The 141864-nt window shown below is 37.2% G+C and overlaps 6 protein-coding genes and 1 long non-coding RNA gene across 7 annotated transcripts in view; 5 read left to right on the top strand and 2 right to left on the bottom strand.

The window, feature by feature from the left end:
* fmoda (fibromodulin a) overlaps positions 1 to 3431 on the bottom strand; it is a 4982-nt gene extending 1551 nt beyond the window's left edge. Inside the window, 2 exon segments of the mRNA XM_073826181.1 lie at positions 55 to 961; positions 3301 to 3431. Of these exon segments, the coding sequence (XP_073682282.1) occupies positions 55 to 943 (889 nt within the window). The 5' untranslated portion in view covers positions 944 to 961; positions 3301 to 3431.
* An 8501-nt stretch (positions 3432 to 11932) lies between these two features.
* LOC141294081 (lumican) lies at positions 11933 to 21569 on the top strand. Its single transcript, XM_073826162.1, has 4 exons — positions 11933 to 12115; positions 13236 to 13869; positions 15572 to 15889; positions 20320 to 21569. The coding sequence occupies exons 2-4, from the start codon at positions 13248 to 13250 to the stop codon at positions 20469 to 20471; spliced, it is 1092 nt and encodes a 363-aa protein (XP_073682263.1). The 5' UTR covers positions 11933 to 12115; positions 13236 to 13247; the 3' UTR covers positions 20472 to 21569.
* Positions 21570 to 31251: 9682 nt separating this feature from the next.
* On the top strand, positions 31252 to 33431 carry LOC141293334 (uncharacterized). Its single transcript, XR_012340723.1, has 3 exons — positions 31252 to 31358; positions 32021 to 32115; positions 33225 to 33431. It is a non-coding gene; the product is annotated as an uncharacterized lncRNA (long non-coding RNA).
* A 7343-nt stretch (positions 33432 to 40774) lies between these two features.
* prelp (proline/arginine-rich end leucine-rich repeat protein) lies at positions 40775 to 46552 on the top strand. The gene is made up of 3 exons (XM_073825811.1): positions 40775 to 41071; positions 44781 to 45763; positions 45840 to 46552. The coding sequence occupies exons 2-3, from the start codon at positions 44785 to 44787 to the stop codon at positions 46001 to 46003; spliced, it is 1143 nt and encodes a 380-aa protein (XP_073681912.1). The 5' UTR covers positions 40775 to 41071; positions 44781 to 44784; the 3' UTR covers positions 46004 to 46552.
* Positions 46553 to 49929: 3377 nt separating this feature from the next.
* Positions 49930 to 53865, top strand: il19l (interleukin 19 like). Its single transcript, XM_073825291.1, has 5 exons — positions 49930 to 50088; positions 50627 to 50689; positions 50820 to 50972; positions 52547 to 52621; positions 53782 to 53865. Exons 1-5 carry the CDS (start codon positions 49930 to 49932, stop codon positions 53863 to 53865), a joined length of 534 nt encoding a protein of 177 aa, XP_073681392.1.
* Positions 53866 to 81201: 27336 nt separating this feature from the next.
* Positions 81202 to 82989, top strand: il10 (interleukin 10). The gene is made up of 5 exons (XM_073825833.1): positions 81202 to 81366; positions 81496 to 81552; positions 81795 to 81950; positions 82337 to 82399; positions 82502 to 82989. The coding sequence occupies exons 1-5, from the start codon at positions 81202 to 81204 to the stop codon at positions 82595 to 82597; spliced, it is 537 nt and encodes a 178-aa protein (XP_073681934.1). The 3' UTR covers positions 82598 to 82989.
* Positions 82990 to 97164: 14175 nt separating this feature from the next.
* Positions 97165 to 139492, bottom strand: mapkapk2a (MAPK activated protein kinase 2a). The gene is made up of 10 exons (XM_073825635.1): positions 138832 to 139492; positions 109665 to 109804; positions 101398 to 101462; positions 100416 to 100495; positions 100186 to 100312; positions 100017 to 100092; positions 99767 to 99891; positions 99546 to 99631; positions 99362 to 99442; positions 97165 to 99275 (listed from the first exon to the last, which is right to left on the bottom strand). Exons 1-10 carry the CDS (start codon positions 139069 to 139071, stop codon positions 99126 to 99128), a joined length of 1170 nt encoding a protein of 389 aa, XP_073681736.1. The 5' UTR covers positions 139072 to 139492; the 3' UTR covers positions 97165 to 99125.
* Positions 139493 to 141864: the final 2372 nt, after the last annotated feature.

The following is a 141864-nucleotide window of genomic DNA, read 5'->3' as shown; positions in this document are numbered from 1 at the left end:
AAATAATTCATGAAAGTGTATACAAGTGTTAAAAAATATGTAGAAGTGCTGTACCTTTGATCTGATTGGCCTGTAGATAAAGATGTTGCAGATCAGTACTAACAACAGGAATACGCTCCAACTTGTTGAAGGACAAATCCAGCTCCACCAGACCGCTGTTGTTAAAAGTATTTTGAGGGATGCCTTTGTTCGTGAGCTCATTGTGAGAAATACGAACATACTGCAGGTTGGTGAACTGGTTGAGGAAGTTCTCTGGAACTGCTTCGATGGAGTTAGACTCTAGGTAGAGCTGGTGGAGCACCTCAGGAAGACCATTAGGAACCTTCTTGAGCTGATTACTGCTCACATCCAGCAGAGTTAACGACTTCAGACCCTTCAGGCCACCACCGATATCCTGGAGACCGTTGTTATGGAGCAAAAGTATGGTCAAGTTCTCCATGCCCTCAAAAGCGTTAGGAGGCAACTTGGAGATTTTATTGTGATTGAGACGAAGGTCACGTAGTGAGCGAGGCAGGTTGGATGGCACCTCGGTTAGATTGTTGTTGTTCAGGTACAGGCGATCCAAGTTGGCCAGTTTAGCAAACGCTTGCTTGCCCACTGAGTCGATGTGGTTCTCATGCAACATAAGCCACACAAGGTTGGTGGCATTTCCAAAAGCATTATCTTGGACAGAGGTGATCTGATTGTGTTGCAGGTACACATACTTCATCCGGGATGGGATGTAAGGCATCTTTTTCATGTTGCGGTTGTCGCAGTACATGGCGACTGGGAAGGTTGGAGGACAGTCGCACTCCTCGGGACATTCACCTCCGGTGTTGTCAGCCTGCAGGGAGGCATAACCACGGCTGTGCAGGGAAGAAAGCCACTGGAAAGGATCTCGTTCCTGAGCCAGTGAGAACTTCAGGAGCCCCAACAGCAGGAGAGGGATTAGCCGCATTGTCATTGGCAAGAGACTTGACAGCTGCAGACAGAAAGAACTATTTTAATAATTGTAGTAGAATTCAAAAATTAAAAATGCTTAAAGGAGAAGTTCACTTCCAGAATGAAAATTTCCTGATGATTTACTTACCCCCATGTCATCCAAGATGTTCATGTCTTCTTCAGTCGCAAATAATTATTATTATTATTATTATTTTTTTTTTTTTGAGGAAAACATTCCAGGATTTTTCTTCATACAGTATAATGGGCTTCAATGGGTTGAAGGTCCAAAATGAAGTTTCAATGCAGCCTCAAAGGGCTCTACACGATCTTAGCCTAGGAGTAAGGGTCTTGTTCAGCAAAACAATCTGTCATTTTCCTAGAAAAATACAAATTTATATACTTATTGACCACAAATTGCCATCTTGCATTAGCTCTACAATGCACATGTGCACATGTGCATCTTCACATTGGAAACGTGAAGGTCACGCACAGTTCTTCATCTGTGTACTTTGGTTAAAAATGGAAGGGTAGAGCGAAAAACATCCTTTTTTTTCTCCAACTTTAAAACATTGTTTTTACCCCTTCAAGTAAAGGGCGTTTTTTTTCAGTGTTCACTTTGTAAACACTGGGTCAGTACTTGAGCCTATGTCATGCGTGCGTGATTGCATAATGCGTGAGGTTTGGCTGGTGCAAGATGAGCATTTGTAGTTAAAAAATGCTTGTTTCACTATAGATAAGACCCTTATTCCTCATCTGGGATTTGTAGAGTCCTTTGAAGCTGCAGTGAAAGTCCCGCTCCCATTGAAGTCCACTATGGAGAAAAATCCTGGAATGCTTCCCGCCAAAAAAAATTTCAAATGAAGAAAGAGAAATATGAACATCTTGGATGACATAAAGGTGAGTAAATTATCATGAAATTTTCACTCTGGAAGTGAACTTCTCCTTTAAGACAACCCTGCTGTAAAACCAGCCTTAGAACGACTGGTTTAGCTGGTTTAAGCTGGTCTAGCTGCCCACCCATCCCATAAGCTGATGGTTAGCTGGTTTAACCAACAATAACTGGTCCTTCCAGCAAAGTTTGGCCAGTTTTAATAGAGTTTTGGCCATTGTATGACCAGCTACACTCCTAAAAATAAAGGTGCTTCACAATGCCATAGAAGAACCTTTCTTCAGATTATAAAAAGGTAAGAAATAGATGGTTCTTTAAATAACCTTTGACTGAATGGTTCTTTGTGGAACCAGAAAGGGTTCTTTTATGGCATTGCTCTGAAGAACCTTTTGAAGCACCTTTATTTTTAAGAGTGTAAACCAGTGTCAGCCTCAACAGGCTGGGAAAGTAGGCAATAGCTAAGATAAACCATCTTTAACTGGCTTTAACAGTTTTTCAGGTAGGTGTCTAGCTGGTCTTCCAGATTGTTTAGCTGACAAGTGCCCCAAATCTATCTAAACTAGCATGTCAGATCAGGCTGGAGGACCAAAATCAATTTTTGATTGCTTCAAAATGGACTAAACACCAAAAATGTACACAAAGATGAAAAGAAAATCTTGAAATTACTGCAAATCAGTCAAAGGTTACTTGTGCATAATAAAACTGAAAATTAATGGCTATTGTCGAAAAATAATGTCATAGAAACTAATGTAGAGTATATTTGGTAGCAAACTATAGTTCATTTAAGTGAGGATAGCAAAATAAAGCAAACTGTGACATATTATACCCAAAAATATTTCATACAGTGGACTATTGATAAAAATTGGGAACAAAAAAGTATTCAGACAGTTTGACCTGACCATGTTTTGCTTAAGTGTTTTTTTATTTAATTGCTAATGCAACCTTTTTACACCACAGACTGAACAAAAACAAGTATTGCTTGGTAATAGGTCAACAAAATATTGATAGTTGTGTAAATATTGTCATACGAACAGTTGCATGTTTGGTTGATTGTAATCCATTACATACCTTTCCATCAATGTTATCTGACATTATCAAGATGAATTTGTTCTGACACAGTTTAACTCTGAGTTCTTGTCATATTTTATTACTATTTTCTAAACTATAGTGAATAAACTGTGATAATGTGAGAAATGTTGAAGGTGTCTGAATAAATTTTGGTTTGACTGTACAGTATATTCAGTAACATCTGTTTGAAAAGGAGGGGAATGAAAACCATAAGAAAAACACATTTAACCATATTCCAAATAGCAACAACATAGCAACACAACTTGTATTCAACTACTGTAAGCTTGTTCCACTTGGTACCAATTCCAAGGGAAAATTTCAACAGGTCTCCATTGATGCAGAGATGCAAAACAAGACAAGATTAACTAAATATATAAATCTTCCACTAACATGTTGGCAGAAGAAAACAGCATCACACCTACCTGATTAACAAAGGCACTGCCTTCTCTTTGTCTCACTGCGAGTCCTTGTAGCAATATGAAGTGGCTTTGGCAAAGACTGCAAATACCCCTTCGCCCCTACAAGTTTTTTTTTTTTTTTGCCTCCACCCTCCGAAGCCCCCTCTCAAACCTTGTCCAATTACAGAAGACTTGCCTTTCTCCATCCCAAGTCCATTTTTTACCAGCGTTGAGTGGCTGGTCTCGATCACTCCCAGCTGTGGAACATGTTAGGGACATCTGCTTCTGCATACATCAAGCTTTTCTCATTAGGGAGAATGCAGCCCTTACTGCAAGACTGACCAAACTATCAACAGTGCATGAGGGAACTGTATACAACTCTACAGACTCTACTTACCTCCAAGAGGCACAACAAACACGTTCCCTTTAGATTACAAACCAGACACATATTCAGCACATTCTCCTCAGATGCAGACTGGCCGATTCAGGTCATTTACCTGACAGGAGTGGCTAATAGTAAACAATTTATGTGTATTTCATATTTTCTTTAAGTTTCATATCTTCAGGCACTCATCCTGAAGAATGTCAGGTCCTCCATCTCCTGAGAGGCCTCTCTTTGTGGTCTTTGATGGCTGGTTGCAGCCAGCTGGTTTTTGGTAAGTAGATCTGTGGCACGCAAGAGGTGAAGGCTTTGGACTCGACACAAGACACAAAGCCAAACAGCTCCATGTTCTGACAGCTCCAGGTCTGAATCACAACCACAGGTCTTGAGGGAGCCTTCATTTTTATTTACTGTGTGAAGGGTTGAAAAACCATTGGTGTGGATGGGTAGCAGTGTGAATTGTGCATTTTAGAGCGACTTTGTGCAATCCAAAGTTCAACTAATTGCATTTAATCTAAATTTGAACTTCAATTAACATGTAGTTAAGAGCCCCAAAATATTACATAAGTATACTGACGTCACATGGACTATTTTAACTATGTCCTTACTACCTTTCTGGGCCTTAAACATCTACACAGGGTCAGAAAGCTCTCATATTTCATCAAAAATACCTTAACTTGTGTTCCGAAGACAAACAAAGGTCTTACGGGTTTGGAACGACATGAGGGTGTGTACTTAATGACAGAATTTTTATTTTTGGGTGAACTTTCCCTTTAAGTCATATACATTGAAACAGCATTAGAATTCTTCACCCCCCAGTATCTCTTCATTCTGCATGCAATTTGGATGCATAGATGACTAAAGCTCTGTGACATATTGTTTTCCGTACCGCAAGTAGTCTGGCTGTCTGTAGAAGAAGCCTCAGGTCCAGAATGCACAGGGTCTGATCTCAGAGGGAGGCGAACTCAGCATCAGGAAACACTTTACATTCCTGCCATCCCTGTCCCTGCTCCTGCTGATCTCTCTCCAGCCGTGACTTAGCCTCTTTGAACTTTAGAATGACATGTGATTTGTGTTTCAGCACACAGAGGTCAGATAACAGAGGTGACTTGAATCACTGCGAGACGTGCCTTCTTACATTATCTTGAGCGATGACCTCTGTGTGTAAATAAAGACTGAAGCTATGTGATCAAGTAGAGCGAGTTATTCTGCTGGAATTTTTTCAGTTCTATAGATATCTGATTCTATTGTATGATTCTGAATTCTGTCATTTACTCACCCACATGTTCCGAAACTGCATGACTTTCCTTCATCTGTGGAAAATAAAGATGACAGAACATAAGAAATATTTAGATGTGTCTGTGTGTTTTTATGTTGGTCCATGCAATGGACGTCAATAGCTTTGTGTTAATTTGAATGGAACATTAGGTATTAAGACTTATATGTCTTAATATAATGTAAAAGATGTCTCTTACTGAAATATGTTGTAGAAAACCCATGAAAGATTTACATTATTTTAAAAAATCCACATATTTTGGAGTATGGGTGGCGCCATTATTTTGATGATGTTAAATGGTTGCACTCGGTGAGCTACTGGCGCTACCTGTTGCTATTTTTACTGCAACACAACTTGAAAAATAAAATACTGATGCGATGCCACATTGTGCGGCTTTTGGTTGTAATTTTCATTCGAAGGAAAACAAGAGAAGCAATGTAAGTCTTCACTGCTTACATCACAGCAATAAGAATAGGAGAAAAGAATGGGAAGATGACTGTGGACGAATAAAACTTCTTAAAGACCTGCGTCTTTGTTCTTTCCACTTCAGCCCTGATGCCTTTGAGACTTTTAGTAGACCACAGCTACTGAAACTTTCAGAACAAAAATTTACAGATAATGTTCTCACCTCCTTGTCAACCAAAATGTTCATGTCTTTCTTTCATCAGTCGTAAAGAAATGGTGTTTTTTGAGGAAAATATTTCAGGAATTCTCTCCATATAATGGAGTTCTATGGTGCACCCCAGTTTGAACTTCCAAAACGCAGTTTAAATGCAGCTTCAAAGGACTCTAAATGATCCCAGCTGAGGAAGAAGGGTCTTATCTAGCAAAATAATTGGTTATTATTTATTTATATTTGCAATTTATACACTTTTTAATCTCAAACGCTCGTCTTTCTGAGCTAGACAAGATGAGCATTTGAGGTTAAAAAGTATATAAATTTTATTTATTTATTTATATATTTTTTGAAAATAACCGATTGTTTCACTAGATAAGACCCTTCCTCGGCTGTGATCGTTTAGAGCCCTTTGAGGCTCCATTTTGGAAGTTCAAACTCGGGGGCACCATAGAAGTCCATTATATGGAGAGAAATCCTGAAATGTTTTCACAAACAATATTTACCATGATTTGTCTTTGTTTTTTTTCACCGGTCACATCTCACATTTCATCTCAAGAATGTTCTTCACTGACACTGCTGTCTTTGTGTAACCAAGTGTCATGATCGGGGCTGTGGGGCTTCCCTCAGCCACCTGAGGTCACTGTTTTCCCTTCCCTGCACAGCACTTCCAAGTATTCACGTCTGTTTTGTCATTACACTGATTCACTCACAGCTGTTCACCATTTGGACTTTTCTATAAGAACCCTCATTTCCCACTACTCCTTCTGGCTGCATTGTCTTCCGTATGGTTTGTTTCTTGTCACTGTCTGTCTGCTCTGTGTTCCTGAGATCCTGACCTAGACTGTGTTCCCTGTTCTGTTTATTTTGTGTTTGAGTTTATGTTAGATTGTGCCGTGTTGGCCTTTTGTTTTTGATTTGTTTGTGTTCTTTTGTGTTTTGTTTACATTAAAAATATTTCCCTGCATCTGGACCCAGAACTCCCATTATTCACGTGACAGAATGCAGCCAGCATCAGTGGGTCCAGCAGGGAGGATTTCTTTTTTGCCCTTCAGGGAGAAGGTGACGTTGTCCAAAGAGACGGCGGCCATTTGCGCTCGTTGGGCGGTGGAGGCGGTCGTTGAGCCGACTGAGCCCGAGTGGATGACGGCCATTTTCGCTCGTTGGGCGGCGGAGGCGGCGTCCACTGTCTCTGTTCCGGACGCGGCGGTGACCGCGCTCTCTGTTCCGGACGCGGCGGCGACCGCGCTCTCTGTTCCGGACGCGGCGGCGACCGTGCTCTCTGTTCCGGACGCGGCGGCGACCGTGCTCTCTGTTCCGGACGCGGCGGCGACCGCGCTCTCTGTTCCGGACGCGGCGGTGACCGCTCTCTCTGTTTCGGACGCGGCGGTGACCGCTCTCTCTGTTCCGGACGCGGCGGTGACCGCGCTCTCTGTTTTGGACGCGGCGGTGACCGCTCTCTCTGTTTCGGACGCGGCGGTGACCGCTCTCTCTGTTTCGGACGCGGCGGTGACCGCTCTCTCTGTTCCGGACGCGGCGGTGACCGCGCTCTCTGTTCCGGACGCGGCGGTGACCGCTCTCTCTGTTCCGGACGCGGCGGTGACCGCTCTCTCTGTTCCGGACGCGGCGGTGACCGCGCTCTCTGTTCCAGACGCGCCGGTGACCGCTCTCTCTGTTCCGGACGCGGCGGTGACCGCGCTCTCTGTTCCGGACGCGGCGGTGACCGCGCTCTCTGTTCCGGACGCGCCGGTGACCGCTCTCTCTGTTCCGGACGCGGCGGTGACCGCGCTCTCTGTTCCGGACGCGGCGGTGACCGCGCTCTCTGTTCCGGACGCGCCGGTGACCGCTCTCTCTGGTACGGACGCGGCTGTAACCGCTATCTCCGTGCCTGACGCGGCGGCGTCCGCTATCTCCGTGCCTGACGCGGCGGCGTCCGCTATCTCCGTGCCTGACGCGGCGGCGTCCGCTATCTCCGTGCCTGACGCGGCGGCGTCCGCTGTCTCCGTGCCTGACGCGGCGGCGTCCGCTGTCTCCGTGCCTGACGCGGCGGCGTCCGCTGTCTCCGTGCCTGACGCGGCGGCGTCCGCTGTCTCCGTGCCTGACGCGGCGGCGTCCGCTATCTCCGTGCCTGACGCGGCGACGTCCGCTGTCTCCGTGCCTGGCGTGGCGACGTCCGCTGACTCCGTGCCTGACGCGGCGGCGTCCGATGTCTCCGTGCCTGACGCGGCGGTGTCCGCTATCTCCGTGCCTGACGCGGCGATGTCCGCTATCTCCGTGCCCGACGCGGCGACGTCCGCTATCTCCGTGCCTGACGCGGCGACGTCCGCTATTGGGCCTGACGCGCCGTTACACGGGCCTGGCCCGCCATCCCTCCCCCTGACTTGCCTTCCTCCGTGCCTCCTCCCTCCAGACTTAGGGAACGTCTGGGAGCCGTTCCGTGGGGAGGGGGTACTGTCATGATCGGGGCTGTGGGGCTTCCCTCAGCCACCTGAGGTCACTGTTTTCCCTTCCCTGCACAGCACTTCCAAGTATTCACGTCTGTTTTGTCATTACACTGATTCACTCACAGCTGTTCACCATTTGGACTTTTCTATAAGAAACCTCATTTCCCACTACTCCTTCTGGCTGCATTGTCTTCCGTATGGTTTGTTTCTTGTCACTGTCTGTCTGCTCTGTGTTCCTGAGATCCTGACCTAGACTGTGTTCCCTGTTCTGTTTATTTTGTGTTTGAGTTTATGTTAGATTGTGCCGTGTTGGCCTTTTGTTTTTGATTTGTTTGTGTTCTTTTGTGTTTTGTTTACATTAAAAATATTTCCCTGCATCTGGACCCAGAACTCCCATTATTCACGTGACACCAAGTTCACCTTTTGGGGGAAAACAGAACATTATTAGGGTCAAAGTTATTGGTTGTAATGGAACTTACACCATGTGATTAGTGTGAAAATGATAAATTATGTCAGTATGTGTGATTAATGTGATCTTTTTATTTTTAATGTCATACAAGGAAAAGCTGGAGCTGTTATCTACCCTAGGACATAAAAGTGCATCCATTTGTGTTATTTTATAGTTTTGATGAATTTACTATTATCCTAGTCCCTAGAATTCAGCAGATAATACATAAACATGCCAAAATACACTTTACCAGACCTAACATGTATTTTTGACATTAGTCAAACCATGATAATGACATTATTTTCCTCAGAACTCAAATAGTGGTGAAGATAGTTTGAGATATAGCGCCCTCTAGAAATCAGTTTAGGGAATAGCATGTGATTCTGCAGCCAACATATGAGTCACATTCACATGCAATGATCATACTAATAAATAACTGACCATATCAAATCATATAGACTGGAATTAATCAAGAGGCTACTTCAAAGTATCATATGTAATACAGATCCACAAAACAAGGCTTTGACAGAAAAGAAAACACCCAAGCCTGTAAATTGCTTATAATTAGTACAGCATTTGTGCTTGAATGCATTAGCTCAGAAATGTAAGAAAACAGAAATAGCTTGTTCTGTAAACTGACCCTTATACCCACTCACTAACATCTCTTCCAGATTGCCTGTCCTGTGCCATTGGCTTGGCATGACTCTGCCATGGCAGTCTGCTAACCGCAAAATATCCACAAAGACCTCAGTCATAACGTGCCAAGAGAGCTACAGCTCACACGACTGGTGCATGCACTGGAAATTCAAAAGCAAACCGCAATTTAGACATGTAAGCAGTGTTTTGACTGGTTGTAAGTATACACAGAATTTATGCTGACTGGAAATTATACACAAAAATTGAGAACAGTGAAGTAATAGACATGAAGGACAAAATAAGTGTGAGAAATTATGGATGCGTAACATTAAATATACTAAATGATTAATTTAACCCTATGTAATTTAGCAACAAGTTTATAGCAATAAATGCTCTATGATAGGAAATTTGATAACGAAACTATTTTGCTGTATCATTGGATATATATATATTTTTATTTTTATTTTATTTTATTTTTTTTTTTCAAGTCAAGCTGCACTGCCTGCTGGGTTATAAGGTAAAATTCCAAAAAGCACTGGAAGGTTCTTCATTTCCTTCTGTTTAAATGGAAAAGAAATCTGGCAACCGGTAGCAGTCTACAGTGTTTCAGGGAACAGAATAACATAAACGTCCCTTCAAAAACACTCTAGCTCAGGCTCAAAGCAATTCTTTCAGAGTTAAGTCAGTGTTTATCAAAAACTACCTGTCTAGCCTTCAAAGAGAGTTCAAAGGACTCTAGGAATAGGGTTTCAAATCCTGTATACGAGTTAGTCGCACACCATGTTCACTTTGGTCTCCTAAACAAATTTGAGTGCAAAACCGAATGGTTTGCAAGTAAAAATTATGCCTGAAATATAGTCATTTTCAGTGACTATATTCAGTAATTCATAAAATGTTTCAAAATATACTTTTGTAATAGTCCAGAAGATATAACTTTAAATATAAATTTATAATTTATTTTAATTTATTAAAATAACATCTTTTAATTTATTGAGCAATGTTTTCGGCCCTATGAAATCTGTTTTATTTTTTCCCAAATTCCATTTTATTTTTGTCCAAATTCTGTTTTTCCGTTTTAATTTTTATTGGACTTTCTTTATTTAATTTTCATTTCTAGAATCTGTTTTAATGGTTAAATAAAAAGAAATTACTAATCAGAAAGCATGCCTAATTAAATGAAATCATGAAATTTACACAATTTAACCACTATAAGTTACAAAAATAAAAATGTTAAGGTCCTATGAAATATTTTTTATTCTCAAATTCAGTTGTATTTTTACCAAATTCTGTTTTCTATGAATTTTCTGGGTTCCATTTAAATGGTTTCATTGAAGTTTAATAATCAAAAGCATCTGTAATTAATTAATTTTATATTTAAAACATATTAATCAGAAAGCATGTTTAATTAATTGAAATCGTGCAATTTACATAATTTAACCACTATTTACTATAAGTTTAACAGAAAACATTTTTCTGGTAAACTAATTCTGTTAAATAAATGTTCTGGTACATATTCCTTAAAAAAATAAAAGAATTATGAAGAATTTATTAAAGGGCTTTACTTAAAAAACATTTTTAAATAATATTTAATAAGTGTAAAGTTATGTAATAATTATGGCTGATCATTTCCAAACCTTTTCTTTATTATTTTCTTCAAAAAACATTATTCCTGAAAGAGACAAAAAAATTAATCACTGTCTATATTTAATAAATAAAATATTTCATTATATATATATATATATATATATATATATATATATATATATATATATATATATATATATATATATGAATAAATATTTTATTATTTCCCTATGTTTAGATTATCATAAAATTCTACATAAAAAGCATTTTTATTAAAATATTAAAAGTAAAGTTATAACCAAAATTACGGCTGATCATTTCAAAACTTTTTCTTGAGTACACATTATTCCTTAAAGAGATGAATCACTTATGAATCACTGAGTACATTCAATAAGTAAAATATTTCATATTACAGATTATTAAGATTATTCATATTTTAATATCCTACAAAGTGTAAAAATACTTATATTGTGCTTTTTTCTCTCTTTCAATAAAAAAGTAGAGAGCTTTAAAAACTATATTTAAAAAATTTATTGTTTAATGAATTAAAATATGAATATAAAGCACTGAGCATAAAATAATATTATATAATATCACATACTAACACAACCTTGCTTTTGTGGTTGTTATGGTTCATTTGAGTGCTAGGGGGCACTCTGACTTTTCAGACCTTCATAGACCAAAACATTGTCTCATCCCTAAGGAAGGGCTTTGAAGTTTTGGGCTAAAGCTATCTTAACTAAACTTCTCTCTCTCTCTCTCTCTCTGTCTCCCTCTTTTTCTTCTCTCCTGCTCTCTCTCTCACACAGACATACAGGGTCTGTTTGGCTCCCCAGGCCCCCTCCAGCTGTCTGACTATAACCACTGCTCTCTGTGCTAGATATTCCAGAGCTGACTGCTGCACAGGGCATGTCCGCAAAGAGAAAATATACTGCCTTCAAACTTACTCCCCTTTTTCACAGGCGCAATGACGTGATATTACAGTTCATCAGTCAGTGGCCTAAGGCTGTTTATGTAACAGTATATGGTTTGCACAAGCATTAACATATGATTCCACATCAGTTGTATATTACTCAAAATCAAGCTCTGGAGAAGAAAGTCACATTAAATCAAAAACAGGATTTCCATCCACATATTAAGTGATGTGCATTAAGTCTAAAAGAGTTTAATTCACATCAGCATTGTCTGTGAAGATTGCCCTTTTTTACGCTGCCAGCACACATGTTTCTAACAAATGTTGTGCAGTGGTTAAACTCCAACCATAAGCTTCCGAGACAGGTTGGAAAAAAGGAGTGAGAATGAGCCGTATGGAAGAAAAGGCCATCGCTGAGTGAGGAATGTTTCAGTAGCCGAGTAAAACGCTTCAGGTTGCCGCGTTTTAAACGTCTACAGGGACAAATCTACCATTCTGAGGCTCTTCTAACTAAAACTGGCCGTGGACGAGAGGCGAAAGGTATGCACATTCCTCTCACAAATGTTGATGATGCATGTGCTTGCAATGTGATAAAAGAGAATGGAAGAAATTCACTGGAAAGTAGCATTTTTAAACTACTTTAGCATCTTGCATTTTTTTAGACACTCTTTAAAGTAGTTTTTTAGCCGTGGCTGACAATGATATAGAGATTATATAGAAATGAAGTTGTATTTGGCACATTATTATAATTAATAAAGCAAGAATGCAAATGCTCTGCTGCTCTTTCAAGGCTTATAATGGCTGTTGAGATTTTGAAATCCAATAAATTGCATACATCAATAATAAAGAATCCATATTTAAACGTTTAACGTGGTGATAAATGCGAAAACGCAGAGAAGAGAGCAAAACTAAACAACGGTCTTGAATTAGAAGCACAAAATGAGGATTTGTATCCAAGAGGAGACCGGTTTTCCTTTGCTGTAAAGGAACAAAACTTGGTTCTCGCCAGAGCTTACACTACACCTATGTCCTACGTCATCCGCTGGAACGTGGGTACACTCTTAAAAATAAAGGTGCTTTAAAAGGTTCTTCACAGCGATACCATAGAAGAACCATTTTTGGTTCCACAAAGAACCATTCAGTCAAAGGTTCTTTAAAGAACCATCTTTTTCTTACCTTTTAATAATCTCAATAACCATTTTTTGCCACAAAGAACCTTTTGTCAAACAGAAAGATTCTTCAGATGTTAAAGGTTCTTTATGGAACCATTTAGACAAAAACGGTTCTTCTATGGCATCGTGAAGCACAGTGTGTACCACAGTTAGCTGAAGCTAGAGATTATGGTTTATAAAGTTTTAAATATGGATTTTCATAATTTTCTTATACAAATGCATCGATTCACTTCAGTAGGCCTTTATTAACCACCCAAAGTGTGGAGCACGTTTTATGATGGATGGATGCACTTTATTGGACTTCGAAATCTTAACTATTCACTGCCATTATAAAGCTTGGGAGAGCCAGGAATTTTTAAATATAATTCCGATTGTTTTCGTCTGAAAGAACAAAGATATAATGATGGCTTGAGGGTGAGTAAATCACAGGGGATTGTTTTTATTTTTGAGTGAATTATCCCTTCAATAGCTGTTTCTGTTTCATTCAGGCAGGTGAAAAAATGGATATCAGCTCAATTTTCTTGTTACTCTCTGTGTGTGGGCCGACTTGGGCCTTTACGGTGGACTTGGACTATGGTGGTGTACCACTCTGGATCAACCGTTTTTTGGGAGAGCCGAGTGTGTTGACTTTGAAAGATCGGATGGATTCCGGATGGTTTCGTGCTGTAAACTCACAAAGTTGTCCCTTGGAGTGTGACTGCCCAATTCAATGGCCAACAGCTCTTTATTGTGACCACAGGGGCCTTAACCAGCTTCCCGGTGGCCTTCCGTCCCGCACACAGTACTTGTTTCTCCAAGGGAATAATATTACTATCCTTGGATCCGAGGCGTTTGCAAATGCCACCAACTTGCGTTGGTTGATTTTGGATCACAATCAGCTACTCAGTGAGCAACTCGATAATGTGTTGTTCTCCAATCTGACCCGCTTGGTAAATCTATTCATAAATAATAATAACCTGACAAGGGTGCCAGTCAGACTGCCTAGGGGACTCAAGCAGCTGCGACTCGCATATAATCACATCGAAAAGATTTCTGAAGGAGCTTTTCAAAATCTGGACAATTTAACATTACTTCTGTTACAAGGCAACCGTCTGAAGACTATTGAGGAGGGGGACTTCAAAGGTATTCTTTGGTTTTTATACAGTTGAAGTCAAAAGTTTACATACAGCTTGCAGAAAATATTTACCAAAATAAGAGGGATTATACAAAATGCATGCTATTTTTTATTTACTACTGACCTGAATACGACATTTCACATAAAATACGTTTACATATCCACAGTAGAAAACAATAGTTGAATTTATAAAAATTACCCTGTTTAAAAGTTTACATACCCTTGATTCTTAATATTGTGTTGTTGCCTTAATGATCCACAGTTGTGTTTTTTGTTTAGTGACAGTTATTCATGAGTCCTTTGTTTGTCCTGGACAGTTAAACTGCCTGCTGTTCTTCATTAAATCCTTCAGGTCCCACACATTTTTTGGTTTTTCAGCATTTTTGTGTATTTGAACTCTTTCCAACAATGTCTGTATGATTTTGAGATCCATCTTTTCACACTGAGGACAACGGAGGGACTCTTATGCAACTATTACAAAAGGTTTAAACGCTCACTGATGCTCCAGAAGGAAAAACCACACATTAAGAGCCAGGGGTGTAAACTTTTGAACAGAATGAAGATATGTACATTTTTCTTATTTTGCCTTAATATCATTATTTTCTTCATTTAGTACTGCCCTTCAAAAGCTACAGAAGATACTTCTTTTCAGCATCAGTGAGCGTCTGAACCTTCTGTAATAGTTGCATTTGAGTCCCTCAGTTGTCCTCAGTGTGAAAAGATGGATCTCAAAATCATACAGTCATTGTTGGAAAGGGTTCAAATACACAAAAATGCTGAAAAACCAAAGAATTTGTGGGACCTGAAGGATTTTTTTGAAGAACAGTAGGCAGTTTAACTGTTCACGACAAACGACAAAAGAACAACTATTACTAAACAAACAACAACAACAACAACAAAACAGCTGTCGTTTGTCCCTTATCAAAAATCAAGTGTGTGTAAACTTTTGAACATGGTCATTTTTATAAATTCAGTTATTGTTTTTTCTTGTGGACTATATGTAAACATTTTTTATGTGAAATATCTTATTCAGGTCAGCACTTTGTATGATGCATTTTGTATGATCCCTCTTATTTTGGTAAAATCATTAACATTTTGCAGATTCTGCAAGGCGTTTGTAAACTTTTGACTTCAACTGTATATTTTTTTTTATATTTTTTTTAAATATAAATCAAGAAATGCACTGATATAAAATTTTTGACTGGGACCAATAAGCTGGTATTTATTTCTTTTGGCCAATAATATTAAAATTTATATTAAAATGTGTCTAAATAAGAGAATAGTTCACCCAAAAATGAAAATACCCTCATGTCATTCCAAACTTTCTTCAGAACACAAATTTAGATATTTAAAATCGGAGACCCTGCATAGACAGCAATGTAATTACCACGTTCAAGCGCCAGAAAAGTAGAAAAAGTATCTTTATAACATTACAATTGAACCACTGATGTCACATGGACTATTTTATTCATGTCCTTACTACCTTTCTGGCCCTTGAATCTGTCTATGCAGGGTCCGAAAGCTCTCGAATTTCATCAAAAATATCTTAATTTGTGTTCCGAAGATGAACGAAGGTCCTATGGGTTTGGAACAACATGAGGGTGAGTAACTAATGACATAAATTAAATTTTTGTGTGAACTGGCCCTTTAAGAACGTTAATCATTTCGTAAACTCTAAGCATTAAGTCCATCTGTCATGTTTTTCACCAGGTCTTGGAGTCCTCAACCTCCTGGATCTTAGTCACAACCTCCTGGAGACTTTCCCCAAACATCTGCCTCCATCTGTGCAGCAGCTTTACCTCTCCAACAACTCTCTGACTGGCCTGACTGAAAACTGCCTTCATGGTTTTAACGGACTCCGTTATCTACGGCTCGGACACAACAAATTGAGGAATGATGGGCTTGACCCTGCTGCATTTAACCTTACATCTCTGGTGGAGCTGGATCTCTCATATAATCAGCTGACAGAAATCCCAAAAGTTCCCACCACTCTTCAATACCTCTACCTTGAGGTTAACCATATCCAAGGTGAGATGACGCAAGATTCTTGTATTACACAAACAAAAGCACTAACGTTTATTCTTAGGTACTACACTGAGGAGAAAACAGCACTGCTAAATTTCAATGTGACAGAGGAACAATTTCAGCCCATGAGAGAGTTTCATGCCTAGTTTAAGGACAGAATAACTGTGACAAGACACAAGGCAGAGAACCTTATATTTTCATGCTGATGTTACATTAACAAAACATTCAATAAATTGCTCCAACAGAACTTGGAGAGAATGTGACACTTAAATCTTACTGCAAGTTTTCAAGAGACAAGATGTTTATAGGGGACATAAAGCACTGCTGACAGACTTTAGGAAACCATGGATTGGTTTTGATCCACAAAATTACTTCAATGTGGCAAACTACACAAATTTATTACCATTTGAGAACTAGCATTCTGAGAACTAGAGAACAGGTAATGGTATTCTGGAAAATAAGTGGTCTTCTATCTTGGTCTATACATTCAATAAATATAAAGATTACAGATTATTGAACAGATGTGGTCAAACACAAAAGGTCAGTAAAATATTCAACTTTCAGACAAAGCTTGCATTTCAGCTCATTTTAATTATATACTTAAAAAAACTAAATAAATACATAAATTAAATTCTAAATTCTGCACAAATCTTTCAGGAATGCCATTCGGGCTCTGATAAGAAAGAAACCTACGCATTAATATGTTGTCATGGGCAGTGACAATTTTAGCAATCCTGCTTACATGTCTGCTACAGTCTTAAATTTCAGCCAAGAGCATAAATTATTCTGAACACAAATCTGTAAGCTGGCCAAATGCTTGACTGAGAACTGCTCGAATGTTTGTGTCCTGATCAACAGTCTTACAAAATGAGGCTGTGTTCTCAGGCTGATGAAACAATCCCTGGCACGAGAGAATAAACATTCAGACCCGGACGGGCCATGGGAAAAATGACGGAAAATGTGACAGGATTTTAGAAGAGAAATAACAAACTTTCCCTCTTTACTTGGTTTCCTTTTCCCCCTTTCCCCATTCTCTAATGTGTTTGTGGCAACATGTTTGCAGACAGAAACATCCTGGAGAGACACAAGGTGACTAGAAAAAGTAGGTTAGCTAAAAGAGAAGGAGGGAGAGAAGAAAGAAGGATGGTTTGAGAACATCTGTGAATACTCCAAAAGGAATCCACATGTGCTAAAAGCACGCTCTGTTCTCTCCCCCTCCTCCTCAGCAGCACGCCGTGCTCGGTTACAAGAGCCGTGCCTCTGGTGGACAGCAAAGACTTCAGCAGACATTCATTTTTTTTCAGTCAGTGCCAGTGGTCATGATTCACTTTCTTTGAACCATACAATAAACCATCATGGCATAAACAGTGGTTTCCCAGCTGAAAATGAAGTATAATATTTTAATTACTACCAAACCACTATTAAAAACTATGACGAATGACATGTAATGGTAGCCTAGCAGTGGAGGTAAGGAAAAGGTTAAACAACCTGTCAGATTTCCCTTCCAAAAACAAAAGGGAACAATGTAAATAGAGAATGTATTGACCAGCTGAACACAAAAGGCTCCAGTCTGAGGGTGGAGACACTATGATGTTTTTTGCATAGACCAGAAAATATGATAATAATATTGTTATTGCTGGACTTCTGGGCAGAGGAGTGGAAACAAGTTACAAATATAGTTACGCACCTTAAGTGCTTTGTAAACATGTATTGATTCTCTTTGCTGAGAATAGTCTTAAAGGGGTCATGACATGGATTTTTTTTATTATTTTAATATGTTCCTTAAGGTTCACTTATAATGTTATTAAATAAAACCCTCATTCTGACCCTCTGTCTAAAATAATCTGTTTTTAAGGGGCAGGTCCTTTAAGGCTTTTCAGTAATCGGGTACTGTTATGATTGGCTAACTATGGAAGCCCGTTTCTGCCAGTGAATAAAAACTAAAAAGGTTATTGTGACTCGCAACTCTGACTTTTTTCTTGCAAATGCGAGTGTGTATCTTGCAATTCTGTCTTTTTTCACACAATTCTGACTTTTTTTCTCAGAATAGTGAGATATAAAATCGCAGTTGAGAGTTATAAAGTCAAATTTTGAGGGGAAAAAAGACTGACATGTTCTCAGAATTGCGAGTTTATCTCATAATTCTGACTTAACTCACAACTGCATGTTATAAAGTCAAGATTGCAAGTTATAAACTCACAATTCTGAGAAAAAAAGTCAGAATTGTGAGTTTATATCTCGCAATTCTGACTTTATTTCTGAGAATTGTGACTTTATTTCTTAGATTTGCAAGTTTATTTCTAAACTCATTGACATAAACATGCAATTCTGACTTTATAACTCGCAATTCCGAGTTTATATCACGCAATTCTGAGAAAAAAAAGTCAGATTTGTGAGTTTATATCATGCTATTCTGACTTTATAACTCGCAATTGGGAACTTATATCTCACAATTTTAAGAAAAAAGGTGAAATTGCGAGTTTGTATCACAGAAATTCTAACGTAAGTCAGAAGTGCGAGATAGAAAAGGCAATTGTGACTTTTTATTTTATTCAGTGGTGGAAACAGGCTTCTATAGCTAACATCATTGCATACTCACCAGTGTCAATGCCCCCTCACTACTGCACTTGAGTTTTGAAAACATGATATATATATGTATATATAAGACTGTTATTTACAGACAAAGCATTATGAAGGCATTTACTTACAGTTTGTGATGCAGCTGCAGACATATCTAGTAGAGCTTCATCTTTCAACAAATGTTTCTTTGCAAACTCTCTAATACACTGTGCCTCATTCACAAAACTAAATGCTCTGAACAAACATATTGTCCTCCAACACGATCCGGGATGCTATTTAAAGGGTTAGTTGACTCAAAAATGAAAATTCTGTCATTAATTACTCACCCTCATGTTGTTCCAAACCCGTAAGACCTTCGTTCATCTTCGAAAAACAAATTCAGATATTTTTGATGAAATACGAGAGCTTTCTGTTCCTGCATAGACAGCAACACAACTACCAAGTTCAAGGCCCAGAAAGGTAGTCAGGACATTTATAAAGTAGTGCATCTGGGTTCTTGAAGAAGAAATATTTTGTTGATGTCCTTACTATCTTTCTGGGTCTTGAACATTTCAGTTGTGTTGCTGTCTATGCAGGATCAGGAAGCTCTCAGATTTCATCAAAAATATCAAAGATGAACAAAGTTCTTACAGGTTAAGAACGACATTAGAGTGAGTAATTAATGACAGAAGTTTCATTTTTGGTTGAACTAACCCTTTAAAATAAACCATCCACTTGTTCCTGACACTGCAATCCTTCTGAAGTCTGTTCAGAGATGCAAACAAGCTTTTTAAAACAAACACTGCAAAGCAAACATTCTTTTACTCTTCGGGTTGTCCTGTTATCGACAGAATCAAGCGCGTGGACTATGTCAGAAAAAGCGAAAGTTTAGACAACATTATTGTGGGTTCTATTTGCTTTTGACGCTACATAATGCTCACATCCAGTGTAGGCAAGTGTCAGCTGTTAAGTGACTGAACACCACTGGGCAGGGCTTATGGTTAGACGATGACCATTCGTCAATGTCTTGCTCTAGAGGCGGTGTTTATGCAAGTGGTTGTGCCATTGTGACATCACATGCCACATCAGATCCAAACGGGCCATTTTTGGAGTTTAAGTAAATCCTTTGTTTATAATGAGGAGGATGATTTAGGCTAAGAAACTTGCAGGATGTTATAATACTACAAAGATCTCTTATATGCCAAAAGATCAAGACAAATTTGATTTCTCATGTCATGACCCCTTTAATGTCACCAGAGATACCTAAGACTTTGAAACTACAAGCTTAGCATTAATAATAATGCTACCGCAATCAGTATCTAAATCAAGATGAAACAGATCTGCCCACTTCTGGTTTCCCTTTTGTGTTCTCACTGACACTGAAGGTGCCCATGGCATTGCACCTGTATCTTATTTACATGTTGCTGGGAAACAACTTCTCCTGTTTACGAGGGCTGTTGTTTGACTGTGGTGTATGATCTAATGAAGAATTAATGTGCGCTGCAAATTTTCTGAAGCAGCATGTCACATTAATCGCTGAATATGCTGATCTATCGCTATCTGTCTTCAGTAAACAGTGGAAGCAGTAAAGCAGTGCCAATACTTCAAAACAGACAGACAGCTGGGAGTAGCAGACAGCTTAACAATCTTAACCTGCTTGATGAAATAGCTTACTGTGAAATTCAAGTGGGACAAATGTGAAAATATATCAAATGAATAGAGTATGTGTAACACTTACACTGCCAGACTGGTTAAGTAATTAAAAAATACATATATTTAATTTTTAATTTAAATAATATATATAATACTATATTTAATAATGTGACAAAAACATGCCAACTAAATTATAACAATTATTCTGTCATGTCTTCCAGAGTTCAACGTGAGCAGTTTCTGCAGGGCAGTAGGACCCACATCATATTCACGTATGAAGATTCTGAGGCTGGACGGTAATAAATTAGAGTATCACAAGCTGCCTCCTGATTGGGTGTTCTGTCTACGTGTGCTCCATAACATTTATATCTGATCTAATATATGCAGTCAGTGTCTTAAGCAGCTCTTCCTTTTAGGATCTCTGAAGACTTCAAAATACAAGCATGCAATGATATATTATAAACACACATGTATATTTAGATGACATTAGAAAGCATGACAGCAGAATGAACTGCTCAGTATTCAAGGTGCTGATGTTTTGAATAAGCATGCTGTAAATGGTCTTAATGTAAAACAGTGTTTAATAATGCGGTTTTACTCTGAATGTACTGTATGTGAGCAGTCACATTTTATTCTGATGCACAGTGAAAGTCTATTGCCTTTTCCTAGTCTTGACCTCACATGTTCTAATTATATAATCAGAAAGTTTGGGATCTTTTTTAATTCAGCAAGGATGCATTTAATCAACCAAATGTAACAGTAAAGGCATTCAGTATCAAGGTTTTTACAAAAAATGCTAAAAAGCACAGCTGTTTTCAACATTGATAATAATAAGAAATGTTTCTTGAGCACCAGATGAACATATTAGAATGATTTTTTACTACAACATTGTAGTAATGGCTGCTGAACATTCAGCTTTGCCATCACAGCAATAAATTACATTTTAAAATATACAGAAACCGTTCTTTTAAATTGTAATTTTTCAAAATATTACTGTTTTTACTGTCTTTTTTAACAAATACATGCTTGGTGAGCATACACTCTTAAAAAAAGGTGCTTCACGATGCCATAGAAGAACCTTTCTTGTCTAAATGGTTCCATAAAGAACCTTTAACATTTAACAAAAGGTTCTTTGTGGTGAAAAAAGGTTCTTCAGATTATAAAAAGGTAAGAAAGAGAAGGTTCTTTAAAGAACCTTTGACTGGATGGTTCTTTGTGGAACTAATGGTTCTTCTATGGCATTACTTGAAGAACCTTTTAAAGCACCTTTATTTTTAAGAGTGTAAGAGGTTTAAAAAACATTACAAAATCTTACAAACCCCAAATTTTAAATGGTACTGTAAGGCTTTTTGTTACCTATGAGTCTGGAAAAAGCTATTATTCCATTACTGCAACACTTCTTGCTATATTACAACACTTAAAATGAAGTTCTAAGGTTCCAAATAAAATAAAAACCCTTTGTGTCAAATTACATTGACAGTGTAATTATTTTCATCTGTGTTCTACAGCAGTTCAGTTAATTTATAGTTTCCTCTGTTCCTCTGGAACTGGAATTTTAGCTTAAATTAATTTTCATATCATATAATAACTCACAGCTCTGCTGCATGTTCTGGCCTGGCAATTTTGTAATGAAAGAAAAGTGCTATTCACAAAGTCCCTTTCAGTAGGCAGCAGTATATCAATGCTCTCAAGAATACAGCTTCTGCCAAGGCTGAAAACATTACAAAATGATTACACCCTCTTCTTGAATTAATAAAAAAGCATAAGCCAGTGACAAAGACATAGTATTTTGTGAAAAGCACTTCTGATCTTTGAACACATTCTATTGTGTGATGTAACAATCGCAGGTCCCTCAGCGAGTATCCATGAGCAAAATTAGAGTAGCCAAAAAAAAAAAAAAAAAAAAAGTCCATTACATAAATGTTGTGATGATAGAGAATGACATGCCTTGGCTTCTTTTGTTTGTTGTGCAATATTTCTCATTCAGTACAATTGTATTGTATTCGGCTGCATCGGGATCCTGTCAACTCAAGTTAACACAGTATCCTAACCAAACACAAACTCTTCCATGTTAATCCTAGTTTCATTCCTACCAGTAAAAATCAACACTATATTGTGTCGGTCACTAGAATCTCTTCATGTTAGCGTCAGTCCAAGAAACTAACTGAAAATTCTTTGGACCAAAATCCTGACCATAACAGACTCATATATGACAAGTCACTCAAGTTCCACATGGAAAACCACAAAAAGATGCCATCTGGAGAAGCACATCGGTAATACAACTTGTGTGCAAACAAATGCACTGTTATGCATTCGAGACAGCATTTTTGCTTTTATTGTGGACAGACAAAGTACCTAGAACGCAGTAGACATAGAAAAGAGTACAGTCAACTACAGCATCTTCAACTCAAGAGCTCATTATTAAAAATAAATAACACAATCATGCTCAAACTAAACTCTTATTATTGTCACAACAAGTCCCTCTTTTGTCGGATCTATAAATCCAAAGAAATGACTCTGAATGATTGTGAGTTAATGGACCATGTGTTCAAGATGCCGTAACTCCCTCTGGGATCTTCTCTAAGATTTTTTTTTGCGAGAGCAGAGCAGCAGTCGCAGATCAGCCTGGTTTGGACTTCACATTCCCCATTAGCAGAGGCATGACAGCACAAAGAGCTTGAGAAATCTGGGTTAACATCTTGAACCTCAAGAAAAGAGAAGATGACTGAACCAGGAAGACTATAGTCATAAAATGTTTGTTCTCAAAATCTCTAAATCGAAATAAAAAACTCTACAGCATTTTTTGATAGCTAAAGGGTTAAGAAAATTCATACACCAGCCCAAACACAGCCAGACAGTTTGCTTTAGAGAATCATGGGAAAGAAAATAAAAATATATAGCTGTGTTGTAGTAAAGTCATTATTGAAGCAAAAGACAGATTCATATCACCTATGAAGAAAAGAGGTCCCACAACAGACCTTAGAAGCAGAGGCCCTACTGGAGCATATATTGTAGCACTGGTTGTTAGAACTGCCAATAAGAGCAATTAAATATGCATTGAGTGCCATAGCGACCTATTAAAAACAGGCTTTCTTTAGTTAACCAGAAATCCAAATATTAAACAATGCCATTCAAATGTATAAATCAGTCAATCACAATGCATTAAAATAAATTGCAACAGCGTCTTTAAGCACTAAAGGCTCCAAACATCCATCAAGTTCATCTTGCCCAAAGTATATCAGGGAAAGAGGTACATCAACAAAATCAGTGCAAAGTAAATATTAAATTAACAAAAACAATCAAACACGTGTTTCAAATAAGCCTATTCAAAATGTTTGGATTTGTTTGTTTGTTAGTTAGTTAGTTGTCACAAGGCCACTTGTAGGCAATGCAGTAGCAACAATTAAGGGATTTTCCTTCAGTATACAAAAAGGAATAAATCCCAGGACCAAAGAGGCAAATAACAAAGCAAACATGACTTTTTAAGAGATGGAGTCTCTGGTTATCCCTTACATAGTGTAAAACTGACTGGAACTGTATTGATTTTTAAATTTGTTCTTTGTTTGGTCTTTGTTCTCTACTTAAAGGTAACAAAGCATGAAAATCTGACTTTTTCAGTGTTTAAGTGTTATAATCGGGTCTCTTGCGCATCTACCAACTCAGAAAATGTGAAAAAGGACAACCCAGTAACTTTGTTTTGGTAAGATGTTTTCTGCAAGCTTGTGAAAAAAACGAGCCGCTCAGATCTGATATACCCAGCTGTTTACCTTTACAGACATAACCAACTGTTTGTGTGTTTTTAACATAAACTTGTGTGTATTTGACAGTTTAAGCGCAATAAGACATGAAAGAGATTAGTTTAGTAATCACATGCCATGTGACAGCCATTTTCTGTCTGCGTGCTTTGGATGTGTGCTCTCAGAAAACCATATATCAGAAGTTTAAAGGTTCACTGAAGTGCTTTGAAACACGCAGCATTATTCCAGTAGCAGGAGACCAGTAGCACAATTGCAAGTGTGATATAGTTTTTATATTTTATGCATATAGGCCTACATATAGAACACTTAGATTTTAGACACACTGTTTTGTCTGTTTTTGCTCTGCTATTTAAAATGTCTTTGCTTCCTCTCAACATATTTACTGTTCTATCAAAATAAATGCAAAAAGGCAAAACAATTAATTAATCATAATGTTTGAACGAATTGGACGAATAAGTTATTCAATGATTCACTGATAAATAAAGTGCCAGACTTTCTGCCTTAAAGGGACAGAGCATATTCATGCCAGTTGACTGCAAAACTATTTATTAGAAATCTTGGAGACACTTAAAGGCCATATTTTTTTCATTGCTAGAGGGCGTATATTCAAAACAAACAAAGAACCAAAGGCATAGTTTGATGACTCTGTGATTCGAGTGTGGAATCATGGGAGTTGTTGTCTTCATCCCCACAGCCGATGCAATCCACCAGGACTTGGGCAGAAATCATGTCCATGGATGAGGTAATGTAACTCAAAAAAGAATAAATCCCAGGTGGGAAAGAGGCAAATAACAAAGCAAAACATCACTTTTTAAGAGATGCAGTCTCTGGTTATCCCTTTCCCGGTGTAAAACTGACTGGAACTGTATAGTTTTTTAGGGTGGTTTGGTCTTTATTCTCTACTTAAGGGGTGACAAAACATGAAAATCTGACTTTTTCAGTGTTTAAGCGCTATAATCATGTCCCTTGCGCATTTACCAACTCAGAAAATGTGAAAAGGGACAACCCAATAACTTTGTTTTGGTAAGACTTTTTCTGCAAGCTTGTAAAAAAAACAAGCCGCTCAGATTTCGGTCCCTCCATGATGTAGCAAGAGGATCTTATTATAATATTACCGTCTCCACGTTTACACCCACTGTGTCACCACATATTTACTGTTCTATCAAAATAAATGCAAAAAGGCAACAAAAAAAAATTGTTCCTGAATGAATCAGTGTGTTTGAAACGAATCGGACAAATAAATTATTCAATGATTCACTCATAAATAAAGTGCCAGACTTTCTGCCTTAAAGGGACAGACCATATTCATGCCAGCTGACTGCAAAACTATTTACTAGAAATCTTGGGGACACTTAAAGGCACAATATGTATTTTTTCATTGCTAGAGGGCGTATATTCAAAACAAACAAAGAACCAAAGGTATAGTTTGAGACTAGACTCTGTGATTTGAGTGTGGAATCATGGGAGTTGTTGTCTTCATCCCCACAGCCGATGCAATCCGCCAGGACTTGGGCAGAAATCATGTCCATGGACGAGGTAATGTATTAAAGACTTATTAAGTCACTGTAGTAGGAAGCAGGGTAGGGCTGAAAGCCATGGAAGCGAAACGAGGCTGCTGGAGCGATTGCAAATGAAGGAAGAGCACGATACATGGCTCAAAAGTAGCAGAGCTTTTATTATGCTACAGTCAAGTGCTTCCACTCAAAAAAGAATAAATCCCAGGACCAAAGAGGCAAATAACAAAGCAAAACATCACTTTTTAAGAGATGCAGTCTGTGGTTATCCCTTTCCCGGTGTAAAACTGACTGGAACTGTATTGTTTTTTAGGTTTGTTTGGTCTTTGTTCTCTCCTTAAGGGGTGACAAAGCATGAAAATCTGACTTTTTCAGTGTTTAAGCGCTATAATCATGTCCCTTGCACATCTACCACCACAGAAAATGTGAAAAAGGACAACCCAGTAACTTTGTTTTGGTAAGACTTTTTCTGCAAGCTTGTGAAAAAACGAGCCGCTCAGATTTTGGTCCCTCCATGACGTAGCAAGAGGATCTTATTATAATATTACCGTCCCCGCGTTTACACCCACTGTGTCACCACATATTTACTGTTCTATCAAAATAAATGCAAAAAGGCAAAAAAAAAAAAAATAGTTCCTGAATGAATCAGTGTGTTTGAACGAATCGGACAAATAAATTATTCAATGATTCACTCATAAATAAAGTGCCAGACTTTCTGCCTTAAAGGGACAGAGCATATTCATGCCAGTTGACTGCAAAACTATTTATTAGAAATCTTGGGGACACTTAAAGGCACAATATGTATTTTTTCATTGCTAGAGGGCGTATATTCAAAACAAACAAAGAACCAAAGGTATAGTTTGAGACTAGACTCTGTGATTTGAGTGTGGAATCATGGGAGTTGTTGTCTTCATCCCCACAGCCAATGCAATCCGCCAGGACTTGGGCAGAAATCATGTCCATGGATGAGGTAATGTATTAAAGACTTATTAAGTCACTGTAGTAGGAAGCAGGGTAGGGCTGAAAGCCATGGAAGCGAAACGAGGCTGCTGGAGCGATTGCAAATGAAGGAAGAGCACGATACATGGCTCAAAAGTAGCAGAGCTTTTATTATGCTACAGTCAAGTGCTTCAGCTCCTTCTGGTAATGCATACGTAGGAGACAGCAATGCTCTTTTATCATACTATATACAGTACAGACCAAAAGTTTGGACACACCTTCTCATTCAAAGAGTTTTCTTTATTTTCATGACTATGAAAATTGTAGATTCACACTGAAGGCATCAAAACTATGAATTAAAGGAAAGGAAGTGAAGTGAGGCCAAGTATGGTGGCCCATACAAGGAATTTGTGCTCTGCATTTAACCCATCCAAGTGCACACACACAGTAGTGAACACACACACACCGTGAACACACACCCAGAGCAGTAGGCAGCCATTGCTGCGGCGCCCGGGGAGCAGTTGGGGGATCGGTGCCTTGCTCAAGGGACTCACCTCAGTCGTGGTATTGAGGGTGGAGAGAGTGCTGTACATTCACTCCCCCCACCTACAATCCCTGCTGGACCTGAGACTCGAACCTGCAACCTTTGGGTTACAAGTCCGACTCTCTAACCATTAGGCCATGGCTGCCCCCAACTGTTCTATCACATGTGGAATTATATTTAATTCTATATATACTATATATACTTCTGCACAACACAACTGATGGTCCCAACCCCATTTATAAGGCAAGAAATCCCACTTATTAAACCTGACAGGGCACACCTGTGAAGTGAAAACCATTTCAGGTGACTACCTCTTGAAGCTCATCAAAAGAATGCCAAGAGTGTGCAAAGCAGTAATCAAAGCAAAGTGGCTACTTTGAAGAACCTAGAATATGACTTATTTTCAGTTGTTTCACACTTTTTTGTTATGTATATAATTCCACATGTGTTAATTCATAGTTTTGATGCCTTCAGTGTGAATCTACAATTTTCATAGTCATGAAAATAAAGAAAACTTTGGTTCAAAGGTGTGTCCAAGGTGTGTCCAAACTTTTGGTCTGTACTGTACATTTGAGTGTGTTGAAAGCTCTGTAATGCTACTGTGTGTTCGTCACCTGTCTAATAAAATGCATAACATATTAAAGTGTCTTTAGGGGTTTCCATGTTTTCTACCAAATAAAACTGGAAAATCAAGGGTGTATGACGTCTTTATATGAGGTCAATAACGGTCTGTTACACTAGTTAAAAATTGCTTTGGACTGAAAAATTCTTTAAAACATTTGGGATAATCTAATTGCACAAGTCAGCAAAATATATAACACTGTTCTAGTGGTTTTTGGAAATTTTAATTAAAAAATCGTACATATTGTGCCTTTAAGCCTCTTTCACATAGAGATTCTTTAAAATAAAAGAGTGATGTGTATCGTGATAGTCCCGGAATTGTTTTATTTTGGTTCATTCACACTGCCAGTGATTTTCCAGAATCTGCGTAAATTAACACACATCCAGTAAAGATCCCATAAAGATGATGTGATGTGTAATGTGGCACGTACCTCTCCACTAAGCTGTCGAATGATCTCAGCTCCAGCGCAGATGGTAAGGAGCTCCCTGATCTCTACTTTACTTCAAGTTTGCACATATTTTTTTTCGCACATATTTGTCTTTTGTTCACATGGGGCAATGTTACTAAAGGTCCCTATTTCGAGATTGTTACCGTGATCAATGCCGGGATGTGTTTGCGTTCACACAGAAGGCACTCTGGCATCAACGCACTGTGAGAAAGGGCCTTTACAAAAGCAAAAGCTGCTTCTCATTACCACCTGCTTCGACACAATAATTGCTGCATAATAATCTATAAATTTAATTTACCCTTTCTAACATATGCCAAATCTACATGCATTGACCCTGCTGTGTTTCCACACATTCTGCTATGAATGGAGCAGGTAATGAGCTCTAGCTTTATTTACTTGGACCACTTCCCAGAAAAAATCAGTCTGATTAACTCCTCAGGAGCGATTACTTACACACAGTAGGGGACTGCTCTGATATTTTGCTGAGTTTACATATGCTACCCATAGGGCTTGGCAAGTTGTGGTGGTTATTGGTGTCAGGCCCTCCGGGTGGGAGAAAGAGCTCGGTAAGCAAAGATCCTAATGAATCTTAGTCTGATTACATCAACCAGACCTCCACCATAAACATCATCAAAATGTTTATGGTGGCCACAACTGCATTACCAGTCTGGCGCTTCATTAATTCAAACACAGAGGAAAAAGGTGGGTGGGGAATCTGTTTGTGACACATCGCTAAGCATCTGCTTCTGATCCAAAATTTTGTTCTGGCTAGCAGAATTACAAGGTAGGTCTTGATGGTTTGTTAGGCATAATGTAATAGAATTTAAATTGAAAATACACGTCAATATAGGAAGTGTAGTATACACCCTAATGATTGGGATGTTCACACATACTGTGCGTCTAAGTCTGCACATCTGTCAATCATTTGTCTGTCTGCGAATGTGTGTAAGCACACACAATAAAATCAACCCAGATGGCAAGACTGCACACATCAGACACACACAATCATCTGTCAAACACATGCCAAACAAAATCCATCACACCTTGACAATATTAGAACAACAATGTGAGTGAATTTGCTTCAGATGCTCATGATCAATTCAACATTGCACCATACGTATGACTAACCTTGGTTGTTTTCACTCTGTGCCAAATCATTAAGCACCTAACAATAAATCTTTAAGCATAATTAAGCTTGATATGCAAATAAATTTAAGTTGTAAGAGGAAGGAAAGACATTTCCTTTCCAAAAGGGTACTCAAGCTACACCCTTTCCAGCCTTTTACTTTTAATTAACAACAATTTTGGGTTTGCCCCAGATGACAATGATACTGGCTTAAATAATATAGTCTTGGCAGAGATTTATTATTGTTTGATAAACAAAATCTGACCTGAATTATCTCACGAGGTTTTAGAGTATCACAATGACTCATGTACAGTACTCAGTAAGCACGCAAAAACACACCCACTATAACACTGATGTAATGATGTTTGTTAGAGACCAGCTTGTGGCTGAAAAGTGAGGTCAGTCTAAACATTATTTATAATGTCAAAGACTCAGTTTGAGTGATGGGGTTTTAAGATTGAAATGAAAAGGGGCAACTCCCTAACAATAGATCTCACAGGATACGAAAGTAATCTTCCTAAAAACAGTACTGGACCAGCACTAGAACAGTTCTTTACATGTCACAATTCATAAACAAAAAGGACACTAAATGAATGCAATCCAAAGCTCCTAGTGTGTTTATTTATAAAGCGTGTAACTGAACACTGTGATTTTTGTATCCTGTTTCTTGAGCATCACATCATAAATAAGAGAGGTAAATAAGAGAAGTTTTTTTTCTAAATTGTCACCCCATACCGAAATGTAATATATGACATATATGTCCCTATATCAGAAGTGCTACTCTCATATATGTTAAATATAGGGCAATATATTATTATCACATATATACATCTTCTGGATATATGTAGATATATGTTTATAACATATATGAATTTCCCATAGTACAATTTGTATATAAACATATATTGAAAGTATATATATGGTCAACTTTTATATGGTATTGCATGTTATGACCATATATGTTTACAATATATTTTAAAATTGTATATTGTATTATATGATAAGACCATATATGTTAACAATATATATCAAAATTACCAATGTATATATTGAATTTATGCAAGTTTATTAACCATTTATGCCTAAAAGATACTGCTTATTGTAAATCACATAACAAAATATTTTTTTGCTTAACTTTATTATTTCAATTCAGTTTTCTGGGGAAAAAATACAGATGAATATATAACCTGTTCAAAAAATGCCAATGTACTAGTTACTTGTAGTAAAACGAATGTATTATAGAGTTATTGAGGGGGAAAACACTTTATGTAACTGTTTGTCCATATGTGCTGTCATCATCAATGAACTAAAACGCATTTCATTAAAATACATGAGCGATTGAGTGCGTATGTCAGAATACCGCTACTGCGCATGCGCCAAAATTCAAACTCACCCGCGCTAACGGCAGAGTCTGATGGTGCGTTCACACCAGACGCGACTTGCGCGGAAAAAACGCGCTATTCGCGCGTAGTTGAACGCTTGAACATTTGAGTTTACTCGCGCCATTCGCGCGGTAAAATTCGCGTCATTCGCGCGTGACATTTTCTTCACAACAGACGCGAATTCGCGTCAAGGGAGGGGCTTCTGCCACTCATCAGCGGGAAAGTAGTTGTAAAATAGGTGAATGAGCTCAATTTGCCAGCTTTAGCTTGCTTGTAGTCTCAATATGTATGTATATGTAGGTTAAATTGAGTAAAGAGCGTTTTTTAAAACTAACCAGATTGTCCGACCTCTTCACTCACTTTATTCCTAGCAAGATCCCTTTTATTCCTGTTTCTACAAAAGTCCAAAGATGTATCGTACAGCTCCGAGGAACCACAGACAGCAACGGTGATTTTGTCCGCCATTGTTGTTTCGGATTTCTGCCTCCGTCACTACTAGAGCAAGCTCCTGATTGGTTACCGCGGCGCGGAATTCCGCCGAAGTTCAGATTTTTGAACTCGCGCGAATGGCGCGGCAGTCGCTGAAACGCTCAATGCGCGCCGCGCCATTCGCGCTATTCGCGCGTTTCGCGCCGCCTCATTCGCGCGTTTCGCGCCGCAGGATGGCTATTCGCGTCTTTGCATTGACTTAACATGTAAATCACTCGCGCTTGCCGCTTCATTCGCGTCCGGTGTGAACGCACCTTGAGCAATGGCTGGGCAATGATACAAGTCCTCTGCGGTAAGATGTTTTTCTTACTAAGTGGAAGGATAACAAATGGGCCAATACATTCACATAATAAACGACAATGATTTTATAGACGGGCACGAAGACAGACCGACATCACTGAGAGGAAACGATGAACTTTGAATGTGGCAGCGATGCAGGTAACGTTAATTTATGCTAATTTACTCAACGCTTTATACCAACGCTAATATTTCATAGAAACTAAGTGTTACATGATTGTTTTGGTCTGCAAGAGCCTCTGTCTCTATATAGAGCAGATACGTTTTTTTTTTAAATATTCCCTTGCATTGTTTTATATATGATGTTATGTTTACAGCTGCATTGATGTGTTTTGCAATTTGCTTGCATTAAAGTTAATTTTAGCTAACGTTACTGGGTAGGTTAATGAACAATCTGTATGGAGATACTGTGAGCTCATTGTTTTCACTGGATAAGCAATGCCACATTTGGAAATTATTTAAAGCTGTCTGACAAAAATAACGGATGAAAATGATAATGTTTATCTCTGAGATGTAGTCTAGACTAGAACTATAAAACTGCAAAAAATGGAATTATTTAAATAAAAGCACCTTGAATTCATATAGTAAATTACAGTACTTGGTTATATTGCACCAAGTGCATTGACATGTAAGTGACATGAGTGGGTGCTTAAGAACATGCATGTTGTGTACATTGCATAAAGGTAACAGTACACTAAAGGATGTGATTATGGGGTTTTAAAAATATGGTTAATCTATCGTAGTAAATTTTGTTCATATCTTTGCTGATAATTGTGCTATTCTCGTTTGTGTCCCATGTATAGGTAATGAGTCCCGAAATTCTCAGAAAACAGAAATGGAGGCCGAACCTGCAGATGTGGATGGCAGTGATGTGAATCATGGAGCGTACACAGAAAAGGTTAAATATGTAGACAAATCAAATCAACAAAATATGTGTCTCTGTGTACTATTTAATAAAATTCTAGTGCATTTAATCTATAAATAACTGTAGAGGTTTTGGATATGGTAAGATTAAACTTATTTTAGTGAATGAAGTACCACATTTTAGCTATCATGTTGTTAGGGTGGGTACACAAAATATTATTTTATCCTTGCTTCAAGAAAATCCTCAATCTATCTGCTTTCTAACAGCTTCATATGGCCGTAAACATTTATCTTAAACGTGGCTTTAAGCACTATAGATTATTAAAGTTTCACTTTCACTGTGACAAAGGCAGTAAATGTGGTGCGGGAAACTATTAATTGATTATTCTACAATTAATTGCACTATAAATTACACTACAATGCAAAACACAGTAAATTGATAATCTGTTTGGCGTGATGACGTTTAATGCCTCCGACAGGCCCTGTAGTCCCATTTAGCAGCATGTTAGCAACCATCTTTTTTAAGAAACATAAGAGTTTAAAAATTAAAATACGAATCAAAAGTAGTGTTTAACTGGTGTTTTTTTTATGTCATAGAATAAAATGTGAAAGGATTATGAGTTTGTGTGAACGGCGGACCTTATTTTAGTGGATTTAATCAAAATTGTCATTCAAAAATCCATGTAATAGTTCCACCCTGTTTTCTCCAGGCCAAAACAATGCACATATTAGGTATTATGAATGTCAACACTTTATTTAATTGATGCTAAATAGCAAATTAAATTGTAACCTTAGCTGTGAACTCTGTCATTGAGCATTTGGGCTACTATATTTTAGTTCTTCATGTATATAGAGACATATTATTTGAATGGGCATGCAGGCTGTGCTTTGTTGTTCTGCCATGTCCTTGTGGTATCTGGGAATATTTTACAACTACAACTTACAAACATATACATAATTAGTATTCTGCAGTTTTAAAAGAATCGTTAACTTTACCAACTGTTTAATATTCAGTATATTTGTCATCTTATAGTAGTTTATCACTTTGGTACAATGTTGGATTGCAAGTCTTAAGTATATGGTTCAGAAAATTTATTGTAATTATCTTATCAAAATCTAACTTTTATCTTTTTTTTTATACAGATGCTGGAATCCAGACATTTCTTCACCTGGGGCCTTCTGGGGATGGCAATAAATCAAAAACTAACCAAGCTGTGGGAATACAAACCTGTAGACCTTTAGCTGGACCACTACAATTGATGTTTTGTTTCTTATGCCTGTTCAGTGTTTTAATCAGTTATATATGTAATTGTTTCTTTTTTTCTGTTTGATTGTGCATGTCAGTAACATTTTTTTTTCCTATTTAAATAAATTCTGTTTAAATAAAGATGTTTCTTTGTGTACCATTTAACATTTAAGGCTCAAGGTGTGAAATGTGCAATGCACTGCAACTTTGTAGAGTGTAGTGTCTCACATGTGTCCTGTATTTAAAGATCAAAGATCACATATTAAAATATTAAATATGCATGAAATATATGGTTTCATATATGTCTAATTTGTATATAACATAATAAAAAAATGCATATATCTCACATATATTAATAATTATATATATTCCATATATGGCAATATATGTATTATACATACATAAACATATATTTTTGTATGGGGTAGACTTATATGTCAATATATGAAATTGTTCCATTTTCTAATAGGAATCATATATGGATATGGCATATACAAGACATGTATTTAATACATGGGTATTTCATATAAGCACATATATTACATTTCGGTATGGGACTGAAGAGCTAAAACCATCAAGAGAGTCTTAGCAATCATTTCGACATATATTTGTTAGGTTTTTATCATTTTGACTTAAAAGAGTTTGACTGTACTTTACAACTGTGATTTGTTATGTCATATTTCTGACTTTATCTTATAATGTGACTTTATACCTGTAAGAGTTCTACCACAGCCAGACCCACAAGCCACGCCCCCTGGAGACACACACACGTTCCAAGTCACCTGACTTCTAAATTCACACCTGATTTTACTTACCACACCCCTATATAAACCTGGACTGTTTACATCACCGGCATCTGGTCTACAGATCACGTCCCCAACGATTGCTGTATCTCCATGACTGTTTTGGACTGCTTTGGAACTTCTCAGATAAGAATACTCACCTCAAAACCTGCTCCAAAATACTTACCGTTCTGTCAATAAACTCACCTTTAATGTTTTATACTTACCTCCGTCTCTGCCTCCTTGTATGCTGTGACAGAAGACCAGACCAACAACAAAATGGACAGCGAGGAAGCACCCGCACCAGATCAACTCACCGAACTCATCAAGGCCTTCAAAGCAGCGTTAACACCACCTCCCGCGCCGCCATCTGCCTCAGGAAGTCCCATGCCTCTTCCAAACACGTTTTCGGGAGAAGCGGCTGAGTGTAGCGGTTTTTGCTTCAGGTCCAACTATTCATCAAGATGCAACCACAGCAATTCACCACCGTAGCTTTTCTCATTTCTTTGCTAACCGGAAAGGCTATTCAATGGGCTAAGTCAATATGGAAGGCCAATACTCCCATAATCCGATCCTTTGAACAATTTACATGTCACTTTTCTGAGGTTTTCAGCACAACTACAGATGTTCTCACCGTCTCTGATCAACTGTTCCGGCTGCAACAAGGTTCAACATCCATCCACGAATACACCCTTCTGTTCTGCACGCTGGTGGCGGCTAGCGGATGGAATGAGATCTCACTGCTGGGTGTCTCCACCCAGACATTCACGCCGCTATGGCTATCTATGATGATACCATCGGGTTGGAGACCTTTCTACAGCGTGCCACACGGGTATCCCAGCGTCTAGCCGCCTGCCAGCCACCTGAAACCGCTCCTCAGTCCGCTATGGTGGCAGCTTGCTCTCCAGTACCAGAACCCATGCAAATCGACTCCACACGCCTGTCATGGTCGGAACACCAACGCAGAATCAAGGACAAACTCTGCTTGTATTGTGGGAAAGCTGGTCATCTCCTCCGAACCTGTCCCGTCAGACCCCCACGTCCAGAGGTGAGTACTACCAAATCAGACATCGAAACTGCTAATCTTACACTCATACCTGTGACTCTTCATACTGCTGAACAAGATCTCTGTGTATCTGCCTTTCTTGACTCAGGTTCATCCGAAAATTTCATTTCACAAGAATGCCTAGACCTTCTTCACCTGCCACGTCACCGCCATAATCCTGAGCTTTCTGTCAAGACCATCCAAGGAAAACCACTCGGACGTGGGCGGATTCGGTACTCATCACCATTCATCACCCTGCAAGTGGGATTATTTCACCAAGAACAAATCAAATTTCTGGTACTGGAGAATTCCACCGTTGACATCATCCTCGGACGTCGGTGTCTCCATCGACACCATCCGGAACTCCGCTGGGACCCCTGTGACATCATCGGTTGGAGTAAACATTGTCTGAAGAACTGTTTTACTCGCTTACCATCTCCAGTTTCTGCTCCTTTGGCCGTTGCTTCCACCAAGATTGAAAGCCCGGATACTGTGAGTATGGTAGAAATCCCAGTGGAGTACATGGATTACGCGGATGTTTTCAGCAAGCAAGCTGCCACCCATCTTCCTCCCCACCGGCCAAGGGACTGTGCCATCGACCTGCTACCTGGGGCTCAATTACCAAAGGGAAGCGTCTACCCGCTGTCCAACCCGGAGCGCCAGGCGATGGAGGAGTACATCCAGGAAGCATTGAAGCAAGGTTTCATTCGACCATCCACCTCACCAGCTGCTTCTTGCTTCTTCTTCGTGGGTAAGAAGGATGGAGGTCTCGGTCCCTGTATTGATTACTGTCTGCTCAATTTCCAGATAATTCAACAACCATACCCTCTTCCACTCGTTCCTGCCACCCTCCGTGGGGCTCGCATTTTCTCCAAGCTGGACCTGCGGAGTGCATATAACCTTGTTCGTATTCGTGAGGGAGACGAGTGGAAGACCGCCTTTATAACACCTACTGGCCACTATGAATATTTGGTTATGCCGTACGGTTTGTCCATCAGTCCCTCAGTCTTCCAAACATTTATGAAAGAGGTGTTCCGGGAATTCCTGCACAAATTTGTGGTAGTCTATTTTGATGACATCCTGATTTATTCCCGGAACCAGGCCGAACATCGCCAGCACGTCCGTCAGGTCCTTCAAGTCCTACATCAACATCAGTTATACCTAAAGCTTGAGAAATGTGAGTTCCACAAGACTAGCGTTCAGTTCCTAGGTTACAACATCAGTCCCGAGGGTGTGCAGATGAACCAGGACAAGGTGCAGTCTATCCAGAAATGGCCCAAATCCAGTACTATCAAAGAACTTCAACGATTCCTTGGATTTTCCAACTTCTATCGCCATTTCATCAAGAACTACAGCATCATCACTGCACCTCTGACCTCCCTCCTACGTGGCCAACCCAAACACCTTGTCTGGACCAACTCTGCCCACGAAGCATTTCAACAGCTTAAGAAGATCTTCAGCACTGCTCCTCTCCTACGTCATCCCAACCCAGATATCCCCTTCGTAGTTGAGGTAGATGCATCCACCATCGGCGTCGGAGCAGTGCTGTCGCAAGCAGCTGGTGACTCCGTGCTCCTCCATCCCTGTGCCTACTTCTCAAAGAAACTGTCTCCCCGACGGAGCAGAATTACGACGTAGGCAATCGTGAGTTACTCGCCATCAAACTTACCTTGGAAGAGTGACGTCATTGGCTGGAAGGAGCTAACCATCCGTTTATGATCATCACGGACCATAAGAACCTCCAATACCTCAGAGAAGCCAAACGGCTCAACCCCCGTCAAGCCAGATGGGCATTGTTTTTCACCCGCTTTCAATTCAAGATTACCTACCGTCCAGGATCCAAGAACATACCTGCTGATGCCCTATCCAGACAATTCTCCAACGAAGCATCTACAGAACCTGAAAACATTATCCCCACAGACCTCATTGTTAGCCCCATCCAGTGGGATATCGACACCTGTATCCAAGAGGCCACTCTCCAAGAGCCTGCTCCGCCGGAATGTCCAGAAGGCAAGATCTACGTGCCCAGCTCCCTCCCTGGTCCCATCTCGGGGTAGACTTTGTGACGAATCTCCCGGACTTTGAAGGTAACACCTGCATGCTGGTAGTAGTGGACCGATTCTCTAAGGCCTGCAAGTTTATCCCCTTGTCAGGCCTACCCACGGCAATGAACACCGCTGAGTAACTCTTCCAGCACGTATTCCTTCACTTTGGTCTCCCCGAGGAGATCGTGTCGGACCGGGGTCCACAATTCATTTCCCATGTTTGGAAATCATTCTTTAAGTCACTTGGTGTTTCCTGTTAATCTCTCCTCAGGATACCACCCTCAAACCAACGGCCAGACTGAGAGAAAGATCCAAGAGATTGGACGTTACCTCCGGTCATACTGTTGCGCAGACCAACACAGCTGGAGCAGGTTCCTCCCGTGGGCCGAGTATGCGCAGAACTCCCTACGCCAGGACTAACCCCCTTCCAGTGCATACTCGGTTTTCAGCCTCCGCTGTTCCCCTGGATGGAGGAACCCATGAATGTTCCAGCTGTTGACTACTGGTTCCGAGAGAGCGAGAGAGTGTGGGACTCAGCTCACCATCACCTCCAACGAGCCATCAGACGCCACAAGGAATTCGCCGATGCTCGTAGAAGACCAACTCCATCATACCAACCTGGAGATAAGGTTTGGTTATCTACGAGGGACATCAGGCTGAGGTTACCTTGTCGGAAGCTGAGTCCCTGCTACATTGGTCCATTCGAGGTCCTGAAGCAGATTAACGAAGTGACATATCAGCTTCGGCTCCCACCCAGGTACAGAATCCATCCCACATTTCACGTGTCTCTCCTTAAACCCTATTTTCCCTCTGCCACAGAAATTCCTGGAGCTGAAGCTGAACCTCCTCCTCCTGAGATCCTGGATCAACCCTCAGTCTACACCGTATGAGAGATCCTGGATTCCTGACGTCGAGGTAGTCGCCTGGAGTACCTCATCGATTGGGAGGGGTATGGACCAGAGGAAAGATCTTGGGTGGCCAGAGATGATATCCTCGATCCACAACTCCTGACAGACTTCCATCAAAGCCACCCCGAGTGTCCTGCCCCTTGTGGGCGAGGTCGAAGGGGTAATGTCAGAGTTCTACCACAGCCAGACCCACAAGCCACGCCCCCTGAAGACACACACACACACACACACGTTCCCAGTCACCTGACTTCTAATTTCACACCTGATTTTACTTACCACGCCCCTATATAAACCTGGACTGTTTACATCACCGGCGTCTGATCTACAGATCACATCCCCAGCGATTGCTGTATCTCCATGACTGTTTTGGACTCTGTGTTCCCCTGTCTTCTCCGTTGGATCTACTTACCCGAACTTTGGAACTTCTCAGATAAGAATACTCACCTCACCTGCTGCAAAATACTTACCGTTCTGTCAATAAACTGACCTTTAATGTTTTATACTTACCTCCGTCTCTGCCTCCTTTTATGCTGTGACAATACCTCACAAATGAGTTTTTCTTAAGGTTGCCATGTTATATTACACGTTGTGATTTTTTTTTTTTTTTTTCATCAAATTGACGTAATATCTTATAACTTTATATCTGACAATTGTAATATTTTGCAGTAATTGAAATTAAATTTTTCACAATGGGCCTCATTCTTGAATCTTGCACATATATATATTCAGAGCAATTTGCGCATAAAACAGACCTATCTGAAAACTCAACTCCGGATTCACAAACACTTCGTAAACATTAGATTTGATAGTTACAGTCACAGAAACTACAATTTTGTTAATTTATTAGAAATGATTTGTCGATGCCGACATATGGTGCTGTTGCGCCTGGGGTGCCCTTGAGACCGAATCCTGCCTCGTAGACCTTTCCCGATCCCACTCACTTCCTGTAATATCTCCACTGTCCTATCAAAGAAAAATAGAAAAACACTCCCCAAAAAAAAAGAAAAAAAGAAATGATTTTTCCGTGCACATCACTATAATTTTTTATTAATTAATAAGGGCCTCAGTTTCTTCTTCTTCTACAAAATGAACTGCATTTTTGAGGGCCTAAACATGCTCGAAAACTCATGAAATTTTAGATGCGCCAAAAGTGGTGAAAATTGTACATCTAATTTGGGTTGCAGAAGTGGGTGCGGCAAAATGGTTGATAGCTTGATAGCACCAACTATATAATTTCAATGAAGTGCCCCTTGAGCTATGTTTTAAATACATGTACAAATTAGGTAGACACATGTAACGCACCAATACCCACAAAAAAATTCCCAGTACATAGTCCGAAACCCAACTGGAAGTCTGTTATTTTTCACTACCAGGCTTTAATCACCCTTCGCCAGGAGTTTGATTGACAGGCGATCTGACCAATCACAACAGAGAATCCTCCAGTTTGTTCAACAAACAAGCCAGACAGGAAAGTTACGTCAGTAGAGTTAAAGTTAAAAAAAATAGTGTGTATTGACGTCTTTTCGTGTTTGAGACAACATACCATCTGATGCTGATGATCTTCATGCTATAACTAGCAGAAAAAGATTGATTGACATTAGATCCGCTAGAATTGAGGCGCTACATCAGTCTGTCACAATTAAGAGCCCCAAACGTGACATTAATAGTTTGAATTTCTTTTAAAAATGACAAAATTTAAACGTGAGACTTGGTTTAATACCAGAAGTAACATGCTCTGTGAATGAATTGCCCGCAGTTCAAGCGGCATATGAACAGATCTCTTCCTCTTTACTACTAGTTATAGCATGAAATACACAGAAATAAACATTAGCGTTATGTTGTCTCAACCATAGAAAGACGTCAATACACAATACTCCACTGACATTAATCTACGGCCCTGTCCCAAACAGCTAATATAGCAGGGTTATTTGTAGTGGGTTGTAATGGGCCGGTACAGGTCTCTGGGCTGTTTAAGAGCTTCAAACAATCCCTGAATGAAACTAACCACAATTACAGCCCACAAATGTATGATTCTCATTTAGCACAGATGTGCAAATCTGGGACATTGCCAATGATCTCAGAGGAAGACAACATTAAAACAGTCCTTTTAAAACCTGCAACTGACTGAGTGCTGCAGCTCTTACGACTTACAACTCTAAAACACCATATATCACAGATGCTGTTACTCAAGATGTTAAGGTCCTTTTGGGTTTAAAATATAAGCCTGGTTCTGACCTCCCAGTGTAAATGTGCAATTGTGAGTGAGGGAGATAAATAGGTTTCAATGGGAGTAAGAACCATGTTTTCACATTTCGTCACCACTGCTCTGCAGCTGCAGCTCTCTGCACAAGTGAGAGAGAGATTTCCTAAAACCTAGAGCACTCAGAATCACAAAAGTCAGACAATCCCAAATAAGGGAACTCACGTGATGAGATTTCAGAGAAAATCAGGCATACGCCACCCAAGTATGCAAAAAGCAAAGCTATCCAGTACTCTGTGGTTCTAAACTAAATAAAAAGCACATGATTTTGATGAAGTATCCCAGGGATCCGCGTGATTGGGTAGAGGATGGTGCTGGAAAGAATTCTGACCCCACGCTTTCTGGATTGATCCCCACCCCGTCCCACTGGTCCTGTAGTCCTTGATACACACCCATTTCCATGCATCAGTGTGTACAGCATAGGAGAACAGATCCTGGTGTTAAGGGATGGATGTTTCTATTTAATTTGAGGCACTTTCCCTGAAGGCGGGGCAGGGAGACAGAATTGTTGACCTTCAGAAGGAAAAGAGGGAACGACCCAATAGGCAGCCTGCTTAGCAGAGGAGAACAGGGGAAGTACGGAGGAAAGTGGGGGAAAGAAACAGAGTGAGAGAGGAGGAGAAAGCAAGGTGGGAGAGCAGAACTCTCTGAGAGTGAAGTGACAGCAAGAGGATTCATCAAACGAGGGCAGGAACCAGCAACAGGTAAGAAAATTTTGTTTCTTTAAAATAGCCATAAATCAGTCTCAAAGGAGACTAGCAACATAAATACATACAGAATAATCAGAAAATCTGTGGATGCTGGCAAGAAATGGCACAAGAATTTAGCTATTAATGTAGTCCTGAAGTCTGCTTTCATTTGCCAAGTGTCATTTATTCGATTTAGTTAAAGCTTATGAAAATAATGGAATGATTACTTTGGCTGTACATTCTGGTACTCTTGCACCTACTTCTTAGGGCTCAGTTAATGTCCAGATTTCCAGACTTTTTGCATTAACACCTCTAAATGCAGGCAGACTCTCTCTTATGCATATATAATTAAAATAAAATCATTCAATAAATTATTTAAACAATAATGAGACAATTTGTTCTTATTAAAATAATTTTAAATAAATTTGTAAACAATAATATAATATAAAAATATAAATATATATGTGTGACCCTGGACCATAAAACCAGTCTTAAGTAGCATGGGTATATTCGTAGCAATAGCCAAAATACATTGTACAGGTCAAAATTATTGATTTTTCTTTCATGCCAAAAAATATTAGGATATTAAGTAAAGATCTCAAAAATAAATATTTCAAAAATAATTTTTGATTAGTAATATGCATTGCTAAGAACTTAAATTGTGCAACTTTAAAGGCGATTTACTTAATATTTAGATTTTTTTGCAACCTCAGATTCCAGATTTTTAGTAGTTGTATCTCAAACAAATATTGACCTATCCTTACAAACCATACATCAATGAAGCTTATTTATTCAGCTTTTAGAAGATGTATAAATCTTAATTAAAAAAAAAATTACCCTTATGACTGGTTTTGTGGTCCAGGGTCACATATATAATATATAGGCTATCATATAAATATAATACCAAAAATATAAAAAGATAATGAAAAAAAAAGTTCCAGGTCTATCCTCCTGTCTGATCTATCAAAGTCTTGTTGGTGTGTACATTTTAAGACACGAGAAACCAGTTGAAAACAAAATGATGAAAATACCCAACAGTGTACAGCAGAGTCTGGCTATAGTGATTCCATTAGCATCTGTTACATTCATCAAACTTGGCCATCTTGCACCTGATATGTCAGGAGAAGCTTTCTCAATGATTTTCTGCTACATTTTCATTAATCATATCAACTGCCTAGGTAGCAGACCTGTAATGTTTCTGGTCCAATCCATTTCTAGGCAAAACCATTATCCCAGAGACGTCTTTTGTCTTCTTCAACCTCTAAAACTCAACAGTTCCCCTCCTATTTTGGGTCTTGCCAGCACTGACTCATAACATGTTTTTGTTATTATGCATTTGTCTTATCCCTAGTAATGACCTAAATCTCCTTATATGGTCACAAATGTTATTTAACTTTGTTAATCAAAGTTTCTGAATAATCCAAAGCCCTGATAGGATCACAAACTCATCTGCACCCCACCTAAAGCAGGCACACAGAAGAGAACTAAACAAATCAACATTTTCCCAGGTTTCCTTTCTCTTAAGGCCTGAGCCCTGCTGCCTGCTCTCCATGACCGTGCAGCTGACACCCAGCCAGGCACTTTCAGCCAAACATCTGATTGTGATCATCCATCAGACCCGCTGCACTGCTCCTTGTTTTGTGCCTGGGCGTGAGTCTCTGCATAGGATGCATAAAATATCTCATTTCTCCAGTGAAATGATTTATGTAGGCTTAACAATGGAATTGAAAAGGGATGTTTTTGGGGCCTGGCCCATCTAATCAAATCAAACCTGATATTAGACAGTCGTAAACCTGGGTAAACAAGCATCACAATGTTCTAACCGACTAGGTTTATTAACCCAATTAAATCAACCCTGCTTAATCAAATTTAACTTATTTTTACCATCATGTTTCAGCACAAACCTCAGTATAAAAAAAGATCAAAGAAAAATCCTGCTGGGAGCTCAGAGCTGAAAAAAATGTTGAAATTTATCAGTCTGTTTATCTTACAAAACCATTTCTTTTCACTGAACCATAGTAAGAACAATAATCATCAACTTGAGATCACTTCCCAGCAGTCAACCTGCCAAAAAAATTCTAAGAGTGGTTTAAAATCATTTATGAAATTATGAGGGGGGAAAAAAAACTGAATTCTGCTTTGTATCAGAACATTCCTAAAGAGAACATCTGGGCACTTTTCTGAAAATGGAAGCTAAAGCACAGTTAGGTAATCAAGACTATGATCCAAAAGACAAGCGACTCCAAAGCAGGAGAGCCAAAAAAAGCTAACTTAAAATGTTTTGTCTAGTCAAACTTCAAACATAAACCAAAATAAAAATCGTAGAATATAAAAGTTCTTACTTTAAAACTTTTTTTATGTGATTGGGTTTAATGTCCTGCAAAGTTAAAGTCAAAGACTGATACTGAATTATTGAAGCTTGAGAAGTAGTCAGTGTTATCATATAGGAGTTTTGCCTCATTATTAGTTTATAATTTGAGCTATATTATTCGATAAAAAAATGAGTTTTTCATATTGTCTGAAAAAAAAAAGTAATATGGTTTATCTTTATACTTTGTACTGTCTGCAAACTAACTTACTTAGAACTAAAGACAAATATTTTAAAAAAGAAAAACATTTCTGGCTAAGTAGAGCAGGCTGGCTGCTATTGGAGTAATTATGTAATGTTTTTGGTTTTCCAACAATCACAATAACTGTGGTATTTGTTAAACAAACTGATACATAGAGGTGCAGATAGCAGTAACGCTGAAATTGTTCCAGCCACTGGTTTCCTCTAAGCTCCCCTGGGTGTTGAGCCTGTTTCCCTCATTAAGGCTCACTCTTTCCTAGGTCCTACTTTGCACAATAGAGTCTTTATCAGAAGCCTGTGCAGAGAAACCTGTATATCCAGAGCTGCTTTTTTTTTTTTTCAGAGTCTGTAGAAGTCATAATAATCCAGCCAAACTGGAAGAGTACATGACTGCATGCTTTGACAAAGATGACATCAAAAGTCTTTATCTCCGTCATGATTGACCTTGGTGAAGGGTCTCCACAGAAAAAGAAAAACACAAAAGATGTTTTTCCCAACCTGATCTCATGACAAAAACGTACCTGTGGGAACTTTTTCGCAAGATGCGAAATATGTACCGCCATTCATGACCTATTTGATGTGAAATGTCCACTGAGTGACGCTAAAAGAGTGTTCGTTTTTTTTTCTTTCTCTATAACCGATGAACATACATATGGTACATTTTATGCAACATTGGCTTTGTATGTGTCACTGCAGTTCTGACTTTAAATGTTTGTTGAGTGGTGCTATAACTCTAATGCTCTGTGATGTTTTAAAATAATGTACCATTTGCACTACACCTAAACCTAACCGATAGTATGAACAAAAGCGAATGTGGTGTAAAAACACAATCGCAAGCATGCCGTTTAAGCTTGGTTTTGGTACTGGTACATTATTTTGTATTTTGCGATAACGTTCCCACAGGTACATTTTCGTCATGAGATCGGGTAGGTTTTTTATCCTTCTTTATCCAAAAAACACACACACCGAAACATCACAAATCCTGTAGAACTTCAAGAGATCTTCATTTTCAAAGACACCAAAACCTGCAAACAACTGAAGTTAGAGATGACTTCTTATTTACTAAAGTGTAAATTTAAAAAAATATGTTCTTGTTTGTATATGAACTGCACTAATCAGCACATGACAATGTTTTCTTACTGCTTCTCTTTCCAGGACCATGAAAGCTGGGCTTGCATACTGCTCTCTTCTTGTCCTTCTTCTTGTGATCACGGATGTCTGTGGCCAGCGAAGACCAAAACCAAAGCCTGCCCGTCCAACTAGGAAACCTCCTGCTCCAAAGAAACCATCTCCTCCTCCTGCCCCAAAACCTGAGCCTGAACCCCAGGAACCCACAGACTTTCCCCCTCCAATCTTAGGCCCTCCCTCAGAATTCCCAGACTGCCCCAGAGAGTGTTTCTGCCCACCATCTTACCCAAATGCCCTGTACTGTGAAAACCGCAACCTCCGGAAGGTCCCGATCATCCCGTTCCGCACCCACTACCTGTACCTACAGAACAACTACATTGACCAAGTAACCGCAGAGTCTTTCAAAAACTGCACTGAGCTTAAATGGATAAATCTGGGAAACAACCGTATCCGTTCAGTGGAGAAACAATTGTTTGAGAAGCTACCAAACCTACTTTATCTTTATATGGAGAGGAACGAGCTAAAGGAGGTGCCTGGTGACTTGCCGGACGGTCTGGAGCAGCTTAGACTCAGCCGCAACCAAATATCAAAGATCCCTCCTGGAGCGTTCAGCAAGATGGAACATCTTGCGCTTCTGGATCTGCATAACAACAGGATCAGCGACAGCAGCTTGGGCAAGAACCTCTTCAAAGATCTGAAGAACTTGCTTCAGCTCAACCTGGCCCACAACATCCTGAGGAAGATGCCTACGAACATACCGAAGAGCCTTTTCCAACTGTTCTTGGACAAAAACAACATTGAGGAGATTCCACAGAACTACTTCAAGGATTTCACAAACCTGGCCTTTGTGAGATTGAACTACAACCAGCTTAGTGACAAAGGCGTTCCAAAGTTGGTGTTCAACGTGAGCTCACTGTTGGATTTGCATTTGTCCCATAACCAGCTGAGCACTATTCCCCTCTTCAACTCCGAGCTGGAGCAACTTCATCTCAACAACAACAACATTGAGAGTACGTACTTCAATTCAGTTTGTTATTGTCCCACAGAACATTTTCTCCAAAATAACACATTTACTTATCTTTGCAGGTTTAAACGGCACTGAGATCTGTCCCTCTAATTCTCTCGGCATGCATGATGAGAACGGAGCGCCCAAACTGAGATACCTGCGTCTGGATGGCAATCACTTGATTCCTCCCGTCCCCTCAGATGTCATCATGTGTTTCACACACCTTCGTGCTATAGTAATGTAAGATGGTTTGAGTGATGAATGGATTCCTGCATGCCTGTGCACAACCAGGCCTACTTTCCTGTCTACTTGACAGTACTGATTGAATCAAACAGTACCTGAGAAAACAAGTTTTTAAACAATGCATTTTTTTTCGTTATGTTCAGGAATGTTTCATTGTGTAACCTAAAAACTTTCAATGCATCATATTTATTGAATTTCCTGCCTTGAATACAACTGAGCATGAGTATTCTGCATTAAACGTTTCTATGTGAATATACCGAACCGAAGCGGCAGCAGCGATGGCTGAATGGAATTAATTAAACCCTAAAAATAAAGGTACATTAACTGACGTACTGTGCGACAGACAACAAGCGTAGTTACAATAATGAGTTTATTGATCTTTAGGGGTAGACTAAGATATAATGAAACAAAATTATAAAGGGGGGAATAATGTAACTACTGTGTAGTTGAAAATGTCCTTAATGTGCCTGTGTTTTTAAGGTACTGTGTGTAGTCCTGCCTTTATCTTGTGACAGTATTTCTATCTAAATAAATATGTATAAAAAACAAATGTTCCGTTTCAACATACTCGGTTGAAAAAGTCATATGCAGAATATGTAGAATTCACCTACTATTTACACTTCACATAACAATAAACCTAGACAAGTTTAGTGTAGAATTTACTATACACCCTTAACAAAATCAAGGTTCCAAAAGAATTTTTCAGTGAACTAAAAAACTGAAAATTTTGTCATTAATTACTCACTCTCAAGACCTTTGTTTATCTTCGGAACATAAATTAAGATATTTTTGATGGTCCATGTGACATCAGTGGTTCAACCTTGATTTTATGGAGCAAAAAAAAACCTAAAATAATGACTTTATTCAACAATTTATTTCTGAGGTAGAACATCATTCTCTCTTAGTTCATCATCTGTATATTCTAGGTCAAGTAAGGCTGGGCATGCGTCGAACTATCCTAACTGAAGTTTGACAGAAGAGAAGAAATTGTTGAATAAAGTTGTTAATTTTGTTTTCTTTGTGCACAAAAAGTATTTATACTTTATATATATTTATACGTAGCTTTATAACATTGCAGTTGAACCTTTGATGTCACATGGGTTATTTTAACAATGTCCTTACTACCTTTCTGGGCCTTGAATATGGTAGTTATGTTGCTGTCTATGCAGGGTCAGAAAGCTCTTGGATTTGATCAAAAATACCTTTATTTATGTCCTGAAGATGGACGAAGGTCTTACAGGCTTGGAACGACATAAATTTTCATTTTTGGGTGAACTATACCTTTAAAAGAACCACTTACACAAACTTTTCCAAAGCCATGTTTACCTAGCACATTTTTCTTTCATGTTTATAGTGACACCTTGTGGGAACTTTCAGAGTAGTTATCACAACGTGAACCATTGAAATCATGTTTCAGGTTCCTACATGGTGACATAATGCAACAGTAAAACCAGGAACTTTTTATTTGGCACTATCTATTAATGATAATTATTCGTTTTTTAGTTCTCTTCCTGCTTACTGACTCTTCCTGCAAATGAATTTGCTGTCTCAACATCTTTAAGATTTTAAACTACTAATCAAACAAGTATTTCATGTCATCTGTTTCCTTTCTGGGCAAAGAGAAGTCTTTCCAAACACAGCTACCTGTTTCTTGCAGTAGTACAGGTTTGATTGGCAAACATTCAGAGCAACCGTTGTTAGGAAGGACAAACAGAAAACAAACTGCCTGCAGCAACAGGAAACAGAGCAAGAAAGGTCTAAATTTACTGTATTTCCTATCAATGAAGCCAAACAGTAGCAGAAATAGCGTCCTACTGTAGCCTACCATGTACTTTCAAAAGAAAAGCAAAACAAACATTGTCACATAACACAATACTGTCAGGAAGAAATTAGTTGGCACGTTTACAAGAAAATTAAGACAAATTAACCATACGTCAAATATGAAAACAATTTTTGGTGACTAAAGGAAATTTGATTTACGTAATTGTTCATGTGAGCTGTACTGAAAGATGAAAAAACTGACACTTGATTGAAAAGGAAACACCGAACTGTTCAGTCAGTCTTTATCAGATGATGTACACACATGCAATGATGTAGAGATGTTTGTACAGCTAGTAAACGAAACGTCCTAAGTTCAAATTTCGGAAGTGATATGATTATGACGGTTATCACTTGACCGAGCCCCTTATCAACAAAAAAGGCCCCTGAGGGACCGTCCCTGTGGTAAGTGTACAGTTATCTGCCTTTTACATGAAGGAGGCTAAATAAAGATCAACCAAATGATGAGTACAAGCAATGTACAGTCTTTCCTCCTCATTATTATTTCACAAAAATAACTGGTAACACTTTACAATAAGGTGTCATTTGTTAACATTACACCACCTTGGAATCATAAGGTTTTATCTGACATTTTTGCCAAAATTAAGTCACATATTTACATTATGTGATTGTTTTTTGTAAGCTGTGTACATTTTGGGCCTTTTTACAGATTCTATCTACAGAAGTCTATGTTTGAAGCTCAATATCTTAAAAGTGCACATAGAAGCTTATAATTCCAAGGCGGCGATTAGTAAATGTAACTAACATGAGCAAAAAATGAACAATACATTTATTACACTACTTTTTAATCTTTGTTAATGTTAGTTAATAAACATACAGTTGTTAATTGTTAGTTCATAGTTCACAGTGCATTAACTAATGTTAACAAACACAACTTTTTTAGAGATTTTAATAATGCATTAGTAAATGCTGAAATTAACATTATCTAAGATTAATAAATGCTGTAGAAGTATTGTTAATGTTTACTAATGTAGTTCACTAATGTTAAATTATTATTGTAAAGTGTTACTAGAATAACTTTTCAGTACTCAGCAATTCCCAACAAAGTAATATAAAGTGTTTAAAAGTAGGGTCAAATTTTTTTTTATTTTGAAAGAATTTAATATTTGTATTCAGCAAGGATGCGCTAAATCGACCAAAAGTGAGAGTAAAGACTTTAAAAACCTTTTATTCCTCAAAGAATCCTGAAAATATTAAGTACAACTGTTTTTATAATTGATAATAACTAGAAATATTATGCATCAAATCAGCATTTTGTGACACCGAAGACTGCAGTAATGGCTTCTGAAAATTTACCGGAAATGAATAATATTTCACAATATTACAGTATGTTGATGCAGCCTTGATAAGCATAAGAGACATCTTTCAAGAATTTAAAAACAAGCTTACCCCAAAATATTAAAACGGTAGTGTAGCCTATAATATTTATAATTGCACAACTACACTTCATAGCGTGCCACTACAGGTAAAATAAAATTATGTATGTCACTAATTGTTTGAACGGAAGTCGTCCTTCATCCCTTTGTGCCAATTCCCATTGTAATGCATTAATGATCTTGCATTGTACAAGACATGTACTTCCTCTTACTGTAATGGGAGGTAGAAGAGAATCAAGGAATACCTGTCGAAATTCCCCTCCTGTCCCACTATAAGAGCACCTGCCATCGCCATGCAGAGGTGCACATCATTCTATGAAGAAAAACACTTCTTGGACCTCACCAGGTAATAATATATAACATACAGCGTATTTATTTTATACTATTTCAGAATTATATAGCACATAGCGCATATAAAGCTTTCCGGTGATGTATGGTATTGTTAGGAAATGACAATATTTGGCTGAGATACAACTACTTGAAAATCTGGAATGTGAGGGTGCAAAAAAAAAAAAATATATTGAGCCTTTAAAGTTGTTCAAATGAAGTTCTTAGCAATGCATATTACTAATTAAAAATTAAGTCGAAATATATTTACGGTAGAAAATTTACAAAATATCTTCACAGAACATGATCTTTACTTAATATCCTAATGATTTTTCATTTTTATCCTTACAGTGTCTTCTTCTTAGCACAAACTCTCAGAAGCATAATGAAGGACGCGTTCATCATATATAGCATGTTTGTATGCACCATCCTGTGTGGTCTATGGGACACAGCCGAGGGTCGGCGGCTTCACTTGGGCAGTTGTAAAGTGAACATTCACACGCATGAACTCAGACACCACTTCCAGCACATCCGTCAAAACATGGTAAGCATATACAGTCTAGCCTTTGTCATGTATTTGTCTCTGCATTTCCTTCTGTTAAAATAGCTGGTTGTGCATGCTAAACGTATAAATGTGCCAAGTCAAGTCAAGTTTCCCACCATAACAATGACGTCACTGGTGACGTCAATGGGCTTTCTTGACAGGTTTGACATGTCAACCAACAGGTTATTGATTTATTTGAAGTTCTTCTTGCACTCTGCATGCCTAAATCAAAAGAACGGCATGTGCCAAGACATGCGTTTTCATGTTTCGGTTTTGGGTTCAAAACGCCAATGACTTTTAAGCATGACAAAGCAAAAAAGAGCAAAAGGACTTCAGTCGATTTGTGGAAACTCCTGCCAATGTCATCAGCTCTTTATCAGGCTGATGAATCATATTCCTTGCAAAAGCAGAGCAGAAAATTCACATGTAAACAATTCTACTTTTAAGGTGGCCTCATTTGATTGTGTCTGTGGTTTGAAGTTATGTAGTGATTACAACGGTAACACAATCTGATAATATCTTTTTTTTGTTTTGACAGATTTCTGGAGATGATCACAAGGGAATCAGATTACTTAGAAAAGACGTGATGAATAGTTTACAGGTAACATTTTTTTAATACTCTTTTTGTAGGAACTGTAGCGTCATAATCTTTGTAGAATAAACTGATGACTTAAAATGTATCGCATATTACTAAAAAAAAATCTGTCGTTTATATGTCTTCCCATTGTTAGGCAACAGAAAGCTGCTGTTTTCTCAGGCAGCTCCTTCACTTCTACATGGATAAGGTCTTTATCAACTACACCAGCAGTCATTCACTACATCGCAGAACCACCAGCGTTCTGGCCAACTCCTTCCTCAGTATCACCAAGGACCTGCGAGTGTGTGTATGTAACACTACTAGTTAAAGAATATTTTATAAAGTGTTGAAATTGTAAGACTGGAAAAAGATAGGAGAAGTCCTGCACACTGTCGTAACTTGCAAATCTTTTCACAAAGGTCGAGGTCAAAGACTTAAAAACATTATTTTGAAGGTCTCTGACTAAAACAATGCTGAGTCGTAAAAATTTGTATCCTACAATATGTGGGACTTTTCCATTTTACAGACTATGACCTACATACTTGTCTGTGAATAAATGGATGTGAAAGCTAGGGCTGGGTAAAACAAAATTCAATTGCGAAATTTCTGAAACGATTTTGATTCTTAAATCCCAAAAATCATTTAGTCAGGTAATGAATGGAGCATTGTAGCACGTCTCCCATTTAATAAATCGCGATAAGCTTTGTGCTTTGTTACATTTGATATCAAACAAAATCACAAATTTCAAATTCTGTTTCTGTTCAAAGAAAGAGTACTTCCTTAACGAACTAACTTCCTGAAATCCGTATATCCTTTGTCATGTAATTGCTCAGTCAGTTTTTCAACTGCGGAAAGGCGTCAATGTCACGTAACGTCACATTTACCTCAGCAATATTCAGTGATCAAAAACTCATTAGTCAGCTAGAAAAATTAACTCTGGTAAGGGACATTTTGCTAAATATGTGCACCAAATAACATTCATTAGCATTTTTACTGTTCTTCTGAATTTATGTTTGAATAAATTTGTCATGTTTTATGACAGTCACCATTTAAATGTTTATATTTAAAAAAAAAGAATTGTAGAAATATAATTATGCAATTGTAACATTTTTAATATTTAATATTAAAATAATAATATTTAACTTACTTGACTCTAAATTAAGTATTGTATATTTGTGTTCATTTTAACCTTCAATATTATACTAATGTAATACCAACTGACTGTCATGTATATTTTACAGTATTAGCTGAGATATTTTTTGGTTACACTTTATTTTGATAGTCCATTTTAGACATTCAACTAACTATAAGTAACTTGCAACTACATGACAATTAATTCTCATTAATTTGCTACTATATGTCTACTAACTTTCAGAGTAGACTTAGGTTAGTTTTAAGGGTAGTAGAATAAGTTGACATATATTTGCACGTTTCTTATAGTCAGTTTGTTGTTCGCTGTGGATCCATCAAAATAAAGTGTTGGAAGACATTAAGCAAACATTCTACTTTAATGACTGCTAGTTGACAAGTTACTTACTGTTAGCAGAATGTCTAAAGTAGACTTTCAAAATAAAGTGTTAGTATTTTGGGCATGTACTGTACCTGATATATAGCCAAAATAACCAATATTGAATTGAATTGCAAGCTTGTGAATCGGAATCGAATCAAATCATGAAATTTGTATCAAATCCCAGCCCTAGTGCAAGCTGTGATTATCTCTATATTATTAAGCAGCTGTAAATAAAATCAGACACTGTGTATTTTAGAATATTGATGAACCATAGAGACAAGTGTGAGCACAGCAATAGAGATAGAGAGATGTTGTTGGAAAGCTTTTAGCAGAATAATCTAATCATGTCACTGTTTCTGTCTATCCAAAAGCATGCTAATGCACACTGCGAGTGCGGTGAAGATGCCAAACAAAAACTCGCCGCCATTCAAACTACATATGACAAGGTAAGAGACTTAATTCACTGACAGAACACACAATAGGTGTGACAACACAGACTGTTAAACGCTTCACAGATTTTCCTTTTACAGTGCCTTGCGAAAGTATTCACACTCCTTTTTTTTTTTTTTTGGTACGTTTTGTTATGTTGCAGCCTTATGTTACACTTCTTTAAATTACTTTTTTTCCACATCAATCTACATCTCATACACCATAATGACAAAGCACAAAACAGGTTTGTAACAACTTTGCAAATTTATTAGAAATAAAAAACTGAAAAGATCCCGTTGCGTGTTCATACCCTTTTCTGGGACACTCGAAATTTAGCTCAGGAGCATTCATATTGCTTCTAGATGTTACTACACTTCGAGTGGAGTTAAACTGTGGCAAATTCATTTGAATGAGTATGATTTAGAAAGGCACACACCTCTAAGAAAAGGTCTAACAGCTGAAAATGCATATCAGAGCAAAAACCAAGTCCTGAGGTCAAGATAACTGCCTGTAGAGCTCAGTGACAAACTTGCATTAAGGCAATGATCTAGGGAAGAGTTCAGAAAAAAATCTGCTGCATTGAAGGTTCACAGAAGCATGTAGCCTCCATTATCCATAATGGAAGACGACTGGAACAACTAGGACTCTAGAAAATGTCTGCCAACCCCCATCCAAGCTGGCAGAGCTTGAGAGGTGAAAATGTGAGGCAAAGAATGGCAGATAATTGCCAAATGCAGATGTGCAAAGCTTGTCACATCATACCCAAAAAGACTTGAGGCTGTAAAGGTGCTTCAACTATGTACTGAGTTAAGGGTATGAATACTTATGCAATGTACTAATTTCAGTGTTTTATTTTTAATAAATTTGTCAAATTTGCAAATCTGGTTTTTGCTTTGTCATTATTATGTTGTATGGAGTGTAAATTGATGTGGGGAAAACTAATTTGAAACAGTTTAACATAATGCTGCAACAAAACGTGAAAAAAATGAAGGGGTATGAATACTTTTGCAAGGCACTGTAGATGATTAAATATGTGATTTAATCTGATAATATTTATATTATCTCAGTTCAGTTCAACACATTTCAACATTTTTAAATACATTCCACCAAACTCTATGACTTCTTCCGCATAATCAGAACAGAAAATGAAAAAAAAAACTCTCTTTTTGTCTTTCAGCTTGATCAGGCAGCAGGAGCAGTGAAGGCTATCGGAGAGCTGGATTCATTACTTGAATGGATAGAAAGTTTCCAACACCACTGATAATACACTAAGACCAAACTTACGTGAAGCTAGATATTTATTATATTTTTTTAAACCGGGACAGCTGCACAGATTCAAGAATGAAGAATCTTTACTACTTGACTCTAAAAATATCTGTTTCCTTACAGTTTATGTGAGAATAATTTATTTATAATGAAGTACTTTTTAGAACATTTTTCTAAGCATTTTGCATGATTATAAATGTCATGCTGCAAAGTAGACCTTTGCGGTCAGTTTGTTGTATTGTTGTTTTCAATATGTAATTTATAAAATAAAGATATATTTAAACAGTTATGAGTCACCTGCTTTACCACAAAATCTATTCAGACTGATTAAAACGCCTTATAGGAAATCACTCAAGAACTGATGGGTCATATGCGGAGTTTCACTTCATGAGAATAAACATAAGTAACCGTATATGTTGGTCATATTTATTCTAAACCGAAACAACCTGATGTTAAGAGCTGACGCATGCTGTTTCAATAGGTCATCACTCCATGTTTTCTGACAGACCTTTTTATCAGGTGGCTACAAAAACACAAACCACATTTATCACTGACTTTCAATTGACGTAACAGATTCAGGTTTAAATTGACATCAAACAACATAAATGTGTCATACCACGTCAAATTCTGACTTAAGTTTTAATAGAAAGTAACAGCAAAAACACTGGTAAGAAAGAAAATTGGCACTGTAAGGTCCAACAGGTTGCTAACTCTTGCCCTAGCATATTAGATTACAGTATCAACACCCATAGTTTATTTGTGTAATAGCAATTAAAACAATTGTATCTCATATATGAAGGCCACAAAGAAATCTACTGACTTATTTGTACTTCCTTTTAGACTGGATTTATCATGACAGATTAATTTAAGGATGTATTCAGCATTTACTTGTATTTAAAGTGTAACACTTTTTTTAAAGCAGTTGATCACTTTCAATTCCTAATAATTGATCACTTCACAATTAGGTGTAATGTTTTATTATTCCCACTGGTAAGCGGTTTGCATAAGTATATGCATTATTAAAGTGGCTTTACTTTATGTTCATCTTCTCGTGAAGAATCAGTACTCTAAATATGTGATATCCCACCAGTAAAACACTGCTTTTTGCAAAGTTTAACACCACTACTGGCCACTAGAGGTCAGTAAGAATGGTTGTTGAAAGCATGTAAGGTGGCTGAATTAGAAAAAGCATATTACTCTTACTACTACTCCCCAGCATTTCCATGACCCTATAGGATAAGTGGTTTTGGAAAATAAGAGCATGAATACTATTCTTTCTATAAACTTTTGCTGTTTCTTAGAATAGCTGAGTTGTACTCTGAATTCAGCTGTACAATATCCAACAGAAGCGTTGTGTCATTCATTTTCTCACTTTTTAGACATTCCAAGACCCGACATATGCCAATTCAATAGTTTTAATTGGTGGAAACAAGTGCTGACCAACACTAACAGACAGTGACAGGGGTCACAAGATGAAAATTGTGACTACAGTGCCTTGCAAAAGTATTCATTTTTTTAACATTTTGTTTTGTTGCAGCATTATGTTAAAGTGCTTCAAATTATTATTTTTTCCACATCAACCTACATCTCATACACCATAATGACAAAGCACAAAACAGGTTTGTAACAACTTTGCAAATTTATTGGAAATAAAAAACTGAAAAGATCCCGTTGCATAAGTGTTCATACCCTTTTCTGGGACACTCGAAATTTAGCTCAGGAGCATTCATATTGCTTCTACATGTTACTACACTTCGAGTGGAGTTAAACTTTGGCAAATTCATTTGAATGAGTATGATTTAGAAAGGCACACACCTTTCAGAAAAGGTCTAACAGCTGAAAATGCATATCAGAGCAAAAACCAAGTCCTGAGGTCAAGATAACTGCCTGTAGAGCTCAGTGACAGACTTGCGTTAAGGCAATGATCTAGGGAAGAGTTCAGAAAAAAATCTGCTGCATTGAAGGTTCACAGAAGCATGTAGCCTCCATTATCCATAATGGAAGACGACTGGAACAACTAGGACTCTAGAAAATGTCTGCCAACCCCCATCCAAGCTGACAGAGCTTGAGAGGTGAAAAGGTGAGGCAAAGAATGGCAGATAATTGCCAAATGCAGATGTGCAAAGCTTGTCACATCATACCCAAAAAGACTTGAGGCTGTAAAGGTGCTTCAACTATGTACTGAGTTAAGGGTATGAATATTTATGCAATGTACTTATTTCAGTGTTTTTTTTTTTTAATATAAACTTGTAAAATTTGCAAATCTGGTTTTTGCTTTGTCATTATTATGGTATATGGAGTGTAAATTGATGTGGGGAAAAATAATTAAAAGCAGTTTAACATAATGCTGCAACAAAACAAAATGTGAAAAAAAATGAAGGGGTATGAATACTTTTGCAAGGCACTGTATAGAAAGAAAGACATGAACATTTTGGATGACATGGGTTGTGGGTAAATTATTAGGAAATTTTTATTCTGGAAGTGAACTTCTTTGGGGAAACACTTTATTTGTATTTATTCAGAGAGGTGTACTGTACTCATTTATGCTGTGTGGTGTAAATACTGTAAGGGAAACATACCCATCCTTAATCATCTAGAACTGTAAAACTGGATTAGTGGAAATGGATGGGCTTACAAAAAAGCTGTAAAACCCTAGTGAATTGCTGTGATGGCATACTCTTAAAAATAAAGGTGCTTCACGATGCCATAGAAGACCTTTTTTGTCTAAATGGTTCCATAAAGAACCCTAAACATCTGAAGAACCTTTCTGTTTCACAAGAGGTTCTTTGTGGCATAAGAAGGTAAGAGAGAGATGGTTCTTTAAAGAACCTTTGACTGAATGGTTCTTTGTGGAAACAAAAACGGTTCTTCTATGGCATCGCCTGAATTGAGTGTATGCCTTGAATATGAGAAGCTTTTTGCCTTTTAATGGGGAGTGTTGTTCAATTCATCTGTACAGAATCCCCTATAGGTGCTCAAGAGTGTAAAGATTGGGTAAGAGTGACATATCATCCACTGAAGGATTGGGGAGCAGGAGGGTTGGGAAGTTGGGTGATTGGTACAATGGTTAACCAGAAACATTAAAAATATGGTATACCTAAGAGACGTGTTTATTTTCTTTGTAGTTGTGAAACGGCCAACAGCTGAGTTTCAGGTGCAAGTCTGGCGCACGTTATTTTAGAATCAATGGAGCCGGGGTAAATGAGAAAGGTCTTTCAAAAGCATTAAAAGACATTGATTTAAGAACTTTTAATATCCTTTCAGTACAATTCATTACAATCGCTGAAAAAAAAAAGCAGTTGCATTTGTATGAAACAAGAGACAGAGGGTCTGTGATACCAGGATGACATAATAAAATAATTAAAAATTGAAAATAATTGAAATTTTAATTAAAAATTCTTTCACAAATTTTTCTCTTAGAGAGAGATACATAGACATAAATATTCCTATAACTTCTATATTCCAAAAACAGAAAAAATAAGGTTTGTGAAGGTGGTGACACAGTGTAAAGAAAAAGTCCCCACCACAGAAAACTAGATTTTCAAGAGTTATGACTGGGTGACAAATCATCCACTGAAGGATTGTGGAGTAGGAGGGTTGGGAAGTTGAGATATTGGTACAATGGTTAACCAGAAACATTAAAAATATGGTATACCTAAGAGAAGTGTTTATTTTGTATTTGTAGGTGTAAAAGGGCCAAAACCCTGAGCTGAGTTTCAGGAGCAAGTCTGGCGTCTGTTATTTTAGAATCAATGGAGCCAGGGTAAATGTGAAAGGTCTCTGTGGTCTCTAGACGGCATTTCACCACATTTATGGAATTAAAAGACATTAATTTAAGATGAAACTTTTCAAATCTTTTCAGTTTGTATATCATATTGTATGTCATATCTTACATCCTGTGATACCAGGATGACATAATAAAATAATTATACAGAAAATATTGGTTTGAGTTTTAATATTTTATTAGCCAACAAAACTTCTTTTCTTTAAAAAATGTCTATTCTTAGTAGACCTAATACTAATATATAAAATAAAATAACTTTAAAAAAAGTTTTATTTTATTGCTGACTTCATCTTGAATTAACCATCCAAGTTCAATTTTCCTATAACTTCTGTATTCCAAAAACAAAAAAGGTTTGTGAAGGTGACACAGTGTAAAGACAAATTTCCAGTAAGTCAACACCCACCACCACCACTCCCCATCCCAAAAAAAGCTAGATAGGAATTATCAGGGGTATAAAATAATGGAATCCCAAAGCTTAGCTTTACATCTCTTCTTTTTGTTGAATATCAAGAAGGAATCAAGAGCAAAGAAAGAGGATTGAAGAATGGTTTTCGCTGGATTTCGCTTGTCCGCTCGGTTCAGGCTTTCTGACAGAGCTCAGAGCAGAAGAGTCCACTGCAAGTTTGACTGTTGCTTACGTGTGGAGGGCTTTCCTGTGAGACTGAAGGAGTTCCGTTTTGCATACAGAGGTTTTATGTAAGTACATTTAGACCATGGCTAATTAGTTAGCTTAATTTGAGAGCCAGATTATTGAATTGAAAATCTGAAAGGGGGCCTATAAAATTTGAAATTAAACCGAAATTCATATTCAGCAGTAAAATGTTACCAACAGCAAAATCTATAAACGGTTATTATCCTATTTTTAATATTTATATTTGTAGATTCCAATCTGCATGGCGTTTCTGCTTCATCATGCTGTTTGGTTGGTATGATTACTTCTATTGTTCTATTGTTAACTGCTAAATAATTATGCAGTTATTAGATATATCTTGTGATTTTACAGATTTTAGGAGATGACAATGAGGGACACCACAGAAGCATTCTATTAATTGACACAACATTAATGATCATTATTACAAAATCAGGACCAATAATCTACAATAATGATGTTGTAATGAGTTAATGGGTTGGTTTTTTTTTTTTTTTTTTTTTTTTTGTTATTTTTTGCATTGTGCATTGTTTGTGTAAATGGTGCAGTAAGACTTTTGAGTTCTCTCAACAAGTTTTTTAGTTCTTCTCAGTAAAGACACTTTGTGTAGCCACTGTACATTTTTTTATTCATGCAGTGCTGATTGTCTTATTTTGCTAATAGAAAAATTCTTGTCACATCAATTAAAACAACAAATACTGTCGTTGAGATTTTTTTTTCTTTCCTGGATAAAATAGAATGTGTAAAAAGTCACCACATGCATTAGCAATTTTATGTTTATTTACAAACTGTGAATTGTTATAGAAACCTTAATGTATGAAAGTTTAAATGAAGTCTGCAGCAAACAGCAAAAAACCTTATCTAAAAATCTTATAACAATAACTGCATTATTTATTTATGCTGCAATGCATTCTGCGAACTAACAAAGTCATAACATTTCAACAATATGAAATTCTTTGTTCAGACAATTGTGTTTGACTAGCTATGGCAACATTTGGGGTCATTTTGTTGGTCTGATAAGAATTTTTCTGTAGTTTCAAGAAAATAAAAATAATTTTTCTTTAGTATTTGAGACTAAAGGTTTAGTAAACTGGAAAATATGAATTTGCATTTTTACAGTATACAGGACAGTGAGGGAAAAAAAAGATCTCCTGCTGATTTTGTACATTAGCCCACTGACAAAAAAATGATCAGTCTATACTTTTAATGGTAGGTTTATGTGAACAGTGAGAGACAGAATAACAACAACAAAAATCCAGAAAAACGCATTTCAAAAGAGTTATAAATTGATTTGCATTTTAAAGAGTGAAATAAGTATTTTACCCCTTCACAAAACATGACTTAGTACTTGGCAGCAAAACGCATGTTGGCAACACAGAGGTCAGACGTTTCTTGTAGTTGGCCACCAGGTTTGCACACATCTCAGGAGAGATTTTGTCCCATGCACTCTTTGAAGATCCTCTCCAAGTCATTAAAGGGGTCATCGGATGCCCACAAGTTTGTATGATTCTTTCAGGTCTTAATGAAAAGTCTATAATATACTTTGGTTAAAAATTCTCAATAGTAGTCTTTTAAAATCAGCTCTGCAAAAAATCAACTCATTTTATTGCATGGTCCCTTTACATGCAAATGAGCTCTGCTCGCCCCGACCCTCTCAGATGTGGCTTTAATGTTTACTTTAGCCGCATTTAGCCGCGTTTAGAGGCGAAACTTGCCAACAAGCACATTAATAAGAAAGACCATTGAAAGTAACATTATCCCCTGCATCTTTAGCAGCTCAGATGTCAGAGTAAATGACTACTGCTATGCTGCCCTACAAAGCAAAAAGGCAGTAACTGCATTTTTGGTCAAAAATGAGTTATTATCATTTTCATGACATTCAAGGCATCCTTTGTTATGTGACAAAACATCTTATCTCAAATGTGTGTGATTTCGCGGCATCCTCACGGGACGGTTTTAACATTGGATAACAGGCTGGATGACAGGATAACTTTAAAGTCATTTTTCTCAGTTCTGCACTCAGCGTAGTTACTAGGGGTGTGCTAAAAAATCGATTCACAGAAAAATCTAGATTCTCATTAGCAACAATTCAGAATCGATCTGAAATGTCCAAGAATCGATTTAATAAATAAATAAAATCAGCTGGCTGTTCGCCTCCATTTTTGTAACTAGCCTATACTTTTTCTGTACGTCACCACGCAGCCGGTTTTTGAACGTAAGCGTGCGCGGCAAATCACTAAAACAAAGAGGAAGCAAATATGGATGAGAGGGAGATCCAATCAGCCCCGTCTTCACTTAAAGCTAAAGTTTGGCGTCATTTTGGTTTTTACCGAATGCCTGGAAGCACTGCGCTGGACATGACACACACAGTGTGCAAGCTTTGCAAAACGAAGACCAAGTACTTCGGCAGCACAACAAATGTGCGTGCTCATATTACTAGGCATCACCCAGAGCTCAGCGACACGGAGCAGAGTCAGCCGCCAGCTGCAGACCAACGCACACTGCAGTGCTTCACGAAACTCCCTGCAAACTCAGAGTGAGCAAAAAAAAAAAAAAAAAAATTTGATAAAAGGCACTTCCCTGAGAATTTTACTTAATAAATGTGAAAAAGACACTTTAATGTCTCCGTTTTTCATTCTGTATAGCAAAGCAGATGAGAGTAGATCATGATCAGAAACCCGATTAGAAATCATTATGAATAAAATCGAATCGTTTTGAATCGAACATCTTTTTGAATCGAAAATCGTTTTTGAATCGAATGGTGGCCTCAAGAATCGGAATCGAATTGAATCGTGAGATGGTAAAAGATTCCCACCCCTAGTAGTTACTGCCTTTTTGCTTTGCAGGGCAGTATGTTCATTATTACATCCAACAACAGAACACCTCAAACGCTCAATCTAAGACATTCTTGTCTTCCCCTGCACCTGAGTCGACACAATGGCGATCAGAGTCAGACTGTTTTAGCTCAGTGAAGGCGGGTCTACGGTAAGGTGCTCATGTCAATCAACTATCGTGTGAGCGGCCTCTGTTGGTGTGTGCCGTCACACCAACAAGAAGCTGAGAATGACCTGATTTTAAAAAGATTACCTTTAAAGATTAAAAAATACCACTGGGTGGATTTTTATCATTGTAGGGTGGTTGTGTACACAAACTGCCAACACACATTAATGTTCAAACAACATGTAAAAGTGAGTTTTGCATCTGATGACCCCTTTAAGGTTTTGAGGCTGATGTTTGGCAACTCGAACCTTCAACTTCTTCCACAGATTTTCTATGGGATTAAAGCTGGCTGCACATTAGGCGATTTTCAAATCTTAATCAATTTTAAAACCATGGGAGACCACAGACATGAAGACAGTTTCAGCCGATTTTTAGCCTTATAAATGCACACACTAGATGATTCTTAGATTTGCGAGATCAAACGTGACTAGAGAAGAAAAAAAAATGGAAGACAATCAAAGTTATCATCTGGGTTCTCCTGGCATGCGTTCTGTTTCATTGTAAAAATAAAAATGAAAGAATATGGGTAATGAATTCTGCTTTTGTGGCATTTTTGTGGCTGTCAAGTTTCAGCTATAGAAGCATGCAACATCCGGTAAGTGACGCTTGCTTGCTCTCATTGGTTATCGCTGGTATCATGTCAGAGGTAGCCTGATCAAGAATCGTAAATATCAAACATGTTTAATATTTACGATTTGAGTTCGGGGACGCTTTGTCTTAATCAGGAGCAGTTCAATAATCGTAATGACACCATGCACAACAGAGGATTTTTTGGAACAAAAATTGTTTGCGACAAGCCTCGAATCAGGTTTAAAATCAGCCTTAAACTCATCTAGTGTGGAGCCAGCTTAAGGTCTGGAGACTGGCTAGGCCACTCCAGGACCTTAATGTGCTTCTTCCTGAGCCACTCCTTTGTTGCCTTGGCCGTGTGTTTTGGGTCATTGTCATGCTGGAATAACCATCCACGACCCATTTTCAGTGCTCTGGGCCTGATGGCACATGGCCCCATCCATCATCCCCCCTTAGCAGAAAAACACTCCCAAAGCATAATGTTTCCACCTCCATGTTTGACGGTGGGGATGGTGTTCTTTGGGTCATAGGCAGCATTCCTCTTCCTCCAAACACGGCAAGTTGAGTTGATGCCAAAGAGCTCGATTTTGGTCTCATCTGACCACAACACTTTCACTCAGTTCTCCTCTAAATCATTCAGATGTTTATTGGCAAACTTCAGACGGGCCTGTACATGTGCTTTCTTGAGCAGGGGACCTTGCGGGCACTGCAGGATTTCAGTCCTTCATGGCGTAGTGTGTTTCCAATTGTTTTCTTAGTGACTATGGTCCCAGCTGCCTTGAGATCATTGACAAGATCATCCTGTGTAGTTCTGGGCTGATTCCTCACCGTTCTCATGATTATTGGAACTCCACAAGATGACATTTTGCATAGAGCCCCAGACTGAGGGAAATTGACAGTTATTTTGTGTTTTTCATTTGCGAAAAATCACACCAACTTTTGTCACCTTCTCACCAAGCTGCTTGTAGCCCATTCCAGCCTTGCGTAGGTCTACAATCTTGTCCCTGACATCCTTGGATAGCTCTTTGGTCTTGGCCATGGTAGAGAGTTTGGAATCTGTTTGATTGATTGCTTCTGTGAACAGGTGTCTTTTATACAGGCAACAAGCTAATCTCAGCTTTTTACCTATATAAAAGACACCTGGTAGCTAGAAATCTTGCTGATTGATAGGGAATCAAATACTTATTTCACTCATTAAAATCCAAATTATTTAAATACGTAACATTAACTACAAAATAAATTAGTTCATTATTAATGTAGAGAAAATGAGCAATGGGCACTCCCCTTATAGCTGATTTGTACAGTTTATTGGAAATGACTGTAAGCAACTGTAACTTTAGTCTATTATTTTGACATTGAAGAGTGCTGTTAGACCGTTGAGGCATTGATCTAAAGTACCTTGAACTGGAATGAGTCTTTTGGTCCTTTGTCTTATGTGCAAGGTTGCTGCAGGATATTTTCACCATACTTCATTTTCCTGTGATGGATTCGAAAGGCTTTTACTGTGGTCCCCTTTTCCCACCCGCACCCACGTTTGTAGGCTCTTCTTATTGTACTTGTCTGTTCCAGCTGATTCCATGTGATCTGTCCATTTAGGCCCATCTTAACTGAAATAACTTTTTATTTTTTAACATTATATAAAATATTTTTTCAGTTTTTGTTTCCTCACGCTTTATGTGTAAACTATTTCTCTATAATTAACTGCATTTTAGACCATATTTGCATGAAGTATAAATGTCATGCTGTGAAGTAGACCTTTGCAGTCCGTTTGTTGTTTTGTTGTCTTCAAAAAAATATGTAATTTATAAAATAAAGATATATTTAAACTGTTATGAGTCACCTGCTTTACCACAAATTCTATTCAGACTGATTAAAACACCTCATAGGAAATCGCTCAAGAACTGATGTTTCATGTGCGAAGTTTCGCCTATGGAGTAAACATAAGTAACCGTATATGTTGGTCATATTTATGCTAAACTGAAACAACCTGATGTTAAGAGCTGACGCATGATGTCTGAGTAGGTCAGGTGTTTTTCGACAGACCTTTTGATCAGGTGGCTACAAAAACACAAGCCGCATTGATCACTGACTTTCAATTTACGTAACATGTTCACAGCTATTCATATCAAACAAGAAGATATTGAGGCACAAATTTGTCATACCACGTCAAATTATGACTTAATTCTCAATAGAAAGTAACAGCAAGGAGTTGTAAGGAAAAAAATTAATGATAATTAATGATGTTGCTGTACAGCTGATTTCGGAATACCACTCAACTATACTAAGAGAAGAAGAATATAGTACATAGAGTATTCATCTGCATCTATTTTCCAAACCACTTATCCTCTGTGGGGTCATGGAAATGTTTGCTGCTATTCGTAATTCAGCCTAGCAGCCTTACAGTGCATGCTTACAACAAGCATCCTTACTAACTTCTAGTGGCCAGTAGTGGTGTTTAACTTTGCAAAAAGCTAGTGTGTTGATGGTGGGATATCATTTATTTAGAGTACAAAATCTTTACATGGATGAATGTAAAAACACTTTATTAATGTGTTTCTATATTTACAAAGCAAGCAAACTGCTTGACAAAACATTCCACCGAATTGTGAAGTGATCGATCATAAGTAAAAAAATAAATAATAATAATAATAATAATAATAATAATAATAATAATAATTGAAATTTAATATTTAAATTAATCTGTCATGATAAATTGGCAAGGAAGTGCCAAAAAGGTCTAGGTCTGTATACTTATTTGCTGCAGAAAACAACATTTTATGAAAACAATTCCATGATTGATTCAGTAAACTATTGGAGAAAGTTTATTAATACACATCTGAGTTATTCTGAGAACGTAAAGTTCAAAAGAACGTAAATCAAACTGTCTCTAAACATTCATAACCGAAATTATTTAGAATCTTTTATTCTTTATAACCTCCAATAAACGCTGCCTGTAAGCGCTTAGAAGCTTCTGTCACCTCTCTACTGCAGTCTTGGCCCATTCCTTACTTAAAAAAGCTTTGAGATCATTGATAATCTTTGGATTTCATATTGCCACTGCTTTCATCAAATTCAACCAAATATTTTCAGATATTATAGAATTAAGAAATAAATATGAAGACCTAACAGACCACTCAAGTACATTATATGTCTGATCTCTGAACCAAGCTAAAAAGGATAGTTCACCCAAAAAAGAAAATTTAATGTTTATCTGCTTACCCCCAGGGCATCCAAGGTGTAGGTGACTTGGTTTCTTCAGTAGAACACAAATGAAGATTTTTAACTCAAACTGTTGCAGTCTGTCAGTGATAGAATGGCAGCCAATGGGCACCAAATCTTTGAGAGTAAAAAAAACATACACAGACAAAACCTGATTAAACACAGCGGCTTGTGACGATACATTGAGGTGTTAAGACACAAAACAATCATTCTGTGCAAGAAACTGAACAGTATTTTTATCATTATTTACCTCTGATCCACTGCAATGTTCAACTGAACTGAGCGCTTTCACAACAGCCAACATGTTCTGGCAGGGTAGACGCACGCGCGGAAGTGATCTGTCGCGCGTATACATCACTCATTGTTTATACAGTGCAGAGAGAATGTAGCTACTCAAAATTGTAATTACTTGTGCTTATCCTGATTGTTGCAACCGATTAAAAACTAACTACATTTGCTTGCACGAACTCATCCGCGAGTGAGACTTTTCACCGACTCCCAACTTTTGAGCCTGATCGACTTAAGTTATAACTGCTTGCTCTTCGTCACCTCCAGCTGTTGAGCGCGCGCTCAGGACAGATATAAATACTGTTCAGTTTCTTGCACAGACCAATTGTTTCTTGTGTCCTCAATGTATTGTCACAAGCTGCAGGGTTTAATTTGGCTTTGTCTGTGTATGTTTTTTTGACTCTTAAAGATAGCTTTGTCCAGTAATCAGGCGCTGTTTGACAGGCTTTTAGCTTGTGCGATTCAAGTTAACGTGGTCATGAAGCGCATCCCAGAACAGCGTGTGGACAAAATAACGTTTATTTTAAAGCCAAGGCTTTGAAGCACAAGCAAATAATGTAACTTTTGTGATTACGAATACAAATAAGTCCAGTGTCCTTTAAATGAATGTACAGTATCTCACATAAGTGAATACACCCCTCACATTTTAGTCTATCTTCTTAAAGGAACACTCCACTTTTTTTGGAAATAGGCTCATTGATTTTTACAGTTTTGAAATCCATTCAGCCGTTCTCCTGTTCTGGCGATATCACTTTTAGCATAGCTTAGCATAGATCACTGAATCCTATTAGACCAAAAGCATTGCGTTTAAAAATGACCAACGAGTTTCCATATTTGTTGTATTTAAAACTTGACACTTCTGTAGTTATATTGTGTACTAAGACCGGTGGAAATGCAAAGCTGCGAGTTTCTAGGCTGATAAGATTAGGAACTACACTTCCATTCCGGCGTAATAGTCAAGGAGGTTTGCTGCCGTAATATGGAAGTGTAGTTCCTAATCTTATCAGCCTAGAAAATTGAAGCTTTGCATTTCCACCGGTCTTAGTACACGTTCATACGTGATAGAATAGTATGCGGAATTAACAACGAAGGACTGAGAGAGAGACTGCTTCGCGAGAAAGATTTGACACTACAGACGCAGTGGCGCCTCCAGGATTTCTTTCATAGGGTGGCCGAAAGAGGCCAGTAAAAATGTTAGGGTGGCACAATACATTTTTTTTTTTGCATGCCTTAATCTAATTAAAGACAATATTTTTTTTTGCTTTACTGTTATTTCTGGTAGCATATAAAGTTATAGGCTTTAAAACTTATTTATTACTATTATCTGTACAGAGCAAAATAGAAAAAAGGTCGCTTTACAATTCAACTGCAAGTAGCCTCATGTTTATTTGGAGTGCAAATCAGTGATGCGCGGGTCAATGTACAAACAACCCGAACCCGACCGACGTTTTCAACTAACCCGCCGCAACTCGGACCGCAAAAAAATAGAGAAAATATTGTACCAAACCCGCATGTTTAATATTTGCAACTGACACCAGCGATTATATGTGGCTGCGGTGGAGATGCGTTCACTGTCAAATATTATTCGGCATTAATTAATTTTGTCAAAAGAAATGTTCTTGATTACAAGAAAAATACAGATTGTTCTTGTGATTTGTTTTGTCTTTCCTTTATACAGATTTAAATAGTTTCATTTTCAGTGATTCTCCGATGTTAAATATGATCAAGAATTATTTTATTTCTATCTACAGTGTAAATTGTTTAAATAGATTAAATATATATAGACTACAAGCTAAAAATTATTCTAAAATTATCAAGAATATTAAATCAATTTAATAGGCTAGGTTAACGAATTTTCTTATACAAACATAACAAATGCACTTTAAAACGCAGTTCTCATATATAAATTCAAGAATCACGAATATGACAAAATAATATTTTCTATATATTAATAGTTGTATCAAATGAAAAAGGAAATTATAGTGCCTTGAATCTATTAAGTAATGTTTAATTTCGGGGTTTTTTTGCTCTCTGGAAATGTAAAGAAAAAATACAGTTTTTACGTGGAATTCGTTTTTAATCCCTGGTTTTAAACAAGCATATACATAAGATAATTTATATATTATTGCTTGAATAAACGTTTAAAAATAGTACTAGAAATTTTATAATTAAGGAAATTAAACAGACCTAGGCATTTGAAAAGACATAGTGAAATGTGTCAAATAATTCCCAAAAAAAGAGGAGCATTGGACATTTATTAGGAATACCATTTTATCAACAATTAAGATGCTGCATGTGTTTATCCAGTCTACTCGAAGTGTGCGTCTCTCCCCCGACTTTCCCAACAAAAATCCCACCCCTCTCAGAAAATACATAAAACTGATATTACTGAGCTTTATGCGTTTAAAAGTAGCCTAATAAAATGGTACAATGGCATTGCTCAGTTCAACGTGTTGGGAAATCGGGCATTTTGTCTGCATCAGCATTTATTCAACAGTTAATAACGCTCAACATTCAAAAGGTAAATATTATTCAGCCAATAAAGTGTAGGTCTATATATTTCATAGAAAATTGTGTCTAGTACTATATAAATTACAAAGGTTTAATTGGCATCTTTATTTCAAACGACCCGACCGACCGCGACCCGAATATCATTTAAAATATTTTTGAATGACTAGTAACAGGCACGTGCACAAGTAGGGCTCAACCTGTGCAGAGCACATGCCCTTTTTGTAATTACACTCGGAAGTGCCCTTTTTTTGGGGAGTTTTTTTTTTTTTTAATAAGTCAATGCTATTGGTAACCCTTTACGTCTGTTTGTCTTTTTAACAAATATTTAACCAATTAAAGGCATTAAAAGCGCCTCTCTTAGAACCGTTCAAACTGTCAGTCAAACTTCTCAACTCTGCCCCCCGAGCGCCGCGAACTTACGTTTCAGCACATCAGTCAGAGTCAATGAGCAGAAGCAGATGAAGGTCTTCGTCTTGTAAGGGTAAAATATCTTGTTGTTTGAATAAGTGCAACCTTGTCTTTATGAAATAAACACTAGTATGTCTATAAAGGTTCATATAATGCATCACCACACCAGTGTGATGTTGACATAATTTAATGTCATCGTTTTAATGAGGGGCAAATTGCACACATTCGCTGGTCAAAAACCCGCGGTGTAACTGCGTTTGAGTTTGATACAAAGCAACCGAGTGATCCTTGTCAGCTAGGTAAAATATATAAGAAATTTCTATTTTGATTTTATGGCTATCTGCTGAATGTGCTGATGCATGTATATATTATCTGGGTAAAAGTTATTAATACTAATTAAATATAATATAAGAATATTATTGTGTGTTATTTTTTTGGTGATGGAGGGGTTATTGGAGGGGTTGGGGGGGGTGCCCTTTTTTCAGTTTCAGCACATGCCCCTCAAAAGGTCTGTGCACGGCCCTGCTAGTAACCAACCTCATTTTGCATCAACCTGCGCATCACTGGTGCAAATTCATTTCAAATGTTTAAAAATAAACAAGAAAGCATTGATGTTTAATCGGCATATTCCGACGGGCAGCAGCGAGCGTGCCTTCAGCGCAGTTTGAAGAGTTGAGCAATCATGTGCACGCAATAGCCTAAAGCTTGCCACAATAGGGGGAAAGGGCTGGCTACTGTGTGCGATCGAAGATCTAGAGCGGCTTGCCTGCCTGGCTGTGCATTAGGGATGAAATGCATAACTGATGCTACTAAAATTTATAATGGCCAGTGGGGTGGCCAAGATGGCCCATGGTGGCGCCACTGTACAGACGTGCATACGTATATGCAGAGCAGCGGAGCTGTCGCGGCAAAACAACAAAGCCATTGCAGGTGTAGTGGTAGAAGAGGTGCATGCCTTCAGACAAGTAGCACGTCAAGATCACCATCCACCCCGCAGTATGATAATGTGCAGATTCTGCGGTAAAGAGCATGAAATGAACAAAAAGAAATGCCCAGCTTTTGGTAAGAGATGTAAAAAGTGTGGAAAGACAAATCACTTTGCAGTTAAATGTAGAGCCCAGCTGAGACAAGTAAATCATAAATCAGTAAACAAAGTGACTGAACAGGACAGTGATGAGTATGAAGATATCCGTACAGTTGATGTAGCACATCCAGAGAATGTAAACAAAAAAGAGATATATCTGGAGGATACAAAGACTGTGCTAATAAATGTACAACAAAAGCAAAGTGAGACCACTAGGAAAGTGCAAACTGAAAGTCAGAACCCCAAGAAACCACAAACTGTACAGGCTGGAATTCCAGGTGGTGGATAACAACTGCACTGCCCCCCTATTAGGGAAGAGAGCTAGTAAAGCTATGAAGCTCATGAAAGTGCATTACGAGAACATTCTTGCAATAGACAGTATAGAGCAGATAACTAGAGCAGATAACGACTGGATATGCTGATGTATTCATGGGCGATGGCTGTCTGGAGGGAGAGTACAAAATTGAGATTGACAACACTGTAAAACCTGTACAGCTTTGAAAAAGAAGGGTTCCAGTGGCTATGATAAAACCTTTGAAGGAAGAGCTGCATGATCTTCAGAGGAGAGGAATCATTGCACCAGTAAAGAGGAGTACAGATTGGATCAGTAGTATGGTGGTCCTACAGAAGCCCAGCGGCAAACTAAGAGTATGTATAGATCCGAGACCGTTAAACAGAGCTTTAAAGCGCAGTCATTTCCTACTACTGACTATTGATGACATACTCCCTGAATTGTCAAAAGCCAAAGCGTTTACTGTGTGCGATGTGAAAAGTGGATTCTGGCACGTCAAGCTGGAGGAAGAATCCAGCTATCTCACCACATTCTCCTCCCCATTCAGCAGGTATTGATGGCTGCGTTTGCCCATGGGCATAAGTCCAGCCCCTGAGATTTTTCAGAGGAAACTCACACTTGCATTAGAGGGTCTGCCTGGAATATACATCATTGCTGATGATGTGCTAATAACAGGACAAGGAGAGACACAAGAATTGGCTGAGAGAGACCATGATGAAAAACTGAAAGCATTTCTAGCGCGATGCAGAGAGAAAGATATCAAGCTAAATGCTGAAAAGTTCAAACTGAGACAAAGGGAAGTCTCTTACATCGGACACCTCCTGACATCGGATGGATTGAAGATAGACCCAGAAAAAGTCTGGGCAAGAACACAAATGCAGAAACCAACAGATGTAAAAGCAGTTCAGATGCTACTAGGGATGGTAAATTACCTCTCAAAGTTTTGTGCACATCTTTCAGACCAGTGTGAAACCCTGAGACAGCTGACGCACAAAGACTGCGAATGGAGATGGACTGTGCAGCATGAAGAGGCATTTGGTAGAATAAAGGAAACAATCACAAATGCTCCAGTGTTAAAGTATTACAACCCTGATGAAGAACTTACCATCCAATGTGATGCCTCGGAGGGAGGCCTTGGTGCTGCACTCATGCAAGGAGGTAAGCCAGTAGCATTCACAAGCAGAGCACTAACACGCACAGAACGGGGCTACGCACAGATAGAGAAAGAGTTATTAGCCCTACTATACAGGATGGAAAAGTTTCACTATTATACATATGGACGAAAAGTAGCAGCGCAAAGTGATCACAAACCCTTGGAAAACATCTTGCGTAAGCCACTACTGAGCGCACCCAAAAGACTCCAACGAATGATGCTGAGACTTAGTAGAGCATATCTGCCTGACAGCATGCCCAGTGGTGCTGTTGAAGCGGAGTTAGAGACCATTAACATGGCACAACATGTACCGATCTCAGTGGACAGACTTGGGTCAATCCGTTCTACAACAAGAGAGGACAAAACTTTGCAGACACTGATGAAAGCCATATTACAAGGTTGGCCAAAGAACAAGGCTGACATACCACGAGAAATAGGTTTCAGGGGTGAACAAGCTGTTATCCCCAAGCAGCTTTGGAAGGGAATAATGCAGTGTATACACTCTTCTCATTTAGGTGTGGAAGGATGCCTGAGGAGGGACAGAGAGTGTGTGTATTGGCAAGGAATGAATGAGCAAATCAAAACATATGTACAGCAGTGTGACACCTGCCACGCAGTGGACTGTAAACAGCAAAAGGAGACACCACGTCCACATGATATGCCAGACAGACCTTGGGCAAAGGTGGGCACGGTCCTGTTTACCTTTGACAACAAGGACTACCTAATCACCGTAGACTACTATTCAAATTTTATTCTGACAGACACCAGATCTACAACAGTTATAAGAAAACTGAAAGGTCATTTCGTACGTCAGGGTATTCCAGACATCGTCATCTCTGACAATGGCCCACAGTTTTCGTCACAGGAGTTCCAGAAGTTCAGTCACCACTGGGCATTCCTGCACAAAACCTCATCACCTGACTATCCTCAGAGTAATGGCAAGGCAGAATCAGCAGTCAAAACTGCCAAGAGGCTGATGCTTAAAGCACGGATGTCAAGACAGGATCCGTATTTAGCAATCCTAGACCCCAGGAACACACCAACACACGGATTGTCAACCAGCCCGGCACAGAGGCTGCTAAGTCGTCGCACAAAGACGCTTTGCTCTGCCCACGAAAACCAGCCTCCTGCAACCAAAGATTCAGGATTCTGTGAGAGAACTGACATCAAATCAACAACGGCAGCAAACATATTACAACAGATCAGCCAAAGACTTAGACATGCTAAAACAAGGTGACCCTGTGAGGATACAACCATTTGAGCCTCATAAGATCTGGAGAAAGGGAACGGTGGTGGAGCCCATTGACCCGAGATCCTATAGTATCCAGTTGGATTCTGGAGGTGTAATAAGGAGAAACAGGAGACATCTATACGGAGGGACCATGGAACGACCCCCAGAGTCTCCCACCAACCAGAGACTGTTGTTCCTGACAATACAAAACATACAGGAACTGCAGATGCTCAACCATAAACATCCAACAATGTGGAAAATCAGATACAGAACACAGAACAGTCAGACATCCCAGCGTCTGTTGTCACGAAATCAGGACGGTTGATAAAGAAACCTCAATACCTAAAAGACTATATCACATAAAGAGAAGAAATGTGAAACTGTTCTAATGGAAAAGTGAAAGTATTATGCAGAAGTTCTAAACAAAAAGTATTGTTCTTTGTTTGCATCAGAAATTAAGAGTTGTTTGGAATGTTATAAAAAAAAGGAAGGATGTAACAATAGGAACAATTGTTTTATGTCTGTTATAGGAGGGGCCGAAAAAGTGTAACACTTGAAGAAAAGGCTCAGGTGAAGTTGTGTGTAGGGCTCACAAGTTTATTAAAGAAAAGTTAGTCTCAGCTGGCTGTCTTTATTGAATAGAAAAGACGCATAAAACAGGATCTTCATAAAAACTTGTATTTGTAAAGTAATGCAGTCTCAAATTAAACGATGTGAAAGTGCAAGATAAAACCATTGCTTTGCAGGAGAGGGGACATCTGAACGTCATGGAGACATTTATACACACACAACATTCAAATATCTCAAAGCTTTCCAGTGACAGTGAAACAGATGAATGATTCCATTCTAAATTGCTGATGATGGTACTATAAACGTGCACTACATTGCTGACTTGGCTTGAATTTCATGAAACACTTTCATAACAGCTTATAAAAAGAAAAAAAGAAAAAGAACTTTAGTGAATTCACTGAAACCAGCTCAGCATAACAGGAAATTTCCTGTGTTTTATATCTTGCTGATCAATTGACACATAAAAAGCAAAGCACTGCAGATAGCATTGACAGTATTAAGAATATGCCAAGGTCACCCAAAACACAAAATGTAAAAATATCCAACATGCTTTAAAATTTCTACAGTTTCAAAACATCTGTTTTGCATGGTCAAAACCAAATGTAGAGTACAGTAGGTCACTCTTAACCAGACTGGAAAGAACCTACGCAGTACACTTAATACACTTCCTCTAAAACTTCCCAGGACTATGAGCAAAGTTGCATGCTAAGCACCTGAGGTGGCTCACAATTGCATTGCAGCACTTAATCAAATGACCTTTCAAACCCAGAATAGTACCCGCAGTCTGCTATAATGTTTATCAATGAAACTTGTGTCATGCCTTATGACACAACATGGCATGACATTATACCAGCTTCCATAACTATCCACATGATATGGCTCATGTGTCTGATGCCTTATTAAACCACTTCCTCAAACTCAAACTCATAATGGGTAGCTGTCACGAAAACAATTTTGTTAACTGAAACTAGCGGTCATAAACACAAAGTTGTGTGCAGGGTGCACAACTGTGTTGTTGAAGGCTAAATATAATATAGATTTTACACTAGACTTCAAACTGCAACCCAACATTACCAAACCAAAAATATCCTTGAAACAAATCAATAAAATTAATCAAAAGTACCATTAACCACTAGCCTGGAAAAATCCAGACCCTAATCGATTAAGATTAAGGGTCTGGGATCGAGCAATGAAAACTGCCTAACTCAAGGGGCGGCACCAAGCATGCATTTGAAACTCTTAACTGCACGCAATTGGATTACGCCACGACCAATCACAACAATACACGCTTAGCTACCAGCAGAGCTAAATGATGTTTCATTAACAAAGTTCGGGAGAAGCGCGTCAGATACTTAGCGTAAACATCACAAGTCAATCAGCGCCATAGGTTTAAATACAGCTGACTCACCTCAATTCACTCGATGGTTTATCAGTAAACCTCCACCACCCCATCTCATCACTCCGAGTTCTCGCTACTCCTATTGGGGGGTAACGTACTCAGGGTTCGGGCCACTCCCGAGCTCGGAGCCATTCACCGGACAGCACGCCAAACATGCACTACTATTCTCCGGCTAATTATATGTAAGGGTGAACTCGTGAACTGATAGATTAAACTCTTGCCGTATCCAGTTGGCAAAACAGCAAAAACTTCCTTCTTGCAAAGGAGTTTTCGGTTTTCTGTTCCTCTTTTATATGGAAAGCCAAGACTAACTTGTTCATTGTAGCGGCCAAAGCCGTTTCAAACAACTTGTTGTTCATCTGTAGCGACAGCGATCTTTCAAAGTTTACTATGACTCGGACGTAGCAGTGCTGTCATCATCAGCTTAGCTCGCCTTTGGCCCGCCTACATCAGATACACCGATTTGATTGGTTTCCACAATTGCTTACGTATTGCAGTAACCTGCATCATTGCTCGATGCCAGAGTGTCTTGCAGAGACCATTCAAATTGTGCTCTCGCGAGACCTCTGGATTTCCAGGGTAATTAACCACAGTAATTTTGTACAACATGTGTAGTTTAGTTTTTTAAATGCCTCTATTTTGACGTTTTATGCTTTCAGCAACCAATAAGTGAACTCACAAAACACATTGTGGTTGGACAAACCACATTATCCTCACTGGGAGTGTATTTAATGTAGTCTAGGTCATAAATTATATCCCTTCCCATTACCATGGCCAAGCAACAGATGAATTTGTTTCAATATCAGAGTTCGAGTGGACACACAGTCGTCAACGTCAACAACAATAGTATTTAAAGAATTTTCTCCTCTCTTTTAAAATGTATATAAGCCTATTATATTATTTAACACACTGCTGTCCAGAAGATTTTTTAAAAAGTTATTTTTTTTTTTAATTCACAAAGGACTTAGTGACAGAATATATGTTTCTAATGTCACAAAAAATGTGAATTCAGGAGTACTAAATCAGCATGGGGTGTGCGAAATGACAAAAAATTATATCTTGACATTTTCAGTAGTTTTGTTACTAGCGATAATTAAACAATATTTTGCTTAGCATGTTATTGTGCTGGTATTTTGGCAAGTATAGGACTGCTGTGGACAGCTGACTCCCAAAGCTTTTGATGTTCTTCACATTCAGTGCAGTGGTTAGTTTGCAGGAGGAACAGAAATGAGCTTTATCAATAAGTTTGGAAACACGTTTAGTTTAGCTGAAGAGATGCAGCATGTGAGTGTTTTGCTCAATACTTTGTTACTAGATCTGTCGTTGAAATTGTTACTTGCTGCTAGAAAGGAATATTTAATTTTCTATTTCTACTTTGCTTTTTCGTTGTAGCTAGTATTTGTAATTGCACTTACTTGTTTGTATACTAATAGCCGTCAACTTAGAAGGAGCCTGTGTTATTTGCATTACTCTTTTCCTGCACTTAAGTGAGAACTGTAGTTTTAATTGGAACACTTGCTCTGCTATTCGCTGTTGGGTGTGCTAATTAGAAGGCCGCCACAGCTATTTTCACTCGCTAGAATAGATTGTATTTATCTGATTTTCTGTGTGCTGTCGTGGAAGCGTTTAGCCCTTGTGTGAAGACCAACGAGTGTAAAGATCTGCGCGACTTAAACCAAGCAACAACACCGACAATGTGCTTAAAGGAGAAGTCCGGTGTGATATTGGCCTAAAGTGTAATGAATCATGATACCGAGTGTGAACTTACCAGACAAAATGACTCAATGTAAATGTAAATGTAAAAGTTTAAATAGATTTGTACCTTTTATGGGCATTTTTAGCTTTATAAGGCCAATGTTTTCTAACCTAATTAAATGTATGCATCATCTTTTGTGTCAAATTCTTAAATTAAATCAATAAATTCAAATAGAAAGACACTATAGGGCTGTTACCAATCAAATGAAATCAGTGTCAACAAAATTTGTGTTTGCAATGCAGAGGTGGCACAGAATCTGCATCTGAAGTGGTATTTACGCAGGCTGTTCAATAAAGGAGATGAATGCATTTAACCTGCAGTTACAAATGCATAGTGTTTTGATGTTGATGAAAAACCTTCAGTACTGATTTGAAATGATTTGGGGGAAAAAAGGGAAAATATACTTTAAATATGAAATTGCCAACAGGTGGCGGCAAATCATTGCATGGGTGAGTCATTGAGTTATTCATTTTACTGATTCATTCAAACAGCTGATTGATCACATTTGCAATCGTGCTGATATTTGGAATAAAAAAACTGTACTGCTCATGCTGAGGTTGCGTTAACATTGTCCGTCATTTTGACAGACAGGGTCATAAAAATTCCATCATAATCCATTATTACATAAGGGACTTTTTTTTTTCAAAAACACTTCACAAATCTAACTGACCTTAACTTTTTGAACCAAATGTTGATGGCTAGATGGATTTTAATATTTGCATTTAACTCCACTGCAACAAACTTCCGACTCAGCAAACAAAGATTTAAGATATCATAATGTAGGCCTTTGAAACCAAGTCATGCACACTGTGTTCCAGCGACAGGAAGGGAGGAGCTTTTATGCAGCAAAACATCCATACGTACGCTTCAGCAGACGCATGCTGTTTTGTTATGGAGGCCAACTTCTGTCATGTGGGTACCATTGCCCGCAAAGGCACGAGCCACAACAGCTTCATCCTACGTGCCGGTTGGCGAACCGCCTTGTAGCAAGCGCTCTCAAATGCGTCATTACAGAACGCCCATGAGAACAGCGGCTTTGACACCTTAAACAGTTAAACTAAAGAAAAAAATGTGAAACTGAAACTGCTGCAGAAGATGTGTTGAGCGATTTCCTTTAAAGACAGTCTTAGTGAAGCAAGGGTCTGGCAGTGACCCTCACGAACAAAAAGCTACTTTACACAAAGTTGTATTTGCAGCCATTCAAATTTGTTTTAAAAATAAAATAAAACTTGGTCTAAAGTAGTATTTGTAGTAACAGAAATGATTAATGTTTCAGTGGCACAAGGGAGTATGAAATCAGGTCATCAACACAATCTTATGATCAATAAAATACTAGAGATAGATACAAAATTCCTAATATTCCCAATATTACAAGGTAATGATATGGTCAATGAGTCAATGTGGTTTGGTTTTTTGATTTTTTTTTTTTTTTTGCCGAAACCGTCTATTGCTTAACAGAAACTATAACAGAAACTCTCTTAGCCATGCAATGTTGGACTTCACATCAAAGAGAAATGCTACATTTAACTTATGTAAAACTTATGCAGCTAATTTAAAATATATGCAGAAGTGAAATTAAAGATTCAATATTATGGTACTTGTGCCTTAAAAAAAATTCAGATTTCAGAAAAAAACAGAGTACAATGATTTCTGTTATTAATGTTGAGATCAAGACTATACAGTCAAACCCAAAATTTTTAAAACACCAGAATTAGTGGGTTTTTTACTAGTGGGTGCAGCACCCTATAGCTCATTTATGTAAGTGAGGATAACAAAATAAAGTGTGACATATTATACCCATAAATTCTTCATACAGTGGACTACCAGTAAAATTGTTATAAATTTGGGACCTAAAATTGGATTTGACACTGACCTGACCATGTTTTGTTACATACCTTTCAAAGTTATTTGACATTATCAAGATGAATTTGTTCTGACACAGTTTAACTCTTAAGCTCATCATTTTTTATTAACATTAACTACAGCAAATAAACTGTGAGAATGTGAGAAATGTTGGACTCAGAATATTATACTAGAAAAACCTTTAAATGGCTGATTTATAACTAAGAAGCTAACATTCATTTGAGAGTTTCATATATTGATGCATAGCAGTTTCATATTTAATGTCTCAGAACATGAATCTATCCATATGCAAATATGTTCAACTGTCAAAAAGAAAAAGGAAGAAAAAAACACCTGTATGATAATATATGATTTCAATGCAGGCCCTTTTAGTTTGTTTACCTCATAAATCCCCTTTTAGCTTTCCCCTCAAAGCTCCTAACCTCTGCCCCCAATGCATCACCAATTCAAACTTCGTCGTGGGACGATAGTCTGTGTGCTCACGTCATGTAAGCGCCGCTGTTCTTATGGGAAAGCAAGATTAAATGTGGTCAGATCTCAGCCAGATGTCTCAATTCTTCACCTCCCTGTTTCTTTTGAGAAAAAGAAAAAGGCAAAAAGCCCGTTAATTGATAAAAAACACTGGTATTAATTTTAAAAATATAAACATAAATACACATATAACAAAACCATTATCAGCTGTAACTTTATCAGTCTACAAGAGGATTCATTCAGCTGTTAATATGCTTAAAGGGATAGTTCTCCCAAAAATGTAAATTTTGTCATGATTAACTCACGTTGTTCCAAACCAGTTGACGGTAGCCATTAACTTCCATAGTATGGAAAAAATTCTGCGTAAGTCAATGGCTACCTGTTTGGTGATCAACATTCTTCAAAATATCTTCTTTTGTGTTTGACATAAAAATGAAAGTCATCCAGGTTTGGAACATCATACAGTTTTTAAAGAATAGAATGTTGGTAACCCAAAAAACAAAAAGGAATATTTATTTAAAAATTCACAGATTTGGAACAACATGTGGGTGAGTAATTGTCATGGGGTGAACTATTCCTTTACTAATGCATCTTCCAATATGTATGTGAAGAATTAGAGGCAGATTTAAAAAAAAAAAAAGTAAATTTAGCTGAAACATAAACCAATTACAAACAATAGTCAAAACAGGCCAGCTGTATATACTGATCATCTGAATAAGTCATAATATGCTTTCTCAGAGTATCTGTAATATTGTAGACACAGGAGTAGTACAGGAATGAATCACCTATGGCCAAAAATTATATTGAGAAATGGTCAGTTGACTTAGAATACTCTCTCTCACACACCAAATCAATAATGATAGGAGCATGATGACCAAATCTCTCAGTTTCAGGCTTTCCACAGGATGACTATTTTGCTGCTCAAATGCGTTCAAGCAGCACATTTTAAATTCCTTTATGTTTTTATCCAAGGCAGGGGCCCTCCATTACGTTCGCTAACTGTCAGTAATCTGTGAATGTCTGTGAGTCTCGTGTAGATCTTACCTCTGCCGCTTTGGAGAGAAGAAAACCACCAATTTTGCATCATGGGTTGGGCTTACCCCTCTAGTCTTCACACATGATGTGAGCTTGCATACATGGTGTAATAGTAAGTCATGGAACATGTTATCTCATTCATGCTTACATTAGTCAGTTAATGACATCTAATGAAATTCCACAGCACTCAGTTATTTCTATCAATAACCTGTACTAAAATAAAATTTGATCATTTACTGAAATATTGCCTAAGTAAAATAAGAAGAAGGTTTCCATAGGGTCAGCTCACTGGAATGGTTCAAATTGGAAAGAAACATTACACAGATGGACAAATGTGTAATGATTATTAAAGATTTATAATCATTAAACATGGCAAGAGCTACAATAAGACAAATGTCTGATACTTTATACTTCAAATTTGAGTCCCCTGTCTGAAATGTATAGTGGCTAATCAACAAACGATCCCAAAAAGCTACTGAGACTAATAATTGGCTTTGGGATTTCATATATTTGGGTTGAATAAAATATATATCTTTTTTTGGTTGATTATCAAACTATTGTATAACACTTCTCAATAGGAAATCCTTTGCTAAATGTAGTTTCACTGGTTGTGCAACATATATTGTAGTTTCACTGATTGTGGGAGTTGGCAACATTTTCAACTTAATATGACCAGTCTGCGGTGAACTGTAGAAAATGCAGAAACAGAAAATATGTGTTGTCCTCTGGTGACATAAGTTTACGTGCTTTAAGTGACACTTGATTTCATAAGGTCATCTTTAGGAAAGAAGAAGCTTGACCTAAATATAGGTATACTTGACCTTAATATAATTTAATGTTTAGTTTACAGGTCAAGTATTTGCTTAGTCAGCTTGAATTTGATTGAAAATATTTAATATTTCAGCAAATATATTTACAAATTTATTCAAAATGGGTGTTTACAAACCATATACATCACATTTAAAAAGTGTGTCTAATCTGAATAACTCACACTTGCACTACTTACATGTGTTTTGTATCACCCTGCTCTAATGTTTCATACAAACCCAACTTGCATTTTTGTTGTACTATCAGTTGTAGTAAGCATGACATCAGAGGACTTGAGTATTAATATTAAAGTAAACCTGTTGCAGTGTTTGTCTTGTTGCTAGGCCAATTCTTTTGTACAATGGAAGCTTATTGATAATAGGTCAAATAAAATTATATTTATTTGAGCAGCTGTGAAACAGGAATAATACTCTATCCTAGAGAAGTGTTTAATTTCATAGTAGTTGTAAGAGGCTAACAACTTGAGTTTAGTTTGAGAAGCAAAAGGCTGGCGTGCATTATTTTTTAATCAATGGACCTGGAGTAAATGTGAAAGGTCTCTGTGGTTTAGAATAGCAAGGAGTTAATTGTCACCCAGAAACCACACTGGACCCCTCACAGTCATCTCTGTATGTGTGAGTTTACGCTCACCTGTGAGAGTTGGCTTGGCGCAGATACAGGGCTTCCACCATCTGTGTAAAAACAAATGTCAGATATGAGATGTCTATTCAGTTCAATGCGCCTGTCTGAGAAACTTACAGAAGATTCCCGCAACTGCCAAAAAAACGGATAAAGTTAAATCGTAGTTTCAAATTACATTCAAGTTCATTATTTCTCAATTTTCCAAAATGTATTTACACAGATAAAATATAAATGAACCTATAATCAATTTTTTTTAATCTTTTTTATCTATTTTATCAAAATAATAATGAATGATCAGCAGTTTCTAAAAAAAAAATTATTTTATTGCTGACTTCATCTTAAATTAACCATCCAAGTTCAATTTTCCTATAACTTCTGTATTCCAAAAACAAAAAAAGGTTTGTGAAGGTGATGACACAGTGTTAAGACAAATTGCCAGTAAGTCAACACCCACCACCACCACCCCCCCACCCCAAAGAAAGCTAGATAGGAATTTTCAGGGGTATAAAATAACTGCACCCCAAAGCTAATCTTTACATCTCCTCTTTTAAGGGCTGAATATCAAGAAAGAATCAAGAACAAAGAAAGAGGATTGAAGAATGATTTTTACTGGAGTCATCCTTTCTGCTCTTGTGATGCTTCTGCTTTCTGACGCTGAGTGCAGAAGAGTCGACTGCAAGACTGAGTGTTGCTCATTTGTGGAGGGCTTTCCTGTAAGACTGAAGGAGCTCCGTTCTGCATACAGAGAAATACAGAGGTTTTATGTAAGTACATTTCAATCTCAGATACACTGAGTTAAGTCTCAGTCTGTAAGGCATTTCTGCTTTATTCCATGCTATATTGAGGTTTGAGATTATCTCTGATGGGTTTTTGTTTACATTTGTTCTCCTCAGGAGTCCAACGATGACATGGAACCATTATTGAATGAAAACGTGCAACAGAACATCAACGTAAGTACCAAACTCCATTCACCTACTCCCATAGTAGTATAGCAGCAATTATTCAAATTTAAAATTAGCAACAGCAGAAGTAATCATACTGAAACTGAAGGTTTTGTGCAAGACATTTGCAAACCAAACTAAAATCACACATAACATCTTGCATCTGCACACTGCTACGGCGGTGCCAAAGTGCGATATCCGTGGGTGTCTGAAACCGATCATAAAGGACAAATCTCATATATGATTCACAGAGTCCTTATGGATGTCATGTCATGAACGAAATCCTGCGCTTCTACTTGGACACCATTCTGCCGACAGCTGTCCAGAAGAGCCACTTACACTCCAAAACATCTATTGACTCCATCGGAAATATATTTCAGGATCTCAAGCGGGACATGGTGAAATGTGTAAGTCTGTCATTTGATTATTAACTTATGGGATGATACATTTGGTCCCACTGATCAAAGTAAACTTTACTTAAACCAGACTGACCTGCTTAACCAGGCTGGGAGAACATCAAACCTGTTTAGGCTGGTGTATGAATGTTTTTTAAGCAGGGAACTTGTTAACATTGCTAAAGTTGATGTGTAATGTTAGGATGGTGACTGTTATTTTTTGAAAAACAGGCATTTTTCAGGCATCTTTAGGATGTCGAAATAGTGCACATATGTAAGCTGTTGCAAATAAGCCAAAATACCTAGTGCTTGTTGTGTAATGTTATTGTGAGGCAAAGAAGGTGTCTTTAACATTGCAAGCTTCATGAAATAACACGTTGTGTCTCTCTATGTTACAGAGGAATTACTTTTCTTGCCAAAATCCCTTTGAGTTCTCCAGCTTAAAGAACTCGTATGAAAAGGTAAGTCTTATACAGCAACTTAAATGCTAATAAAAGTACACAATTTCTACTCTATTAAATTATGTCTGAAAGCTAAGGTTGACAACATCTTTTTCTCTTTAGATGAAGGAAAAGGGTGTTTCTAAAGCCATGGGAGAGCTTGATATGCTCTTTAAATACATCGAGAAATACTTGGCATCAAAGAGAGTCAAGCAGTAATAGGATGTCACAATGGATTGTGGCCAATATGACTTGAGTCAAGTCTGAATACTCTGCAAATAATGAAGAAACTATGGACAGATCAAGCACATACTGTAGAATATGGCACAAATGGATATTTTTTTAACTTATTGCTTGCACATCACCATTCCATCACACTACTTTATGATGCACTGGAATGCATATGGCAGTGTTTTAGATTGAACTAAAACCAATGTTCTTTAAGTCACATTGACCAGGGTTATTTAAAAAAATGTGTTGCATTTTGCCAACTTGCTGAAATAACTTGAAAGTGTGTATTACTTGTTATTGTGTAAATACTGATATTTATGTTATGGGTTGTATTTATTTTATTTCATATCATACGTCTGATGCTTATATTTAAGTTGTTACAGAGAATTTGTGTCATCAATAAATTATTGCAACTGAACAATGCAACAAACATTTCCTTTTTTGGTTAATGTGGTTCTTTTGAGTTCATTCTGGTCTTCTGTTTACTTCCTACTTCCTACACTTAGTCAAGAATGAACAAGCTAAATCGACATTCTAAAATGACAAATCATTCAAACAATGCTCCTGTGACTTATCACTTAACACTATCATTTACAGGGTGTGTCAAAGTGAGCTTGAAAGGGTTAAAACATGACTGTGCTAACCTCAAAACTGACCTAAATAGAGCAGTTACCAGCAGCTCAACAGTCAGCCCTTTACTGTAATTGCAGCAATGCATGTCTCACCCTAATGAGATTAACTATGTAACAGCTAACATAGGCTGCGGAACTTTAAACCTGCAGCCGCGGCGTGAGCTACTGAGTAAGCAAAAATGTATGGGAACAAGACGCTAGTTTCAGTTGTACATGACGCTAAGAAAGGCCTGGGGTGGTTAGCTGGTTCGGGTAACAGTTGAAATTGAAAGCTTTTGCAAAACAATAGAGTACAGAGTTGTACACTTGTGCATCTATCAACGTCAAACAATCATGGGCTGTGCATGAAACTTTGCAGGTTTCTCTATAAAGGTACCTCCTAATGAAACTACTTGCACACAGGCATCCAAGACACCAAAACCTCAGGTCTTCTGATGTAGAACAGATTGAAGTGAGATTTAGAGATGAAACAGCAAATATGTGGTGACTACAATGCTTATTTCCTATAGAATCATAAGTTGAAAAAAGTTTGTTTTTATTCTTTTCATCAGCTAACTGCACACATGGGATTGTGGTACAACAGTGCAATTAATCAAAGCTGTTATTTAAGTTTATTAGATTTATTCATGTTTTTAAAAGCACAAAAGAGAACTTGCACTGTTTCTCAAGAGGCTTTCTGTGCATGTGCTCTGAGATGGAACAAAACGTGTTATCACAATTATTTTGGTCAATATTATAATCACGATAATCGCATGACCAAAACTTTACATGAGTGACTTATTTAAAGGGAAATGAAAATTCTGTCATTAATTAGTCATTTCGTTCCAAACCAATAGGACCTTTCTTCATCTTCAGAGCAACAAATTAAGATATTTTTGATGAAACATATGAAAAAAATGACTGATGTGTTTACTTTCAAAATCAAAGTAAAATTTGTACTTTTACTTTTTTTTACTTTTTACTTTTACAACCAGTTTAGGCTGGTATTTCAATGTTTTTGAAGCAGGATGTGCATGAAACTTTGCAGGGTTTCTCTATAAAGGTGCCTAATGAAACTACTTGCTCAAAGGCTTCAAAAGCACCAAAACATCATGTCTTCTGACATAGAACAGATTCAAGTGAGATTCAGAGATGAAAAAGCAAGTTTGTGGGGACTGCAATGCGTATTTTTTGTTATAGAATCAGAAATTGAAAAAAGTCTTGCTTTATTCTTTCCATCAACTAACTATACATGTGGGAATGTAGTAGAGCAGTGCAATTAATCAAAACTGTATTTCGGCCTCCAAGATTTTGAAAATGCAATTATCGAGATAAAACAATTATTGTGCCTATTTATCTCTTTCCTGCAATTTTTTATGAAATCTTTTTACTGGGCACACACCAAAAGCCTCAGGCTGAAGGAAAAGTAAATTCACATCTGTACAGTAGAATGCAAAAGAAGAACATTCAGTACTCTTCAGCAATAAAAAAAGAACAAATCTTAGTTTATCTTGTGTAATTATTGCTTATTGGTATGGTTTAATTGGATCATCAAAGGTCAGCAGCAAAGACACTGGTTAATAAAATGGGATTAAAGGGATAGTTCACCCAAAAATGTAAATGTAATGTTTAACTGCTTATCCCCAGGGCATCCAAAAAGTAGCTGACTTTGTTTCTTCAGTAGAACACAAACAAAGATTTTTTTTTTAACTCAAACTGTCATATAATTGTAGTCAATGGGACCCACAGCTTTGAGAGTCAAAAAAACAGACAAAACCAAATGAAACCCTGCGGCTCGTACATTGAGGTCTTAACACACAAAACAGTATTTATATCATTTTTTACCTCTGATCCACCGCAACATCTAGCTGTCCTTAGTGGGTTCACAACAGCCGGCAAATGACAAAGAGCATAATTTCAGTCAATCAGGCTCAAAAGTTGGGAGTTGGTAAAATAGTCAACACTCCCTGATGAGTTTGCGCGCAAGCGCGATGACAGATCGCTTTTGTGTGCATGTGTCTACTATGTTCGGGATTGACGTTGACACATCATGCGGCAGCTGTTGTGGACAGTTGGACAGATGGATGTTGCAGCGGATCAGAGGTAAAAAAAAAAAAATGATATAAATACTGTTCAGTTTTTTTGCACAGACCAATTGTTTCATGTGTTTAATTTGGTTTTGTCTGTGTATGTTTTTTTGACTCTCAAAGCCGTGGATCCCATTGACTGCCATTATATGACTGACAGACTGCAACTGTAGTTATGCAGGGTCAGAAAGTTCAAGGATTTCAGAGAGTATTTTAATTTCTTACAGGCTTATGGTGCGTTAGACACCAGACGCGAATGGCGCGTTAAGCGCGAGTGATTTACATGTTAAGTCAATGCAAACACGTGAAAGACCTTCCTGTGGCGCTATTCGCGCGAATGAGGTGGCGCGAATGACGCGATTCGCGCGAATTGAGAGTTTTGGGCGTTTGACGCGCAAAACGCGTGATTCGCGCGAGTTGAAAAATGTTAACTTTGGCGAAAATTCGCGCCGCGTTAACCAATCAGGAGCTTGCTCTAGTAGTGACGGAGGCAGAAATTCCGAAACAACAATGGAGGACAAAATCACCGTTACTGTCTGTGGTTACTCGGAGCTGTACGATACATCTTTGTACTTTTATAGAAACAGGAATAAAAAGGATCTTGCTTGGAAGAAAGTGAATGAAGAGGTCGGACAATCTGGTACGTTTTAAAAAACGCTCTTTACTCAATTTGACCTACATATATATACATATTGAGACGACAAGCAAGCTAAAGCTGGCAAATTGAGCTCATTCACCTATTTTACAACTACTTTCCCGCTGACGAGTGGTAGACGCCCCTCCCATGACGCGAATTTGCGTCTGTTGTGAAGTAAATTTCACACGTGAATGAAGCGAGTAAACTCAAAATGTTCAAGAGTTCAACTACGCATGAATAGAGCGATTTATTCGCGCAAGTCGCGTCTGGTGTGAACGCCCCATTAGAACAACATTAGGGTGAGAGGGTGAAATTTCTTTTTTTTGGGGGGGGGGGGGGGGGTCTTATTTAGTTTTTAGTTTTTATTAAGTTAAGTTATATACTTTTTAACCTCAAAAACTCATCTTGTCTCGCTCTTTTCCGGTTCAAAACTGTTAGGGTATGTTGAAAAACTCCTTATTTTCTTATCTTATTTTCTCGCTCAACTTTAAATATCATTTCAAAATCATCCTGCATCACTGCAGATGTACTGACCCGAGACATGCTAGGAATATCAAACACCCTTTAACAAAAAAGGTAAAACAGTGATGTAGGACGATTTGGAAATTGAGGGAGAAAATGTGATGGAATCCTAACTGTCTTGAACTGGAAAAAAACTGTTCATGCAGAGCAAGAGAAGATGAGCGTTTGAGGTTAAAAAGTATATAAATTGTAATAATAATAATAAAAAAACAATAATTTCGCTAGATAAGTCCCTTCTTCCTCGAAGGGGATCATTTACAGCCACATTTGGGATCATTTGAAGCCGCCTTTAAACTGCATTTTGGAAGTTCAAATTCTGGGCACCACAGAAGTCCACTATATGTAGAAAAATCCTGAAATGTTTTCTTCAAAAACATAATTTCTTAATGACTGAAGAAAGAAAGACGTGAACATCTTGAATGACAAGGGGTTGAGTACATACGTATCTGTAAATTTTTGTTCTGGAAGTGAACTTCTCCTTTAATGCTTCCTACCTCTGTATACTGCCTACAAAGTAATTTTTCAGGTTTAGACATAGTCCTGCTTCCCCATTGCTACATACTAGGACAGTTGTTCAGTTGAATTTGAACCACTACAGTCATTTTCACTTTAAAGGGGTCATATGATGCGGTTTCTTGTTTTCCTTTGTCTTTGGAGTATTACAAGCTGTTTGTGCATAGATAAGATTTGTAAAGTTGCAAAGTCTCAAAACCAAAGAGATGTTTATTATAAAAGTTAAGACTCACCCACACCTCCTTGAAACGGCTACTTCAAACAGGCCCCCACTTGAACACGTCATGAGGAGAGTAGATTAGCATAACACAGCCTATATGTATATGGAAAGAAAGATGGCGTAACTTTTACCGGCTGTAGTATTGTTGCAGCCACCGCCATGTTGTGGAGACATTGCAAAAGCGAAAGCACTTTATTTGGCGTTCCAAATGAGGACAGAACTAGAAATCAGTGGTTAAGTTATATTTACAACACTGTTCCGGAACAGTACAATGCAAATATTCAAGAGGGTGATGCGAATTTCACAGAGGACTGTTTCATGAACCTGGGAGAGCAGCTTACAATGCCAGGTTAAGGACAGTCTGCGCTTCTGACTGACGGCCTGTAAGTATGTTTTCATATTTAAAGAATTCAGTACTGACCATTCAAAGGTGAGTTTTGAGCAGTTTTTCTGGATGCAACAAATGCCTTGTTTATAATGGGTTTTATTGTTTCTGTCTAGAAACGGCATGGTAAGGGGCGTAACATTTCCGTCACATGCTTGAGGTATTCAGCCAATGACAACTCACTTTATAGCTGGCCAATCAGAGAACACCTTGGTTTCCATCAACGATGAGTTTTGTAAAAATCGAAGCGTTTCAGAAAGCCGGGGCAAAGAGGAGCAACAATGTACAGTATGTGGAAAATATGTTTTTTTGGACCTCAAACTGCATAAACACATTGCACTACAACAAATACACAAAATAATGCTCTTTTCAGCAACATCATATGACCCCTTTAAAAAAAAAGCTGATGCAGCAAAAAGTGTTCACTGACATTAAATAGCCAAAACATACACAGTAAACCTGAGAATACATACTCAAGTTAGGATGTAAAATGGAAACTGGGCACTGCCAGTGAGCCTAAAGGGTCAACTCTTGCACTACTGTCATTGTCAGAGGCCCTGGAGTTTGTCCAGGATGTGCAATAGAGCAAATCTTTTCTTTTTTCTTAGCTCTTGCTATCCTCAAACTGATATTTCTAAACTGTTTCCCTGAAACAAATGAAAATTCTGTGAATGCAGTACTATGCAATTTTGCTTTTCATTCTGCACAATGCTCCGTAACATGGGAAAACCGAAGCTGCTTCATTTCCGAAACAAACAGCCATCAAACCGCAGTGTTATCTTAAGTTGTTGAGGATGGTCATTGGCTCTTGCTGCCACTGATTCACCAAGGAGAGTGAGTCACAAAGGACTTCCTGTAAGCCTGATGCTCTGCATGCACAAGTCCATAGGCAGAATACCCATATCTCTTTTTGACAGTTAAAAGCTTTTGGTTTTGAAACATCATTACACATTTCAAATTCTTAGAACTACTATTAGCATAGAGTGTTAAGTGCTCTCAAATCGTAGTTCAAACTCAGAGAAAGGGAACACTTTGATATTTATCAGAAAAGCAGAAGAAAGGCAAAATTCTTAGAAAATGAGTCACTATATTGATCTGGACAATTTAGTGCAAGTGTTAGGCACCTATGACTTAAACACAAAGAAATAAAATCATGTCTGTTACAGTGCCACGTTTATTCCCCAAATTTGATATTCCATTTGAAATTAAATAATTACCTTATTTACTTAATTTAAAACCAAACTGAAATTCAAACAACATTCATATGAACACTGTCATTTTCCATTTAACACACTTTGAGTTGATGTTCTAACTGGATTTGACTCTCACTACACTTGTAAAATGCTGACTTCTTCTAAATGTGTCCATAAAGGTTAAGTATGATAGTAATCACAAATATCTGAGACTTAAAGACTTAATTCTGAAACAACGTTAAAGTTTCTTTTTAGTATGCTGGAAGCAATTTCCTCTCAATTGGCCATATGCCTATAAAAATGTTTGACGTAAGAAAGAAAAAACATTTTGACTTGGTTTACCAACAATGAAACTACATTTAAGACGAAATGGTTTCAAATGCGCTTTGCCTTGGCTGATAATGATCAACACCATCACCCACATCCTAAACCCGGGGTAGCTACTCAACAGTCGGCCTGTTTACATTAAATCTGTGGCCTGTGTCATGCTGAAATGTTTATTTTAATTTATGCTTAAAAGTAGTGCGAATATTAGGCAGTGTGACTACACATTTGCATCATTTAAATGCAGTTGATACTCCTGACACTTTGCATTGTGTAAATGGTCCTCTTAGTAGCATGAAAAACAAACTTGTATTTAAATTATGAAAGGGGTTAAAGCAAGCAAAAAGCGCTCCCATTATAATGAATGGAGCTGTCGTCACATCAATGAGTTTTGCACTCTTTCGAAACCTCCCGTTCTAATTATGAAAGCTGGCTGCGCTCCACAATGAACACCGTGTTTATAATTTTTCGATTGCAATGACAGGATTCGTCTGTGCAGTACATAGAAAATTAGTAGTGATAGCAGTACTACTACTAGGCCTACTATTACTACTACTAACTTTGTATAGCGACCCTGAGTATAAAAACATGGCATATAAAGAAAAAATAAGTAATGTGTCATTTTTTGTAATATATTTTATTGGCACAACTATTTTTAGCTGTAAAAAACAGCTTGTTTTGCAGCTTGATATTGCAAATTGGTGTGTCTTACCAGATAATTTTAATGTATTATCTTAATTATGAGTACACTGGTTTGCAGTGTAAGCAGTTTTACAGTTTACTGCACAATGTTATTCTTCTCTGTATTTCCCTACAGCGGATAATGAACCAGAGGACTCACCAATAGGCTTACTTCCGCATTAAAGAAAAAGGTGGATACTATGGTGCTGTTGAATGCTTGTATCTAACTGGCTGACAAATGTTCCAAGGTGTGCAATTATTTTCAGGGAAACGCACAGCAAAAGTAGTTCCAGGGAGCTCTTGACCACATTATATGTCCATATTACTTCGCCAACTGATTTCAGTTATTTCAAAGGTCCTTACAGCCTACAATGACACTGACCAAGTAAATAAATTTAGTAAACAATAGGGTAAAAACGCCAAATTAATTCCATGATTTTTCCATAAAATTATGTTTTACGTAAAGCATACTCTATTTCTCCCGCTCCCTCTCCCTTAAAAAAGCACACACATAGTACAGACACACATTCTCACAGAAAAGTGTTGTTAGCGCTGCGCTGACGATTTTATCAGCAAAACAGTTTAGCAGCTTAAAAGCTACATGTCATTTCTCGCTAATAACGGCGCTGTTCTCGAAGATGATGAACTTGTAGTTTCGCTATTAGTAGAATTGTTAACGCTAAACACCATTGAGGGATGGACCGTCTCAGGCAATTCACACATGCTTATTCTCTCTCTCCCTCTCTGTCTAATAACTTTATTACTAATATTAGTCTGCTATCAACAGCTCAAGCCTCCGTTGCTAGGTCTAAAATTACGTTTTGGAATAAGCAACGGAGGTGCTGGATGAGATGTGTAAGAACTCACCTACTCACAAGAGCCTACTCTCAAGAGCATTTTAAAGACAAAAACCTGACAAATGTCTTTATTATGAAAATACCAGAGATGGCTTGAAGAACACAGATAAATCACATATTGTGTTTACTGTCTTCATCTCTGATCAGTTAAAATGTTCCTATATTCTTTTTATTCAGTCACAGCATTAGCCAAAGCCACTAAAAAGGCAAGCCTGCAAACTTTAGCTTAGTAAGCCTAATGTGTGCACACCAAAGACAAAGTGAATTTTCTCATCACATTATCTCTCTAGATTACTTGCGGGATGTTTTTCATGTCACTCGTGCAAATAAAAAACTAATCGCGTAATGCTTTCTTCAATTTTCTGATACAACCGGACCTGTCAAACTAAACGTGTAAATAAGTTTTACTGGTATTGCTCGACAACACGTTCGTGCAATTTTGCACGTTTGCAGCAATCGCGCCTACGTGTGTCTATACACGTCTTTGCATTGACTATGTATGTAATACAAACCATTTACAGCTAATTCTAACAGAATTAGACCAGAGGCTTCGGAGGGTTGAAAAGTTTTTACATTTGTAGATCAGGGTATATTTGACTTATTTTGTCTTCTGGGAAACACGTAAGTATCTTCTGTCGCTTCTGAAGGGAAGTACTACATGAAAAAAATATGATATTTAGGAAAAATAGAAAAATGAACACATCTTCATTCTGTTCAAAAGTTTACACCCCTGGCTCCTAATGCATCGTTTTTCCTACTTGAAGCATCAGTGAGCGTTTGAACTTTCCGTAATAGTTGCATATGAGTCCCTCAGTTGTCCTCAGTTTGAAAAGATGGATATCAAAACCATAAAGTCATAGTAGGAAAGGGATCAAATACACAAAAATGCTGAAAAACCAAATAATTTATGGGACCTAAAGGAATTTTATGAAGAACAGCAGGCAGTTTACCTGTTCAGGACAAACAAGGGACTCACGAACAACTATCACTAAACAAAAAAAAAAAAAAAACACCTGTGGATCACTCAGGTAACAACACAGTATTAAGAATCAAGTGTATGTAAACTTTTGAACAGGGTCATTTTAATAAATTCAATTATTATTTTCTTTTGTGGACTATATGTAAACGTCAGTACTAAATAAAAAAATATGCATTTTGTATGAACCCTCTTATTTTGAAAAATAACATTGACATGCAAGGTGTATGTAAACTTGTGATCTCAACTTTATATATATATATATATAGGGGCAATATGGGTTTAAAAATGTATCAAGATAATTTTTGCCATGTCAGTCCATGCTGTCACACACAGAAATATGTCAACAACTAGACTTTAGCGTTATTATTGTGGGAAGACTAAAGAAATTTTTGTTCAAATTTTTTTTCTATGGAAACCCAAACTAATTCATAAATATTAATCCTTTTTATAATTATCAAAACTACATACTGAGTGACTGATACCATCTTTGTTATGGAAAACACTTGTTGGTATACATTGAGTTCACAGTTTTAAAGTATATGTTTGCTTACATTTTTTTTTAGATCTGCTGTTGCTTTCAACATGGCTATAAATGAATAAAGTGAATAAAGCACATAATCAGTACCTGAGATTATAATTGCCAAAATAGAAACTTTGTGTTGCTGTCGTCGCTAGTTAGGTAAAAAAATCTGATTAACATGGAAAAAAAAACTTTTATTGCGTGTCGCGACATTGTGTTGCATGTAGTTACGACATTGTGTAAGGTAAGTAATAAACTGCATTTCTAAATCAGTAAAACTGCTAATTTTGTCTTAAGATGCAAATTATAATTGTGGCCCTTCGCATTTGGTGTGGTTTAAATGTGGCCCCCCTTGGCCTCTGAACTTGAGTACCCCTGTCTTAAACCATTGAAAGCTGGTTTGAAAGGTGTTGAGAAGACACTTTGAAAGAATTAACTTTACATTAAATGAGATTTGACATTTACTACTATAATATGTATAAATGTCTTTAAATTTCATTTATAGTCAAAGGATAACCACATCCAAACCCTCTGTTTTCCCAGTGCTACTCACCTTAGATCTAAAATTTCACTTCTTAAAATCACTTTTGATATATTGAAGCTATTTTATATACCATAAGGAAAACATAGCCACCTTTAATCATCCAAAACTACCAAATTGGATTGGTGGGATAAATCTCTGAGGTCTGTAAAGAGATTAATAAAGCAAAATGTGGAAATGGCCATGTGGATTAGAAAGGCTTATGAAGAAGCTGTACAGCGTTTGCAAACTCCTAGGTGAATTGCTGTGATGGTATTTACTGGATATGAAAAGCTTTTTGTCTTTTAATATTGTTTTAAGATGAGATATAATTGAGATATACCTCAATTAATGAGAAACCAGAGGCCTATCCAGTCAATTACCTGCCACTGTTTACTCACCCTCAGGCCAATTCTCACCAATGCCGGCAACAGACACATCTGTCATGTTTTGACTGATCAGTGTTTTACCCCTGTCAGCATCTGTTGGTGTTGATCAGCACTTGGTTTCGCCGAGGAATATCTGAGAAGTGACGTACTGTGCTCGGTCGGCTGTTGCACCAGTCTGCGTTCGTCGGAGTGGTGTGAACAGGCCTTTAGACACACAAAATGTCAATAAGAGACAGTAAATCATATGGGTTCGGAATTACATGAGGGTGAGAAGAATTATGTACCGTTTGTTTATTTTTATCAATGTTTTTTTTTTTTTCTCAATAATTTCTGGCCTCTGTTTAGGGGGTGAACAGGGGGCGACGTGGGGGTGTACATCAGGAAGGGTGATTTCCCTTTAGGTGTGGTATACTAAGAACATGAAGATGAATAATTTCTTATACTATGGCATGACTCAGCTAGCTAGAATCCAAGTGGGCTTTTCACGTTTATCCACATTTACTGTCACAGAATCATTCTTGGCATGACCATTTGATATTACAGTGGAACTCACATTGACTCAAGGCACATAAGATGTGTTGCAAAATTCAGTAAGATGACACTCTAAAGACTCCTCAAAAACCTAAGGAAATTATACTTAGCCCATAAGCATTATACTTGGCCCATATGCTAAGATAAAAGCTCTTAAAAAGAAAGTAGCTAGTTACACTACACTACATGGAAATGCAGTCTTCTAAATTGAAGCCACTTAATGTTATTTATGTGTGATATGTAAAAAATAGTAAGCTTTGTTTAAATTATTATCTTCATAAAACACATTAAAAACATTAGTCATTTGCTGTGTTTGTGTGTTTGTTGAGGAGATAAAGCAATAATATTGTACGTTTTTAGGAATACAACCTTACCGATTATGTTACAATCTCCAAGCAACATACAACAAGAACATAAAGTACTTGTTGAAACCATTCCAAAATGTATTTGAGTGTGCAGCTAGTCATTTTAATCAACTGAGTGTTCTAACTAGTTAATAAATCTGTTGACACCTCACCTGAATATCTGTTTGATGGATTTATCTTCAGTTTTATCTTTGGTTCGTCGAGTTTGTGCGTACAACTAGCTAAAAACACCCGCGAAAAATGGCTCTGAGCCGTTTGAAAGAACCGCTCAACTGAGTGAGTCATTTACACTGGAACGACTCCCATCGATTACAGTTAGATAGTTTAATGATTCCAACTGACGGCTATGATTCAGACCAATTGAAAATTGAACTTAATAAAAAAATTATTCCCGAATTGGACACATTTTTGCTGAGTAACCAATGAGCGCCATGATAGATTCTTACCTCTGTTTGGATCAGTGTTGCCAGGTTCGCGGTTTTCCCGCACAATTGGGCTATTTTGAAAATGCAATTGCGGAAAAATTGCAGAGCCACAGGTTGCCTTTTTTTGGGCTACTTTTATAATGTACCGCGGCCGCCTAAAGTTTGTCTATCAACAAATCAAAATGAAAATAGATCTATTTACTAAAGAGTATTATACTTGAGATGAATAGCAAACATATTACTATGATGTACTTCTCAAAGTATTACTGTTATTTGTAAGGAATATCATGTTTTTTCATTCATGTTTTTATATTAAACACAAAGTTTCGTTGTGCAGCGTCTAATTTAAAAAAAAGTAATGTTTCGTTGTAAATTAATTGTAAATTAAAAGTTTTTTTTTTTTAAGACTGAAAAATTAATAAACGTTTATTAATCCATTAAATTTGACACGTTTTTTAAAATGATAAATTTGTATAAATAATACAAAATAAATAAAATGGAAAACAGAATTTAGGGAAAAATAAAAATTGAAAAGGCCCTAAATTAAAAGCTGGCTTAAAAGACTTCATTTAATTTTTAGGTATACATTTTGTTTTAATTTAATTCAATTCAATTAATAATTCAGTTATCCATTTATTCTCAGGGTCAAACACGTGGAAATAATTTTCTTCCATATTAATGGTAAATTAATATTTAGGTAAATACTGATATAGTATGATATGGAAAAAATTGTGTCATTAAAGTTCTGGCCATATCGCCCAGGAATTTAAAAAAATATCATGAAAAGTACTGAAAATGAAAATGAGGAAAAGAAAAAATACAATACAATACAGATCCAACAATTAAAAATGCACATATATAGCCTAAAACAATTCTCGCTAAAATGAAAAACATAGAATAAATTAAATGAAAATGTTTATTTTAAAACGCAATAATGGAATAAATCAGTTAACTGTGTTTGGACGTGGCAAAATTGGGCTAGTTTTCATTCTTTTTGGGGAGGGTTTTGAAAAAGCCTTGGGCTGGAATTTTTTCTGAGACCTGGCAACCCTGGTTTCAATGCTCTTGTGTCTCCAGTCTCCATAAAAATGTGGTAAAAAGATGGATTGAACTAAAACTTTTACAATGTAACTAAATATAAAACGTGCGCAGGGTTAAGCAGAGTGTTATAAAAACACCAGAGACCACAAACATAAAGCATCTTTCCCTTTATGTGTTTTAGAAAAAAAAGGTGAATAGTTAAACTGTTAACCCTTGTGTGGTGTTCGTATTTTTGTTACTCAGCCAGTGTTCATGGGTCTGGTGGACCCGCTAGAGTTTTGGCTTTCCAAATTAACACTATCAAACAATTTTATGTTAAATTACTCAACAAATTCTTACTTCATCCCAATTACAAGCCATATGAACAACAAACATGGTTAATTTTCCCCCTTAACCTTTGTTAGATCACATTGATGAATTAATGTGCTTCTCGTTTTTTTGACATTTTTTGACATCCATATTTCTTCACTTGCTGTCTGGTGGGCTTGCTCTGGTCCTGGAGCTGGCTGCTGATGGGGTACTCATCTTCGTTTTGTTACTAAATGGTGCTCAACCTCATCCTCTTCTTCAAACTCACTGTCAGACTCTGAATTTTCAGAAATGTGATCCTCATATTCTGAAACCTCTTCCTCGACATCATCATCAGAAGCTCCTCTCTCTTCCAAAATCAATTGCAAGGCCCTCGCAGCAGATAATCTTTTGGCCATCTTGATCAGTTGTGATAAGGAACCACACTGGCAAAGTCTTATTTATAGTATTATGCCCCTAATTTGCAGGTGGGACAGGGTATGAGAAAATAAAGCTTGGTTCCCGCAAGAGAGAGGATAAAATGTGAGGGAATGTAAGAGCAGACAGTGTTGATAGTTGAATTTTCAACAATGTTGCAACTTTGTGTGGGAGCAGGAAGGGGAGGGGAAGAAAACAGCATCATCAGAAAGGATGAAGACAGAGTGTAGGAACACTGGACCTACACTTTCAACACTTTTATTAGACCTGGGTCCAGTGGACCCGAACACCTTGTATGTAATGTAAATGCGTGGGGAGAGGTACAGTATGCGGCCATTGAAAATTTGTTCGGATTTATGTTCTTCACAGAAAATAAGCCAAAGCCAATGAATTTCAGGTTGAAAAAATAATTGTTTAATTTTTCTTTTGAAAAAAACTGAAAACGGGTCTCACAGACCCGAACACCATACAAGGGTTAAATATTATTAATGATCAGAAATGATAAATAGCTTTGCAACATGATTTTAAAAAGTGACACTAATACCTGACTAGTTTTACTAATAGTATCTTTTTATAGCTACTTTAGTAACTATCCACTTCTTTTGAATCTGAGTTGTAAAAAAATTGTATCTTGAGTGGCACTTTCGCAACACTGCTATTGCTGTTGACTCTACTTTTGCAATATAAACCATCCCTCAATTCTGTGCATGGCAGGTGCTTCCCCAAACAGTAAAATAAAAACCTAAAACTCTAATTATTAGGAAACTTACTAGCCCACTTCCGCCGTCTTTTCTGAGCAATGAATGGCTTCTAATTCTTCATAAACAAAACTGAGCCTATCTATTGCATCTTCAATTTCACTTACCTCTTAAATTTCACTTTAAATTCTCTAGCACTCTGGTTTTCCTTCATCATCATATTTTTCCTATCAGATGCAGCTTATTAGTACATCTAATCTTAACATTAGAGAGGGGGTTAAAAAAGGTTAATAAAGGATGAGAAAAGATTGAATTAGATAACAAAAGATGATTAGATCTCATGAGAAGTATCTGCATTTTATTACTTGGTTTGGGATGATGAGAACTGAATAACATCATATACATGATCATAAGGTGAATGAGAGGTATTTGACAAGTTAGTATGAGAACATGATCACATTCCACATAAACACTTCTGTCAATACAGGTCAGAAATTGTTCATACTGGAAATGGTGGTTTGAACATATTTCAACATGTTTAAATGAAAGTCAGACAGTTGGGTTTTTAGGTGTTTTAATCCAAAGTTGAAGCAGACCAAGAAACAAGTACAACAGTTAAATACTATAAACGGGACACGTAACTGCCTGTTCCCTGTTAGTATAAAATTCTGTGGGAATTCTAAGTCTGTTTTTCAACTTGGATGATTTAGTTGACTTTGCTTTGAGAAAAGAATGTATGAGGAAGGGAAAAGATCCTACAAAGTGGCCATATCAAAGTAACGGCAAACAAATGGGCACTGAAATCATGTGGAAGATTTCTGCCATTTCGGAGTATACTGACTCTGCATGTTCAACATTGTGAGCGTTAAATCATGTCCTTAAAAAGAGGATCAATCACACAACAAATATGAATATACAGTTTAAAAAAAGACTATATAGAAAAAAAAAAATAAAACAAGACAACCTTTCAGCATGACGTCAATCAGTGCAGCTAAAAATCAGTCTGCTGGATGCGTAGGATTCCCTGTATCCCCTAAACATTTCCAGAACACAAGGCCAAAGGGGGCATTTCTTTGTTCCTTTAACACCTGGTACCTATAAGCTGCTCTCAATAGGTGCATTCAAACACTTACTGCATGGTAGGCATGAAAAACAGACAACACAAACAAAACGCACTGGCATAATAAAGAGTACATTCGACGGCTATCGCATGTATTCATTCCACAGTCAAAGAAGAACCGTCACCTTCGCAAAAATCCCATTTCATAATTCATTCTTTATACACTTAAGAAAATACAAACGGGCTTTGCGGTTCAAGATGGTGGGGCTTTTGTGAAAAGAAATGCCAGGGCATGGGTTAACATTCTTTACAAATCTCTGAGGAAAATCTAGATGGAAACAAATGCATAGAATCGATTCAAGGCAAATCATCGTGCACCCAAAACGAGGCGCAGTAAGCGTATTATCGAGCAAGCAGAGGGCTAAAACAATGTGTTGGACTGATTCAAAACCAATGAGAAAGCAGGGCGACATGCTGTTTTCCTTTCAATCTGAAGATCAACATAAGGCTAATTGGATCTAAAGCTCAAAAAAAGATCTTTTATGTTACTTGACAGGACCCTGAACAATAATGACAGACATTTTTACAGTAAAGAACAGAGTGCGGTCTACATTCAAAGAGTCATTTTAAAAATACATTTTCGTCCAGACACCAGTACGGTCTTTTACTGTAAAAGAGCATTCAAGTGCAGAAATAAAGACAAGTATAATGAAGAACGAACAGGAAAGCTAGCACTATGCATAGGCTTCTCAGAACATGAGCAGAAGAAAGGAAAATGAATAATCATTCTAATACACAGGGCAACTTTGTTTACGAGCCGTCCCAGAACTCAGAATGGATCATCATTAAAACAAACAGTGTTAAGTGTGTTTAACTCATGAACCAATGGCTTTTGATTAAAAAAGGGAAAAAATAAAACGCAAAATTGTATAAAATTACCCCACTAAACACCATGTGGAAAAACAGTACTTGTGAACAGCAAATTAGTGGACGTCGACTGCCTCATAACTCCAAATTGTATTGTATCATAATTGTACAGCCTCTTCGTTTTGGTAGCAAAGTGGTGTATTAGTTACAGATTTTGAGTGATTAAAAAGAAACACTTAAAAAAAAAATCTCTTGCTTTAACTTTTTTGTCGAGTTATTGCATTCTTCAAATCAAACTTTTCAACTGATGTACGAGTGTAAAATGTGTGTGTATGTGTGCATGTGCGACAAGAGTGAATGTGTCCTTAGCAAGCGGGCTCCTCGTTTTCAGGAGCCAAATTGTTGGCTTTCTTTCTCCTTTTCATCAGCAGGGGATTGGACGAGTCTTCAATCCTCTTGATTTTGATTTGCTCATAGTCGACTCTCATTGTTGCCAAGGCACTAGTCATTTCTTCCTGTAAACCCAGAATTAAACAGAATGAAGATATGGATCTGAGGTGGAGTGACATTCTAAGAACTTTTTTGTTGTGGGAGGCCTCACCTTGACATCTTCCCATGTGTCTTTCTCTTCTTTCAGAACACGGCTGGTGTGCAGGGGCGTCTGTGGAACCTCCATTGATTGCTATAGCCACGTAGATAACAATAGTAAGTCAAATCTAGCGTAGAAAGGGAAACAATTCGTCTAGATCAACAGAATCCATATAATGATGCTAATATCCACTCACGTTGATCCAGGGGTGGTTCATAAACTCTGTGATGGTCATCCTTTGCGTCGGCTCAGTTTTCAGTAATGTTCTGATGAGCTGCTTGGCTACAAAAATAGGAAGCGTGAGTCACTCAAATCTTATAATCATTCTTAGAAACACAAAACAAATGACTTGAAGATAACAGCATTCTAAGAACGCTTTCTCAAGTTGTTTTTATAAAACAGGAACTTGACAAATACCTTCCTCTGAAACTTCTGACCATTCAGGATTTGGAAACTCATACTGCCCCATGCGGATTCGTTTCTTCATACCGGGGGATATAGCCAAGCCGTGATTGGAATAGAAAGGTGGGTAACCACAGAGCCTAGAAGTTGAGGAAAGTGAGAGTTGAGCTATAAATCAAACACTTCACAAGGTCAAAATCCTATTTAAAGAGGCCTAGACAGATAAAAATGGTGTATGCACAACATACGAGACAGATTCACTTACAGAATATACATGATGACACCCAAAGACCACATGTCACAGGACTTGTCATACTTTTCTGGACCAAGAACTTCTGGGGCTATAACATGAAAAAGATGAAAATGGAAAGGTTCCATGAGTGGGATCAAATGGCCATCCTAATATCTATTAATTGATAATTCTAATATCTTACCAACATAATAAGGAGTATAGCAAGGGGTGGCCAGAGAGTTGAGTGAGGTTGTCTCTTTTGCAAACCCAAAGTCTGTCAGTTTGAGAAGGGCGTTGGGCCTTTTAGAGGTATATAAAAGGTTCTCTGGCTGCAATGTGGATTTTCAGGCATACTGCGTTAATAAAACGACGAAGGCGAAATCATTTTCATTTATTTCTTTGTTTCAATAGTGGTCTTTGTAACATTATTACCTTGACATCTCTGTGTGCAATGTTTATTGCATGTAAATACTGAATAGCCTCTCCTATACTCTTCATGATATCAGAAGCCTCTGAAAAGACAGAACAAAAAGATTTAAATATTAAGTATAGTGGTAGCCTATTTATTATTTTACCATATAAAAAATATAAAAAAAAAGAAAAGAAAAACATTGTACATTTTAAAGTTAAATTATTCTAACGCACTTTGAGAGCTCCAACCAATGTTCTTAATTAAGAAAACTTAAGTGATAGAAAAGTGAACTGATTTGTACCTGAACTTAAAAGGGCACTTTTTCTTCTCTTTTTTTATTTGTGGTATACGGTCTCAGTCTGAATTACATTCACACTGGTGTTTTAAGCCGCCAAACAAATTAGAATAATCATAATTTATTATTGTTATTTGTATGGCAGTAATAGCCATACTGTCAAACAATTGCACTGTAAAATACATGAAAATGAATATTTCATAGGTATTTCATAATTTCCACACTTGAAAGAGACACTTCTAGCTGTCAGCAATTCACACTGCATTTTTTAAGATTAAATTTTGATGGAAACAGCAGTAGAGCTTTTATTTTGAAAACTCCAGCTTCAGTAAAAACAGACTTAGAAATACGCTTAGCACTACAAAACTAGTGAAATGCTGTAATCATCCACCGTGAAAATAAAGCATAACTTACAGCACACGCAATAAATGTATTCACTGCATTCACTGTGAACTGAACCGTTCTGAGGTGTGGAAAACACTGGATCACGAGCTGATCGCCTGAACGAAGTGCGTGCTTCACTTTGAAACGTGCAGCAAAAACTTGAAGGGATTAAGCTTAATAGTGTGCACAACTAAAAGACCTTTTATGTTAGAATAATAAGTTTAAATATATTTTAAAAACTACACTTTTTGCCCTGAAAAAGAACTATTGAAATACCACGATATTGATTACATTGTTACATCCCTAGTGAACAATGCAGTTACCTCTCTCGGTGAATGCCTGGTCCCCTCTGTCCTGAATCCGACTGAACAGCTCACCACCATCCATGCTTTAAAACAAACACAAAGCAAAAATCAACAGACATATCACAATATATTAAGTAATGTCATAATGGTAGGAAAAAAAGAATATAAAATGAAATAAATACATAAAGTAGTGCTGTCAAAGTTAGTGTGTTAACGCAGGTGATTACTTTTTCCAGTTTAACGACGTTAAAAAAAAACATTTTACGCAGGGGCGGAGCTAGGGTTGGCCACCCCACTCACAACTGCTGCTTCTGTCTCTTCTTTCTTGACAAAGTGTGTTTTAATTGCAGAACATCTTAACAACTACATCAAACAGGAGACTTTTCAGATGTGCACGCCAACAACACTTCAGCGCCAGGCGCTAGACAATCGAGCGCGAAGTGACATGGGAGCTTCAGTAGAACATAAACTGCAGTCAGGCCGTATATCAGTAAAAACTAATTTAGCTTTCCTTTCAGCCGTTACACTCTGCTCATAGTATCTGCTCTTCAATTTCATGCACAAATACGGTGGTGTGCTCCGTAGCCTGAATAATTTCATAATAAAGTGCGAATGAAAATAAGCATGCGTGTCAGATCCACGTCACGTTCAGCAGAGGAAGGTCTTAAAGTAATAGCAGCCAAAAAAGCTAATAACCCAGCTGCTATGATTTCTTTTACTCAATGAACAAAAGAAAAAAAAAGGAAATCAATAACTTTTGTAGCTTTAAGGATTCATCTATATTTAATTTAGACTTCAGTGTTTGATAATTTTTTTACTTGCTGAAGGGCACAGGTAAATATGGCATTTATTATAATGGATTTAGGTGATGTTTGTTTAAACTTCACTTTAATTAGTTATTTTTTTAAAGTCTAACAAATGTTAAAATTATACTGTGATGTTAAATAGATATAGTCAATGGTTAAATATTAGGGGGAAAAAACAATTTCCTAGAGACATCAGTAGTAGTGGTATCATTGATACTCACCTTCAGTCATAAAAAAAATCCATCAAACAAATATTGAAAATATACTGTCTTTATGTTGTTTCTACATTAATTTGAAGATTGAAAGTGAAATTAATGCAATATAAAAGTATATATAAAAACTTTAATGTTAGGAGGGATTAACTGCGATTAATTTTAGAAATAAAGCACTATTATGTAATACCATTAAGACATAGGTTCCTATAAGGCCATTTACTATTATTATTACAAAACCACCACATTTGGCTGAATGTAAAACAGCGTATTTAAAAAAGAAATGGCGACTGGTAGCCATGCCAAGGTTTCCTCTAAAAGCATTGATAGTTATGATATCCGAGTGCCAGAAATATACGTGCTGAAGCTAACAAAAATGGCTTGTTCAAATGCATTTAAAACAAAACCACATGAAGGGGGGATCTTTTCACCTTTGTCCCTGTGTCATCATTGTGGTTATCATTTCCGATTATACTCAAAAACCACTGCTAGGTGTGCAAGTCGGGTGAGCTCCATTTCTTGAAAACTTGCCAGTTGCGAGAAATTGGGTCAGTGGGCTTAGAAAGACTCACTCTCATCAGAAAATAGGAAGACCCAAAAAAAAAAAAAGAGAACAGAATCTGCATGGTTATAAATTTGATAACTGGACTTACAAAATAGTGTCTCCTTGGCATGCTGCTAGCACATCCGTTTTTGTAATGATAAAGCACTATAATGTAAAAGGGGGCACAAACTGCTGATAACCATGTACATCTATGTAAATGCAAAGAATCAGGCTGTTCTCACATGAGTCGAGTTTCATTTCTACAGCTCACCTAGAAGTTTCAGATGAAATCATCAAATGTCTGACAGATATAGAAAAAAACAGTATGAGTTTGACTGAGAAAGCCCAACTCACACTGCGATAGGGGCTATGATCAACCACATCACGTTCCACATCTCACTAAACCCCAGACGCTTCGTGTCCCATCCGACAGTCGGCATATACCATAGCTGACAAAAAAAAAAAAAAAGAAAAAAAAAAAAAAGGTGTTAAGTTTAAGCGCTGAATTTTAAAAGCATGTGATTTATGGTACAAAACACCAAAGCCCCACTACAGGGTTGGGTTGCACCATCTTTTCTGCGTGTAATATTTCTTAGAAAAGCCATATTTGAAGCTGAACATCAGTGTTGCATTTTCCATTTTCATAACCTGTAGCACATTCAGTTCTGATGACCTGTAGATTCTGTTTCCTGCGTGCTGAGTAGCTGGATGTCTCTGGCCTGATTTCTTGTAATCTATTCATGATCTCCGCAATCTCTTTTGTTTGTTTTAATATTTGCATTACAACTACCAGCAGTTACATATGGATGATTCTATAAGATGTTAACGATACCCCATATGCCACTAATACCACACCATCACTCATGTATGAAGGCTCCTCAGACACTCATTTCCGTCTTACAAACAGAGAAAGAATCAACGGTTTCTAAAGAAACACCACACTTCCTTATTAGTCTCTTACATCAAAATGATGCATGAAATCTTGTATCAACCATGCAACAATATTGCTTTTAATAGGAGACAATGAACTATAAAACAGAAGCAAAGATATGTATTGATTTATTTTTGCACCTAACAAAGAGCAACCTTGACATGGAAAGAGTCAAATCTCCTAAATTAATTTCAAAAAGGAATATAAAAAAAAGTTAGATTTTATTGTGTAGAAATGTGGAGGAAGGAGAGGTCAAGTAGACAACACAGAGTTGTGTCATCTCTGTTCAGTTCGGTACATTTATATGAAGACACTTCTGGTGTAGCCAACCTTTCTCTTGACCCTCCACAAAATGACTTCCGCTAAGTCATAATGTTGACTGTCAGTGTCTTTACATTTTTTGTTGAATTGGCAGTGAATTTACAGTGAATTTGGCGGATTTTCGACAACTCCAGGGCTTTTGTTAAAAACTACAGATCAAACTTCCACATTTTTATTTTTTCCCATGGACAGTCGAATAGACAAAGGGGTGGCACAAAAATCAAAAACGCATTATCAATATTAAAGTTTAAGGCAAAACCAAAGCCCTTCTCCCACAATTTTCTCTAGTCATGTAGTAGGGGTGGGCGATATGACCTAAAATTAATATCACAGCATTTTTCATCTTTTGAACGGTGACGGTATAATTTCACGGTATTACTTTTTTGGTACATTTTGGGAGGAGCAGCCTGTCCTGTCCCTTTAGTATGTGAATAAAGTTAATATTTTTATAATATAATAAGTAAATGCTAGGTATCCTTATCAAAGAGACATGGGAGAGTATGCATTATTAACATATTTATTTAGCAAAAAACCTAAAGATCTTACTTAGTGTTAGGGATGGCGAAAACTAAAAAATTTCTTGACCGACCACCGAGCCTCATTAGCCGGTTGAAACCGGTTAACCGATTAGTTTAATATGGTACGCTATTTGAAATAACAGCCATTTCGAGCCGCACCTGCAATTTCGCAACTCTGTCGCATCTCTCTGCCGCTCTGCCTCCCGCACACACACACACACACACACACACACACTGCCACTCACGTCACTTTTTTAAAATCCACTACAGCGCGAAACATGAGTCCCGCAAACGCGGCGCCGAAGAGCTTGTTGTATGTAATCGTAGGACAAATGGCTCCTTAGTTTCAAATGGTTTGGGTACAAGGTGATCGCTTTGAAAATAAAGACGTTTGTTTTGGTTAGAAGCTCATTTGAAACATTGCCACGGCTCATTTAAGAAAATGACAGCTCCGAAGAGACGCCGCTTTAGTTGAGGTAACAGTGCTAACCATAATAAAGAAAGATGATGATCATCATCACCTTATCGGTTACCACTGAAATGTAGATGTAATGTATTTCCAAATCTAAGCCCATCTTATGCGGAATGTTGCCTAATAGACTGCAACATGATAAAACCAATGGATAAAACAGGCACCTTCAGAATGCGTAAAAGACGCACCGGCACTTTTTTTTTTTAACCGACTAACGACAACTTTGACCGGTTAACGTTGATACGGTCAACCACCGGTCAAACGGTCATCGGTTAACATCCCTACTTAGTGTACAACAAAACAAAAAAAAAAAATTATTTCTTCAATATTTAAAACCTTTAAATAACTGGGGGAAATCAACCCATAGCAACAGTTTAAAAGTAGACCAATTCTGTGGGGAAAAATGCGGACTTGGCAACCCTGCATCCAACACGAGCTGCTGGAGTTAATGTCATTGCACAGTAATGTAGTAAAGAGAGATTACAAACATAGACTGGAGGACTTGCTGTAATCTTGTACTCACTGACAAATATCTATTAACGTTATAAGATGTGCTGCTCCCTTTACACAGAGTGTGCGTTATTGAAAAATCCAAAGTAAAACTAAACAGGCCGGTCGCGTTCGCCTCGCGCCCGCTCAATTTGTGATCCGCTGTGTAAACCCTTCGGCCGGCCGCCGGGAAAAGTCCCGGTCGTCCCGATTGCCACTCCACCCCTGGTATAGGCTACAGGCCCGACCTTTCTTCACGGTGTTTCACCAGTCGTTTAATGGCCACTCCCCTTTTACCTACTACCTGCAAAGCTGATACGAATATGTTTTACTTTTTTTTATTTACAACAAGATATATAGTATAAGGACAGGTATTCAGACCACAATTGAACTTTTGAAGAAAATGTAATGCCTTATTATTTAGAATTAGCTATTATTGATGTAAATGCAGCCGTTCGAGGCACATAATTGATTTATCACGGTATTAACGGTATTAGAAAAATCCATGTCGTGGCGCAATGTCACACCGGTGCTGACTATGACACCGGTGTAACGCCCACCCCTATCATGTAGCACTAATTAAAAAAAGATACCAAAGCCTTTCCAGGAAGTTGTGTTGCTTTATATTTGAAAAAGATCAATGACTATGAAAGTGGCTCATTAAACATCTAGTGCATCATCCTGGTCCATTTCTTTGTGCATCATCTCTGATGACTATAACAAAAAAGAATTAATCAATGAATATCTTAAAGAACTCTAAGAATTCTCACATTACTCACATCTGCTGGTAAATAACAGTGGTGACAAGCCCAGTTTTTGACTTCCTACAAAGCAGGCGGTAAAGAAAATGTGCGAGTCAGCGCATACGTGACACCCTGAGAACTATCAAATCAAAGAAATGGAAAAAGGGAGGTGTGATTTCTGATCCTCACATCATCATATCTGATACGAATAAAGGTGTGCGAGTTCAAGATCAAACACTTGAATGGAGATGTCACAAGCGTGTCACTTTGATGTTTTCAGTGAAAGCATGCATTTCAGATAGCCAAATCATGTCGAAACTAGACAAGATGGTGTCACGAATTGACTTCATTTAGTATTGCTTACTATGAAAATATTACGCATTTAGAGCACAGTCTGAGAGAGAGATATAGATAGATATATATATATATATATATATATTTTGAATACACAATTAGGGGTGGCATTACCAGTCCAATGAGTAATTCCTATACAGTCTTTGGAGTATGAGTTCATTTATTTTACATTAAGAAAATGACATGTCAAATGCTGTCAAATCGATAAAAAAAAAAAAACACATTTTTTTCTGATATTAAATCACGATTTATCCCATTTTTAAATATACCTTTATATTGCAATAATTTTTCATTCAATTTTCTAACTAAGGTAGAAACAACATAGGACAGTTTATTTTTAATATTTGTTAAATATTTTTTTCTGACTGAAGACGAGTATCACTGATACCAAGATTAATTTTAGCATAGCTTAGCATAGATCATTAAATCTGATTAGACCATTAACATCCCACTCAAAAATGACCAAAGATTTTTGATATTTTTCAAATTTAAAACTTGACTCTTCTGTAGTTACAGGAACTATACTCTCATAATGGAATAATAATCAAGAAACTTTGCTGCTGTACCATGGGTGCAGCAGGCGTACTGATATTATGCAACCGTCTGCAACTACACAACCTTAGTGCCGGTCACTTTCAGGTGCTGCGTAATATCATTGCACCTGCTGACCCATGGTACGGCTGCAAAGTTCCTTGATTATTACGCTGGAATGAGAGTATAGTTCCTAGCCATATCGGCATACTTTTGCAACTTTTCAGTTCCTGTCAGTCTTAGTACACAAAATAACTATGGAAGAGACAAGTTTTATATACTAGGACAAGTTTTATATAATATGAAGAATATCATTAGGTCTCATCAGATTCAATGATCTATGCTAAGCTATGCTAAAAGTGCTACCGCCAAACCTGGAGATCAACTTAATGGATTCGAAAATGGTAAAACTCAACCGTTTAACTCTTGGGGAGTAGTGGCGTGTTCCTTTAATATTTAACCAGTGACTATAGCCATTCAACATTACATTATTATTCAAAGAGATATAAATTTTAACATTTAATAATGTTAGATTGTTAAATATACAGAAATTGAATAAAGCTATCAAACACTAAATACTAAATTCAATTTAGTTGAATCCTTAAAGCTACAAAAGTTATTAATTTCCTCTTTTTTCTTTTGTTCTTTGATTAACCAACATCACAGCAGCTGGGTTATTAGCTTATTTGACAGCTATTACTTAAGAACTGCTGCTGTTGAATGTAACACGCATCTGACACACATGCTCGTAGATTCATTCACGCTTTAATATAAAATGAAACAGGCTACAGCGTGAGCTGGCGCATTTATGTGTGAAATTGAAGCATGCATACTACAAGCACAGTATAACAACTGACAGGAAAGGTAAATTAGTTTTTACTGACATATAGCCTGACAACACCTCATCTGACCACAGTTCACTGATGTTCTACTGAAGCTCCTTGTCACCCGTTACCTTTCCCGCACTCATTTGACCAGGGCTAAAATTAAGTTGGAGTGTGCATTGTGGTTGTAAAGACATTGTGACTAAATTAACACACTTCTTGTCAAGAAAAAAAAAAACAGAAGCAGTTGTGAGTGAGGTGGTCAACCCTAGCGCCACCCGTGTTAAATAAACTGGCATTAAAAGCACAAATTTTAACAGCACTATTTCATGATTAATGCATTCCTGTCATTAGACTAGCTTCAAGAACATTAAGTTGATAACATCTCGAGTTCAAATTTCAAAAGCGAAACTGTGTTAGAGTTGTCAAGTTTCTGTGAATGTTTCAGATGAACTCAGAAAGATCAGACAGATTTATAAATAAAGAGTTCTATGTAGGTGAACTGTATGTGCAAAGTACAAAAACACTTTTTTCTACTTTTACACCAATGCCATTCTGTCTTCCCTGAACTCTTTTAAATAATCATATCAGTAGTTTGCAAGTTAGGTAGTCTATTGCAGACTTAACCAAAACATTATTATTTTGTGTCATTATACGAGAACTTGCATCCATGCAACTTGCATTTTGATTACAGAAGGGACCGTCCCAATGTAGCAACCTGGGTTCAACTGCCTTGCTGAGGAGCACACAATGGTGATAGGCAGAGAAGGATGGCACCAGCTAGCATACATGTTGCAAGTGTGGGAAACAACGGCGTCTGGTTCTGCAACTACATGTAGTCTATGTAAAGGAGAGATCACCAAGTAGGTACGTCATCAGACAGGGGACTTCTGAATTTACTCAAACATGAAAGGGGCACATAGGTGTGCAAGTGTTTACCGTAAGTAACCTCCAAAAACCTGCTGGTAAACTAATCACACAGATGAGGCACTGAAACCTCAGCATAACATTACAAATGAGTTAAGGGGCTGTGTAAAAGGAGTAACTAAATGAATCAAGGTTTTCATGACAATGCAATTTAGGACACAAACAGACACAATGCAGGGTGCACTGCAAATGTCAAGTCATTATATTGCTCATGAAATGCAAACTGCAATTGGCCAAATGTTAGTGATCAAACACTAAATTGAATTTATTTCATAATGACTTGCCTGATGATTTTAACAATCTGGCAATTTTACAGCTAAGATAGTTAAAAAATAAGGGACACAACAGGTTGGGATGATCCAGGAAATAAAGATGATGCCTGATCATAATGGTGATCAGCATTTACCATGGAGCAAAGAACCTAATCTAGGGTTGCTCTAGGTCAACTGTTTGTTCATAGAACATTCATACTCACAGAATCATAAATTGCTTATAAATGGAAAGTTGTCCAAAAAGGAAGTAAAATATAGAAATGACCACAAAAAAAAAAAGGGCATTTTGCTCTCTATACAACTGAAGACATCAAAAGATGATGACGAAGCTGAAGACTCACCACTCCATTACAATAAGAAGGCACTTTCTGTTTTGGTACAGATTTTCATAGACGTCAATGATCCGGACAATGTGAGTACACGAAGACGCCCGCCAGTGCAGCTCCACTTCTCGTCTAGCTTTAGGACAGTCATGAAGCATCTTAAAGAGAAGATGAAAATGAGACCAATTTATTTAGTTGCAAAAGCGACTGAAAAGCGAACTTATGTTTGTGACAAATGTTTATTATAAAAAAATATTGCACAACATAATATAGGTATGTAACAATTTATAATTCTTGTTCTTTTTCCTCAAAGTTATATTATTTGTGCTTTCTTATACATATCTGTATACAATAAATATTTACAATCTACATTTCTTATAGTATATTTTACATGAGAATAAGTATGAGAAATAAAAAAATGGTAGTGTGGCTAAACTCATTCCTCATTCCCACTTGGAATTTGCAACAAAGCACTTAAAAAAACTCTTAGACTGTGAGAGCAAGCTTCTCTGGTCTGATGAACCAAATCCAAGCATCATATGGAGGAAACCAGGCATTGCTCATCACCTGCACAGTAGCATCCCAACAGTAAAGTGTGGTGGTAGCAGCCTCATGCTGTGGGGCTGTTTTTCAGCAGCAGGGACTGGGGAACTCGTCAGAGTAGAAGGAAAGCTCAACACAGTGAAATATAGAGAGCCTTAATAAACACCTAGTCCAGAGCATTCAGAACCTGGGCAGAAGGTTTACTTTCCTTCAATCAGGACACTGACCCTAAGCACATAGCAATAGTGGCTTATAGACAACTCTGTGAATGTCTTTAGGTGAAATCTGGGTTTGAACCCAATCAATCATTTCTGGAGAAACCCGATAATGTCTGCCATCCCTCATCCAAGCTGACCGAGCTTGAGAGGTGAAGAGGTGAGGAGAAGAATGGCAGATAATTGCCAAATGCAGATGTGCAAAACTCGTCGCATCATACCCAAAGACTTTAAAGGTTGTAAGAGTATGAATACTTATGCAAATGTACCAGTTTTTAATTTTAACACATTTACAAAGCTGTCACAAATCTGTTTTTGCTTTGTCTGTTATTATAGTGTATGAAGTGTAGCTTGATGTGAAAAAAAAAAAAACACTTTTTCAGCAGTTTAACATAAAGCTGCAACATAAAATGTGACAAATTAAAGAGGTATGAATACTTTCACAAGGCACTGTACACAGACACACTGACACATGCATTTCTGTCATTAACCTCACAATGCAGAACAAGCAGATTTCTGGAGTTTTGCCTCCCTCTACAGGTAATAATCCTACTTGCATCAATTATTTTAAAGGTCTAGGCATTCTGTTTTTGCTGAGGGGAAAATAGTCATACTAATGACTAACCTGATCATATTCATACGGACCATGTGACGTCACTACCTATGTGTCCGTGCTACCTGTTTCAGTCTATGGTCACAGCAGCCACAACTACCAGAGGAAGATCAACAAAACACTCCCAGAAGGTTCACAACAAGGACACAATATGCCCTGAATATTTTGTCAACAGTGCTTGAAGTCGGCCAGTGTGCATATAGCCTTTAGCGTACCGGTGTTGTTCACATGATGGGTGCTTTTCACAGCAAGGATGCTTTTTTTTTTTTTCGGCACAACAAGAGTAGTGGAATCATAATTAATTATTGACTACTAATGTGAATCAGTGCATTATAATGAAAACAAAGCCTTAAAATGAAAAGAAGCTGTTTTTTGCGTTCACATTTTAAACCGGTCAACTCATAAATCCAAGGATTTAGCAAACGAGAAAGTACTCAACCATTAGGTTCAAAACCGTGCTAATGCAGAAAATAGTGACTTACAGTGCATACAGATGCCGGTAAATTATTTGCTTCAGTGTGTATTTTAATGAATACTGGTCGAAAGGGTTTTAGATTAAGCGGTGGCCAGAGGTTTAGTGAATTATGAAAATTCAATAATAAAATGCTAAACTATTGTACTACGTAGTTTGCCATTGCCAAGTCTGCAGTAAGGTATATACATGTAAAAAGGTTCTCAAAAAATTATATTTGTTTTGCTAAAACTAATTATGTACAATTACTCTAAAAATAATTTGTCATACAAAAAAAGGCACACAAGTTACACACAAACCATTATCCTGAGTAAATTGTACCATTGTGAATTGTGACTGGCTGCACAAGTGGTTTAATGGAGGTGCACAAGGTAGTTATACTGTGAAATTACACAGCCTACATACATATTTATGGCATAAAATTTAAAAGCATATCAACTAAAAACCTGAAACATCAGTAAAGCATAAGTAAAAAGGTAGTAAAAAGTAATTTCTTATTTCAATATATTATTAAATCGCATTTAGATGTGATGTGTCTGATATATCGGACACAAATATGGCAGCAAGCATAGTGTAAGTGACGTCTTCGGTACCCATGAATTCTAGTCCACTATTTATCTATGAGATTGTGCAGATTTCTGTAGATGTTTATCGTCCAAACAAATAGAATGAAACATTGCGTTGTACTGTACTATACTGTTTAATACTAAAACAATGCAATACTAAAATTTTAAATGCGTTACTTGAGTGACCACATAAATCTCTACATAAGCCATTTAAATTCAATACATCCCATTTTTTCAAATACCAAGGAATATAGTCTACTAGCCCATGGTTTTGCCTAAACGTAAAGAGACTGTTAGTGTTGATTATTGTCCTTCATACTTTAACATGTTGACCTTCAAGTTTTTGAACATTAAGATTCTTAATGTTTTTAATGAAGTCTCTTCTGCTCACCAAGCCTGCATTTGATCCAACGTCCAGCAAAAACAGTCACCTTTTGAAATATTTTTACTATTTAAAATAACTGTTCTCTATTTGGATATATTTTAAAATGCAATTTATTCCTGTGATTTCAAAGCTGAATTTTTTAGAATCATTACTCCAGTCACATGATCCTTCAGAAATAATTCTAATATTCTGATTTGCTGCACAAAAACATGTATTATTATTGAAAACAATTGAGTAGAATTTTTTCATGTTTCTTTGATGAATAGAAAGTTCAGAAGATCATTTATCTAAAATAAAAATCTTTTGTAACATTACAAATGTCTTCAGTTTAAAGTATCCGTGGTAAATAAAAGTAGTGATTTCTGATGCTGAAAATTTAGCTTTGATCACAGGAATAAATTACATTTTAAAATATATTCAAATAGAATATATTTTTGCTATTTATTTTAAATAGCAAAAATATTTCAAAATGTTACTGTTTTTGTACGTTGGATCAAATAACAGGCTTGGTGAGCAGAAGAGACTTTAAAAACTTTTGACTTTTGACCACAAATGTTCTCTCTAAAGAGAACATCCAGTTTCACTCCCAACTTACATTTCAAGAGCCATAGAAATTCGAACGCGTTTACAAATTCTAAGAACAATCCCAATCACATCACTGAAAATATTAAATATAGACTCCCAAGACCTGACTGAAATGTCACTGACAGCAGAATGTGTTGTCCAGCCGCAAAGCTAATTGAGGTTAAAAATAACCCTCTTTCAAATCACCGGAGGAGACATTCAGAGTGTAAAGCATACAGCAACTACTAACTACAGCCTTTTTTCTCCTTCATAGCGAGAGTTTAATTTTTTTCCAATTAGTATTAGGCCTCCAAACAAAAGACACCTCTGACTCGCTCACCCATTCAGATAAAAGCACCTGATTCAAGGAAATGACCACTGGGATACAGGACATTGACAAAAAAGCTTAAAATTGTTAAACATAATACAGATGAGAACACGTAAGCAGTTGGCCACTATTAAGGCATGTTGCACTGCAGCACAGCTATGTATGACAAGCGGTGGAAAGAATCCCTTTGGTGGGGGGGGGGGGGTGCTTTAGTCGGCAGACGTTCACTCTTGTCCAGATAGCTGGCTTAGAGGTCTCAGGATTCCTCTCTTTGCACACCGCCCACATCACGCCTATGAAACCTCATATCCTCAACCCAGCCTACATAGGGCTAAACAGCTTATTTGGCAGAGCTAAACCAGGAACCTTCATTTGCTTCCAGCCAACCCTACAGGTGTGATTCAGACCTACTTGTCTGATGTGAGAGGACTAGTCATCACAAATGCAAATAAAAACTGAAATTAAATATACATGTAGGATGTAAAATTCAATTGTGAAAAAAGACACATCTGATGTCACCCACACACTGCACACCAGACACTAGCAGTCACAAAGACTTCTCTCACCAAAGCTCTCTAGTTCTCAAGCACAGACAGATAGCTGTAATAGTTCATTTCAAGGTGGCATTTCACTAATGCACAGCAGAACAAGAGTTTTTTGTTCATCTTGGTAGAATATTCATTAGCCTAAAGTGTGATGGACCCGAATGACTCCACTTGATTTGCTGTCATTTCAAATACCACAATGTACCAAAATGTTTTGACATTTTAAGGGCATTTTAACTCACAGATGGGATAACCTCTCATTTTAAAAATAGCAAAGACTTCTCCAATACCAAGGTCTAGTTCCACTCGATGACTGATCTGATGTGGAAAAGAGCAGACAACATGAAATCCAAACAGAGCGCATTTTATAATTATTATGCATGCAGTTTCAAATTAGATGGAAGAGATGGAATCATTTTTATGGCTGCAGTGATTGCAAACAATTTGTTTTATTATTTAACAGCATTACAAGATTTATTCAAAGACTACTTAGGTTTATTCAAACAAACTACCAGTTAAAGGTTCAGAAACAAAAAGTTTTTTTTTCTATATTTTTGAAAGAAGTCTCTTTTGCTCACCAAGGTCGCATTAACATTTATTATTGATTATTATTTTTTTGAGCACCAAATCAGCATATCAGAATCATTTTTGAAGGATTATATGACACTAAAGACTGGAGTAATCATGACTGCTAAAATTCAGATTCACAATCTTGCAATTTGATTCCATTTCCAATTCAATGTTGATTATTTTGGATATATATCAGGTACAATACATGCCAAATTTTCATGGGAAAAAAATCCTCTCAACTAATGCTGTAAATTATACACGAGAGTCAGCTGGTACTGCATTACTATAATATTGAAAGTTCAATGCTGTTTTCATAAAGTTACAATTACATTTCTACATCAATTATTATTTTTTAATATAAACATTTAAATGGTGACTGTCATAAAAACTTGACAAATTCATTCAAACATAAATTAAACATTGAACAGAAAAATTCTAATGAATATGTTGTATGGTGAATATATTTAGATATAGAGTTCATTTTTGTAGCTGACTAACAAGTTTATGGTGACCGAATGGGTTTTCTCAGAGGTAAATGTGACAATACCTAACATATTGTTTCCAAAGCTTATATACGGACATCTTTTTATGGTTAAAACACTGACTGAGACAGAATTTGGATTTCGGTAAGTTGCCCTCTCTTTTAACATACCTTCAGATGTTCATTCATATTTATTTGATTGTTTAACTGTTATTAAAGCAGAGAGACAGTTAACGTTAGAGATGCTCCGATCAGCATTTTTGGGGCCGATCACCGATTACCGATCACCAAGATCATGATCTGCCGATTGCCGATCACAGAATGGCAGGGGAATGGGAATCTTTGATCTATTATCTAGCAGAGTTAGCACCATTTGTAGAAATGAAACTAACTCTAAATTTACTATATTGAAGAAAGAAAAAACTCTAGAAATAGGCTACAGTCAAGATCTTGAAGAACCACCAAGTTAGGGTTGGAGACGTATTGTGTATCAACAATAGTTAGAGATATCTCCAGTTGCTGATGCCTTCCCTGCTGAAAAAAACAGCATATGCTGCTTAGGTATGTTTTGGTGCTGGGATGCTGGTTTAAGCTGGTTTATGCTGGTCCTTTGCTGGTTTAAGCTGGTCATGTTGCTGGTCAAGGACCAGCATTAACCAGCCAAAGAACCAGCATGAACCAGCAAAGGACCAGCATAAACCAGCATCCCAGCACCAAAACATACCTAAGCAGCATATGCTGTTTTTTTTCTCCAGGGTTTGACGATAGCAAGACGGTTATTATTATTATCCGCCAAAAAGGCGCCTAACTTTAGCGATGCAGTGCAGAGAGTCGGTTCTAGGATGCTTCAGAAACTTGTCGTGATATAAACACACGCATAGAGTGGCCACATCGCCTTAACGCGCCGCATGGGGAAGAGATTTATTTATATTAAAGTGCACCTCGCACTAGACTAGGCTATGTTCTTTGATATTGTAAATGTTCTTTGCTTGTTATTTGTAGCTGCTTTTTAAGATGATGTAAGGATTATATTATCCAGCATTGCAGTCATTAGGATAAAGGTAGTAAAATGTGGTTTAGGCTGAATTAAATATGATATATCAGAATCTGTCTGTATATAGGAAACATAAACATTCACCTCAGTAACATCTATATGCGTTCATTAGAATTACGATGCGATAAAATGGCGCTAAACATACGCACGTGAATTACACGCGCACCGTTTCTCCTCATTCTATATGGACTGAACTACAACATGAACTGATGACAACAATCAGACATACAGCGGTAACATTAATGCAATATGACGGGTATAGAAAGATACATTCATTTACATTCAAGCACGCACATTCACCACTCAGAATGAAACCGAAAGTATACTTCTCCGGCAAAACTACAGTCAGCGCTCTGTAAACGCACAACTTAGTCACATGCCCAATAACAAGACTACCCTTACAAAACTAATAAAGAATTTAGTACTCATGTTGCATGTTGCCACTGGTAAGCTCCGCTCTGCTGTTGTTTACCTGTGCGCCGTGCATGCACGTGTGGAAAAGGTTGCGCGAGTAATTTACGTCAAGTGATCGGCTTTTTTGATCGGCGCTTTTGGGGTTCGCCGATCAAGCTATTTTTAGCCAATATCGGCCGATCATGATCGGTTGCCGATCAATCGGAGCATCACTAGTTAACGTGTGCTTCGCGCTGCTGCTTCTCTTGAACTTAGGCACTACAGCGATCTGCCACTACTAGGCGTGTGACGAAACACTTATCTCACGAGATGAGACGAGACACTAGATTGGGCTCACGAATACGAGACAGGATTTAACTTTTTTAAAGAAATCCTCAATGATGAAATATATAGGGGAAAATAGTATTTTATTCAACAACAACAAAAAAACACAAATGCAAAAAAATGTAGGTGCATTTTGATATGAACTTGTACTTAAACTCAAAATTAAACTTATATTTTAATGAATTATATTCAGTAATAAACAAACTAATGCTGCATGATTCTGGATAAACTGAAAAACAATTTTCTTTTATAAACTGGAGATCACGATTTTGAAGAAATAAAGAATTAGAAATCTAAACAAAATTATGTAATTTACTAGTGGTTCTGACAGAAAGTTCATTGCTCAAGTCAAAATTTTAACAAAAAAAAAAAAATGAAGAAGCCAGTGTCCCAATTAATAAAGACTTGTTTCACTATTGGAATCTCTTGAATATATAATTCAATGACAAATACTTTTTTTAAACGTGCAGTTGAAGCCACCTCCTGGCGAAAGAGGATAAGCGTTACACTACAGACATGTTAGAAGATAAGTTACTTTCGTTTTGATCGCTACTGTAGACAATAAGTGTTTATATCCAAACTATAAGCTTTTATCCTAGCACTTATGTTATTTAAATGTCTGTAACAAAGAAATAATGATGATTATGTGGTTAAAAAGACTGTTGCTTTCTGAAACAGCAGCAGTAAGAATGCAGATTTGAATGTCTTCAATAACTTTCACATCGTAAGAGTCAGTGGAGCGCGTGAAACAGTTGTAATAGACAATGCTGAATCGTTGTCATTCATGAATAAGATCGCGTGGGTGTTTGAATAGAGATCGTGATATTTTAACTATCAGTCATGCAGCTCTAATGTAAACACTGCAAAATGTTTACATGATATCGTCACGTTCCGCGAGACCAGTCAGATTTCGCGGGACACATCGGAATATCGCAAGATCTTGTGCCACGAGATCTCGTCACACCCCTAGCCACTACACATTAAACAGCGCCAAAAGAACATTTATTGTTGGAATACTGTAATAAAATGGACAGAATTTAAAATTTGAGACCTGGTTTCATATCAAAAGTAACATTTATTGGATGAGAGTTGAGCTGCAATGTTTCGTTCGGTAACTAAAAAGCTAATCAATTCTTAGGATTTAAGAAGCGATAGTTTCGTAAAAATGAGAATCGATTAAAATTGATTTTTTTTTTTTTTACACTTCCCTATTTTAAAACATTAAAATGTAAAACTGTTCTTTTAAATTGTAACAGTATTTCTCAATGTTACCTTTTGCTGTAGTTTTAATCAAATAAATGCAGCCTTGGTGGGCAAAATGAACTATTAGTGATACTAAACCTTTGACCGGTAATAGTACATACAAATAAGTAACTGGCTAAGGATATTGAATCATTTTCCTGATGTAATGTAGAATGCTGTAAAAGTGACAAGTTTACAAACTGAGCTTTTTTTTTTTTTGGAAATAGGCTCATTCTCCAACTCCCCTGAATCCTATGAGACCAATATAGCATCGCGTTCAAAAATGACCAACGAGTTTCGATATCTGTCCTATTTAAAACTTGACTCTTTTGTAGTTATATTGTGTACTAAGACCGGCGGAAAATGTAAAGCTGCGATTTTCTAGGCCGATAAGATTAGGAACTACACTCCCATTCCGGCGTAATAGTCAAGGAAGTTTGCTGCCGTAACATGGCCAAAGCAGGCGCAGTAATATCACGCAGCACATGCGGAAATGCTAACTTCATCAACTTCCGGAATGGAAGTGTAGTTCCTAATCTTATCGGCCTAGAAAATCGCATCTTTACATTTTCCGCCGGTCTTAGTACACGATATAACTACAGAAGAGTCAAGTTTTAAATAGGACAAATATCGAAACTCGTTGGTCATTTTTGAACGCGATGCTATATTGGTTTAATAGGATTCAATGATCTATGCTAAGCTATGCTAAAAGTGATATCGCCAGAACAGGAGAACGGCTGAATGGATTTCAAAACGGTAAAACTTAACTTAACTTGGGGGGGGGGGGGGAGTTGAGTCTTCCTTTAACTTGACATAACTTCAGAAGAAAGACACTACATGTGGCTGTTTTTAAGTAACTACAGACCTTATATTTCCCAGACATAACACATGCCAACATTATGCAAGAACAAGATGACAAGAAACTGTGCCAGGTGTGTGAAACACTCAGGGTATTGTATTGTTTCAAGCTCTGAAATAAAGCTCAGTCTGGTAAGGTGAGACATTTCATTGAAGCGACACGTAATTATATGCCACGCTGATGAACGGAAAGTGTTGCCAAGCCAACACAGACCAATTATTGCCGTCACTGGACTAATGCCTGCCTTTTGTAAAGACCAAGAAGAAAAGCTTAAAACACAAAGCACAAGGTTTGATCTTTCCCAAACACCATGGATTTCAGAGTGGGAGTCAATTTGTAAAGCAGACATAAAGCTCAAAAGAAAAAGTCTAACAATTAGTATTAGAAAATCACTCTGCTATCAAAAAAATCAATGAAATGCAGTCTGAACGCTGAACTAAACTAAATCATTTGTTACAGCAGAACTTTGGATTGCACGGTCATTCTGAGTAAAGTTAAAGAGCGTGCATGCCGTGACTGTGCAAATAAGGGAACTCTGAATGAAACTGCGTCATAGGGTCTGAAGGTGCACTAGGTGCATGTAGCTTGCGTCACAGGGACAGAGATTTGAAGCGCTGCCACCTGTCCGGCCTGAATGCAACTGGAACATCTATATTAGACTGACTTTAGAATATTAAATGTCATTAACAAATCTGCCATGGATCACTGTGAGTGACAGGGAGGAAGGAACATATGGCAGGTGGCACGAGCTTTGTTTTGCATGTGAAGGGGATATGAAAGAAGGGGTGGCGTCACGTGTGGTGTCGTGTGAGAGGGGGAGGGTGTTGGTTTTCTCCAATAAAACATGTGGTGGGGCTGAGTGCGCTCTGATTTCACTGCCAAGCCCCAAAGCAGCCTTGATATCCTGCTAATGTCCTGACAACAAACAACAACCTGCTAAGACTTCAAAATACACAAACAAATGACACCTACGATGGCATGCGGGCATAATGTTGTATTTTGTTGTATGTGCTATTTTTTTAACAGCAATCAAAGGTTCTATTTGAAACTGCTTGTGCTTACAAAAATTGCATCTTAAATGGCTAGTTCACCCAAGAATGAAAATTCTGTCATTAATTACTCACACGCATGTCGTTCCAAACCCGTAAGACCTTCGTTCCTCTTCAGAACGCAAATTAAGATTCACAAATAAACATTTCAGTTGTGTTGCCGTCTATGCAGACTCGGAAAGCTCTCAGATTTAATCAAAAATCTCTCAATTTGTATTCTTACAGGTTTTAAACGACACAAAGGTGAGTAATTGATGTAATTTCCATTTATAGCTGAACTGTCCCTTTAAAAGACATTAAATTTGCTTTAGAACAACTAAAACTAAACTTTTAAAGTTGATGTAGAGAGATTGTACACTCAAAACCAAGAAATCCGTTTTTATTTACCCTCATGTTGTTTGTCTCCAATGTAGCTTTATACCCTATTACCTAGACCCCAAAACTATTTCAAAAAATTCTTAGAAATGTCGTCTTTTGTGTTCTACAGAATAAAAAAAAAATGAAACAAAATGAGGGTGAGTAAATGATGTCAGAATTTTCAATAATGGATGAACTACTCCATTAATTGCTGATTACAAGCTAAAAATTGCAAGTATATGAATCAATACTTAACATACTGTTCTGCATTCTTAACACTGCACCAAATATCGGCCCCTTGAGTACTAAGGTTTGTTACTGGGACAATAACACAACAATATAATAAAGCAACACTATTGTGCGGATACATGCATCGAATAAAAGGAACCTTCAGGTGCAATATGTTGATCAAGCTTTAACATCTGTGAATGGTTAAGGGTTAGTTCACCCAAAAATGAAAATTCTGTCATTAATTACTCACTCTCATATCAAATCCGTAAGACATTTGTTAATCTTGAGAACACAAATTAAGATATTTTTGATAAAATCAGAGCTTTCTGACCCTGCATAGGCAACAACGCAACTAGAGAAGAAATTGTCTAGAAATTCTTTCTGGGCCTTGAACGTGGTAGTACCTTTGCTGTCTATGCTGAGTTAGAAAGCTCTCAGATTTCATCAAAAATGTCTTAATTTGTGTTCTGAAGATGAACGAAGGTCTTACAGGTTTGGAACAACAAACGAGTAACAACTCTCCCTTTAAGTACACTGCCACTCAAAAGTTTGGGATCAGTAAGATTTTTAATGTTTTTAAATGACATTTCTTATGCTCATCAAGGCTGCATTTATTTGATCAAAAATACAGAAAAAAAAAACTAATATTGTAAAATATTATTTCAATTAAAAATAATTCTTTATCATTACTCCAGTATTTAGTGTCACATGATCCTTCAGAAATCATTCTAATATGCTGATTTATTTACAATGTTGAAAACAGTTGTGCTGCTTCATATTTAGTTGGAACCTGTGATTTTTTCCAAGATTCTTTAACAAATAAAAAGTTGAAAAGAACAACATTTATTTAAAATAGAAATATTTTGTAACAATATAAATTACCATCTTTTAAAAAAGAAATAAATACTTTTATTCACTTTTATTCCAAGGATGTGTTAAATTAATAAAAAGTAATAGCAAAGACTTATATTGTTAGGAAAGATTTATATTTTAAATAAATGCTGTTCTTTTCAACCTTTTATTCATCAAGAATCCTGAAAAAAAAAAAAGAATCACAGCTTCCAAAAAAATATTATATAACAGCATAACAGTATAATAACAGTAATTAATCAGCATATTAGAATGATTTTTGAAGAATCATGTGACACTGAAAACTGAAGTAATGGCTGATAAAAAATTCAGCTTTGCATCACAGGAATAAAGTATATTTTAAAACGGTAATATAGAACACCAATATTATAAACTGTAATAATATTTACAATATATTTTTTTTATTTTTGATCTGATAAATGCAGCCTTGATAACATAATACTTTAAGAAAACACTAAAATTCCACTTTTGAACGGCAGTGTATATATACACTATTTACATTATTAAAAAGACAAGTTCACTTAAAATCTGCTAAAATGTTAACCGTCCTTGAAAAGTTCAAAATATTGTTTCTCCTCCTATTATTCTGGCAGATCTGCAGAAAAATCATGTCCATCTGTTATCAGTGTTTTGCCTTCACCCGCTCAGTGGGAGAATAGCAGATGTGGCCCATTCACCTTCCTGAGGCCGAGTACAAAAGATCCCCTCTGCACGCATACAAAAGAGCGGGGTGAGGGGTTTCTAGAGGGAAAGGAGAGCTGGAGCTGGAGGGCCAGCATCTTCCACCTGCTTCTGTTTAGGGACTGAGGACACAACAGCCTGTAAGCTACTTACTAACCAACTTCAGTATTACCCGCTCTTTGCGCCCAAATCTGCGCATGTGTGTGATGACAGACCATTGCTCATTGTGATGACAGGCCGCCCACATGTCAGAGTAAACATGTTTGTGTCAAAGTGTCTTGATCTGATTAAAGACATCTGCCAGTGACCTCTCTGACTTAACTCCAAAGAAGCTTTGTCTATGACAAATAATAACATTACAAATGTCTTCTTGTTTGTTTAGAACTGATTTTATGTTATCATAGATTCCACTCTCATCCCATTCCAGGCCGTGACCAACAGCTAATTAGACTTACTGTCACTACGGCTCATTAATGTGTTACACCTTCCTTGTCTTCCTGTGGCGTACGTATGGTTTAGGGCCAGACATTCAGGCTTGTACTCACATGAAGAGCTGTGGAAAGTGAATGCATCTAGAGCTCACTCCCTTGCTGCTAAAACATGTCATTCGGAAACCCACAACAGCACTTATGGTCACTGCAGGCAATGGATGACAAACTAGAAAAACTACTGTATATGAAATAACTTAATCATTCATTAGATTATCAAAAGGGTCTTAGAGTGACAACTGTATCTGAATGGACAGATCCCCTAAAAAAAAAAAAAAAAGTTATCAAACTTTTTTTTAAAGTTCAGACTAAACTAAAAGTCCTTTGTTTGTTAACAACACATGCTCTTCTGGTACTTATAAAGTCAAGAATTATGACCAAAACAGGCTAAAATAAAAGGGAACACATTTTCATTCAGTATGTTTACATGCACTAATTTTCACCAATCAGAAAGGATCCAGCCTGATTACAGATTCTGAAACTTTTGTTGTATGAACCCTAAAGGTTGAAATCTGATTTACAGAAAAAAAAAAAATCATGTATTCCAAACAAAACTTGTATTTTCTTTGATGACACAAAAGAAAGCTAACATCTATAAACAACATTTTTAAATTAAAAATGTATTAAATATTCAGAGCATTTTGTTAGACCAAACATAAGCATGTTTGTACGACACAAATAAAAAATATGGTTTGCAAGCATCACGGCACTGCATGTGCACACAGTATTTTTTAATCCGATGGAGAAAATAGTTGGATTGTAGTGTTTGTGTGGTTAATTTTTTCCGGATCACTTGAGATGTTTACATAAAGGCTTTTCAGACCAACAGAGCAAGCATTCTGATTATAAACAGATTATTTGGGTGCATTAATAGACAAAAAAGTTATTAGAATATTAAAGGGGTCATGACATGGGAAATCAAATCAGCCTTGATCTATTGGCATACAAGAGGTTTTTCTACTATTAAAACATCCTTCAAATTACATAGCTTGAAACGTCCTCCTCAATATAAACAAAGCATTTATTTTATCAAGCTCTAAAAACGGCTTGTTTGGATTTGAGGTGCCAGGGTGACGTCAGTCGGGCACAAACATTTGCATAAAAATGGCAAGAAGTCAATAAAAAGCCTTTCTCTCACCATAGGCCCCACTTACTGGCATTTAGTAGCTTAATGGCTGCCATGCTGAATGCGAATGTAAGCAAAAAGCAAATAGAAAATACAATCACTGTCGCTATCTTGTCTACACTGGATACAGTATACAGATGTGCGTTTGCTTTCTGACACAGTCCATGCGCTTGAGTCTGTCGTCAATTAAACAAATAAAGTAAAAGAATGTTTGCTTTGGCGCATTTGGTTTAAACAGCTTGTTCGCATCTTTGTACAGATATCAGAAAGATCCCAGTGTAAGGAACGAGTGGATAGTTTATTTTTAATGGCACCCCGGATTGTGTCAGAGGATTGTTCAGACTTCAGAACGCTTTGTTTTGCAATTGAGGCACAACGTCGTGGAGAGCTCGCAGAAAGAAACATTTGTTGAAAGATGAAGCAGTACTAGATCTGACTGCAGCTGCATCACAAACTGTAAGTAAATGATTTCATGATGGTCTGTCTGAAATTTTTTTTTTTTTTAACAGTCAAGGGGGAGTTGATACTGTTTCCTATGCAATGACGTTAGCCAATCATAACAGTGGTTGATTACTGAGAAGCCTTAAAGGAGAAGTTCACTTCCAACAACAAACATTTACGGAAAAATTCCTCCCCCCGTTGTCATCCAAGATGTTCATGTCTTTCTTTCTTCAGTCATAAAGAAATTGTTTTTTAAGTCAAACATTTCAAGGTTTTTCTCCATATAGTGTGGACTTCAATGGTGCCCGTGAGTTTGAACTTTCAAAATGCAGTTTAAAAGCAATTTCAAAAGGCTCTAAATCAAGGAAGAAGGGTCTTATCTAGCGAAGCGATCCATTATTTTCTATTAAAAAAAAACTACAATTTATATACTTAACCTTAACTGCTCGTATTGTCTAGCTCTGCATGAACTGTGCATTCCGGGTCAATACAGTTAGGGTATGTCCAAAAACTCTCATCCCATACCGACCCAGTGTTTACAAAGTGAACATGCAAGGAGGGTCAAACACCCTTTACAAAAAAAAAAAAAAAAAAAAAAAGGGTAAAACAGCAATGTAGGGCGATTTTTAAGTGGGAGGAGAAAATGAGATGGGAGTTTTTCGACATGAACTAAAATACACAGAGTTCTTGCAGACAAGATGAGCATTTAAGGTTAAAAAGTATATATATTGTCAATTTCTTTTTTAACCAACTGTTTCGCTAGATAAGACCCTTCTTCCTCAGCAAGGATCGTTTTAGAACCCTTTGCATTTAAACTGCATTTCGGAAGTTCAAACTCGCGGGCACCAATATATGGACAACATTCCTGAAAATTTTCACTCAAAAAACTATTTCTTTACAACTACAGAAAGAAAGACATGAACATCTTGGATGACAAGAAGGTGAGTAAATTATCTGTAAATCTTTGTTCTGGAAGGACACCCCCCTTAAAAACACAGTTTCAGACAGAGGGTCAGAATAAAGGTTGAAAATCATTTTTCCACATATTTATTAGAGATGCAAAAGTTTACAAATGTAGCTTCTGATAAGGCAGAGAAAGAAAAAGAGCGTGCATGTATATGTAAAGGGTGCGATTTGCTGGGGGGGATGCATCCCTGCCTCTGCTGAATTATTTTTATCCATGGTGGGGATAAAACGTCCCGCGAAGCCGCTCCTACGTCCCGATCTAAATCAAATTATTCGTGATACGCGCTTTAAAGTCGTCTGAATCAAATGATTCGCCATACGCGCTTTGAAGTTGAACGTTCTGAATCAAATGATTCGCGATCCGATTGGAGCGCTTCGAAACAGTGAATCTTTTTGCGACGCAGTGGTTTACTGATTCGGAGTTTCCAAAAAGCTCCATTGATACTTTGTTCACCTTCTCTATAAAATGTATTCGTTGTTTGAAATTAAATCATTAATAGGCCTAACTTACAATGTTTTTATTAAATTGTGATCACATAATACAGCTTCCGTCGTATTAAAAACATTTCATGACCTGATACTCATTATCTGGTTCTTGCCTAAAAAGACTGGTATATAATGCACGTTGTTAACAGATTACACTAACAGTTTGGTCAACCTCTGCCTATGGAGAGAGAAAAAAAAAAAGCATCCCCCTCTGTTTTTTTCACAAATTGCATGTGTATATGCATATGTATGGCATATTTATTTTATTTTTCCACAAAAAGCTTGTTGCTAAACTCTAAATTGTGATTCTAAGAAAGAGCCTCCTGAGAGTTAAATGTTTATTATGGTGCACATGTGTTTTGCACATAATATTTTTTTTTATTTTAAGATTTAACTCCTTTTTCCACAGAAAAACTAAGGATCATAGTTTACAAATTGTGTCAACCCTAAAAGAGTGAAATGTTGTGTTGTACACATAATTACTGCCAAAAGACAGTTTAAGATAGTAAGCAACACTTACTCTATGTAAGCTGAGTCCAAGTTGTCTCTGAGAGTCTCGAGAGTGTTAAATATTGAAATTTGCCTCAGCCTGCAATAAAACTGGTCAATTCATGATACTTTCTCATTTCCTACTTTTTATACTAATAATACAATGTCAATGTTTGTACATGAGACAAAAATATTGAAGAATTTATGGATTTGACGCTGTGATCGGTAATATCGGGATCGGCAGATACTGCTTTTGGTGATCGGTGATCGGCCCCCAAAATCCAGATCGGTGCATCTCTAATATTTATTTGTTTTTTTTTGTGCAACAAAAACCTTATTAATATTTATTAAAATAAAAAAAATCCATGTCATGACCCCTTTAAATATCCCATAAACACCAAGATGACTCTATAATAGTGTTGTCAAAAGTACCAACGCCTGTACTGAAATTATATAATAATAATACCAGCATTTCCCACTAGCATTTTAAGTGCTGTTGAGTGGATTTGTAAACACCTCTGAATGGCCGTTTGTATAACATAATTAAATAAAACACAAAACAATGCGTTGTTTGCAGTGTTGCAAGGTCAAGTATCTTTGTATGCTTAACGCTTAGCAAAATCAGAGCTTTAAAAAAAAAAAAGAGACAATATCGAAAGCTGAACCTTTCCATTGATGTATGGTTTGTTCAGGTAGGACAATAAAAAGGCACTGCATGAATAAATCATTCACAATAAGAACAATTTATTCATTCTCTCATTTCATGCAGACTTTAACCAAGTTTTGCAGCATGCAATGTCTCATATTCAAAACACTGAGTTATTGAAGGAACAAGAAGCAATTTCAGAAAGACTTAAGAAGGAAGACAGTCCAGTCAGAAAAGGGTTAATGAAATTATTTGTAAGAAAAGATGACAAATGCTGCTTCGAAGTGTCTCTCTTCACACTACAAAATGTCTCCACCAGGTGTCCTAGCATGTAAAAGAATGCATATGACGGTTAGAAGTTTCACTTCTACAAGTCCGCCAAACATCCTGCCCCCACTTCCTCCAGTTGACTGTGCAGTTGTGTGTTGAGGCATTAGAGCTCACTACAATAAACCAATTGATTCCCACAATCTGAAAATTGCCACTAATGTTGACACTTTGCTGATGTAATTTCCCTGTGTTATCAGATGACATTTTGGTGTAAATCACCATCACTAAGCTAATGATAAAGGTCCTTTCAAGCAGTCATGATTCTCTATTTGGCTAAGTCTCATATGTTCTCCTTCAGGGGTTTTCCACCTGTCTCGCGGGTTGCGATATGGGAAACTTCTTAGTGGATGTGGTCAATTAACTTCCATGGAAATGGCGGAAGCAGCCACACAGGGGACTACTCGTGTCAAAGTCTACAGTACTACGCTGATTTCATATTCATTAGACTGGACTGATGGCTCCCTCTGTACTAAAACAACTAGAGGGTTTTTTGGAACATGTGAGATGTCACTTCTACAATTTCTAAATGTCACTTTTAAATTATGTGATGGGTGGCTACTGAAATATGGAAAAAAAAAAAAAAAAAAAAGCAGCAGCATACACACAAAGGTTGTGGGTGAGTAATGGATTCCCTTACCACAAAATAAGGTCAAAACGTTCAAAAATAACCACGATCATGACAGAAAAAACACACGCTCATGCCATGTTCTAACCTAGGATTATTACATAATATAAGCATTTTATACATTCATCAGCAGCGAGCACATTACAAAAAACAATAAGCAATATGGATCCACCCAAACATAAGCAATACAAAGTAAAATTGCAGTGAGCACATTTGAAAATTAAGCTATTTGCCAATTGTGGGCAGGTGTGGCTCTGTGGTTGGTTTACTATTGGAAAAAAAATAAATAAATTACTTAAAAAAAAACCTTTAACAGTCAGAATTTCATAGAGACAGAGAGGAAGTACGGCCATATGCCAGCAGGATCAACGCTAAGACCCACTTCCTTTTTCATGTAACATGTCAGCTACTTTCATACACAGGGACCAAATGCAAAAATACCAGGTGTCTATTCCACCACTTACTTTAGGCAAAATAACACCATAGGAACACTCACCAAATATCATTAATTACAGTTACAACACAGACGTGTGAAAACTCTGCCTGGGCAGATGGACGCAACACGCATATTTTTAACATGTCCAGTAGATCTGAGATATGATAATCGTTCTCAGCTATTAAGGAAATTAGAGTTGTCGTGACTATGACATTTTAGCTGATGATTAATTGTAATACAAACTGTAAAAGAATTTACAATTTTGAAGAAACACGTCTATTTCAGTGATTTAGGCTACAAAACGATTCTGAAAAAAGAAAAATGCTGTAATATACAAAGATTATGTTCACATACACACACCAAAGTGTTATGCGGAGTAAAAAAGTAAAAAAATGTAAAAAGTACTTCCTTTCAGCCCACATCCTCAGGTATCTGTTATGAAAAAACTTCACCAACTGGATAAACCACCCCTTGGATTATCTAGTTACAAATAATCAAATCAGAGCTGCACCTTAAAGTCCAAATTCTGTCAGATAGCTCATAATTTATCACATTTATTAAAGCAACAAAAGCATTTTTCTTTCCCCTTCCTTCCAACATCTCAAAAAAGGCTGCCTGTTTATAACTACAAATTATGAATGAGCAGGAAAATCTTTAACGGCACATATGGAGTTAACAGGCGAGCTTGAATAAGGATTGATCTTTTACTAATAGCCTCTCAGCATTCAAAGAATTCAATTACAATATTCCATAATGGACACAGGCATTTTGTTTGGAGACGAACGTCAATCCATTATTTGTGGTTTGTAGATGATATAAGGGAAACCAATTTTAAACACAGCCTTCAGTGAGGGTGAATCACATGACTTCCTTGTTTAAGAGGGTGTAAAGTACACTTTTTTCCTCTTTCTTTCAGAGAACTGTCATTGACATTGAATTTTTTTAGCATAGATTACGTATTGCGTTCCACAAGCATATTTAGCCATTTTGGTTTAATTTGTGTTCCTGAACACAAGTAATTTCTTTCTATATGTGTGTTTGTGTGTTAATGCATGTGTTTATATGTATTTGATATGCATATATACACACACACATTTGCCTTTGGCTTGATAATTCCAAAGTGTTTTAAAAGGCTTGTGTAAACAAGTTACCATGTCTCTTGACATGTACATTCCCCTTTTGTGACATGATGATGAAGGGCAAGCTGAAGCAGCCACAACTGCAGCTGAAGCGGTCTAAAACTGACCTGATTGTGGTGACAGTGCAGGAAACAAGTGACACACTAAAAATTGTAAACCACTGAAAGTTCTACACTTTAATAGTGACATTGTGGGAAATCATGAAAGTGAAATCAAAAAAGAAAAAAAAAAAACATTGAGTTTAAAGGGACAGTTCACCCAAAAATGATTTACTCACCCTCAACCCATTCTAGGTGTATATGACATTGAGTTTTAAAGTTATATAAAAAATATATATATATTATTCCTGGCTCTTCCCAGCTTTATAATGGCAGTGAATGGAGGTTAAGATTTGGAAGCAAAATAAAGTGCATCCATCCATCATAAAAGTGATCCACATGACTACTGAAGTAAATCAATGCATTTGTGTAGGAAAAGCTTTATAAACTAATCTCTAGCTTCCGATAACTGTGGTTCGAGTGTAGGGCTGCACAATAAATCACACGCGATTGTCATGCGCATCTCGTCAGTAAAGCCACTGTAAAAAGTTTTCACCAGATTCAACTTAAAAACCTAAATTCAGCAGCTGCCTTAAAATTTTAAGTTAAATCAGCTTAAAACTACAAGTCATTTTAACTTATTACACAAAAAATTTGTTGATTTAACTCGTGAGTTGAAATGACTTAAGTTGATTTAACTTAAAAATTTGAAGGCAGCTGCTAAACTTAAGTTAAGTTGAAACTGGTAATAACTTTTTACAGTGTAGTAAATCTCCATCACGGTCATTCGATTATGAATGAGATTTTGCCTAGCTTGTCAGTGATCTACGGCTCTGTGTATTAAAAGCCGCTCCATCTGAATGGACGTGATGGAGATTTACTACTAATCACAGAACTGGATTTACTGAGGAGATGTGCATGACAATCACATGCAATTTATCATGCAGACCTATTCGAGTGTTTACAAAAGAGTGGCATTTCAGTGGATGATGGTGCAGCTCGGTAAGCTTTGGTGAGAAATGAGGAACATAGAGGCGCAGAGGAGAGAAAAAAAAACTAAAAAACACTGGTCACAAATTAGAAGTACAAAATGAGGATTTGTAAAGAAAAATGTCAGAGGATTTTCATACAAGCCAAGAGGTGACTGGTTTTCCTTTGCTGTAAACAACACTTGGGTCTCACGAAACTAACATATTCTCACCGGAGCTTAGGAAGAGCCAGGATATTTTTTTATATAACCCTGACTGTATTCGTCTGAAAGAAGAAAGTCATATACATCTTGGATGGCGTAATTTACATTTTTTGGTTAATATCAATTTAATTCAAACAGCAAATGTTATATAATTGCCAGATATGATAACTTTAAGCTCACTAGCCTTTCTTTATAACTATTTAAAATAAACAGATCACTCCTTGATCGATTTTAGAAATAAGATTGGCCATGTCCATGCAACACAGAAGACTCTGTCCTACTGCTATAGGGGGCCTGGCCTAAACCAAAAACAGAACCAAGCAAGGATTTACATTAAAGGCCTCAACACTAGACCATGTTAGAAATAAACTTGAATCACAACAGTAGAATACAGTAAATCCTAATCCATTCTACAGATTAGGACTAGGTCTAGTTTCAAGGAATATATATACCAAATCAGGCTGATTTAGGGTTACCTCCTGTAAATGTTTTGCTTTGCTCTAAAAATACACCCAATCTGGGAAAATATAACGTAGGGCACACTGCCCCCGTTGTCTTCAACCACTGGTATTTAGTAGGGATGCACCGAATATTCGGCCACCGAAAATTTTCGAAAGACTTTTATCACCGAAACAACACGGCCGAAACAGTATGTTGACGCAAACAGAAACCGCAGCCTTCACGTGCATATCTGAAGCAACACGTCTGCAGTGTGGAAGTATTTCAGTATATCTGGGAAAGAACCAAGGATAGCGATTTGCAAAACTTGTAAAGCCGAAATTTCCAGAGGGGTGTGTCTGCAGTCGTGTGCGCAGCCAGTGATGAGAGCAGAGAACGAGACAGATGTAGCTTTCAGTGAGTGAAAAACCATGGCTTTACGTTGGTGTTACGTCGCAATATTTTAAAGATATGTCTTTTCTATATACTGTATTTTTATACATATGTTTTATACCATGGAGGCGAGCCAATGGATATCACACAAGCAATGTTAAAACTGCGCAATATGTTAAAGTGAAAGTAAAAACTGACTTTCAGCATCTGATGTGCATTCTTTCACAGACAATGAGAGACTATTATACTTCATATGCTGATATTAATTTAGTCCCTTAATATTTTTCTTGTGCCCCGAACATGGTGGGAAAAATAAAATAAAAACGTATTTTGTGTAAGGGTTGTTTTTTGAAAGACTTAAAGCTCTTAATTTTCATTGATGACTGCAGTGTTATTAGGGGTTAAGAAAGACTTAATTATGATGTCAGGTGGTCTTAAATGTGGGGACTGAAAGACAAGAATTGCGATGAAACTTCAAAAGGCTATCCATTGAATAAATATGAGCGCTGCACGTTTCAAAGTCATTTGCTGCACTGTTTTGTGTACCAGTCTGACAGCGCCTCCTGCTGGAAGAAAAAACACGTAGAGTTGTAAATGTGAACTCATGGATCCACTAGATAATGTGTTGTAAAAATTTAAACAATTTAAACAAAGGCAGTAAAATACATGTATATGTTATTTAAGTAATATAATACTTGATTGATAATAATTGTTTAAATTGATATAACTGATTTATTCTTTGAAACTTTAATATTAATTTATGCAATTGCAATGCCTTGATTTTAGTAAGATTAGTAGTCAAGTCAAGTCAAGTCACCTTTATTTATATAGCGCCTTTTACAATACAGATTGTGTCAAAGCAACTGCACAGTATTTAAACAGCACAATAGTGTGTAAGTAACGCATTATTGTAACAATCAATTTCCAGTTAAAGGCAGTTCATCAATGAATTCAGTGATATCATCGTCAGTTCAGTTCAAATAGTATACGATATCGCTGGAAAGTGTCCCCAACTAAGCAAGCCAGAGGCGACAGCGGCAAGGAACCAAAACTCCACAGGTGACAGAGATGGAGAAAAAAACCTTGGGAGAAACCAGGCTCAGTCATAGCCATAAATGCAATAGTACTAATAATTGGCATAATTCTTTCGGTGTTTCGGTTTTCGGCCTTGGTTTCCTCTTTTTCGGTTTTCGGTTTCGGCCAAGAATTTTCATTTTGGTGAATCCCTAGTATTCAGGGTCTTAATGAAAAGTCTATAACATGCTTTGGTTAAAATTTCTTAATGGTAGTGTAAAAAAACACCCTTTTTAGCTCATTAAAATCAGCTCTGCAAAAATCAATCTGCTCTGGTGGATGTTACTTCTTTTGCAAGTGAAGCTGGATCACGAGATCAGTTGATGTGATATTTGTAACGTTTCTGTGCTTAAAAACAGTGTTGCATTACACAACACCCCTGAAATCATTTCAAACTCATGAAGACCATTACCGAAAAGCATTTAAAGAGATAGTTCACCCAATAATGAATATTCTGTCATTAATTACTCACTCTCATGTCGTTTCTAAACCCTTAAGACCTTCGTTCATCTTCAGAACGCAAATTAAGATATTTATGAAATCTGAGAGTTCTCCGACCATTGATTTACAGCAAGGGATCTACCACAGTCAAGGCACAGAAACGTAGTAAGGACATTGGTAAAATGGTCCGTTACATCAGTGGTTCAATCATAATTTTATGATGCTACGGGAATACTTTTTGTGCACAAAGAAAACAAAAATAATGGCTTTATTCAACGATTTCTTTGCTCTCAGTAGAGTCTCCTGCCGTTACTGAGAGTACCACGATGCATGAGTGTGGTGCTGCTGACATAGAACATACCATGAGGGTCAGAAAGGTCTTTGATTATCAAAAATATTTTAATTTGTGTTCAAAAGATGAACAAAGGTCTTACAGGTTTGGAACGACATAAGAGGGTGAGAAATTAATGAAAATTTTCATTTTGGGTGAAATACTTTAACAAACAGCATGACACATCAACAAAAGTTACTTTCTGAGCTATTGATCAAGTGAGTGATTAAACACAGCAGTCAAAATGTTTTGTATTGCAATGCAGTGATATAATATCATAATTGATATTTTCATAAGTGAGGCAGTTAGGTAAGAGACAATCAGATGTACTATTACAGATCCCATAAACTGGAAAAAAAAAGCTACAAACAAGAATCTAAGAACTTCTATGGTGCCTGCAAGTTCAAACTACCAAAATGTAGTTTAAAATGCAGCTTTAAACGATCCCAGCTGAGAAAGATGGGTCTTCTTTATAATGTATATATTATATTATAAAAATAATAATAAATAAATAAATAAATAAAAATAAATAAAAAAAACTATGTATATACCTTTTAACCTCAGATGCTTGTCTTGTCTAGCTCTGCATGAACTCCGGCCACTCCGGCTCAATACAGTTAGGGTACGTCGAAAAAATCTCATTTCCTCCTCCAACTTTAAAATCGTCTTACATCGCTGCAAAAGCACTGATCCAGTGTTTACAAAGTGAACGTGCATAGAGGGTCAAACGCCCTTTACAAAATAAAAGGTTGAAACAGCAATGAAGGATGATTTTGAAGTTGGAAGAGAAAATAAAGAGTTTTTCGACATAACCTTAAAGGTTGTATCAGCGATTTCTAGCCTGAAACAAAAAGTGTCAAATTCAGCTGACCTTTCATTACGATCCGCTCGCTGCCTGCCCCATAAATTGTCTGTGAAAAAACCGCGTCTCTCTGGTCAGCCTAGGGTCCGAGATATGCCAAAAAAACAATCGGCGCTATCAACTATTCCACAGATAAACAAACAGTGTTCCAACCAATCAGCGTCAGGGGTTTGGTGTTGTGGACTTTCCTACTGGTGCAGGGATGTGAGGGAGGCGGAGCGAAAGTCCACAACACCAAACCCCTAGGCTGACCAGAGAGACGCGTTTTTTTCACAGACAATTTATGGGGCAGGCAGCGAGCGGATCGTGAAGAAAGGTCAGCTGAAATTGACACTATGTTTCAGGCTAGAAATCGCTGATACAACCTTTAACTGTCATGAACCAGAATACACACGCAGTTCACGCAGAACTAGACAAGACAAGCATTTGCGGTTATAAAGTATAGAAATTACATATATTTTTTTTTAAATAACCGATCATTTCACTAGATAAGACCCATCTTCCTCAGCTGGGATCGTTTAGAGCCCTTTGAAGCTGCATTTAAACTGTATTTTGGAAGTTCAAACTTGCGGGCACCATAGAAGTATACTATATGGAGAACATTCCTAAAATGTTTTTCTCAAAAAATATAATTTCTTTACAACTGAAGAAAGAAAGACATGAACATCTTGGATGACAAGGGGGTGAAAAAATTATCTGTACATTTTTGTCCTGGAAGTGAACTTCTCCTTTAATTGAACTGTGCATGACACGTCAACAAAAGTTATTCTTTCGGAGCTGTCAGTAAAGTTACTGATTAAAACACAGCAAGTCAAATTCTTTTCTATTGTAATGTAATTGTAATTTCCCATAAGTGAAACAGTTAGGTAAGAGATACTCAGATGTACTATTACAGATCCCATAAACAGAAAAAAATAAAGAGCTACGAACTAAAATCTATGAACAGACACCATGTGGCGTTTAATCCTCAACTTAATCACCAAAATATATCAGAGGATGCACCCTAGGCTCAAAAGGATCAAAGAGGAAGTAAATATGGTATAAAAAGGGTTTAAGGCTAAATCTGCAAAACAAAGCATTATTTTCTGAGAAAAACATCGGAAGTGCTGTCTTCTGTTCTACAGCAAAAAATCTTAACACTTCAGTCAGTCTACTTAGGATGTGTTGTTACTTGCACCCGAAATGTTAAACACACAGAATGGGTTATCATAAATCAGTCAAGAAGGCAAAAAAAGCATGTCCAGGTTATGAAGCTTTTGAGGGGCTTCTTTTTTGTGGTTTCTTGCAAATTTGTTCCCGACAGACCTTTGATAGAACTTTGCATTTAGGGCAGAAGGGCAGATGACTTTGATCGCAGACTTTAGAGATCCTTGACAAGCTTAAACCTGCATGTTCATGAATTAAACATCACAGTGAAGTTTAACAGAGATGAGTCCTCCTAATTATTCCTTGGCTTGAAAACAAGGCCGTTTTTTCTTTCTCATGCATCCAATTACAAAAAAATTGTAATACCGGTGGATCAAGCTGAACTTCCAGGTAAGACAAATCAGTTAATTTCTAGTTAAACTGAGTCATGAGCATGTGGTCAAAAAAACAAGCCAATTTCCCTAACATGTACACAAGAAAATGCAGTGTCATTAACAAAATTACACTCACATGTGAGGTGGACAGCTCCTCGGGTCAAATTAATTTTATCAACAGGCAGGTCAGATGACTCATTTTTCCGCAAACATACAGATCAAAGGCACCCTGACCCACCAACATTAAATCACATCAATGGGTAATGTCTGTGTCCCTAACACAGATCATTAATGGCCTCTCCAAACCTCAGTCAGTCATAATCTATCTCATGCACTTCATAGTCCCTCAATCTTTTCCTGCCTCCCACAAACATGCAATGCTCCTCAGCAGCTAAAAACAGCCAGGCCGTGTGGCAGTGATGAATGCGGGGCTGAGCCAGATCAGTCACCGGAGAACACAGAGATCCAGCACGATGACAGAAACCCAGCCAGGGTGCTGACATCATCAGCGGCTCTGGAAGATCAACAGGGCTTTCCTTCAACAGATAACCATCCTATCCCACCAAGCTGAAGTAAACAGCAAATGAAATCCTTCAATAAGAAGATCTGGTTCTCTGTCTTTCTATGAAATCACAGCCAGATTTTGGAGAGGCATCAAAATAACTTTCAACTATACTGTAACAATGAATGTCTCTACGAAGACCTCCACAAACAAATGTTACGAGGGGGTGAATGAACACCTCCACATTTCTACTCTGCTGCTAAAGCAGCACAGACAGTGGGTGGGAAGTTGCCAACCACAGAAGTGGATTGTTTTGACCTTTGAGAGACACATTTTGCCCCAAGTCTTGTTGACTGCCATGTCTAAGTACTTGTGTGCTAATAAAATACTAAATTCAAGTACTTTGATCGTAGATGAGGTCAACACAGTTTTACTGACAACAATTCACAACTACTACCAACACTGAAACCAAGTGATACTAGAATATTTCAATATGATGGGTGGTTATGGGCAGAAAAAGTAGGCCATAATTCACCTAGAAATACAAGTGCAATCTGTACAAACCAAGAGGCAGAAATGAACTAAGACCAGAAATTACTTACTTAACCAAACAAAGTTAAGTAAATTGTGCTACCAAAAATGCCCCGTAGTGAATTTCTGAATTTCGATTGTTTGGTATGGAAAATCTGATATTTTATTAGATTCTATTTTGTTTATGAAGTTAGGGTTAAAACCAGTCAAAAGGTTTCTTCTGTATCACCAAGCCTGCATTTACTTGATCCAAAGTACAGAAAAAAACAGTACAATGTTGAAATATTTTTACTATTTAAAATAACTGCTTGTATATTTTAAAATGTGATTTATTCCTGTGATTTCAAAGCTGAATTTTTAGCATCATTACGCCAGTCACATGATCCGTCAGAAATCATTCAAATATTCTGATTTGCTCCTCAAAAAACATTTATAATATTAATAATTATTATGTTGAAAACAGCAGAGCAGAATTTTTTCCAGGTTTCTTTGATTTATAGAAAGTTCACCAAAGAACAGCATTTATCTGAAACAGAAATCTTTTGTAACATTACAAATGTATTTATTATCACATTTGATCAATTTAAAGCATCCTTGCTAAATTAAAAAAAATAATAAATTCTTAATTTTCCCCCCCCGAAAAATACTAACTTCAAGCTTTTGATTGGTATAGTGTGTGTCACAAAAACTTTTTTTTTCAGATAAATGCTGAACTTGGATCTTTCTATTATATATTGATAATAATAATAATAATTGTTTCTTGAACAGCAAATCAGCATATTAGAATGATTTCTGAAGAATAATGTGACACTGAAAAAACTGGAGTAATGACGCTGAAAATGTAGCTTTGATCACAGGAATAAATGACATTTTAACATATATTCAAATAGAAAGCCATTATTTTAAACAGTTAAAATATTTCACAATATTACAGCTTTTGCTGTATTTTGGATCAAATAAATGCAATTAAATGCAATAAACTCTCAGTAACTCCAAAATTTAAAATTACCTAAACTTTTTAATTTGACGTTGATTTTATAATTAACAGCCACGATTGTTCAGAAACAACTTATTGTATTTAATTAAATTAAAGACAGTAATGACACAACATTCTGCGTTTACATGATTTTTTTTTTTTAAAAAGGCAAAAAACTGCCTTGATAATAAATTTCAAGGGCATAGATTAATCCTCAATAAATAATATTAAACATTTTAAAAGAGAGAGAATTTCAGAATTTTTATATATTACTGAAAGTATGCCTTTATTTTATAGGACAGTATGGTGGAGAAAAGTAGTAATGCGAGGAAAAAGGAGAAAATTACCGAGAAAGGACCTTGAGTCAGACTCAAATTCAGGTTGCACGGAGGATTACTCCATCATACGTCAGAAAACTGACCACAAAGCTATGGCTCCGAACTGATTTTAAAGAGATCCTTCTTACAAAAAATGAAAATTCTGTCATCGTTTATGCACTCTCCACTGTTACCAACATTCTTCAAAATATATTTAGTGTTCAGCAGCTGAAAGAAAATCAGACAGGTTTGGAACCACGTGAGGGTGAGTAAATGACGACAGTTTTCATTTTTGAGCAAACTATGCCTTTCAACACGTGTCCGAACTTACAGAGCCTAAATGATGTCTGATGATTTCAGGATATTTTAAGTATGTAAGCAATTTGATACTACCAGGTGTGACTTTTTAGTGGAAACTTCCAATTTAATCACCCAAACACAGGCCAATGCTGGCATCAAAAAGCCAAATATCACATGGCAACTTCAACGTGCTACACTACTGAGTGAACTGTCACACCCATTCCATAATCACCTGACCAAAACAAGATTCACCTTCCTGTTTTGCGTAACAGCTAGTGAATTTGCGTCAGTCTAAATGAAACAAACACTCCTCCTGATGGAGGTGGAATGTCTTATGTCATTCTCTGCCCTCTCCTCCAAGCCATTCTGCCCAATACAGTCGTCAATATCAAAGGCCAGCTGGAACAGGAACCTGCCACCTGGTTCTTAATAAAACAGATGGCTGTCCAATTTCCATTGTGCTCCTAAAATGAATGATTAACTCACTCCTAAATCACTGTGTACCTTGGAAGAACACCTGCAGAAGGCTTACCTAATTAATATTAAATCTCCTAAACATACACCACAAAGAAAAAACACTCCAATTTAAGAACAAAACACTGATTTTAAGCTTTATGAATACGAGAGACGGTTACTATGTGTGCTATTACTACTAAATATAATCATCATAATATGTCCCCGTTACATTTATGCTCATTAGGTACAAAAGATGATTTATACATGTCTTAATCGTACCTTTAAAGCATACTTATCCGCACTCCTCTTGTGAAAGATCTCCAGAACCCTGCCATTGATGCCCAGACCCAGGACCTGACTAGTGACCTTGTAGTCGTCGGTTATGGCATTTTTCTTGATTTGAAGTGAGCCTTTTCCCAGCATGAATTGGGCTGGATTCTGTTGTTGTTGTTGCTGCTGCTGTTGTTGCTGCTGCTGCTGGTTTGGAAACTTCGGCGGACTGTTGGCGTTAGTCAACATCTCCCACCTCTTTTCTTCCCTAACTTAAGCAACTAGCTACTTCTCCCGAACTTCAGTCCTTCTTTGGCAACACCCAAGGCGAAGATTTGCCTCAGAGAACTCGACTCCAGGCACATAAACTACGTTAAAAAGCGGTAAAACTGTGACACAAACCCTCGGATGCGCCGTTATTTCGGTTTCGTGGTGACTAGCTAAGCTAGCTAATATCCATGTCGAGGGTCAACCCACCAATTCAGGGCTCGGAGGATTAAAAAGGCGACTTACATGAAATCACTTCAAGGTTAAACGGCTTCGAAGTGTCTCGGGCTATTCGAAAGAACCGCCGAACGAATTAAAAACACTAATGTTGAATTAAAAAGTCGAGAATGGCATGCGCTCTAACACAACTCCTCTGTGAGACTCGCACTGGCCCTTCGCGACTTTCGGCCAGCGTCTACTGCTCTGACGTCATCGCGGGGTTCGGAATGCTTGCGTTCTTAAAGGAGCCGCCATCTAATAAAAAACATGAACGGTAATTAAAATAGATATTTTATATCTATATCGAATTATGTATATATGTGAAAGGATGAATAGTAAATATAAAAATATTTACTTCCGTCTGACCAAATTAATACTTTCCTGCAAACCAGGGAGAGTAGTTTACACCAGCAAGGCACAGACAAACAGCTTAGGTTGTTTAAAGCGAGAAAAATAAACTCATTCAAACATTGTCGTAATTTTCTCTACTAGTAGGCTTTGTAAGATTGTATTTTTGTTTAGTGGTAATTTATTTTTAATCTCGACAAATATCAACAGATGTCGCTGTTGTGTAAAAATAAGGAAAACAGTTTAGTGAGGTAAATTGTATAATCGCATGAGGGCGCAGTCTGCATGCGTTTCAAAGAATTTACAATCTATTGTGAAAACAAGCCTTTTTTTAAAAGTCAGTTATTAAAATGTAAATTCTTTTTCGACAATACACACCCAATAATAATAATATTAATAATAGCAATACAAATCTCTTCAATACATAAGGAAGACATGCCCCACACCACCAGTCAAAAGATTTTTTGGTTTTTGAGAAATCTCTTTTGCTCACTAAGCCTGAATTTATTTGATCCAAAGTACAGCAAAAACAGCAAAACTCTGAAATATTTGTACTAGTTAAAATAACTATTTAAAAATATTTAAAAATGTAATTTATTCCTTTGATTTCAAAGTTGAGTTTTTTGCATCATTCCTCCAGTCACACGAACCTTCAGAAAAGCTTTTAGTATTATTATTATTATTATTATTATTATTATAAATTATTATTATTATTTAGAATAATAAATAATTTCTTTGATGAATAGAAAGTACAGAAGGACAGCGTTTATCAGAAGAGAAATCTTTTGTAACATTTTAAATGTCTTTATCATCACTTTCGATCCATTTAAAGCATGCTTGCTAAATAAAAGTATTAATTCATATGATTTCTTTAAAAAATAAATAAATAAACAAAAAAACTTACTTAAAAACATACTGACTTCAAGCTTTTAAATGGTATAATGTATAATATTGCAAAAGCTTTTTATTTTAGAAAAAAAAAATGCTGATCTTTGGATATTTCTAATTATTAAAGAATCCTGAAAAAATGTACTCTGGTTTAAATATTGATAATATTATTAATAATAATTAAAAAAAAAAAGTTTCCTAAACAGCAAATCGACATTAAAATAATTTCTGAAGCATCATGTGATGCTGAAGAATGGAGTAATGATGCTGAAAATGTACCTTTGAATAAATTATATTTTAAAATATATTTAAATAGAAAGTAGTTATTTTAAATAGTAAAAATATTTCACAATATTACTGCTTTTGCTGTATTTTGGATCAAATAAATACAGGTTTGGTGAGCAGAAGAGACTTCTTTACAAAACATTAAAAAAATCTTACTGTTAAAAAACGTTTGACTGGTAGTGTAATTTTAATAATCTAATAATAATAATAGCAACACACACCTTTTCGATTCATAAGGCAGACTTCCCCTATATGTAAACCATTTCTGCACTTCCTGTTCATTCATAATAAGAAAAGACGCAAGAGGGCGCTTTAGATCAGATCTAATTCACCCTTTGACTACAACAGATTTGAAAACATTTCAACACTCTTGTTTTTGTATTATGAAATAGCCAAAGCCACAGAACAGATTTATAGATTTTATTTTGCAAAATGACCTGAATCATTCACAAAAAGCTTTAATAGTCAGCTGGTGTTATTGAGAAATGACCGAAAATCCTCCTTATGTCACTCCTGGCTGTGTTTGTGTGTTGTGTGCTCATTTAGAAACCAAAACAACTCTGACATATCAGTCACTACAAATTGTAGCATTTGTCATGTGAATGATTACTGGCATCATGTTTTATTGAAATGTTGATATTTTATGACCTAAATGATACCTAGTTCAGGAAGGTTTAGTCCTTACTGACACTCATAAAATTACATGTCTAACCCATTGAGTTGGATCAAAAGTCAAACTGCAATGCAGAGATCATATTTAGCTGATATATGGTGACAAATGATCCACAAGTGACATTTGGTGATAAGCAAGCAGATATATTGTAAAACATGCTTTTAGTTTTGGGTGGGGGTGTGGGTGTTATTTTGGCAAATATTTAATCAAGCTTCACATGGTTCACTAAGCATACAGCTCTCATTTTCACATGCTCACGCCTTAACACTTTTAAGGGGCCCTATGGCTGTTATCAGTGTGTCAGCAATATTTCACACTCGCAGCCCCTTTTTCTGATAGAGGTGGTGACCTTACAAGAGTGC

The sequence above is a fragment of the Garra rufa genome, chromosome 20, assembly GCF_049309525.1.
Source record: "Garra rufa chromosome 20, GarRuf1.0, whole genome shotgun sequence".
Taxonomy (NCBI): Eukaryota; Metazoa; Chordata; class Actinopteri; order Cypriniformes; family Cyprinidae; genus Garra; species Garra rufa.
The sequence above is the reverse complement of the archived record's forward strand: the minus strand, read 5'-3'. Positions and strand labels throughout refer to the sequence as shown.

Coding starts and splice junctions, on each gene's coding strand:
- il10 (XM_073825833.1), top strand. CDS start 81,202: ATGATTTTTACTGGAGTCATCCTTTCTGCTCTTGTGATGCTTCTGCTT. Junction 81,553..81,794: donor ACGTGCAACAGAACATCAAC/GTAAGTACCAAA, acceptor TATGATTCACAG/AGTCCTTATGGATGTCATGT. Junction 81,951..82,336: donor AGCGGGACATGGTGAAATGT/GTAAGTCTGTCA, acceptor TCTATGTTACAG/AGGAATTACTTTTCTTGCCA.
- LOC141294081 (XM_073826162.1), top strand. CDS start 13,248: ATGGATATCAGCTCAATTTTCTTGTTACTCTCTGTGTGTGGGCCGACT. Junction 13,870..15,571: donor TGAGGAGGGGGACTTCAAAG/GTATTCTTTGGT, acceptor GTTTTTCACCAG/GTCTTGGAGTCCTCAACCTC. Junction 15,890..20,319: donor TGAGGTTAACCATATCCAAG/GTGAGATGACGC, acceptor CATGTCTTCCAG/AGTTCAACGTGAGCAGTTTC.
- prelp (XM_073825811.1), top strand. CDS start 44,785: ATGAAAGCTGGGCTTGCATACTGCTCTCTTCTTGTCCTTCTTCTTGTG. Junction 45,764..45,839: donor CAACAACAACAACATTGAGA/GTACGTACTTCA, acceptor TTATCTTTGCAG/GTTTAAACGGCACTGAGATC.
- mapkapk2a (XM_073825635.1), bottom strand. CDS start 139,071: ATGTTGACTAACGCCAACAGTCCGCCGAAGTTTCCAAACCAGCAGCAG. Junction 99,443..99,545: donor TGAACCACCCCTGGATCAAC/GTGAGTGGATAT, acceptor ACGTGGCTATAG/CAATCAATGGAGGTTCCACA. Junction 99,276..99,361: donor ACACATGGGAAGATGTCAAG/GTGAGGCCTCCC, acceptor CTGGGTTTACAG/GAAGAAATGACTAGTGCCTT.
- il19l (XM_073825291.1), top strand. CDS start 49,930: ATGAAGGACGCGTTCATCATATATAGCATGTTTGTATGCACCATCCTG. Junction 50,690..50,819: donor ACGTGATGAATAGTTTACAG/GTAACATTTTTT, acceptor TCCCATTGTTAG/GCAACAGAAAGCTGCTGTTT. Junction 50,973..52,546: donor CCAAGGACCTGCGAGTGTGT/GTATGTAACACT, acceptor TCTATCCAAAAG/CATGCTAATGCACACTGCGA.